The 141066-nt window shown below is 42.4% G+C and overlaps 2 protein-coding genes across 5 annotated transcripts; both read left to right on the plus strand.

Moving 5' to 3' along the window:
- The first annotated feature begins 8168 nt into the window (after window positions 1-8168).
- Window positions 8169-102041, plus strand: FGD3 (FYVE, RhoGEF and PH domain containing 3). 4 transcript variants are annotated; one of them, XM_084214390.1, is made up of 20 exons: window positions 54163-54208; window positions 55044-55145; window positions 56983-57153; window positions 61456-61624; window positions 62698-63295; window positions 69800-69889; window positions 71099-71235; window positions 72514-72670; window positions 76505-76643; window positions 77438-77496; window positions 79056-79202; window positions 79868-79960; window positions 81799-81878; window positions 82262-82292; window positions 82779-82880; window positions 86709-86771; window positions 90564-90686; window positions 92958-93110; window positions 94625-94765; window positions 100642-102041. In XM_084214390.1, the coding sequence occupies exons 3-20, from the start codon at window positions 57129-57131 to the stop codon at window positions 100864-100866; spliced, it is 2532 nt and encodes an 843-aa protein (XP_084070516.1). In that variant the 5' UTR covers window positions 54163-54208; window positions 55044-55145; window positions 56983-57128; the 3' UTR covers window positions 100867-102041. The 4 variants fall into 4 exon arrangements, with proteins under 4 accessions (XP_084070514.1, XP_084070515.1, XP_084070516.1 ...); XM_084214388.1 differs by lacking the exons at window positions 54163-54208; window positions 55044-55145 and adding an exon at window positions 8169-8329; XM_084214389.1 differs by lacking the exons at window positions 54163-54208; window positions 55044-55145 and adding an exon at window positions 8169-8329 and having other exon boundaries at window positions 100767-102041.
- Window positions 102042-111196: 9155 nt separating this feature from the next.
- SUSD3 (sushi domain containing 3) lies at window positions 111197-137772 on the plus strand. The gene is made up of 5 exons (XM_084214814.1): window positions 111197-111329; window positions 124536-124724; window positions 126989-127136; window positions 129940-130107; window positions 137182-137772. The coding sequence occupies exons 1-5, from the start codon at window positions 111245-111247 to the stop codon at window positions 137393-137395; spliced, it is 804 nt and encodes a 267-aa protein (XP_084070940.1). The 5' UTR covers window positions 111197-111244; the 3' UTR covers window positions 137396-137772.
- The last annotated feature ends 3294 nt before the right edge of the window (window positions 137773-141066 follow it).

Below are 141066 nucleotides of genomic sequence, written 5' to 3' on the forward strand. Positions count from 1 at the left end.
TTACAGAATTCCCAGCTACCAGCTCTCACCAGTACACATAATAACGCAGTTGCTGAATGTCCAGAGCAACTCCCTTTGGAAGTCAGCTTGGTGAAGTAACATTGACTGTGTTCTGCATGGAGGGAGGAGAATCCGTGGTGGGAGTTGAAAAATAGTAAGAAATGTAAAAGGGTTGTGGCCCTTGTGCCTGAACATGCAAAATATAATTATTGGCAGCTGTGTGGAATCAGGGAGCAGTTCTGGGAAAGAACATGAGATGGCAGTGTGATACAGGGCCAGACAGAGCCTGACAGGTCCAGAGAGAGCCAGGCAGGGCCAGGCACCCCCAGCCAGCAGGACTCATCAACTCACAGGACCCTCTGCTGCTTCAAGGAAAATGGGAGCTGAGAGCAGATCAAAGCTGGTCACACTTCTACACTAAGAGATTTGACTTTTGTCTCAAGAATTCTCCCCTTCACCCCTGTCCTTCTCCCTTTTGTTCAGGTTTGCCATGGTTACCCGTGGTTTTGTACAGCTCACCTTGGATGTATTGCTTGCTCTTTCAGTGAGTCACTGGCTTGGCAGCTCAGGGGTATGCAGCTTTATGGATGGATGGATACCAGTGCTGCAGGTGATTACCCTGTGTCACATGGCATACAATAAATGGAACCACAATTGTGAAGTTTTTATCTTTGGGGGGGGGGGGGGGGGTGTTTGTTTTGTTTTGTTTTTTGTTGTTTGTTTTTTTTTTATTGCTTTGGTAACCCACTTCACTTCCTGAGTGTTGTCCATGTCTCACATAAGTATTCTGGGCTTGTGCAGGATCTGTTGTGCATAGAACACTGAACAAATTAACTGCTTGTTAATTTCAGTGCCTAGCAGGAATGGGTTGGGGCAGCGAAAGCTGTCTTCAGCTCAGTGTTAGGTTTGACAGAGTGGTTGGCAACCACTGAGAGTTTGATCTGCACCTTCCCCTTTGTCCATCCATAACCCCAAGTCTGAGAGCCCTGCTTCAATCAGCATGGCCGAGGTTTGGTCCCAGTTGAGTCCAGCAGCCAGCAGCCAGGCTGAGAGATGTGGCTACCTAAAAGTGAGCACTTCCACATATTCTCAGTCACCACTTACTGGCATTGCCAGCTTGCAGGGAGGCTTTGTGAAAGGTAAGAAACCAGGCAGGCAATGCTGAGGGTCCTGCAGCAGACATCATCCTATTGTACAGAGAGGAACAAAGCTAAAATTACTGAAATCAATCAAAAATCTCATTATGTAATAGATAGTGTGGCCACATACATGCTGCATACATGCCTATTTCATTAGTTTAGGCAGTTTTGCTGCCAAGAGCTGATGTGGAAGCTACAGTAATAAGTAAGTCCCAGTGGCATAGCTGCAAAAATTGGTGTAATTCCTCACTAGCAGATCGACCTGCTTCATGAAAAGTAGTAAATAATTCTATTATTTAATCAACAATTAAAGGCTAATAGCACTCCTGAAAAGATTTGATTTTTCTCAGAGAGTTGAAGGAACTCCACCAGAAACTCCGCTCTTGGATCTTCAGTTCATTTCCAATTGTATTTTTTGACTTGTGAGTGAAGTCATATGGCAGAACAGTTGCTGCTGCTGGAAAGGTATTTAAGTCTCACAAATGGATTGCTAGTGAAGACCACACTACTTAAAGCCTGCCTTTGCTCATCATAGTGACAACTAAGAAAATATAGGTATTAAGACAAACAGCCTAACATCTCCTGTCTATTAAGTATATCCAAAATGTCTACACAAGGTAAAAACTAAATCTAGTGTATATTTTGGGAGACAAATATCTAGAAATAAAAATGCTTTGGCTAAAAATCCACAGATTGTAATTTTTCAAGGAAGTTCAGGCTTTATATAATTTATATCTCCCATGTGACAGAAAACAGGCATGTCATTGCAGGGCAGGAGCTGTATGTAGACCTTTTCCTCTGCCTCTGCTTTATGATTCTGCTAAGCCCAGCATAGGCTGGGCAGGACTGTGGTGATCACCCTGGGCTGCTTGAATAGCTCATGACACTATTGAAATCACCAAGATCTTGGTAACGCATAGACCAGCCAAGTCTGTGAGAGGAGCAATTGATGATGGCTGGTGTGAAACTTTATGAGAACCTTTGCATATTTTCATGAAGAGTCATAGAGAATCTGTTTTCAAAAAGCATACATCTGTATTCTGGATAGTTTAATAATAGATTACAGAAATATTGTACTAACCATTTTGCTTTGGGTTTTTTTCAGAGTTAAGTTTTACTAAATATTTTGGCTTCAGCTAATTTGCTGGGTCACCCTTCCGTAATGGAGTAATTCCATAATTGAAGAATTGTACATAGAGTAACAAAAAAAAAAAAAAAAAAAAGAGAACTCTTTTATCAGAATTCAAAATGAGTCAGTGTTTGTTTCTGAACCCAGATTAACAGTGACTAGGGTGACAAAAATCAAGTGCTGGAATTCCCTCTTTCTGTTTAAAAGCTATACCTTGCGTCTTCCAGACCATTGTGGCATGTATTAGAAATCAATATTTCTGGAGTAAATTTCTAATCTAGTGGTGCCGAGGAAAAAACATTATTTCCCTTTCCTGTTTGACAGAGATTCCAGTTTTAGTACCTTTCTAATCAAAGCAGCAATCTGACAGAATCTCAGTTTGGCTGATTTCAGGGCGCTGAAAATCTTGGGTAAAGTCTGCAATGCCCTTTAGATTATTTAATTTCTGAAAGGGCTTAAGTCTAATTCTGCTCATTGTTAAAAGCACTTAGATACCTCTGTGCTTTTTCCTTTTGCATAATGAGATTTGTGTACCTGAAAGTCATTGGCTGTGAAACACATCACCCTTGATGCATGATTCAATTCTTAAAGCACACCTTGTTTTTGAAGGTATGAAAAAGTTAGTGTTGTTTAAAAGTGTTTAATTGAATGGTGACAAGCTAAAGCTCCTCATTTACTTTATAATGTGATACAAGAATAAATTATGGACATGGACTTGAAAGGATCTTCTGGGTCACTGAGTTCACCCCCACTGCTGCAAATTTATGTGCACATCTGACAAGTCTACAGCTTTAAGTAACCCCAAATATAAATGCAAACCCACAGTAAACAGAACCTAATCTATACACAGAGGTGTCTATAACACTACTGTGCTCTGTAGTGAGCTCTGTCACGAGTTCAGCCCTGGTATTCTGGGAACAGCCAACAAACAGAGACACTGACTAAACAGGTGAGGATTCTGGTGTCTGTCACACATGTTGGCTGTTAGCTAGTGGTCAGCAACACCTCCTCATCCTCATCATCCTCTCCGGTGAGGACAGTCACACATCAAGTGTAGCCTTTCTGGTCAGCATGTTATGAGTCCCCTAATGTTCCACCCTCATTTTATACTCCAGAGACAGAAGTGAGTGAATCCACCACCCTTGTATTGTAGCTCATTGGGAGTTTTTTTGTCAAGCAATGGCAGCAGGATTACTGTTTTCCCCAGCCCAGCATTTAAAAGGTGAAGAATGGCTCTTGTGCCCTTCTTGGACATAGAGGACATTTTCAGTTGTGAAGATCAGGCTCCAAAAACAGGTGGTGCACGGATCATTCATTACCTGTTGTAAGAACCTAATTCTGCTTTCAGAGAGCCCAAATAGTAACTGAGGTGTATTACCTTACAAAGATCTGAATCAATTTAAATGAAAAAAAACCCCAAACTGTGAAGTCAGTGTATAAAGAATACTAGTGATATTACAAAGTCCAGGATTGGAAATACATCATTGCTAAAAAAAAATTGACATTCAAGCCCCAGTAAATATTTACGTTCACCTACTTCATGATGTGCAGCCAAAATACTATTCCACTCTGCTATGAAAATCTCATGCCAGAGTTTGAAGGCTGCCACAGGACCACAGCCCAAATGGAGGGCTGCTTTACTTTTATGTGCAGTTCCTTATTTCTGTATATTGTTCTGTGGGTTTTTTTCTTCTGGATTCTTGGCTGCTGTGGTAAGAGGGGTTGGTGAATAAGAAATAGACTTGCTTTTGCCTAATATATTATTAAAACAAAACCCAAACCCTACCACAGTAGAGTTTTGGCTTAAATAAATTTTCCCTTGAAAACTAGCTTTGATCAATCATTTCTTTCAGACTTTTTTTTTTTTTCAAATTTAAAAGCAACAGAATAAGTTTCAGTGCTCCCATAAAATGTATTTGTTTTTATTGCATTTTCTGGTTTAGTCTAGTAAATGAGAAATAAAGCAGTTCTGCTTTGCCTGCAAGTGCAAAGGCCCAGCCTCAAATTCATGAGAATGAGATTGCACAAATACTCAAAAGATGTCACAGTAATCTTCAAATCTTTATTTTCACATGAAAAATAGTCTTTTCAGAAAGAGAAGAAACTCCAATCAAAATTCCAAGATTTATAAATAAGGACTCTGTACACAAAGGACCTCTGTTTTTGCCATAGAGTGTCATGTGCAAAAAGCACATGAAGGTCATCCCAAGAATTATGTGATCCGGAACAAAACACAACATGCATTTCCTACAGGACAAGTGGGGCAGAAAAACCCCATGTATTTGCAAAGCCTTGACTTTTTGGTCTCCAATGTCTTATTAAATCTAGAAAAGGTTATTCTTTCCCTCAATAAATCTATCTTTCCTGGACATGCAGTGGTAATCCTCATTGAACTGCAAAGCCTACCATGAAGAAGATTTACTTTGTATTGGGACAGCTCATCTTGTAACAGAATTTTAATGCAATATGACAGGAAAGCTTTTTATTTTTGGAGAGAAAGAATATCTGTATGAACTTTGCTAACCACTCACTCTGCATTTATTGGCCCTTTACTCTTACACTTGCACACATGTGCATTAGATACCAAGGGACTGAAAACAATTAAAACTAGCCCAAGATAAGGACCATATTCAATGACTGCCCAGTGCTTCAAAGCTTAAAGAAGATTTAAGCCCATTGTACTGGGCCCAAAGTAGAATTCACAGCTAAAGTTTAGTAAAACAGAGGCTTTCAGGTCCTCAGCAAGGTCCAGTTCACTGCAGGAGGTTTCTAACCAGTTTCTAATCTATTTAAGAGAACCTTCAACTTCTTTGAGACTAACACTGTGAATGGCAGAAATGACAGAAATGTTGAGAAGGCAGACTTGTTTCTATTATGACTTCCTTCATAAGACATGAAGAGAAACAGCTCACAGGAAAGACGCTCAAACTCAGCGGTGGGAGGCAGATGTTGTCGAGGTGGAAGGATCACCTCAAGTGGCTGAGTTGGCCGCTGTCATCAGGGCCTTTAAGAAGTTTTCTTTAATGACCATTTAATTTGGTCACTGATTGGCATATGTTGCCGGTGTAGTATCCCAGGCTGAAAATGCAGTACTGCAGGAGGTTTCCAACATGCCTCTGTTTGAGCTGCTCTCAAAATTAGTAACGCTAGTCTCCCACCGAGAGCAACCCTTCTATGTGATGCGTGTCAGGTCGCACACAGACCTGCCGGGGTTCATCGCCAAGGGCACTCTCAGGGCTGATGCCCTTGCCGCCCCTGTTCAGGTGGCCCCACTTCACGACGTGTTCCAGCAGGCCAAGATCAGCCACCAGCTTTTCCATCAAAACACACCTGGCCTGGTTTGGCAATTCCATCTAACTCGCCAACAGGCCAAGGCAATTGTGGCCACTAACAACTTCTAACCTGACTGAGACAGCTTAGAAGAAAAGGGCTTTATAGAGCTGGATATATATCTACTGCCTGCAACTCAGTGAAATGTGGCATCCCATGCTTGTTACTCAAGAGTCACAGTTACAACTGTGCTGTAAATGATGCCAGGAACATTTTGCTCCTCACAGTTTTAAATGATTGCATGCCTCTCAATTCAGGTGGGAAGAAAGTTCTAGATTCAGGGGAGCTGTCCCAGGAATTTCTTTTGTCTTCCTAAATCTGCTCTGTTTTGCTCTTTTTCTGTCAGTGTCAGACCACCTTTTTCTTAGCTTTTATTCCTTCCAATCCATAGCAGAGCTGAAAAGCAGAGGCCTCATTTTCTTTGTTACTTATCTGCTGAAACTTCTCTCTGAGACCACACGACTTACCTTGGTTGGAGACATGGCTTATTTCCCAGATACAAAGAAACTGACACTGGCCCTCTGTTACAATTTTGCTGATCAAAAGCAATGGTAACAATTTGCTTAAATTGTTAAATCACTCCAGAATAACTCAACTGATTCTGGTCAGAGAAACAAATGCTGCAGATAACCCAGACTGTAGATACTGAGTGCCTAAAACGAAAAATGGTCCAATTCTCTAGAAAAAAACCAAAGCAAAATGCTGGCTAGGGTGGGGAAAGAATTGGACAGGATATAAGTAGGTAATTTTAAGGGATGCTGGTTATTTGGTGTTCTGGTGTTCTAAACTTGTTATATCTAACAAGTTTAAATGCTTAAAATAAAGCTCGTCTCTGCTTTACACTTTATAGCATGGACCTTGCTTCCATGAGAGCAAAGAACCTGGGAAATTTCCAACAATTTGTAAGTTTGTTTCTGCTGCTGTATCTCCATTATACCTGATAACCACGCAGCAATGGCTGGTCAGCTTGGCTCTGTTCTGGTGAAAATGCTCTAGAGAAGACCCACCTCATTGTCCTAAAGGACAGGACTAATCTAAGAGAGCCATATCCATTTTTACAGTAATATATTTCTGAAATAATTTGTTGTGTATTAAATTTGTGTATGTATATTAGTACTTTAAGGTAGGATTTGGGAAGTAACAGGTTGGATTTTCAAAGTGACAAAAAATCCAGATTGGTTCATCACTGATGAATCTGCTTCCTTACTCTGGTTTATCTAGATCCTATTCACAGAGTTGATCTAGAACAGCTACTTCTTTTGTTCTGGAATGATTAGTCCACGGAAATTATTTTTGGGAATGTCACTGCAAAATTGTGTTTCCATTCCACCACACTATTGAAGTGCTCGACAGTATATTAGTATATTTCCACACTAATGCCTGCATCAACATTGGCTATTTCAGGGGGAAGGTAAAGAGCAATGATGAACTGCTGGGTAATAAAAAATAGACTGAAGCCCAACACAGATAACTTTTTATTTTACTGTTTTGCTGTTTTTTTCCTGAAGGTAAATGCCTTTGTGAAGACCATTTTACATGTCTTTTGTTTTCAGAGATAGATTGCTTGATTGCTTTTATTTTTCTCTGTATTATCTATTCCTTGTGATGAGATGCTGGGAAATCTCAGAAAGCTCTCCTTTAATATGTGCTTCACCTGAAGAGGCAGAGTTTTACCTCTGTGGAAGGAGCACTTCACCAGGGCTACAAAAGAGAACATCATCCTCCAACTCTGCTGCAATCCCTCCTTCTTACAGCGTCCTACTCCCTGTCCAGGCACAGAGTAGCGAGTTGGGTGGGCCTTCAGGTCTGACGATTTAAGAAGCTGTTGTTTTTTAGAATGGTTCTGGGAGCTGGGAAGAGGCTGGCAGGGCTTGTTCCCCTCAGACAAAATTCGTATCTGAATTGCTCTCTGAATGCATACATGGAAGAACAGGTCAGCCAGAGAAGCCATGCACAGCCCGGGGTCTCTCCTGGCCTCGGCATGTGTCCTACAGCCGTCCCCAGCAGTTGCCCCGAGAAGCTTTTGGCTCCAAGGGCAACAGCCGGTGTAGAGCCTGTAGCCCTTAGGTTTCCCTTTCTAATCCTTGTGAAGTGATTTTGAGCTTCGCCCTGGGTTCGTCCACTTTTATACCTAAGGGGACCATAAACACCTTCCCTGCGGCATGCGAATGATGAGGAGCTTATGCGCCTCTTGCTCCCCGCAGCTGCATCCCGGCGCCCAGCGGTTCACTCGGGGAGCAGTGGGATGCCCCCGGTTAGCCCAGGACGGGTCTGGCTCAGCGGGAGCTCCTCGCAGAGCTGCCCAGGGGCCACGCAACCGTTGCTTCCCCGGGGTCGGGCGGGAAGGGGGCAGGAAAGGGTGTTTTCCCTCCTCCCCTTGGCCCCCGCTCCCGGCCTTAGGGAGGGGCCAGCCCCTGCGGGTGCGCCTTTTCCCCGCCGCTGCCCCCGGGCCGGGCGCAGCACCTGGTCCCCCGGCAGCCGGTGCGGCCCTTCCGGCGCGTCCCGTTGCCGCTTGGGCCAGGCTGGGGCGGGGGCGCATCCCGCCTCCGCCGCCTTCAGGGGCGCCGCGTCCCGCTGGCGGCGCCTCATGGCGCGATGCAGCTGCAGTGGGAGGGAAAGGAAACCCACCCCCCTCGCCCGGCGGCCGCCTTTGTAACCGCCCGGCCCAGCTCAGCGCGCAGCGGCTCGGGGAGCGCCGGAGCGCGGCGGCGGGAGCAGATGGAGCCGGAGGGTAAGGCTACGCCCAGCCCCCCGCGCCCCGGCCGCGATTCCGAGGGAGCCCCGCGCTGGCCCGCCGAGTTCTCGGTGGAGGCTGCGGCGGCCGCGGGGAGCCGGGCCGGGAGCGAGGCGGCGCCGTGGTCCCGGCGGGCCGCGGGGTCTCTGCGGCGCGGGCGGGGAGGCTGGTCCCGGGCTGATTCCCGGGCCGGCCCCGCTCCAGGTGTGCGGGCCCCCCGCCGCCGCCTCCCTCCCCTGCCCTCCCCTCGCCGGCTGGCGGGCGGGCGCGGTCCCGCCGGCTCTGCTGGCGCCAGGGCCCCGATCCGCCCGCGCCCTCGGCGGGGAGCCTGGGTTCGGGCCGCTCTGCCGCGGGGAGGCGGGGGCCCAGCGGAGCGGCTCGCATGGACTCGGGGGCTCGCTCAACTAACTTTCTTTCTTTAATTGATTTTTTCTTTTCGTTCCCGGCCCCCGCGAGCGACTGGCACGATTCTGATGCAAACCCATCGCCCGAGGGGCCGGCCCGCCCTCCCCAGGCTGGACCCGCAGCGGCGCTGGCTGCGCTACCCACGGCCTCCCAAGCGCCAGCTGCGGGCTCACCCCGAGCTGCCCCCGCACACACACCCTGGAGCCGGCGTCCCTGTGCGGCTCACAATGGCCAGGGAATCCATGTTTGAGTAAATGCAGCGCTGAATTGTGTAAATATATTTTTAGTTCTCCTAAAACCACACAAAATCAGTTAGTTAAACGTTCATTTCATTAAGACTGCTATTAACTGTAGAGACTAAATTTATTTCCTGCCAATCCATTTTTAGGCACTTATGAAATGCTGAGGTTTTTTTCCCTCTCTCCTTTTTAAATACCTTTTGGAACTGTTAGTACTCTAAACATAAACCATTTCCAGTTGCAAATTGGAAATCTCTGAACTATAATGATCTGTTATGTTTAGCTGGCTGTCTCTGTAAAACCAGCATTCTCATGGAAAAAAACCCCAAACAACCCCCAAAACCAGGAAGAAGCAAGGGGGGGGGGGGACGGATGGGGGTGGGGGGAAGCCCAAAAATCCCTTATGAGATTTATGTTTAGAAAACTGGCCAGATGCATCGTAGCTGTTTTTTAAACCTCAGTACCTATGTCACATTTTCCATTCCAAATATTAAGAGTGGTGTAACTATGTTAAAGGGATATACTCTACTTTCCATTGCAAGATTTAGGGAATTTTAACACAAAGGAAAACAGTTCTGCAACATAAAAGAATCTTGCAGCGCCTGATACACAACGGCACCAACGAATGGGAGAGACTATTGGCAATTGTTAATGACCAGAATTGGTTTTGTTGAGAAGCATGCAGAATGGAAAGGGGTTATGTATGGTGACCGATACGTTGATAAAAGGATTCTTGCATTCTTTAAAAGAAGTTTGTCTTTCATAGAAAGCTGTTTTTCACAATGCTAGGAGGATGTTTTAGCGTCCATACTCCATCTAGCAGAGCTGTGTTTATAATATCCCTTAGAATAATCAAGCTGGGTTGTTCCTGATTTAGCTCATTTGTGACCCAGTTTGCTATGTTGTAAGTGTTCTTACCTTAATAACACTAAAGAAAAATTATAAAAATGAAATTGAGTTTGAAGGAACTCCTTTTAAAGAAATAAATTCTTATTTTTAAAAAGTGGAAGTTTTCTGCCCTGTTTTTACCTACAAAAGCTGGATCAACCTAGGAAAGATTATGGCGAGTTGCAGAGCTGCTGAAGTTTCCCATCTGCCCTGGATCCAGAGATATTCAGACAATCCGACTTCTGGCACCTTCTGAAGTTTTGTGTACCAATCTTCAGTACATTAATTTTTAGAGGTTGGTCCTCCCACATGGGTTGGAGCCTGCAGTAGCTGAAATGCCCATGTTAGCAGCCTCCTGCTCTGTTAGTGAAAGAGTCAGGGCTCTCATGTCAATTGCTTGTAGATTGCAATACAAGCAGTACGTAATTGCTATGTCAGTTGCTTGTAGATTGGTGCAATATCTGTCCCTCTGTATGTATGTGTTTGTGATTTCCTTGAGTGTGGTGCATCTCACTAAAGAGCATCAACCAGTGAGATTTACTCCTGTTTTCAGAGTCAGGACACTCAGAGTGTGGTAATATAAGGGAAATATGTAGAGCTTGCTTGTTCTTCTGGCTCTGATCTGATGTGCCCTGCTTGCATAGTCCTGGCTGGAATCGTTCTTGAACGGAGCCGAAATTGCTGTTGTTCAGTCACATTTGGCACAGCTTCCTGCATTTAAATGTATATCTAAAACTCTTGCTGAAAGTGGAGTCAGGACTTTCCAGAGGACATTTGCCTCTTGCTGAGTGTGCCGATCTAAGGTCTGGCAGGTATCTTCTACAGAAGCAAGGAAGAAAGATGGAGTTGATCCTAGGTTGCCCTTTCCTTAAGGAAACCCAGTGTAGCATGCTAACACTACAGAAATACTGACCAACACAATTCTTGTGGGTGTCTGCCCAGCTCCCAACCGTGGCTGAGGTGATAATGTAGGACAAGGTCAGGACTGCAGAGTGTGTTTGATCTTGGAGTGCCTCAGAGGCGCAAGAGATAATATTACATTCAAAACAATAAAAGCAGTAGAATCATAATGATGATGGTCCCCATGGCTTTTTGTGTGGGGTGAGCTTCTGTAGTGTGATCCAGAATGAGGAAGACTGCCTTAGGTCTGTGGTAGTGGAAGTGGCATGTTAAAACCTTGTGGCACCAGGAGCAACAGACTTGAGAAGTCAAAATCGCAGGTGATGATTTTTCAGTTATGCATTGTTATTGTTTGCACTGCAGTGTTTTCAAGGCAGTTTTTGTTGCTTGGTTTTGCAAAGTATTCCAATGGTTTTATACTCTGAATTCCCTTACCAGGTTCAATGTGTTTGGTTTTGAGGAAGCTTTGTTCTCAAACAAGCTATGTGAGGTGCAGTGGTGTGGGCAGTGCTGCTCTCTGAAATATGACCTAAAGTTCAACTGTTTCCTACTGGTTTTCAATGAAAAATGTACAGCTAACTTCTGCAGGAAGTTTTGGGAACAGCTCTGTCTTCGCATGTGTCTGTAAGCTTAAGAAACAGTGAATGTTCCTCACTGAAGCATGTCTGTTCCTGTTGACCAAGCTTAATAATTATAGATGCATGGGGTTTTTTTCCAGATTGTCTGGTCTTTTTTTTTAGGGATCTTGATAAGATTATTGAAGATCAATAATGGTCCTTGCTTGGTCAGTGAGTGTGACCAAGGGGTCTGTGTGAGAATTGAAAGGGCAGGGAGTATACATGCGGCAATGATGTGGTTAATGCTTTAGTCAGTTCCTCTGACTGCGCACTGGTTTCTACCACATAGCACACAGAAGCTAAGGACTTCTGAAATGCTTTTGAGTAAGATTTTGAGTAAGATAAATTTTCTTCTTCAAGCTGTTTTGTTGAAACTTAGATTTTAATTTTCAAATTTAAATTTTTCATTTACCAAAAACTCAGTTTGAAACTAAAAGAGGTGACTGGTAAAACCTAAGTAATGAATATTTCTAGCTTCTTGGATACAGATATTGCGTTAGACATTTGAGCCATTGATTGCGTAGATGCTAACTTGTTTGAGTTGAGTGAACAGTGGCGGATAAAATCAGTAATAACTACTGTAGTATCCATCTGTATTGGCAGCATCAGATTTCAATGTGAAATTTGATGTTTCATTGGAGAGACAATGACTTGTGATTCTTCCACAGTGATGAATATTGATACTATTTTGGAAGTATGTCTCTTGTTCCAAATTCTCTAAACTAGCTGAAGGATTCTTTTAAGTAAAAAATAATGTGACTTCATATATTCCTCAGATGAGGGAACAGAGCATATGACATAACCTGAGCTAAGATGGATTTGGATATGAGTGAGAGAGAGGAGGAGAAAAGTAGGAGGGAGTATCGTTGAAGTCCTTTCCATGATGTGACAGCTCTTGAGCCATGCTGCATGCTCGTCACCAGCTCTCAGAGCTCTCTTTTTTTTTTGTTCTCTGCCAACCCCTTTGAACACTCTGCTGAGAACTGAGCCCAGACCTCCATGGTGAAAATCCATGTGAAATTGAAAATAGATGTCTGCAGCTCAGTGTTTTATTCTCTGGAGCATTTAGGAGGCAGTCAAGTCACAGCATGGAACTCTGGCTGGTTTGGAGGTTATGAGTGGTTAAATTTGAGATGCCTTTGTTGGTGGAACAGTAGTGAGGTATACTGGAAAGTGCTTCCAGGAGAACTTTTTTCCCCTCCCTCTACTTTCCCCCCTCCCATTCGCAGCCAGCTCCTAAAAGCAAGGGTTATTGTAACTTGATTTACATTTTACACTTTGAAGCATCTTAAAATTTTATGGGTTTTTGGGTTTTATTTCACAGTTTGTGGCTGTTCATTCTATCTCTGCTGCCTGCAGTTAGGAGGTCCTGATATTACAATACCAAGTGTTTGCTTTACCTGGGCACCCAGCAAGTGCTGTGCAGCCTGTGCAGAGCAGATGTGCTGGTACGGGGTGTCCCTGCTGGTGATGCTGATTGGAGCGACAGCCTCGTGCTCATCTCCACTCCCTTGGTGGTGCGGCTGTTACTTTTTCTGTCAGTGGCCACCATGTTCTTCTCTGAGAAATACCCAGGTCTGCAGTTGTGGTCTGGCTTCTCAGGGTTAACTTGTTGAGTTTAAGTGACAGTATTGAAAGCACATTGCCCCTGTGGCTCCTGATTGCTACCTCACAAAATGCTGTTCTCCCTGCCTTTTCTTCTGGTTTTACTGACTTCTGTTGCTTTTTTTGTTGTTCGGTGAAAGTTTACTGGTATTACCTGCTTCCTTGTTTTCTGGGTTGCACTTTTCTTGCTATTTGTCTGGGGTTAAGACCCTTGTGTGGGACAGAAATCCAATGATTCAGCTGCTGTGAGAGGGCTAGGTGAAGAATTGAGGTGGAAGGCTGAGAAGCGGAGGTTGTTGACATAGCATAATCTCAATCATGGCATAGAGGACTCCCTGCAGGATCCTTAAGGGGCTCAGCAAAGTGAGTTCATCAACTCCTCATCTGTAGTCCCTCCATTTAGAGAGGGATGAAATTCCTATTGTGAAGCCAGGCCGTTTGAATAACCTTTCAGATATGGGCACAATACTTTTTTCCCTCAGTATTTCTTTTCTCCCTCTTAGACCATTTTGTGGTCATGGACTCTAAAAATCAACAGCTCTTCCACAAATAACCATCAGCATAAAAAAGTTGCAGGAGTGCTAAAATGGGATTTTTCTCCTTTGTTGAGGAGCTTGGTAGTGCTTGAATGATGTAATGTATGTTAATGGTGGGCCTAGCAAATCTGACTCCACTGTCAAACGGCATTCCCAAGAGGCGTTGTTGGTCCCTCTCTGTGTTGGGCACCAATAGCCTGAGAAGGATGTTCTGTGTCTCAAAGAAATATGTCAAGTGTTATCAGCTTTGGTGTCTTAAATGCTGGTGATTTTCTAGAGAGCTCAGAGTTACTAGAGGCAAGAATAACTGTTTCTAAATTTTAAAATTTCATAGGCCTCTAGAGTACATTTAGATGTGCTGGAAGTATTTATAGCTGTTCAGAGGGCACTCCAGAAATTGGGTCAGAAGCAGTCAGTTGATTTTTTTTTTCCTAGTCATTGTAAAAATGCATCTTTTGGGATGACAGAACCTTCAAGGTACTAGCAGGGACAGAGCAGACCACTGGCCATTGCTATGAGAGGTGAGGAGCTTTGAAACTTTTTAGGTCCTCATGAATTAAAGCATGGCCATGAGCAATTACTTTACTCTAATTGCATTTTAAAATCCTGAAATGTCCCCTTTTCATCTAACTTGATGCTGCTTCACAGAACTTATTTTTTTTAATGAATATCAAGGAGAGAACATTTTTATGCTGGACTATTGAATTAATCAATTGCACATGCAATTTGCCATTTTTCTCTCTTGAAGCATTTTGAGTAATCCCCACTGAAGCATACAGAACTGTTGCTAAAAGTGTAGTACCTTTACAGGTAGGTTCTGGTACTCATTGAGCTGGTTAATGAATGTGAATGGCTAAAACACTGATACCCAGTCCAAAGCTGACATTGGTTAGATGTCAGCCCGTTATTGAAAGTCCAACCTCGATCCTTGGGATGGAGCATTTGGACACTGTGTATGCAAACAGCATACACATCTCTACATGGCATCATGGCAATCTAGGTGGAGATTTTTGGAGGATAGCAGTCTTCATAATAAAGAATTTATTTCCAAAAGTCCAAAGAACCCAGTAGTCCCAGTATTTTTTGAAAGACAGGGTGACATCTAAATATCACTTGGATGTCGGAGCTTTCTCCTCTTTATTTTATACTTCTGAAAAACAGGCAGGTGTCTGACTATAATGAAGGAATTTATCGCTGGCCTCTAGTTTTCTTAAACTCTTGGCCTCTTTTCATTCTTTCTTTTTGGGCTTGCAGGCTCTGAGCAGAAATTCTCTCTTGGTAATTTAACCCTGAGCAAATATTTACATTCATGAGATTCTTGCTACTTCAGTAATCATTTTGAACCTTGAGGCTGGGACAGAGTGAAAGTTAATGTACCAAACACTGGGGCAAGGAACTATGGAAAGAATACCAAAGAAGCCTCCAAACATGGGTTTACCATGTTTGATATGAATCACCTGCTAAGTGTAATTTGGTTGTAGAATGAGGTCTACAGAGATACTGTGTTTTCTGCCGCTGGCCCTATGTTTCTGATGGGGGTTTGTGATTTGAATTTCACCCACAGTTTTAAAAAGCTGAATAAAACTGTTTGTGTAAAAACTGAAGGGAATGAAGAAATAGAAGACTGAGATAGAAAAGAAGGAAAAAGCGAGTACAGTGCAAAAAACCCTCATAGGGTTGTAGGAAGAGATTTTGAAGAAAGAGGGTTTTAAAGTCAAAATTCATAAGTAATCTGAATTTTGTGGAAAAGGAAACCTGTATAAAACGCTCTGGGAGATTAACCTCTGGGCAGGTTAATTCCCTTAGTGCAGAAGTAAGGGAAAAGTTCTCCAGGGTAACACCAAGAGAGAGCTGAATAAATGCAGTAAAGGAAGGAGTGATATCTCTGCAGACCAGTGAATGAAAATACCACCAGATCTCAGCTTCCCATGGGTTTGGTTTTTTCTCTGGATCTTGCTGTTTCAATCCAGCATCATGCCCTGTGCCGGCTGCAGTGTTTCTGGGAAAGACAGGGGATGAGAGTGTACTCAGTTCTCACACCTTTTGGGGAAGAAATATGCAGCGTTTCTCATGGCGGTTCTTGGTAGAGCACGGAGCTTCCTCTTACAAGCCCACCTTGGTCACACCTTTTGAGATGTGTTTGTTTGGAGCCACAGGGATTTGGTAGTGGTGTGGCCCTTGGGTCAACCACTGCAGCTCCATGCTGCTGCTGGTGGGCTGCCAGGAGAGCAGGGTTGTGTGCACCTGCATGGGATAGCTGAACCCATAACCCAGTGCAAGCTGGGCATTGTATTCCCTCTTAAATTGGATGGAAAAGGGGATTGTGCCCCCATAGGTAAAACTGTGCTGTTGGTTGACATGGTTGTGCTGGAGCTGTGCTGAACCTACAAAAACTGGCAGTGGTTAAGGCTCAGCCCCCAGGCTGTAGTAGTGTACATCTTGGAACTCTTAGGGGTTTGTATTAAAGTAACATATATGGTTTTTCTATTTAATTTTTCCCCCATTTTTTTCTTGTTTGTTGAATATCTGCAAAGCCCTTCACTGGGGGTAGATGAATATTGCCTGGAGGAAACTTCAGCCATTCCAATTTCCTGTTGGAGCCAGGTGTGCCACCTCTGTGAATCGCTCTCACGGGCTGTGGGAGTCATCCATACAGAGGGAAGTTTCCCAGAAAGGAACAAAAGGTGCTGCCTGCTGAGCTCTCCAGGATCTGTTTTACTAATTGCTATTGAAATTCTTAGAGCCTGTTACTTGGCTGTAGAAATGTAGGGTGAAATATCAACACTAGGAGAAGTTCCCTTGTAATTGTTGCATGGTTTGAGAAATGCATTTCTTAAAATTTTTTCATCTTAAGCGAATACATGCCTTGCCATTTCTAATTTACTGTTGGAAGTGTGAGTGTTCCCAGCTAGGGGGGAGTAAGATTTCCTCAGAATAGTAAAATAAAAATAGTAATTTAAGAAAATCCTGTCTCATCCATGCTGTGTGGAGTTGTTGGAACTGGGTCTTTGATTGGAGTTATGGCTGCTTGATCTTGATGGCTGTGCAGTCAAAAAAGTTGCTTCACTTGGAATGCAGAACAGATGCTTTTCTTATTCACTTGAAAGGATAGTCTGGTGTTTTATTGGTATTTTCCAGACCATGCAAGTCCCAAAAGTTATTTTTAAATGTGCTAATCCTCTTAGGACAAAGAAACTGATGAAGCAAATGTTGAGGATAGGAGAGCGGCTGTGTTACTTGTCCATTTACTTTGGGGTTCTGGCCACAGACTGAAAACCTGTGTATCAAATGTTATGGAATAACTGGCAGCAAGAGGTGGTTTTATTATTTCTTTTCTTCCCCTTACTCTCAATTGTTTAAAAATTCCATTGTGTCTTAAAGCTGGAGGGTTCATTGACTCACAGAATTCATGGCCTCCATGGAAATTGACGTTTTCTTATGGCTGGTAACAGAACTTCTAGTCATTCAGAAACTGTATACAGAGTTGTGCCAAGTTGTTTTACTTGTATGTTTGAAGAGTTAAAATGTTGTATCATGAAAATATATTAGGAGGATGTGGCTGGATGTGGGTTGGATGTTCCAACCCACTCTTCTGTACAAAGTGTTGAGTTACGGGTTTGAGCTGATTCATTCAAAGCTGTAAGGAACCTGCAGGTGAGTTGCCTCCAACTGCACAGTGTGCACTGTTTTATTGCTCCCTTTTCTCTACTCCCTCTTTGTTGGATTTTCATGGAGAATTGAGCAGGACCTTGCTGAATGATTTTTGATGACAGCAGAGCCTCTATAGGGTGGTGGCTTCCTCTCTCTTCCATGGAGGGTCAGAAACCCAGGAGTCATAGGTGGTGCCTGTAACCTGGGAGAGGCTTGGGGAAATGCTCTTAAAAATCTTAAACTGTGAGAATACAGGTTTTGTATTTTGTATTTTGATTCCCCTACATCTGCTTTTGCACCTATATTGCTTGGGTCTCCCAACCACAAAGGTCTTGGCTGCTAAGACTATATTCCAAATTTGCCAAATGCATTAGATTTTCCTGTCTTTTGTTTCCTGATCTGTTCCATCAGCTTTATAGGATGAACATCAAACTCCTGTTGGGTCCTGGTCATCTGTTTGTGCCACTTCACACAGCCTGAGGAGTCCTCAAGTACTACTGATGTGGCTTAGCATCAACCTATCACTTTTTTTCCCCCTCATTTCCAACTGTTCTTGGTCTCTTCCCTCTGACATATTGAGTTCTGAGCGACGCAGTTCTGTGGGAGCTCCAGGATATTCCTGATGACATCTTTTCCCAAAGTGTTTCTGCTGTGACATCTGTTTGGCTGACTAATAAAAATTAATAAACCCTGAGTTACTGCAGTTTAAGCTGAATTTAGCCTCGATCTTCAGATCCTTCTGGAGACCAGATTGCAAAAATGCACGTTTTTGTGCATTACTTTCGTCCCTCTGAAACTTTTAGTTTTATATCCAAAAGTTATTGGGGTTTAGATAGATTGTGTTTGTGGAGTTAGGATAACTCTCTGCTGCTGTTTCCCTGAATTTTAACTTTATTTCATTTAATTCTCACCCCCCACTGAATTTATGTTCCTCTATCTTGTGATGGAAGAAGCAATTTTGCATATTAAATGAGACTTTTGAGCATGTAATCTCTTGGTGTAGCTTGAAGAATTCTGGGTGGGGTGATACGCATTGTCATTCCTTAGTACCATGCATCCCACAGGGAATCCCTTCAGGCACCTACTGAGGAGGGGCTTGGCACTAAAATCTGACTCTTTATTTCACCAGGTAGTTGGGAAAATAAGATGAGACTTAATCTAATATCCATTTGATGGGTAAATCAATATATCGATCTATCTTTTGAAATGCATTAAAGATATTTAACTGACATGTGCCTTAGTTTCTAAAAATACTGCAGAATCATCATTTGCAATAAAGGCCTTAAAATAGTTTTTATGAAATAAAATTGTTTTTTCTTTTTAAAATGTTAATAAGAATTTTCAAAGGGAGCACAGTTATAGAAGGGGGAGTAGTTAGAATGTGATTCTGTGACTTCGGTTTTGGTTTTGTTTGTTTTTTTAAGACTTGAAAATCAGAGGGTGGTTTACGGATTTTTTAAGTTGATGCTGGGGATTGCAGTGGTGTGCCCTTGCTGAGAAGGCTTGTGGCAGACCTTCAAATCCAAATCCTTATTTTTCAGTCTGGTGTAGTGAAGATTTCTGTCATTTATTTCACTTAGAAGCAGAGTAGGCTTTTCAGCAATTTTGGTGTTAAAAGACACGACCCAAAGAAATTTTACAGTTTTTCCCCTGATGATTCTGCTGCCAGATAGATTTATTGGAGGGTGGTCACACTTCCAGGGATTAACACAGGCTGGAGCAAGATAAAGCCTTGTCTGAACAGAGTAGGCAGAGCTTTGCCTGGGTATTGCTTCTTCGATGTCTTCTAATGTCAGTGAGTAACCAGTACAGGACTAGAGCTGATCAGCCAGATTACATGCCCAGATTGCATCTCCAGAGAAGGGGAAACTGTTGGAAAAATGCTTATCCGAAGGGAGCCTGAACTGGAAATATGGTGGTAATTACTGATGGATTTATAATCAGTGTTCTGCTTAAAATGATGTGTCTTAATTATATGTATTTTTAGGTTGTGTTACAGCTGGGTAATAGACTTGTGTAAATGTGTCTACTGAATGAATGTGTAATTAATGTCCAGAATAAAAGAAATGTAATTAATAAGTTTTTCTTCATAAGGACCACATTTATCAAATAGGTTTGTCTTTTCTATGTTAGCAACCTGGTCTAGTGGAAAGTGTCCCTGCCCATAGCCAGGGGATTGGAATGTGGTGGTTTTTAAGGTCCCTTCCAATGCAAACCATATGTGATTCTGTAATTCTATGAATATGCAGAAACTGGATGTAGATTGTTATACTTCCTTGTTTTGGCTCTGACTTGTAGTGGGTTTGGTTTTCAATGATGAAAATGTGTTGCTGCATCTTTAGCTGACTCTTCAGCTGACTCTGAATTTGTCCCCACGCCCTGCTTCCAGCTGGCCTATTCAAGATGTGGTGTAGAGTCTTCATTTCCACTTGCTGATATTGATAAAACTGTAGTGCCCAATTTTTTTTCCTCTTCCTTTTGGAATACATTAAATGCATTTAATGCATTTTTAAGAGCTGGATGTCACAGTTGCAGGATTTGAACTAGCTTGTTTAAACAAAAAAACCCTACAAAAACTGGAAGTCTGTACTTTTTCTACATTGTTGTTTTTAGGTTTATTTCACAACGGTCATGATAGAGGCTGATTTATGCAGGATTTGAAGTGTAGCTCAGCTGTGGATTTCTACAGCAGTTTATAGAAAGTGTAGAAACGTTTGTGGAGACTAGATAGTGACAGTATTTGGTTCTGTTGTTTGGTTGAAATATGTAGCATACTCGTTAAAGATATTGACATCTCTGGTGTCTTGGAGTTAACCTAGTCAGCATTGCTTCTCTCTGTCAATCCTACACATTATATCTGTTCTGATTTTCTGGTTTTGCTGATTACTGATATTAAATCTAATGTGTTTTTTGGCCTGGGTTTTGTCTTGTAGGGTTGGGATTTTTTTTTAACTAATTGCTTTTTGAGAGAAATCAGGAGTATGGCTTCCTTCTTTCTAGTTTTTTTTTCAATGCTGGCAATTGTCTCCTGAATGCTAGATCTGAGCTGACACATCCACACTTCATCATGCAGACCTGCTTCTGAATACATTGCCAGCACACTAATTATTCCAGAAAGTTAATGTAAACACCTCCAGTTTCTTCTTCCTTCAGCTTCTGTCATACTGACAATGTAGAAAAAGCTATTTGTGTCTAGATTTGATTAGTTTCCCTGTGCTAGCATCCAAATTTGGAGCACTCTTTAACCTCTCTTCTGCTAAATCAACTTACAGGTAGTCAGCTCCTTTCTTACTGGGGCTGTCCATGTAAACTCAGCAGGGGTCTAACCAGCCTGGCAAAGGGTCTTCTGCCTGGGAAGATAGAGAAATCTTTGTTACAAGTACTATTTTGGGGGTGTTTTTCTTGTTTTTGTTAGGGAATTTGTGTGGGGTTTTTTTTGTGGGAGGAGGATGTTGTGATTGGTTTTGTTTGATTTTTTGTTTTTTGAGTGTGTTTGGTGTTCTTCTTTGGTTTGGTTTGGTTATTTTGTTTGTTTGGGGTTTTTTGAGTGTGTTTGGTTTTTAAGAAGACCTTCAAGAATAACATTTTGTATTGTATACATGCTGGAATGGCTTCATCCCAGTGAAGGCAAACAGCAGATCCTTGGTAGTATGAGCTCAGCTTTAGTTTCCATTATATGTTATTTGATCCTTGGATGGAATTTCCACTAGAAAAGAAGCATTATCTTCTGAATTCAGGTAGGCTAGCCCACTATTAAAAGTTGGCTTGCAGTGTTTGTAAATGTGGGCACACCATAGTTTTATATCATGTAGCCAGGATTATTATAAACAATGACATGTTTTCTGCTCTTTGTCAACATGCTTGATTTCATGGTGCCATGGTTTGGGAATGGTACTTCCCAACTAAGTGTTCCCACCAAGACTCTCCAAGCCATGCTCCACTTGCTCTCTCTCCCTTGTGGCAGCTAGATAGGAGAATTGGAGGCACAGCAGATAAAGATCATGAGTTGAGAGAAGATCAATTTACTGAAAACAGCAATGAGGTTAGAAAATTAACAGTAAAGGCAACAACAGTAATACAAAATGAACAGGAAAGAGGCCAACAATTCATGTGCTCATCACCACGCAGGACCCTTGACAATACCTGACCACACCACGCTATGCCACTTGGAAGGGACTCCTTAACCTACCCTGGAAAATGATGTGAAGAAGTACAGCATAACCTCTGGTGTCTACAGTAAAAATTAACCCTGTCCTGGCTGGAACCCAGGACAAGTGTTCTTTTTAGGATGACACTTCAGAAACAAGCACTGACAATTGAGGTTTTAGTACTGTAGTCAGCCTACAATACTAAGCAGACCCAGTACAGCAGAGGAAAAATGTGTGTCTTGTTAGGGAAAAAAAACATTCTTCTGGGTTCATGGGTGTTCAGTATATTGCCTTGCAGATTCAGCTTTGTAAGAAAATGGATATTTATTTTCTCCAGATTTAGGTCCCAAGTATGCTCAGAGGTCTGAATTGAATGTAGAGTTCCCTACAAGTCATATTATGAGTGCTCTTCATATTCAAATGTTGGGTAATCTCCTTATATTATCTTTAAAAGTGTTTGAGGATACAGATTGTAAAGTACTCTTAGTTAAAGATCTGGGGTGCTTACCAATTGAGGATTGTCTTCAACATGTCAATATCATTGAGAAAAAGCCCAGGCTATTCTAAATAGTTCTTCTATTATCTTTTCCACTCTCTATTTACAGGCTTCATAGAAGTTTTATTGTTTATGTGGCAAGAAAAACTTTGGTCCATAAGAGCAGGAAATGACAGGGAAAAAAAATGTTTGCTACCTGTTACACCACTCTGTTCCAATGGGGAAATAAAAGTAGGAACAAAATTTTGCTTTCCCCCTGCTTCATTTTCCCCTTTGTCGCAGGGCGTGTGTTTGTTACAGTGGAAATTGATTGAAGAAGTTCCTTTTGTGCTTTGGCTTGTGAGGCACACAGGTCCTAGCACCTGGAAATGCTAGATGTCTTTCAGTTGGGGAGATTAGGAAAGAATCACAGAAGTCACAGAAAGGTATCTATCATTCTTGAGGTGAATATAAGATATTTAGTGATCTGTGGCTAAGGTTAGGGTTTGCAACCCCTAATTGGGCATGAGGATTTCTCACTGAAGTGGCTTTACTTGGCAATGTGGTAAGACATTCTGATGCCTTGAGCTGCAACACAGCTTAATTTTGACACCATTTCTGCCCTGCAGTTTGTGAACGAGGGCTCGTCTTATTATATATGTAGAGTTTTTTATTCTGCAAGGACTAATAGCATGATCATATTTACATTGGAGCAGCAGGAGTAAATGCATGGTATATTGCAGTAAACTGATTTAAAAATACAAAAAACAACTGTATTAACCTCTTTAGCTACCTAGAGTATTTTTAGATTTCACCAAAAACAACTGGGCATGGAACTAGGACATTACTGAGAGGTAAGGTGCTGCTTTGGTGTTCTAGCTTTCTCTGCAGTTAGGCAGACCATGTTTTGCACTTGGTTGCTTGAGGGTTTCTAATCAGGAGAATCAGAAGCTTGTCCTGTTTCAAGTACTGACTTACACTGTATAATTGAAAAACTGACTTTTAGGTGTTAGTATACAGTGCTTACGCTTTGACTGAATCAGCTTCTTCTGAATTGAGCTTTGAGGTAATGCTTTTTGGTCTTTGTGGGCTCAGTTGGACCTCTGACAGCAGTTGAGAAAGTCTAGAAGAGGATTGGCTTTGTTTCCTCTGACCTCCTGAAGCTTTTTATCTCTTCCATAATTCATCTTGGTCAGTTGAGGACTTTATTTGGAGTCTGTAAAAATCAGGGTTAGGTTATTTGAGCTGTCTGGAAAATCCTGTTGGACTTGGATGAGCTTTAAGGCTACCCAAAAGCTTGGGCTGGATATCTAGGCTAGTGTGTTGCTAGCAAGACACCTCTTGGCATGAAGAACTGGTGGTGTTTTGGATAACCTTTAAGGTGTCAGCTTGATCCAGAGTGCACAGATACACAGTCTCCCTTGCAACTTGATGGATTCTCTCCATCCATAGCACTGGCATTTATTAGTGGCAGCTGTGACTTGGCATGCAGAGACTAGCAGTCTCTCACAAACCTTTTCTTAGGGAATCCTGACTGTTAGAAATTCCTGATGAGAAGTCTGCTCTCACATGCTCCTGGATAGACTGGACTTGTTGGTTGCCTTCTCTCGTGTCAGTTTTGGGGGAAGACTGGATTTGGCTTGTAAGGGAGGAGTATAAACAATTCTTGGGAGTATTTCTGTTTCTGATTCAGCAGTGGGAAGCGGTTATAGGGGACATTGTTCCGTTTGGGATATATTCTTAGTTTTTTGTGTTTAGTAGTAGATTTTCCTTAGGTAAGATGTTTACTTTGAGGTTAAAAATATCAAAGGAAGGAAGAATAGCTTGTATTTTCTATGTCTACAAGAAGGAAGGTGGTGCTGAGGATCACCATCTGCTCTGGGTGTGAGTGTGAAGGGCTTTGAGATCCAAGACCATGTGCCTGTCAGCTGCTGTTGTGTTCTTGACAGCCTCACTGAATGCCTGTCCTCTTGAGAGAGAGCAGGTCATATGTTCCCAGGCTGTGCTTGGCTACAAACCAAAACACAGTAGTATGAAGTGAGATGGGAGATAGCTTCAAAGGATCCCTCTGGCCAGCACTAAAATGGGGATGGTGACGCATGCCTTGTCAGCCCCTGGAAAACCTGCACAGTGTGGTTTGACAGCCAGCTTGGTGGGGCCATGACTCAAGGCTCAAACTGAGCCTTAGCCACTCTTCTCTTTGATCCCACACGGGAAAGTGTCAAAGAAAAGATTAATTCTGTGTCTGTAAGGTGTTCTTTGCTCATCAAATTGACTTTGGATAATGAGGAAATTTATGAAGTCTGACTGCATGACACAAAACAACCCAGTCTAACACAGAACTCAGCCACTAGACCCAAAAACTAAAGTAGGAGAACCTCAATCCATTGCATTCCTTCTGGTTTGATGTCAGCGACAGTAAGAGATGCCCAGAGCCTGGAGATGGATCTCAGGTCAGCAGGAGAGCACTTGAAGGACAGTGCAAAGCAATTCCAACCACTCCAGCCAGTAGACTGGTTTCACTAGGACCCAGCTTAAATTCCCCTATGCGCATTAATACAGCATGGGAAATAAAAAAGAGAAATTAAAAGCATACAGTCTCATGATTGTACCAGCTAGGGGATGTTCAACCTGGACAAGAGAAGGCTCTTGGGAGACCTTAGAGCCCCATGCAGTGCCTAAAGAGTCTCTAAGAGATTTAGCGTGGGACTTTGGAAAAGGGCCTGGAGTGACAGTGACAGTAAATGGCTTCCCACTGCAGAGGGCAGGGGTTAGATTAGATTTTAGGAAGAAATTCTTGGCTGTGAGAGTGGTGAGGCCCTGGCACTGGTTGTCCAGAGCAGCTGTGGCTGCCCCTGGATCCCTGGAATTGTCCAAGGCCAGGTTGGACAGGGCTCGGAGCACTCTGGGGTAGTGGAAGGTGTCCCTGCCCATGGCAGGAACAACTTTTTGAAATGAAACAATCTTTAAAATGCCAATGAGCCCAAATCATTCTAGGACCTTGACAAATGAAGCCATGCTGTGGAGGCTGGGCTGCCTTCTCTGACAATTGGCTTTTGCTGTGATTTCAAACAATTAAAACTTGCTTTAGTGCCATCAGTAGCCATGACCATGACCTTCCACAATAAGCAATGAAATTGTTTGAAAGGTCAGGGAGATGTTGCTGGTTTTTCTGCTTCCTAAGTTGATCACACTTGTCTTCTTCCTATAAACTGGAGTGTTTCCTGGAGGTATGTGCCCCATTGTTTGCTTATCAAGATTGCTAAATATGTTTTAAAATCAATGTCTTTAAAGTAATATGTTCATTGGAGGGGGGATTACTTTTAAAACGGAAGCATTAAAACTGATAGAAAATAATTTTGTGGCGATCCTGGCAATGGCTCCTTTTTGTTTGTTTATCTGTTTTGAGGGTGTTTGTTTGTTTGTTTGTGTTTGCTTTAAAAAAAATGTATTATTATTTGTCTCCAGGAGCTTCATTAGTAGGAGTTTCTTGTAATCTGTCTTTTCTTGGCTCAGTCTCCTACTTCTTTTTAGTGATAAAAAAGGCGATATCTGCTTTTTAAAATCTTTATATCAGAGCCAATTAATGTTGGTTGAGAGAGAAGGATATGTGTTTCAAAGGCACAGAAAGAAATAGGAAGTTTGATTTCTAGTTAAATATTTGCTTTTTTATTTAAAGGTTTGCAGCATCCCTGTTTGCCTTGATTAAGGCATCTGGTTTTTGATTCCTTCTTTGATTTTTTTTTTTCTCGATGAGGGAAAACAGCTTGACATTTTACCCAAGGTGACAGATTTCCTTTACAGCTCCAGTTCAAGATTCTGGTAGTTACTTATAGATGTCATATTAGATTAAAAAACTAAATAAATATTTGACTGAGGTCTTTCAATGTCTTTGTTGGAGACATACAACTTTTTAGACAGTAAGCCATAAAAAATTTGGGGTTTCCAAATTTCAGAGAAGTAAGCCCACCAAATCCCTGCATGTGTTATAAGAATCTTATGGCTGATCTCCTAAATACCTGCACCTGGCAGAGGTTTGGACTTCTATGCTTTACATTTCTGCAGGCATAGGTAAATATTTTCTCTGTTTATTTCATTTACTTTTTCCTGCCTAGCAAAATTTTTTGTGCAAGGTTCTTTGGTGCAGTTCTGAGTCAATCCACCAGATGACACCTGATGCTTAAGGATGAAGACATGAGTGGTCCTGCATGAAAAATTCTGTATTCCTATGTTGATTTAGAAAAAAATTCAGAACATCTTATTTCCAAAATGTTTTTATTTGGTACTTGTAAAATTTGAGGGGTGCGTGCAGATGATGTTCCCCATCCCTGTGAGTGTTCAAGGCAAGCTGGACAGGGCATGGGCTAGTGGAAGGTGTCCCTGCCCATGGCAGGGTATGGATGAGATGAACTGTAAGGGCCCTTGCATCATTCTGTACTCTTGTTTAATGAGAGGTTACTCGTGGGAGTGCAGACCCTCAGAAGGCTGGTTTCTTACCCTGTTAAACTTAAAATCAGAATGTGAGTGCTTTTAAAATCCATTTGTATGGTGGAGCCCCGATGCCTTTGCAGGTTTTACCACAGTATTGACAGCAATTACAAATCCTCCAAGCTGGGATTTTACAGGCCATAGTTTACAGGCCATGGTCTGAGTTTTTTGTGTTCTTTCCTGCCCTCCCTCTTCCTTTACCATCTGTTCCCCAAATCTTGTTTTTTTCACTTTCACTCTTTTTTCACAACTTTTCTTATAATGTTCATGGTCAACTCTTTTGTTCCCTTTAGTTTTGTCTCAAAACCCCATAAAAGAATTAGACCAAAAGCATCAGGCAGTAACTGAGACAAACGGAGCTTTTAAACTGTGTTCAAGAGATTTGAGATTGAACAAGGGGAGGTTTATGCATCCCTAATTAGATGCAAAGCTAAGTGAGCATGACAGATTTATTGATGATAAACCTCAGTCCTGTTTAAACATCTGTTGAAGCCCAGCTTAACAAGTAGTAGCAGATTATTGCTGCCTCAGATGCAGTTCCTGGGTGTCTGTGGGACTCTGGAGGAGCTGTGCTGTGGTGTGTTTGCAGGACCAGTCCCAATAATCCTGGGGCTCTGTCTGCTGTGAAAGGTTTACCACAAGTGTCCAGAAAATTATAAAAAAATCCATAATATTCTCAAGGTGTATTACTGAAGGGGGCAAAAGATGCATAAAAATTATTTTCTTTTGGGTTAAAGAGGATCTGAACACCTCTTAAAGGCAAGCAGAAGACTCTAATGTTCCAAGGGCAACAAAATATTTACCTTAATATGAACATGAAATTACTTGTGTGGAAAATCATGTTTTACAGGTCGGGGAAGAGTGGAGTGGGACACCAGTCACAGGGTGGTTCAGCGCAGCTCTGTTTTAGTGCTGTTAGCATTAACTGAGGGCATGGGTGGTTTGTTTGACTCCATTTGCACACATTTTCCACTCACTGTGGAAAATTTGGAAATTTATTAGAAGTGGTGTTCTGCCTTTTCTATCTTCACTTGTGCCCTACTTTTTTTTCCTGTAGTCCAACAGGTCCAAATTTCATAACCAGTACAGTAGTTCACCTTTTTCATACATAGATCCTAATTTTTCATATTCATTTAACTGGGAAGGATGTTTCCTTGAGAAAATGTGGGGCTTTTTGAGCCAAGACTGCATTGCCAAATGTTTCTCTAAAGGCTGTCACTAGTATGGAGGGAACAAACGATAACCATCCCAAGTCCAAACCTCTTGGCAGCAAGCTACAACAAAGAGCTTTTTGGATGGTCTTGTGCCAAACATTTAAACCTGTGTGAGAGGCCGTGCTTAAAAGAACAACATTCAAACCAGAAGCCCTGGGTGCCATAAAATAGGCAACTTAGTGCAAGACAAATGCATTGTGACCTTGTTCCTCAAGCCAGGGTGCAGTTTCATGGCTATTTGAAAAATCAAAGGACGAAAGTAAATGCTCCCTCTGCAGGTACTGAGCTAGTTCTGGGTCCAGAGCATTGCTCTTCAGTGGTCACAGAGCAGTGCTCTCCAAATTGCCATGCTCAGTGCCCAAAACAGCAGCTGGCAAAATTCAGGACTGAGTCTTTTGATTTGTAGTTCTTTGTGTGGATCCCTTCACCAAAAGTTTGCAAAATCTCAGCTGGGAGGTGTTTGAATGTCTGTAATTGATATCTTGTTTCATGTGAATGGAAATGTTACTTCATTAAGTGCTTTGGGATTTTTGGGGGGTTTTGGAAAACACCTTTTGTATATTAAGATTATTATTAAGCCTGATTAATTATGATCAAACACATTCCAAAATCCAAGATGAGGGTCTAAAAACTACAGGCTTGAGTTGATTTGAATTTTGCAGATCTTTGTACAGGCACTGATTTTGGATCAATTCAATACTGAAACTAGTAGAATTTTTTCTTCTTTTTTTAATTTTTTTTTTTTAATTATATCTATAAAGCTTTAACTTTTCCTTTGGTATGGAGAGAGATGCCATGCCAAGCAAGTGTGCTGCTGATGGTTCCTGGCAAGGAAACAAGGGCATTTGTACCTCTTAGGCCTGGTAGAGAAATGACCAATTGAGTGAATTGTAACTGTTTTCTTTACAGCAAAGGATAAATCGAAAGGCAATATTAAACAAAAAGACTTTTGCTTTGTTTTTCATGAAAGCATGCATACGTACAACTAATTACAAAAGCTGCAGAATAAAACTTTGAGTGTTAAAGCTTTTTTCATAAACCAGAAGTAGAGCAATAGTTCATGTGAAAATTGCTGACATAATCACCGGCTCTTTGTTACTGTGCAAATTTCTGCAGAGTATTTTGTCTTAACACCATTTCTGGTGTTTCTTAATTAATTTGGAAACTAAATAAGAGAAAGAAGGACTGCTGGTGGTCATGCTGTACGTTTGAGTAGAAGAAAGCAGCGTAGCATTCTGCCTGCTCCAGCAGGAGATGATGCACTGAACCCAAAAGAAGCCCAGAGTGGAAGTCTGTTTTTACCCTGTGCTGAGCACCGATGAGGCTGTGCCTCAAATCCTGGGTTCAGTTTTGCGCCCCACCTTGAGAATCTGGAGTGTGTCCAGGAAGGAGAACAGAGCTGGGGAAGGGTCTGGAGTGGCTGAGGGAGCTGAGGGGAATAAAGGAGGGTCAGGGGAGACTGTCTCTCTCCACAACTCCCTGACAGGAAGGGGGCAGCCAGAGGTGGATCATGATCTGCTCTCAGGGAACAAGGGACTGGACAACAGGAAATGACCTCTTCCCCACCAGGAAAGATTAGATTGTCTATTAGGGAAAAGTTCCTTCACTGAAAGTGAAGCATTGGACAGGCTGGCCAGGGCAGTGGTGGAGTCCCTGGAAGTGTTAAAAAAAATGTTGCTGTGGCACTTGAGGACATGGTTTAATGGTGAACATGATGGTGCTGGGTTGGCAGTTGGACTTCATGATCTCCAGGTCTTTTCCAGCCTTAACGATTCCATGATTGCAGAGTTCTGTCACCCTTAGTCATGAAGAATAGATGTTAACTCAATGAATCCTCACACTTCTTTTTGTCTAAGGCTGCTGAATTATGGAATTTGGATGGCAATTGGCCCTTGTTTTGGACATTCCATGTTTACCTCATAGATTGTTATGGAAATATGGTTTCTGTTCTGGATGGTGTTACTTTGGTATAAATCCTTATATGAGCCCACCTGACTCTCCATGTGCTAACAAGTATCTTTAAAAACAATTTTTAATGGGCTTGTGAAAATCAATCCAAGGGTCTTCTTGTGGAAGGCAAAATCTTTGATCTATTAAACCTTGTATGGTGGCAGTGGGGTGACTCTGTTTCAGTGTGCCATGAAGAGGATTCACATTCTTCGAAAAACTTGAGGTTTTGCTTGGAAGAACTGATTTAAACCTGATTTCTTTCAAATACGCTTACTGCTCTGTGCAACTGAATCCATATGGGATACGACTCTCTTCTTTTTACTGCTTCTTGCATGAAATGATACTAACTTCTCTGCATGGTGTCAGTCCCTCTGTACTTCTTCCCTTTCTTTTTTTCCTGCAGAATTGCACATTCTGTTTGCATTGGGCTGTGACTAATGTACAGATTTGCTTTCTGTAGTGCCAATGATGTTCTGCCAGTGTTTTAGTAGGGGATTCCCACAAGAATTACCCTGCCTCTCCCATGTGAAGGAGTTGTGTGCACCAAGAATACATATACTTCAGTTATTTACTTTGTGGGGTGGAAGAACAAAGGCTCCTATTTACGTCTTTTTATTTGAAACAATACTACCAGCTCACTAAATGGTGCTGAAGGGAGTTAGCCCTGTCCCAGGAACTGGGTCGGACACTGGCCAGAAGTCCATGCTACACTTCTGTTCCTGCTGTGAAACCTTGGCAACACTTAACTTTTTTTTTTTTTTCTTTCATTTTCAAGCATTCTTTGTTTGAACTGTGAACAAAGCCTGTTTTTAGTAAGTATTTGTACAGTGCCTGTCTTGATGGGCTCTGCTTTCTTTTGGGATTGTTGGGCGCCTTTGTAGAAATAATAAAATTATAAAGAGCCAATGGTCCAACAAGCTGCTATCAAAGCGCTCTCACCAAGAGCAAGCCCTGGTGTTCCACATCCCTGAGCTTCCAAAAAACTGTGGAATCCCTGGAAATGCTGCGTACATTATACACATGCACGCATTCAGCTAATTGCAGAGATTCATTCTCCTCACTGATGACTTCAGAATGTCATGGACCTGAGCACAGCATGCTGCTCTTGTGCACTGTCTGCTATGGGAGCAGTGATAGGGATTTTGGGAAGAAAATTGTTCAGTGATGTTATTTGTGTATAGATTTATGTAAATATTTTTCTTAAAGAGATGATACATAAAATTAATCGTGAGCAATTACTGTAACATTAGCAAAATATGTCTCCTTAAGTTTGAAGTTATTAAAGGGAGTGGTTGTCAAGGTGTATATGTGTACATATATATATATGTATAGTGTATGGATGCATATATACATGTATTAAAAATTAAGAAATACATATAAAAATTAAGAATAATTGGCCTGGCTCATGCTCTTACTAAAGCTGTGTAGTGTTGTACACCATTCAGAGCACACAACTGTTGTTCCCCTTGCACAAAGACTACCTTTGTTTTTTGGGTGAAGTCATGGTCTATTTTAAACTTCTTGTTTTAATAATGAAGTTCACTGTAAACTGAAGGAAATGAGACCATGAGATTTTGTCCTGATAAAAACCAAACTGGAACTTGCAAAGTCAACTGTGAATAAATGTGCATGTCATAGTTTATGGTTTCTACTTTCGAGTCTGGTTCCTCTTTTCCAAATGTTTTGGAAGAAATATACAGCTCCCATCAGTGACCTCATACAAATAAGTTCTATTTACTTTCAAAGCATTTTCTGACTATGAAAGTGGAAAAAGGCACTTCACACCTTTCATACTTGTTTGACAGATTTCATTGAGTTAAACTTCCACCTCCCCCTGTTCCCCACTTCATGCTGGCTCGGTTCTGGGTTTTCTCCTGGTGTGATTCCAGAGCAAAACACTCTGGGGACACGCAGCTCGAGGATGAAACTCAGAAGTGTTTGTGCTTAAAGGAATGGTCAGCACTGCCTGACTGTTGTTGGTAATAGTAATTATAACCTTTTATTAATACAGTGGAATTTAATGCTCTTATTGAACATGTGGTATGAAATGGCTGGATCAAAGGTGTCTGAAGACCCATTTTCTAGCTTTATTGAGGAGTATTTGTTTTGGTTGTTCTAGTAGAAAAATTGCCCAGTTTAAGTAGTTGAAGTTATTTGGGTGTTTAACCATTTTTTGGCACCATTTCAACCATGTAAGCGATTTAAACCTCTCTTTATTTTTACTGCAGGTCTTAATGCAGGGAGTTTCTAAAATAAGTTTCAGAAATTTGTATGACCAAGGAAAAAACTTCTGTTTATTTTGTTTAAGACTTAAAGAGCAAAGATATTGAGTTCTTAAAGGAATATATTTTGGCAGCAGAAGTGATTGACAGCAGAACTACTTTCATTTTCTCAAAAGTTTTTGGCTTTCAAAAGCTTCTCTTGCAACAGAACAGTGATAAAATCCCCTTGCTGTCTTAATGCCTTTAAGGTAACTCCTAGAGGATTGGAATGATCAAACTTTAAAGTTGCAGTGCCCCTGTAGTGATTGCACATGCAGGGGGAAATAATAATTAACGAGCACTGTTTCATATAGCTTTTTAAAATTGATATTTATAACAGCCAGTGTCTGTAGGGTAGCGCCTATATGCCTTATTAGTGCATATGAGGAATTTTTCTTCTTCCAGATGAGAAGGGAATGCTGGGTGTTAGCAGTGATGGTGTTTAAAATAATGAAAACTGAAGGAGAATTGTGAAAAGTCATCTTTTAAAAACTCACTTCCGTTTCCTTTCAGATGACTTGGACTAGGTTGAAATATATGGCAAACCTGTATGACTCACAAAAGTACCTTGAGTGTTCTGCCTTCCTAACCAGTTAGCTCTGCACAAGAGAAAATTATAAAAATACATATTGCAAACCACAGCGTGTCCCTGGATGTAACTGGGACCTCTATAAATCTCCATTTCCATAGGCTAGTGTACCATTCCACCTTTAGTGGTGCTATTTGGGAACCAGATAACATGATGTACTTGTGCAGCTCTTAGACAGATTAGTAATTCTAGGTATTTTTGTTGGTTATTTAAAAGACGTTATTCCACTCAAAAAAAAAAGAGGCTCTTTTGCTTCATCCACTGTGGCTTGAGTGATTAATTGCATCTTCTTAGTTTGTTTTTTTGTTTAATTTTGGTGCATGCAACTAGTGAAAGTAGGAATATACAGCAATGCAAGTTGCATTGCTGCACCAGATGCTGCAGTTAGGCAAGTTGACTTTTCCTTTGTTTCATTGGCAGATGAATGTAGTTGTCAGAACACAAAAACAAATAATAGGTAAACAAATAATAGGTATCAATTTGCTCCCTGTTTTTCTGTTTTACATTATTTGAAATTATCGTTTATCCTTAACAATGTCTTCTTTTTGGTTTTGGGTTGTTTTTGGTAATTTTATGTCTGTTCTTCCAATAAGAGGTTATCAGTAACCTAAAAGCTACCACCACCATGAGATCAACTCTTCATTTCTTTGCACATGCAGTGTTCTTATAAAAACCTTCAATAAGATTACAGGAGGATCATGTAATAATGAATAGTCAGTCATTTGTCAGTTTATTCCATTGATGTTTTTGCAATAAAAGACTAAAGTCTGTTTTTCCCCTCTGCTTTGCGCATCTGATACCTTGCCTTGTTATTAGGAGATGAGGTAGGATTTTTATGATGTGTATGTTCCTCTCCTGGAGCACAATGGTTTTAGCCACATAATCACAGAAATGTTGGCTGGTCAGTCTGCTGCTATTTAGCTGTTAGAAAGTCTTAAACAGTGATGTTTTTTTGTTTGTTCAGGGTGGCTTCAAAGAAATCTCCTGTCTGCCCTTTCCAAGACATACCTGGGTGTGTACGATACGTATGGAAATCAATATATTCTTCACTTTTAATAATCAATATATGCTCTCCCTGCAATCCATGCCAGGTGAGCCCTGCAGAGCTGCTCTGTGGTTTTGGGTTGCTCTGTCTTCTGGCTGTTCGGATTTTTAAGCCCTTTCAGGCTTTCCCCATTGCTTGTGTATACCAGTTAGTGTTTTATGGCACTTTGCTGTGTTTGCATTGGCAGGTTTAATTCTGCTCTTCCTTGACTTTGCATATGAAGCGAGATTTTGCTGTGAGTGAAATTTTGCTGTTGGCAGTTATAAAGACACGGTGGCGAGGCCACCTGGAGGAACTTGGGAAAGGATGGAGAGTTGTACTGTGTGATCTGGGTCAGGGGTGATCAGCAAAGCTGATTTTTCTTGTGATATCGTAAAATCAGATTTGTGTTTTATTTGCATTAGGGTTTTTGATTTGTGGCCTTGTAAAGAAATGTTGAACTCGTATTTGGCTGAGGAGGAACACAGTGGAAATAATGGGTTGGACTGTTTGCTCTCGCCTTCCTCAGGTCCAGGAGGGGTTTCCCCACTCCAGGGCTGGCAGTATGTATTCTAGGGATTTTACATGTGTAAATATAATGTACTAATTCATCTTGCTGCTGTGACATGTTGCAAAAACCATGTTTTCATATTTTTTTATCTTTCTCTCAATTCAGATTGGGGCAGAAATTGCTGCAAGTGAGAGAGGAGTCAGAAAGGGACCTAGCCTAGGTTACTTCTCAAACCAGTTCTCCCCTGGTCCCACTTGGGTAGAAGATATCAGCCACTTCTCTTGGGGCCTCAGGGGTGTCTCCTTTTCTCTGACATGGGACTGGAGAGATGAGGGAGCTCCAGGGAGCAGGCAGCTGCGTGGGGGCTGGCTGGAGCAGCTGCGTAGCAGCCAGCACTGGGGTTTTCAGAAGAAACTCCAAAGCCTGACAGGTTTTTTCCAGCCTTGTGCCCAGCTGGCTTGTAATTGCTCTCACAGTGTCTCCACCCCAGCTTTACTCTGTCCTTTTATATGGCCCACAACTTACTTACCTCCTCTCTTTTTGGCTTAACTTTCTAAATGAGCCCATTGGAATTGATAAGTAAATATACGGTGGGTTTTGAAGTGGATTGCCTTTACCTGCTGTTCTTGCAAATCAAAGTAGGCTTTGTGTTGGTGCAGGCTTCTTGGTATCCTCTGCAGAGAGGCTGAGGAGGGAGGAGGTCTGGCTAGTGTGCCAAGGTGGAGCTCTTTATTAATTAACTACTGTTAAAAAAACCTTTCCTGTGTGTTCAGAGACAGTGCTTGAAGAATTTTTTGATGTGCAAAATTAAATTACATTGGTAATAATCAGTGGTAAACTGATGACTGTGGAAGTTGCTTTGTTTTGTGGCAAATATTGGAAAGTGAATATTGCACTTTGGTTGGCGCATTGTGTTAATGTCACTGTAGTGAGCAGAACCTCTTTCTGAGGGTGGAAAAGACCTCCAAGATCATGAAGTCCAACATTTGACTGAATCCTATGATGGCCACTAAACCATGTCACCAAATGTCATGTTTGCTCATTTTTTGAACACTTCCAGGGACAATGACTCTACCACTGCTCTGGTTTGCCTGTTCTAATGTTTAGCCATTCTGTTTCAATGAAAGAATTTTTCTTAATATCTAAAAAATACTAATAATAATATCCTAAAAATACTAATTAAATTTGTATAAAATATAATCAGTTTGATGAAATTGTATTGGCTGTTCTCACTGGGATTTTGATGCCAGGCTTCCACCTCCCATGGATTTTTTTGGTTGACTTTATGTGGGGACCCTGACAAGATGCAAGCAGGGGAAGGATGGGATGGTGTGAGTCAGGATCTCATGGAGGAGCACTGTGGAGCAGTGTGTCACAGTGTCCACCCTGCTTTTGTTGATGGATTTTTCTCAGTTTCACAAGGGACAAGATCCTTGAGGTGATCTGTTTCATACTATGTGCGAGAATTTTTTGTAAGAGAAAGGCGACCTTGTGTTTTAATGATAAGGTGATGCTTCTTATCAAGCCTTCATGAAACTAGTCCTCCTTGCTACATCCTCAGCTCTGCAACAGGTTCATCTTTGTCAATCAAGTTTTAATTGCGATTGAGCATTAACTCCTATCTGTGTAAATTCCGATATGTAAATAAAGTTTCTTCAGCTCCTCATTAGAGGGATCTTACACCACACTTGTTTCTACCAGCATCCCCTCAGCATCTCAGGAAAGTTTCATGCTTTTCAACTATGTGAAATTTGGTGCAAATGAAAGGAAGTGCAGATAAAATAATAGTAGTAACAGTAAAACGCATTTTCTTCTCCTGGATTGCACTCCCACGCAGTCTGGCTTTAGAACATCTCCACCGAGTAGCAGCAATTGCCATCAGCGAAGCCCCCTCCCCTTCCCACATTTATTTCCATGGTAACCCACAGAAGGCATTCTACAGCCTCAAAACTACTTTTGCTCTTTCATCATGCAAGCTGGCATTGTCAAGGGCTGAGTGTATTCCTACAGCTTTGAATGAATATAAAAAAAAGAAAAAGCCTGAATTTGGCTGGGCAATTTTTATTTGGGAGGCCCTGCAGCAGGAAGGAACGGGCAACCTTCAAGTGGCCTAGTGTCCGTACATTGCTTAGTAAGGAAAAAACAGTCTTGCTTCATTAATTAGCAGGGAGGGTGGGGGTCATTAGAATGGTCTGTCTGTGAAGCGAATGCAGTGATTTCCTGAATGCTGGGAGGTGGCAGGCAAGGGCAGATGGCTGGCCAGGCTGGGCTGGCGAGCTGCCGGTAAGTGTGCATGCTGTGATCTGTTCAAACAGCGCTTTCTTGTGGAGTCTGTAATGCTTTTTCAGGTATCATGTAGAAAATGGTGTCTTTCTAGATGCCTGCTTCTCGACTCTGTTATGCATTAGCCTTTTCCTGGTGTAAATGCAGCAGGGTTTGGCAGTGTTGGGCAGTGCTTGCTGAGTGTGAGCAATTTAGTGCTGGTAGTAAAACATTTGCTCTTTTTGTACAGCTCCATAATGAGCTGTATTGATTTTGTGCTTTTTTTAATCCATATTTATGCAGTATTTGCATGTAAATGTTGAGAGGATTTTATGCTTTTTGAGCCGGCTAAGACTGTTTGATTGCTCTGTATGATAACAGCAGCATGTGGAACACAGTACTTGGTAAAAGAAAACCAATTGATTGCAAACAGTGTCTGCAAATGGGGGATGAATGAAATGATGTTGTAAGTAATTATTTTTTTAATAATCTGAAAGCAGAAACCTGTCTGGTTCAAGTGTGTTCAGAGCCTTGTATGATAAAGGGATTGGATGGATTATTAATTAGAATTTTCTGCTGATGTTTGTTTCCATGTTGTTTGAGTATCTGATTCACAGTGCAGGAAAAGTATTGGTTAAAATATTTCAGGGGTGCTGCCTGATCAAAGGATTTGATTGCCATTTGGTTGGCTTGGGACACGCTAGCAGGGTTTTTTTCCCTTTCTTACATTATTTGGTGGGGAGGGGGGAAAATATAGCTTTTTTCTAAATGTGTCTGAAGTACAAAAACGACTGGGAAGTCACCATGACAACATGGGGACCTGGATCAGACTTCTCTCCATGTTTTTGCTGTTTTGTTGTTGTTTTTTTTTTTTAATATTTGTTATTTTGTTATAGGGTATTCCCTAAGGTGTTTGAGGGAGTATCTTAAAGCTCCTGTTGGTACAGGACTTTTAATGATATCCAGCACTTAAAGTAAATTATGTATGCCGGGCTTTTTTGGATTAAGCTCAGTCCAATGTATTCAGTTTGCAGTACAATTACGGTAGGATCTAAACAAGGACATGAGCACCTTCAGCAGGAGTTAAGGGCCTGCCTTTACTGCAGTTTTGGGGGTGCAGATCTGAAAACTTCTGCTGAGCTCTTCCATGGTCCTGAGGATTCCTGTGTGGTGTTCCCACATAGGACCCAGAGCCTGGAGATTCCTGAAAGTTATGTGCAAGCTAAGGTGTAAGAGAATCTTTGTAGAGGAGTGCCTGGAGTTAGGGGCAAGCTCGGGGACAACAAGAAAAAAGACTGATCATGGTCAAGAAACAAAGAGTTCTCCTACCCTTCTTTGCTAAGGGGTGCTGAGTGTACCTCTCAGGGAGGAAGAGGGTTTTGTGAGATATGTTGCTGTCTGTTCATCTGCACTTGTTGGGATGTAGTGAAGTTATGCTGCCCGAGGGGAGTAAGGTTTATGTTCAGTTCCTTTCTTCATCACCACTTACAGATTTTGGAGTGGTGAACACAGACTGTGAGAAGTTGGACCATACAGGGCATTCTGAGCTCTCCAGAAGCCCTGGCACTTTTCAGAAGGGAATGAAAGACTCCCCATGTTAGAGAGGGTGTGCAGGGAAGACAGTAGTTGCAGCAAAAGGCTTTGATGGGGAGTTGTGGAGTTTGATTTCTGTTCTCTGCTGCCACAGCTATGAGCTTGCGTGTGGAATTAGATGTGCCTATTTTGTGGTTAATATTTTATGGTGATCCAGCTTAGGAATCTTCTAGAAGAGTATTTACTTTGGGGAGGAGACATCTTACCTGTAGATATCTCCCTGGCCCTGTCTTCTGCTCCCTCCTGGCAAGGTTACTAAGGTTGGAGAGATTTGTTTCATACTTGTAGCAGAAATCTATGTAATTGATAGTGAATTTGGTGGAATAATGTACTAGATGTTCTGTGGAGGTGATGTTTCAGTGTCAGCAGAGGAGGGTAATTACATGCTTCTCAGTTATCATCATACTTCTTGATGGAAAAAAACCCACTGTAATTTGGGTAAATGAAAGTAAAAATTATTGCAGTTGTCACTTGTGCCTATCTACACTTGGAGGGAAAGTAGGGCTGTGACATTTTCTGTGAATGTATTGATGTATGAAACATAGATGGACTCATGTTTCAGTATTGAGGCAATTGAAAAGTAAGTACAACATGACAGTGACTTACACCTTGTATTATTACACTACATCTCAACATGAGAATGTGAAGAGCCATGCATTTTTCTCTTGACACCCATTAATCTAATGTTTTATTTGGTGCCAAATGAATAATAAAATGACTTTTTTAATTTGGAAAAATGTTGAGTTCTGTCTTATGCTGGAGCAAAATTTTCAAGTAATGCTTAAAAGAAATTTTCTACATCTGGGTAGGATTATCTCCTTTGAAGAGCTGTTTGTCTGTGTGATGTAGCCTATTTTCAATGTTTCTTGAAGTTACCTGATGTTATAATTTTGAATATAAAAAACGTGAGGAAAATTTATTCCTTCAGAAATTCATCTCATGTTTCTGAGAAAAGATTTCTTTTGAGCTGGAGGCTCAAATAACGAGATAAATCTGTTATGAGAAAAAACAAGTAAGAGCAAGAGACTGGTGAAGTTTGTTATGCAGACTTCTGTGGTTACATACCTTACTTTCAAGATTCTTACAGTCAGCATACATAATATTAGAGGCAAAAACTTGAAAGTCCTGAATTTAGGAGTAGCTAATAAACAAAACAAACATAAACCCACCCTTCCTTTCCCTGCTGAAAAGCCTCAGCGGCAAACAACAAAAGAAACCTCTTCTTACTTCTAGGGTTAGAGTCAAGCTTGATCCTGTAAGGAAATCAACACCAAAAGAAATCCCTCTAACATGAAAATCTTGAGGTCCCACAGTATAATTGAGAAATTAATATTTATCTGCTTGCAGAGATCGTATTCTTTTTTAAAGGAGCTGTACCTCCTTTAAGTTGCCCTTAATTCACTTCATTAGGGTTCGTGGATTTTCCTTGGAGAAGAATTAAGAGTGAACTTAGATTTGTTTCACAGACAACCAGCTATCCCCCAGCTCGACTGGCTTTTCACCTCTACCAACAAGTCATCCCACTCTTTTGCCACAGAGACGGGTTCCTTCAATAATAGCTGCTCGTAAGCAGCTCACTTGGGTGAGGATAGTGCAGAGTGACACTGGTGATGCCATTACAGCATTCTTGGTACTTTAGGATTCTGGTGATGAAAATTATGCTTTTTTACTCTGCCAGCTCTCAGCAGTAGTGCTCTAAGAGCTCAGTGACCGTCATCTGAAATCAAGGCATCTGTATTTTTTTTTTTCTTATTGATTTTTTTCATTTCTAAGTGGGGAAAGAAAAGACTTTGTTTCAGTCCTACAAAATAGGATGAAATTAATTTGCAGTATTTTATTAGGAACAACCTTGTTTTGCTGTGTGTCAGAGACTGGCACTAGCTTGCACTCTAATCCTGCTTCTTGTCCCTTCCTAGTAGATGGAGAGTATGGATGTATGGACCGCCATGAAGAACTATATCCAAAGTTTAAAAATTCTTTCCCACTTACTGGGTCCCGCTTACCACCCCTTCAAAAAAAGGGAAGACGACATCATAGTGGATAAATTCACAATTCAGTGTTAAAACTGAATCTTGTTTATTATAGGGCTATTGTTCTTTGCCTTGCTCCCCCACTCCCCCTCAAAAAAAGGAAGTTTCTGCATATGCAAGTTCCAACAGGAAACCAAAACTGAGCCTTTTCACTTAAGCATGGGATTGGTTGAAGTTTAATTTCCCCTATAAATGTGATATGGCAATGAAAAACTCTTGCCACAAAAATTGTAGATGTCTGGAAAACACGCTTCATGAAAAAGCTCAAGGTCTTGACCTCTTTGGTTATAAAAGGCAAGCTGTTTTAACTTGGGTTATATTTAGTGAAAGAGTGGTAAAAATGCCGTGGACTGAGGAGGTAGAAAGATCAAACTGGAGTTATTTTCCTTGTAAAGGTGAATTTGCTTTTAAGAAGAATAAATTGTATCAATTTTCGAATACTTCTTTCAATACTTCCAATTCCCAGTGAAAAAGTATTTTGTTGCAGAACAAGAGGTTTTGATATTTTTTTTCCATGCCATTAGGTAATAATAACTGAGATGAAGTGTTTCTGTTTGCTGGCCAATTGAGTTGCAGTAAATCATGTCTTTCCCAGGGTTCTGCGGAGTATAGCACCTGTTACCTGCTTGCAGTACCACTGTAGAAGATGCCTCCAAGCCCAATTCCTATTTCTGCTGCCTGTGGTCTTACTGGCTTCCATCCTGAGCACAGCTTTCACACCACTGCCCTATGCATGGGATCAGCTCAATCAGTTCTGAGTTGGGTCAAAACCTTCCAAGTAAGAATAATGTAATGCCTGTGGTTGAGGGAGCAGGGCAGGAAGACTCTTTCAGTATGAGGACACTAAGGGTAGTATTAAACCACCACATGTATCACACCTGTGTAAAATTCTGTCCTTTAGCCCAGGATTTACCATTTCTTCCTGCAATTGGGTGTTTGGTCTGGTTTGTTAAAATGGGAAATACTGCTATGACAGGCAGAATGACAATAGATACAAAACATGGAATGCTAGTGGTGCTAGTGTGCTGGTCTTACCAGGTGTTGAGTTTCCTTTCCAAAGGAACTGCCCAGTGGTCTTGTGTTTCTTCTGACCAGCCTGGATGGAAAAATATGAAGGGTTTCAGTACTGGGCCCTCAAAGAGTTAAATACACAGAAGTATTAATCAGTGAATATTTAGGTCATGGAGGACTGAGACTCCAGAAAGACAGAACATAACTGACAGCCAGGGGGTTTATGTTGGTAATGGACTGGGGAATATCTTCTGTCGAGTAGTAGCACCAGACTTTGACTTTGTAATTGTAGTTTCTGTTGTGTTTATGTTTTTTGTTGCATTGCTGCTGATTTGCAAGATGTGAGATGTTCAATAAGTCTCTAAATGGGTTTTCTAGAGCCATTACTTGTGTCTCTCAACCTGTCCTGCAGCCCTAGTTGGAGCTGACTTCCTAGTAATGGCAGACATTTTGAAGATTACCTTTCATCTTCAGATAATTGATTTGTAGTCTTTTCTGTGGAAATGGTTAGAAAATTCAATGTCTTACTGACTTTTTGGGCTCTGACCCATAAATCACTTCTCAGTGACATGGATAGTTCCAGTTTGAGAAGTGTGGTATACAGGCTTTGCCCTGTCCTCGAAGGCTTTGGTTCCTAAGGACAGGGCTTTTTAGTATTGTCTGTCTGTAAAATGTCATTGAACATCCATGGTGTGATCTACATAAGAATGGTAACGATGAGCTTACACTGTGTGTATGTCCCTGGGGAGAGAGGCAACTCCTGCCTGCTGTCCCTGATGCCCAGATGGTGGACTTTTAAAAGGCTTGTTTGCATCCTCTTTGAACACCAAAACTGTTTGAAGCCTTTGACACTTTCAGGTGATTAAACAATCAAATTAAACAATTTGTTTGTTTAAATTTTTTTTCAAATGTCAAAACCCAGTAGTTTTAATTTAACATTATCATGTATATTTCCAATAAATTGCTGAGTGGATTGGAATTTTAAGCTGTGAAATGTTATTACAATTTAGGTTCTTTAGTCAAAGAAGCCAATATATTGTTATGGCTTTTATATAGCTTTTATATTTTTAATTCTGAAAATGTTTTGAAATAAAGAATATCTTACTGTACAAGAGGAGGAACCCTAGTGTATAATATAGTTTAGAATGTGTGATAAATTGAATTTTACTTGATATGAAGAAATTTGTATAGTTTTCATAGCTAGAATGAATTCTTTCAGGGAACTGTAATATAGCTGTTGTAATTTCATCATCAGATGAGGTCACCAAACCAAAGTATTTGACAACATCCCTGGTTGGGTCATTTATTTTTTAAACTGCCTTTTAAACTGCTTTGTGTATGCTATGCACTCTGGGATTCAAATGTTATTTAATGTTTTTAAATGACAGGTACAGAATTGTAAGATTTCTACATCATGTATTGGGTAGCCACTTGTATTAAATGCAAAAAGAACTGGAGGTTGATCCACTTAATGTTTGTTATACTAAGCCAGTCACATGTTCCTATTATCAAATGTATCTCCTTGAGAAAATTAGTAGAAGATGAATGTAGTAGTCCTGTAGTAGAGTGCATCTTGTGCTCTATGCCTTTCTGAACATATATCTGTAGCACGGGATATTGCCTTTTTGTGCATCTGAGAATTCCAAACTGGCTGCTCTGAGGAGAGGAAGAGGGATCTGTTCGGTCCAAGAACGTTTTTTGTAGATATTGGGTTGGGAGTGCTGTAGGAGTTGCATTCAAGTATCTGGGCAAGAAGAGAAGGTGCACCATGGTGAGAAAGAAGAAACACTCTTGCATCTCTGACCAGAAAATTGGAGAGATTACCTGTGATTTTCAATTTGTTTCTAGTTTTATTCTGTTTGTTTTTTCACAAGGCCAGATTGGATGGGGCTCTGACCAACCTAGTCTAGTGGAAGATGTCCTTGCCCGTGGCAGATGTTGTAACAAGATATTGTTCAAGCTACCCTCCAACCTAAACCATTCTGTGATTCTGTAACTGTGGAGGGATCAAAATACTTGATTCTTCCTGACCATTAGTGCAAATGGGCTTTTGCGTTAAACCCCATCTTGAAGCAATTATTTTGCTTGACAGTCTGATTTTTCCTTTGCCACAGTACATCACAGAAACTGACCAAAGTGTTCCATTCTGAACCAGTGGACACTGGAGCTCAGGGCTGGTCCCTCTGAGTGTCTCTATAAGAGTGTGTCTTGGTTTCAAAAGACAGGTGCCTGCAAAGGAAGGCAGGAGCCTCCCCTCAAATGGAGAATGTAAACTCTCCCCACCCCTCCAAATTGCTATGAATTTTAAATAAGGGGCTCTCAGGCAAAAATATGGGAGCAGGAAATAACAGTTCTTTAATAGGGGAGGAAAAAAATAAAAGGATAAAATAAAACAATGCAGTAGAACAACACTAGAACAACACTGGCAGAGTCAGAACATGACCTGACACCCTGTGGGTCAGGGTGTTGGTAGCAGTCCGGTTGGAAAAGTGGCTGCAGTCCTCTTGAAGTGTCAGGCGTGGTTCTGTTGGAGCAGGGCAGTCCTGCAGAAAAGGGTATATTCTTCTTCCTCCACAGATCCAGTGGAAGAAGAGGCAGCTGCTGCTCCTCTGGGGAATCCAGTGGAGATGCCGTGCTGGTCTTTCAGAACCTCCAGATTATATCTGGGTAGGAATGCTTGGCTCCTCCCTCTGGGCAGAGCATCTCACAATGGGATGTCATACTTCTTGTCAGCCATGCAGTGACATTCAATAGCCTCTTATCAGCAGATGTCCCCTCCGAGGGAGGAGTGATTGTGATCATTCAGAGAGAGAGTCAAAAATTGCCCACTTGACAAAAGACAACTGCCATACAGATGGTAATAGAATACATCTTGCCTTGCAATCTGGAGCAGAGTGTTTGCAGGGAAGTGAGAGGTGAGGCAGGAACACAGGAGGCATGGCCCCACAGCACAGTGGTGTGGTATGGAGTGAGGGTAGGGGGAACAACAGGGCTGTGTGCTGGTCTGTGCATGACAGAATGGGCACTACAGGCTGTGCACTTGGCCTAACTTAGCAATTGCCAGAGCTGCAGCAATCCTGTTTGGCTGCTCTGGGGAGAGCTGTCCTTCCTGAGTAGTGCAGGTGGGGAGACACGGCTATTTCAGACTTTGCATATATTTATTAATGCCAGATTTGAATATGGAGGGATGACACCTGAGCTCTAAGCATCTCTGAATTAGCCTCAGTTTATTTGTCAGCTAGGATAACATGGCTTAAGGTGCCTTTTGAACAGTAACTTTGCGTGGTGACAATCATCACAGTGTTTTGAGGGGTCTGCCCATTATATGCAGAAGCTGACCCAACTGCCACAAGGGAGTGTGGCTAAGGACTGTGCCACACAGTGCCATGATCAATGACAGTCAATGACTTGGTGTGTGTCAATCATTCCCAGAGTGGAGAAGGGGGGCCAGGGCCTAATCAGACCTTACTGCAATTCGTATATGCATGTGTTTGGTAGTTTTGTTTTTCTTTTTTGGAAGGGCTGTGGAGGACTCAGTGGTGTTTGCTGCTGTTGTAAAAGGAAGCAGGAAGTGTCCTAGGCAATTAGGAGATGTATTAATGTTACTGTTCTGTACTTTATTGGTGGGTGCCCACTCAGATCCTCACTTTACATGGAAAGATATTGCTCTGAAAGGTGTCTTGCTCCTCTTCTTGTGAGTCAGCAGCAGTTAAAGCTCTCTGGGGCCAATATGCCGTAATAGATCTGAAAAAACTCCAACCAAACAAAAATTATTTATCCACAACCCATTCTAAGCAACTGATAGGATTATGAGGTTATTACTAAATTACACTTTCACTGTCAATTATTTTAAGAGCTCAAGATTGTAAAATCATTAGAAGAATCATTTATTATCTGAAATAATCTTGTAATGATCTTTTCTTTCACTGTTTTTCTTGTACAGTGAAAATTCATTGCATTTTCTTAATAGCATCTAAATTTCTGTAATGACTTTTATTTTTAAATCCCTCCAGTCATCCTTTCTTAATAATGCAGCTTTGCCAACAAACATACATTGTATGCATGGAGATTTCTCCAATAATGAAAGAATAATATGGAATAATGTTGCAGAAATTATATAGAAAGCAGTAATTATTGAAATTGTGACTGCCATGCAGTATGTGCTGTTTTATGCAATATAATTTTAAACACAAACATTCAGCTATCATGTGCAAGTGACATAGTTTATAACTATCCATGTTAGCTATACATACATATTGCAAAATGCTAGTTGCCTGTTATATTTTATGTAATGATAGACCACATTCTAAGTTAACTTCAGAATTGAAAGCTATCACCTTAGCAAGACAGAATGTGTACTATTTTCACGATAATAATTTGAATGCATGTTTTGGGTTAATGATCTGACTGAAACTGTTGCCTGTTCCTGTCCAGCTTGAGCTTCCAATTTCTTTTAAAAAAACTTTTAAAATAATTTCTGGCAGAGTTGTAATTCAATTTTGAGATGAAGTGTGTTGTTTTTTCTTTAGAATGAAAATTTATCAGTCATTCACTAGGATTTAATTTTTTGTGATTTGTAAGTGGTCTCCCAAATGGTAACTTGGGTTCTTGAAAAATGTCCTTGGTTTTCACGTTGCAGTGGCTATGGATTGGATGAAAGCACAAGAGACGGAATAGCTGCTATAGATACAATTAATTAACTGAAGTTTTGTTGGGAAAACTAATACTAATTCCCTTTACTCCAGTTTTTCTCTGTACTCTATATTACAGGCCTTTGATCTGGTGTTACTTCCTTTGGAGCTTGTCAGGCTGAAATAAAGGATACTTTATCCTATCCTGTGACTGGGATCCAAAATACTGGAGCTGGTCTCTTCCACTTTATTTATCTGTGTGTTGTTTCCATGGACACCTTTAACCTTTCCCAGGTTCTTTTTCTTGCTCTCACTTTGGATCTTAGAGACTGTAGATGACAGAGTGAGGAAGGACTGATCTAAGCTAAGGAAATGGTCATGCAAGTGAAAGAATGCTCTTCGCTCTCGGTTCCTCCATCTGCAATGTACAGAATATGATTGTGTGTCCCCTCAGACCTGGAAGAGATGTGGAGTTTGACCTCAGGAGTGGCTCTGGGATACCCTGGGTGTGTAGGTCTCTGGAGGAGCAGGGTGCAGAGCCCAAGGCTGCAGAGAAGGGTAAAGATGGTGTTCTCTAGTCAGCTGAGAAACCAGTGCAGTGTAGTGTGGACCTTTGGTCAACATCAGAGGCTGTTCCAAATCTCCAAAAAGTAGAGACTCACAGTGGCTGGATCCCTCCAAGGCTTCTCTCACACTGGATTTGCAGTCATTGTGTGGGATTGCTTTGTTTGGAAGTATAGATACGAGAAAGAGGCACGGGGCTAGGGATGCTTTTGCTGTTAGCCTCTCAGTGCTGTCCAGGCTCTTAAAGGCTCTTCCAAACTGTGACTGTGCTTTTGTGAGCCCACATGGCACTCAATCACCCAGTCCACAGCAGAGGCACCACAGTGACCTGTTTGCTTCTCATTGCTGCCCATGTTCAGATCATCAGTCAGAAGTGTTTTATTCTGTGTCCTTTTATCAATAAAGGACTTATTATTTGAGAACATTATTTATTGATAATTTACATTGCTATTTTGTTACATTTGTTTTAAAAGGGACAAAAATATTATTATACAGGTCATCTTGTAATATGTGTGATTGACCTAGTCAAACCAGGTCCTGAGCAGCCTACTCTGAGTGGCCCTGCTTTGAGCAGAGGGAATGGACTGGGTGGTCTCCACAAGTTCTTTCCAAACTCAAAGAATCTGTGTCTTGGCTGTTTTCTATTAAAGCTCTCAACTTCAAGTAGGGTGTTACTGAGCGACACTGAGAGCTGAAATATGTTTTGTTCTAGTGATTATTGTGAAATTGTACTGGATTTTGAAACATGCAGCTCTGCTGTCTAACTAGTGTAAAACTACTCCCTGTACGTTTCAATAATGAAGTTGTATTTTCTTAATTTCTGCAGTGTGGAGTGACAGCACTTTGTGATCACACAGAAAAGCTAGTCCTGCCCTGCAAAGCTCACTTCTGTAGCAAAGAACCTGAACTAGGTTTTGAGTTACTTTTTACTTACTGCTTTTATTTAGTACCTAAATAGACCTTTAAATCACCAAAGGCTAATTATTGGTTTACTAAAACTAATGAAACAATTCAGGATTATAAAGAGAAGGCACGTTGGTTGGGACACTGTTGGGGATTAATTATATTGTCATTAAATCTTAGAGTGGAGAGTAATTTTTACTTATCTTGCTGGTTAAATAAGATCTTACACATTGCAATGTGTAGCATTAAGAAGATGCACAGGCGCATCTACTGAGCAGAGAGAGACCCTTGCATGCTGCTTTTGTCATTAGGAATAAAAATTTAATAAGCTTTCAGTAAGAGAAGAAATGAAGAACATGAAGCATTTTTTGACATGGTTTTGAATGAAGGCTGGAATTTGCTCATAGGACTCAACTGGGCTGTTTCTCATAATTTTGTCTTTTAAATCACTGGAAGGTGGGCAGTGTAATGCTTTTCTCAGTTCGGAGAACAGAGAAACTCTTCCTGCAACTCACCAGTTCTGGGAATTGGAGTTCTGCCATCTTTTTCTTTGTTCTTGGGAGAGAATCCCAAAGACACTAAATCAAACAGCTGCAGGTAACCTGAAAGGAATAAATTGAGATGGCTTTGGCTGCAGTAATTTGTTTGTAGATGTTACAGATTGCAAGGCAAGATGTATTCTATTACCATCTGTATGGCAGTTGTCTTTTGTCAAGTGGGCAATTTTTGACTCTCTCTCTGAGTGATCACAATCACTCCTCCCTCGGAGGGGACATCTGCTGATAAGAGGCTATTGAATGTCACTGCATGGCTGATAAGAAGTATGACATCCCATTGTGAGATGCTCTGCCCAGAGGGAGGAGTCAAGCATTCCTACCCAGATATAATCTGGAGGTTCTGAAAGACCAGCACGGCTCTTCTCCACTGGACTCCCCAGAGGAACAGCAGCTGCCTCTTCTTCCACTGGATTTTCAGAGGAAGAAGAATATACCCTTTTCTGCCAGACCCCCCTGCTCCAACAGAACCACGCCTGACACTCCAGGAGGACTGCAGCCCCTTTTCCAACCGGACTGCTACCAACACCCTGACCAACAGGGTGTCAGGTTGAGTTCTGACTCTGTCAGTGCTGTTCTAGTGTATTGCATTGTTTTATCCTTTTATTTTTTTCCTTCCCTATTAAAGAACTGTTATTTCCTGCTCCCATATTTTTGCCTGAGAGCCCCTTATTTAAAATTCATAGCAATTTGGAGGGGTGGGGAGAGTTTACATTCTCCATTTGAGGGGAGGCTCCTGCCTTCCTTTGCAGGCACCTGCCTTTTGAAACCAAGACAGTGGAATAAATCTCTTTAGGTTTTCACAGTAATGGATCACTCTGGTGTTGCAATTCCTGTGTTAAACTAGTACAGATATGAAGTTGCAGGTACATTATTAGGCTGAAATAGTTCATTGATTTGCAAAATCATTGTAATTATTAATTGGGACTCTTTCATCATAATGAAAAACCTTTTACCTGTCAGGGGAAAAAGAAAAAAGCAAACTGCGCTCATCTAAGAGGAAAGCCTCAGGAATGCTGAATAAAGATTCTGCCTGCATCCCTTCATCAGGATCCGGTATGTGCATCTTAGAGGAGGGTCATCCAGTGTGGCATAGACATCTGACATCAGTGAGGGCTCTGAGTCTGTCAGGCAAAATGAATTCATAGCTTCATCTTTGAAAATCCATGGTGAAAATGCATTTATAGTTGCAGCTACACACTGCACCTCATGCTCAGCTGCCTCTGAGGACACTGTAGAAACATCAATTTGGTATAGGGTGTTCCCTTCTGGGAGGCCAGGAGTTGTCCATGGGTAAGCATCCCTGTGCCATGGAGGGTAGCAGCCAGACTAAATCTGGAAACTAGAGCTAAACCAAGTTAATTATCAGAAACATGAGAGGCAAAGAGAATTTGAATGGGGAAGAGGCAGGAGGAGGAAAAGATATGTTGAAATGCTGCTGCTGTGCTGAAAGACCCCACTGTGGTGGTGTGTGGGACTTGTCCTGTAAGTCAGAGAAATGCCCTTGCTTACGCTCACCTGGCTAGAATAAGAACAATGAGGGTAAAATTATGGTGAGAAATACTTCACTATAACTCAAACTTCCTTTGTGAGAGTTCTAGCCTGTTTCAAGTGCTTTATTTTTTACTCTGTGCATGTTATCTGCCCAATATTCAATCCTGAACTCAGGAAAAAATTAGAGGAAGGCCCATTATCTTCCATCTTCAATGAATCCTTTTGCAAAAGAGAAAATCATAGCAAAACACAGTCTTAGGAATTAATGAATTCTAGGTTTCATGTTAGTTATAATGAAATATATGAATGAAAACCAATTCCCCTTTCCCCTTCTAAATTAGGCACATGCTACAATTTAAGATGGACTTTGATATCTGGACCTTAGCATCTGCACCTTGGCCAATGCAGGAATTAAGTCTTGAAATCTACTGCTGAAGTTAAACAAGTTGCATTGTGTTTCATCACACAAAAGTAGGACAAGACTTGTATGCACCAAAGAAATGAGTCTGGCTGCTCATGCCTTCTTGCCTCCATTTCTCTAGTAGAGGAACAGTGTTTGACAGTCTCATGTGATGGCTGAATCTCCTGATGTGTGCAGCGTTCTGGCAGGGCTTTTGTCCCCTTCAATGTCAGGCTGGCTGACACCTACCCCAGGCTCCTTCTCCTTTTCTTTGTCACTCTTTATGCCTCAGTCTTTTTATGTCATCTAACCTGCTTTTCTTACTAGATGGAAGAGTCTCAGTCAGGGTTTATTCTCTTCTACCTTTGATCTTGTGTCACACAAAGTAACTGTGGTGATTATTTTAGCCTAATTAAACCATTTCTCCATTTGACGGGAAAAATCACCTAAATGCTTCCTCCAGAAGAATGAGATTTTCACAGCCTCTTGGTTAAACTTTGTTAGATGATAAAAGTTTGCCTTACATTTATGGGAATTTGATGTTCAGTATCCCCTAACACCTATTCTCTGTCAATATGAAGAGCAGGCGAAATGTAAATATTGAGAAGACTATGGCTAAATGCAGGAATTTACTTCCCAATGAATAGTCTCCAGCCCTAGACAGAGATATTAAACATGTTTTTCCAAACTGGAAACCTGTTTCGTGTGTGGGAATGTCACTGGAGGTTTGAAATCATAATGCCAAAGTTTCAGGGACCAGTTCTGTAAAGATTTGCCCAAATTCTGAGTTATGACAGAAATGCTAATGCAGAAGTTACTGATGGACATACGTGTCCAAGTCAGCTGAGAAACGAATCCTAAGGCCAAACTGATACTCTCCAAAGGGATACAAATATAAACAAAATATGAAAGAATAACTTTGGTACAAGTTTGTCACAGAATAGCATGGAAGAATTTGAGAATTGCCACTTAGGTGGGTGTCAGTCTCTTCTCCCAGGTAGCAAGTGACAGAACAAGATGAAACAGCCTCAAGTTGTGCCAGGGGAGGTTTAGGTTGGATATTAGGGGAAATTTCTTCACTGAAAAGGAGGTCAAGCCCAGCACAGACTTCTCAGGACAGTGGTGGAGTGCTGAAAAAGTGGAAGTCTTCAAAAATGTTCAAAAAAATGCGTAGGGGTGACACCATGGAGACATGGTTTAGTGGTGAACGCGCAGGTGATGGGGGGATTGATGGCTCAACCTGGTGCTCTTAGAAATCTTTTCCAGTCTTAAACCATTCTGTGATCCTGTGATACTGTGGAGAAGCACACACCGTTGATATTGGTTCAGGACATTTACTGTGTAGTTCATTATCACACTCAGCAGCACTGCAGACGCAGATCTACAAAATTCAATATTTGCATTAAACCACATGAACATATATGACTACTTTAAAAAATCTCCCAAGCCCCCACAAAACCCATCAGTCCTCATCTACTCTCCAGCAGAGTTTAGATTATAATCACTTAGAAGTATATTAGCAAGGAAATAATTACATGTGGAGTTTTCCATTCTTCGGACTTGCGTCCATCTAGTGCTTTGATAACAGCGATGCACAGGGAGGAGCTGCTTCCCCACAGTCCTTCCTTCTCTGCAGGCTGGACTTGTCCCTGGAGTGTCAGCTGGATGAGCCAGATGCCTTCTTGCAGAGATGTTTCAGTATAACCCTGTCATTTGGGGCTGACTCCTGTGACTGAAAGGAGGCTGGGGCTGAGCACCAGACTGCATGTCCTCAGTCTCTGTGGGTGTTAACAGAGGAGTCACTTAGAACACATTCAGTAAAAACACAAGACCTTTTTTTTTTTAACATTGTACCAATAACCCCAGGAGCTGAAGGTAAGTTCTTGCTAACTGCAGTACCACATCCTGTTTCATACCGGAAAGAAAAATATTTTTGTTTTGGGGCTTTATTGTGCCTGTTGTTAGTTCTGGAGGAGAATATATTCTGTGGTGCTTTTTCTTTCTCATTTTCCTTTTGAGTGAATTTAGTCTGTTCTTAGTATGGCTTTTCTGGTTGTTGCTTCCACTCCTCAGGCCCTCTTGGAATCCCTAGGGTTGGAAGCTGGCCCTTCTTCCCATTCAGCTGATGTGGTTTTCCCCTTTGCTCATTTCTTGGACAGAATTTGCTTGGCAGCCTGCTACAAAATAAAAATAAAATAAGAAATACCGCTTTCCTTCTTTACTAGGGAAAGATGACCTTCCATACAGTTAGTGATAGATTCTGGTTTTTTGTCCTGGAAAGGAGTTTAAATTTTCTCTGTGGCAACTTAGTGGCAAGCTGGGTTGATCCTGTATTACATCTCAAGAGATGGTATCATTGCCACTATGGTAGGAATGATGGGGCATATTTGACTGGACTTGGAAGGATCCTTGCTTTGTGCTGTCTGTGGGAGATGTAGTGGCCAGCTGCACTCAGAGCAACATAAAACACCTAAAAGTAGAGTGCCTGCTTGATTTTTTTGTCTGTTTTTTTTCCTTGCCCCAGTGTAAAATTGTATGTAATGACTTTATAGCAGCAGGATTTTGAGATGTGCTTGTATTTTTGCCTTTTCTTTACCTTGTCATTGGGAAAGTATGAAGATTTTATCAGGAATTTGGTTTACACATCTGTGTTAACTAGTGCTGCAATAAAGAATTAGGTGTGGAAGCGTCTCATTTTTGTCACTCAGACATCTTCTCCTGACCATTGTAATCATATAAATGTAAAGTAAACACTTAAGAATCACTTTTTTAGCCAGTTTTCAACAGCAGTTTGCCAGCCAACCCATGTATAGGGGAAAGGGCCCTAGTGCCCAAGCTGCCCCTGCAATGGTGGGTGGCCAGAGAGCCTGTACTGACACTGCATTCCTGCTTTGTGTAGAACTAACAGTGATTCTAGCTGGAGAAATGTGTGTCTGCAATGTGAAGTTCTTTAATTTACATGCAAGATAGAAAATGAGGACTGTGCTGTAGTACCCTGTCTAGGGAGCATTGAGTGGGACAAGGACTGTGCTTTATTGTTGTGAGGAAAGGGCTGGTGTAGGTCTGTTGAAAAGCTAATTCTTCCAATGAAAGTATTCTAGATTAAAGAGTAATGAAATTTCTATGATGGTTTCTTTAAAGCAGTTGTGGAGAAATCCCGTGCTGCAGGATCAAGTGTGAAATGTCCCAGAGGCAAAGGAGTGCTGGAAAAGCTTTGCACAAGTACCTGGGTTATGTGCTGTTCTGGATAGGGCAATAAAAACAAGATTGCAATGACAGATACAGAGACTGCACTGAAATGAGTGTGTAAAAGAGGTTTTTACTCTTTGTATGTAAAAACCTGTTAAAGAAGAACAGAAGTCAGAGCTGAAAACTCCTCAGGAATATGCCTGCTGTGGTTCAGATGATGAGAGATGTAATGTGTGTGCTAGTGCTGGTAAAGCACAGCCTTGTTTTGGATTAGCTTGCAGGAATGTACCATAGGAGAATCTAATGAGAAGAAAGGTGGGGTATTTTGATCCAGGTTTATGGACTATAAAATGACAATGATGTTTAGTAGTGACACTTGAGATGTTATGAAACATCTGTTAGCGAAAGCATCCTCACCTAAGGCAGTTAAAATTAGTCAGAACAGGATAAAGGTACACCAAATCCCAAATTCCCAAATACTAGTGTTATAGGTTTAGGGAAACTATTGGTCCTTCTTGTGCTTTACATGCACAAATTTGTTAATTTCACCAATGTGATTCTTTCACAAAAAACTTTTTTTGTGTCTGTATTTCTGCGGTGGTGTGAGATGAACTGAATAGACCAAATTTCTGGCAGCCCTGCTCACACTGAGCAATTTGTCAGGGTTTGTCAGGTTTGTGTTTTTTGTAAGAGCTCAAAGCAGGAGCCCCTCTGTGTCTTCTCAGAGATGGAGTCTTCCCTGCAATGCAGCATTCATTCAAATATTTTAGATTTTTCTTCATCCTTTATCATTTCCCATGGAGATTCTGATGGGAGAGCAGGATAGGGGAAGAAGAATCTTTGAACATTTTCAAGACATTTGACGTAAATCTTTTAGCAAGCTCCACCCCATGCTGATAGAATTGCATTTGTTGTCACTTTTGTGGTCCCTCATTATTGCCACTTTTTGTGGTCCTTCATTTCCCTTCTCAGACTGTGAAGCAGTCTGAGAGTTTACGTGCTGAGAACTGTGGTTTTGTTGGTTCCCAGTTACTGCTGTTACTGGCTGTTCTTGCATTAATATCAAACTATATTAAAGCACAAAACTATAAAAATATGAAGGAGGCCTACAAGAGAGCTGGAGAGGGACTCTTTACAAGGGTATGTAGTGATAGAACAAGGGTGAATGGCTTCAAACTAAAAGAGCTTAGGTTTAGGTTGGATGTTAGTAAGAAATTCTTCTCTGTGAGCCTGGTGAAGTCCTGGCGTGGGTTGCCAAGAGAAGGTCTGGCTGTTCTATCCCCAGATGTATCCAAGACCAGGATGGGATGGGACTCAGCAACCTGGTCTAGTGGAAAGGGAGTGGAACAAGATGGCTTTTGTTTAAGGTGCCTTCTGCTCCAAACCATTCTGAGAATCTATGATTCCATGATCTAGCTTTCTCTTTTCTATTTCAGAAGATTCAGGCTTCTAAACCATCCACATCCTTTGTACTGCCTTTCAGATGGTTTGAAACTCAAACTGAGCAGTAATCTCCTGTGACTTGTGCTTAGCCCAGCTCCTCCGTGGGCATTTGCCACGTTTATATGCTTTGACTCACCAACCGCAGTGGTGGTCGGAAGTGAGCTGGGGGAGGTTACTTCCTGTGAACATGGCATTTAACCCATGAAATGAAAGCTGCAGCAGGAGCTGTTCTTCCTTCTTTTTAGTTGTCTTACAGCTTAAGCAAGTAAGAAAAAATGTGTGAGTCTCTGCTCAAGCACAAGTAAGTGATCTCCCTCTCTTTTGGCGGGGAATTGCAGTCCATGCCAGGTTCTTGCTTGCTTTGGAACATAATATTTGTTTGATTGCATCTGTTTCTGAAAGCTTATGGTGGTAGCTTTGCTACCACTCTTTTTGCTGAGTTTGATGTTTTGGAATGCCTGGAAAATGTAAGCTAATTGTTGTCAGTGTCTCTGAGCTGGGTTCTATAGCAGGGCTGTACAGCCCCAGCACAAACGCTGCCTTACACCCCTGCCGAGGTCTCAGCTTGGCCGTGGACAGGAGGAAGAGATGAGCTTTAAGCAGGTTTGAGGAAAATGCTGGAGCTAATAAAGGAGCATAAGAGGAATAATTTATGTGTGAATTTATAAAATAAGGGTCAAAACACCCTATTTTGCAGTACTGTAAGTAGCTCATAAGAGCTTTTAGCCGAGACAAAAGGGGTGTCTGGTGGTGCCACACGTTTGAAAACAATGAAGGAACCACTAGCTTTTATTTACAGTATAAATGTAAGGTGGCTCACAGCAATGAATCCCAGGAGGAAAGAAATAGGAATTGGGGTTTAATTCCTTTTGAAATTTCACAAAATGATACCAACAGGATAGTCCATATTTTTTTTTGTGGCAGTGATTGAAAAAGAATGGGGAATGCTTAGGGTAACTGGTACTTTATCCCAAGTCAGCATGGGGTAGCTGGGCTCAGCTTAGGATGTCCAGCTGGGGATCTCCCTAGGGATGTGGTACCAGGAATTCAGTGCTTTGCCAGAGCTGAAACCGGTGCTGTGCTTGTGTCATCACACAACAGAGCACAGGTTAGAGGGGTCTTCTCATATTTTCTAGAGCTATGGTAGGTGCAGAGATTTGTCTACTGAGGAATTGGATCACTGAAGCAGTTTTTTAAGAACATACAACATTGCTAGATTGCATTCCAGTCACATGCTGGTGAGTACCTGCTGAAATAGTTGGCTCTGTTTTCTGCATGCTGCCCTTTTAATTTTCTCAAATTCAGGCTTTTCTCTTGTGCACTGTTATAATTTCTGGCTGTGTTGAGCTACTGTTCATAAGGAAGAAGTCCTAGTCCTTCCCCTTAAAATCTGGCCTGTGGCAACACTGCTACTGCCACAGGGAGTTTTTTTACTCGGAGCCAAGTCATCAGCATAAATTCTGTCAGTGATGATGTGTTTGCAGTAATCTATTAATCTGCTCTAATAATCTTCTCTGTTTTCAATGCATTTTTCTATTAAATAAAATTATATTTGAATAGAACTTAATATTCATAATTTCCTGGTTTTAGCTGGAAGGATGTTTTGATAGCTGGTCTCAGATCTGCTGAAAAGATATTTGTGGTAGAAATGCTAATGAAACTTCAACCAGCAGCAATTGGCAGCCATACATGGGGAATTCAGGGATTATATATTTGGGTGGCAGAGATCAGTAAGTAGATTTGTGCCATCTGAATCTATTTTTGACAACAAAATCTGCAGTGTGCATGGCTCAGACTCCAGGGGCTTTATTCAAAAGGTCACATCCTGATTTAATACCATTAATATAAATCCAGGAAAATTTAGTTGATGTGAATGGGAGTGCTTTTCATTTCAGGTTTTTGATCTTAATAAGAACCTGGGTGAAAGTAGGTTGCATTTTTGAAGCTAAAGACATGTTGTTGAAGACATCACAGAAAGGCAAAGACTGGTTTTTCACCTTTAGATGAATCCTTTCTATGTGATGTAGGCCACCCTCCATTCTGGTGAGATTCTGGTAAATTCAGCTAGTCCATTTCAAAACAGTAATAGGGAAAGAATGTTTGCCATGTTTTCTTTGCCATTTTTTAGTGCATTCGTGTCAAATTTCTAAATTTGATGTGTTTTTCATTTCTGAGTACTGTCAGAACCCCATATATTTATATGTTCAAAAGCAGCAACTTTAAACCACATTCCTTTTTGAATTCTTTTTTTAACCTTCTCAAGACACACTAGAAAAGCTGACATGAGGGTTTTATGTAGCCTTGCCACAAGCCCAGAAAATCTCCAAATCAAATACTGCAGGGTCCATGATGGTTTGTTTTCTGAGTCTTCACAGAATTGAATCAAGAATGTAAACGAAACACCAACAATCATATTAATCACTTCTTTCTCTGTTGCCACTGGATTGCATCTTAATGGCATCTTCTACACTGGAGCTTTTTCTGAATCATCCTAATACAGTCATATTTTATCAAGTAGCAGAACATTATATGCTGCAACACTCATATTTCTGTTTGGAGAAATCATTTTGAAATGGTTTTAGATTTGCTCTTTAATTTCGGATGTCTGTGGTAAAGAAGTAAATAATTCATTAAAGACAGGATTGCAGAAATTCTGCCTGTCTTATCAATCAGGCAGTTTAATAGGATTATAAACTCTGGTATATTGATTGTAATAGCTTGTGAGTGAATGGCTCACCCCTCTCCTTTCCCCCTTCCCTTCTTCAGGAACTTGAATAAGTGATACACTTCCAGAAGCAGCACAAATTTTCTTCAGGATCAATAGAACAAATACTAACTTCTTTCCTTTCTTCCTTTCTTTCTTCCTTTCTTTCTTCCTTTCTTTCTTCCTTTCTTTCTTCCTTTCTTTCTTCCTTTCTTTCTTCCTTTCTTTCTTCCTTTCTTTCTTCCTTTCTTCCTTTCTTTCTTCCTTTCTTTCCTTTCTTTCTTTCCTTTCTTTCCGTTCGTTCCCTTCCTTCCTTCCGTCCCTCCTTCCCTCCTTCCTTCCCTCCTTTCCCCCTTCCTTCCTTCCCTCAGGTTGCCCTTGTTCTCCTTTTCAAATCAAGTGTCACATTGACTCCAGTCCTGTGTTGGAAGCATGTGGGGAACTGCCGCACATCAGCTCAGCACAATGTCTCCATCAGGCTGGAAGGAAGCCCAAAACCAAAACTGCACTGGCCAAAATGCATCCTCTACAGAAACCCCAAGGTAAGTGGCTTTGTCCTTCTAGAAATTGTACAAGTTTTTATTGCACAGGAAGTATAATATTTTAAAATTATTGTTTCAATTTGAGTCACAGCAAAACAGTTACTTTTACATTTTAATGTATAGCTGGTATGGTTTTATTACCTTCATTTTCCAGTGTTAGATAACCACTTAGAGAAGTCTTCAAGAAGAAATTGATTCAGCAATAACCAGTTACTTAACTTGTCACTTTATATTTCTTGTCCTGTTGGTATACCTCATGCAGCTGTGAAGAGTAAGTTGAATTTAACAACATTGTTTATATTTCTGATAAATTTATTTAGAAGTATTTTAGGTAATTATATCTTATTGGTAAAACCTGATCTGTTTTCCATTTCTTTTAAGAACTACGTATGGCAACACGAAATGCCTGAATGGAACAAGTATATTTTGAATATATGAAGTAGAAGCTAAACCAATCACCCATGGGTTGTGGTTCTTCCACAGAATTGCCAGCTAATAGTCAAATAGGTGGCAAACCCAAAATATGATGGATGAGGAAGTAGTGTGTTCCAGCTGGTCTCCAGCTGTTCTTCTGGTCTCCCCAGGCTTCTGAATTCTACAAAAAAAGATTGCAGGAAATTTCTTGAAACAGTAGAAATTGCTTTCAAGTTTCTTCATCAGTGAAATGACATGTGGTCTGTCTTTGTAATGCCACCTTGCCAAGAGTCCTACCCTCACCACCGCATGCTTTGTAGAATTGAATACGCTTACGAATGTAATCGGCGCTTGCCTCAAGGGAATTGGGGATGCAAAAAGCATGGAGCTTGAGAGGTGTTTGGAACAAAGGAAGCTAAGCCTCAAGAAGATACTAAGTTCATAAACCAAAATGTTTAGAAGATATGGATCCATGTGATAGATGGTCATTGTCATCTGAAAAAGAAGGTAGTTTTGCGTTGTACACACTAAGCCATTGCACTACCACCCCATCCCAATTAAAATATCTATACAAAAGCAATTCAGCCTTAAACAACAACACAGAAAGCATTGTACTTTCTGCTTCTGGAAGTAAACCTTAAACATTAAATTAATATACTACTTCATGCTTGAAATATCTCACAAGGTCTGTGTCTTTATGGAGCTTTCACCTAGAGGTCTTGATAGTGCAAGTTTAATTAGTGATTGTTCCATGAATGTTGTTATTACTGGCAACAAAAAGGAAAAGTGAAAGTGTCTGTTTAGTGAGAACTGGAATGAATTCATCTGCTGCAAATACTTTGCTGTTGTATTCATGGGCACTGATTTCCAATCACTGAGGATGTAAACTGTTTTTTCTATGTGTGTATTTCAGAAAGTTGGAGGGGCCCTAGTTAGCTTGATTTGAAGCCATGAGCTGCTGTGTAAAGCCTTCAGAAGGAGGAATGAAGAGATATCTTTCCAGCAGGTGGCTTCAGCCTTCAAGGGGCACCTGAAAGTGCTTTGTAATGTTGGTATCTTCCATGTAGCAAACTTCTAGTTTTATTTAGAGCCAAAGAATTACAGATTGGGTGGAAAGGAAAACTTAGAGCTTATCTTGTTCCATCCCCTGCTATAGGCAGGAATCATTCCATTAGACCAGATTGTTCCAAGCCGTGTACAACCTGGCTTGGACACTACCAGGGACAGAGAAGCCACAGCTTCTCTGGGCAACCTGTTCCGGGGCCTCACAACCCTCATGGAGAAGAATTAATTCCGAATTAATTAGGAATTAGGAAGAATTAATTCCTAATATCACTTCTAACCTTGCTGTCAGTCAGGAAGCCATTCTGTCTTGTCCTGGTGCTCCAGGCCCTTGTTCAAAGTCCCTCTCTGCTTTTCTTGGAGCCCCTTTAGCAGAGAGGCTGCAGCCCTTGCAGCACTTCTGTGGCCTCCTCTGGACTGATTGCAACGGGTCAACATCATTCTTGTTTTGGGGGCCCCAGAGCTGCAGGTGGGGTCTCACCAGAATGCAGCAGAGGCAGAGAATCTGCATTACCTGCTGCTCATGCTATAGGTGGGGATTCAGTCCAGGACACGGCAAGGTTCTGGGCTGTCAGTGCATGTGCTCAGGTCATGTGAAACATCTTGACAACCACACCTCAAAGTGCTTCTCCCTGGGGCTAATCTTGATCCATTCTCTACCCAGTCTGCATCTGGGGTTGTCCTAACCCAGATGCATTTGGCCTTGAACCAAGTTGGCCTTGAACATCTGGTGTGGCTGAAAGTTTGCTTGCTAAGTAGTCCTTGGTAGGGTTAGTGGCTTTGCCTCCATGTTGAAGTCTTCATTTCTCAACATTACTTCAGAGGATAAAAATTCATAATTAACAAAAGTGTTTTCCTGCTTCCTTTTGGTCCAGTGCAGAATTTGTTTTTTGAGGTGATTCAGATGAATTCACTAACAGGAAAGACATCATATGTCTACATGGACAGCAGTGAGACCTAGTGTAAATGCTTTGATATTATTATAAAACCTTTGGGTGTATGGATCAGGGCCAGCTTTGAAGGCCTGATGGGGTATGTGGGGTAGGTTCTGACAGGTCTGCCTGCTGCACTATGCACCTTCTGTAAGGAGTGCAGAGCTTGTCTTTGGTAGATGGGCCAGATGGCTGTGTGGATACTTGTTTTTAGGTTGTTTTTTATTTTTCTATGGAGAAACATGGCCAGATGCTCACTGGTCACATGGTGTGCACTTGAAAACCCGGTGAACAAAACACATATCTTCACCATCCCATTTATATGCAAGAAGATTTTCTTTTCCTGTTTCCCTGTTACTCTAGTATAAGATAGGTCTTGTAGAGGTCTTTTCAGAACTGGACTTTAACATCTTTATTTTATGATAGGAATTTCAGATGGTTTTGGAGACTGGGCAAATCAGCCCTCTTATAGGAAGTGTCCTCTTAAAGCTCAAATCCTTAAAAAAATTTATTTTATTCTTTCATGCTGAAATAAACTCAGAAAAATAGGAAGTTTAAAATCTGACCTATACTCAGAACACCAAAACGCCTTAACACCTCTTCATCACCGACCTCAGACACTGTCTGGCTATGGACTGCTATGGCAGCTGTGCATGCGCTGGAGCAGGGCAGACATCTGGGCTGATGTGGATCTTAGAAGAGATGCAGAGCCTTCTGCAAGGAAGGGACAATTGGAATTGACTTCTTGGGTGCATTTGCCTCTGTTTATCCTCCTAAAGCGAGTTACCCTGGAATTGCATTCAGAACAGTTGTTAACTCAAGCCCCATTACAATGCTGATCACATGTTCCAACGGGATGATCAGAGTCAGAAATGGTTGAAAGAAACTGTTTTCAAAAATGTTTTTTAATAGAACATGTAGTTTGAATTTCCTCACTTGATGTGTCAACTCATTGGATAGTCTAGATTGGAGGGCACACTTAGCAGTCCTACTTCATGCAGTGTGTGCTTTGGGAACAATCCCACAGCCAGTTTTCCTGCCTTCCGATGTCAGTTCTTCCTATGGGAGTTGTTTTCCCTATATAAAACCATGACAGCATGGGAACCTGTTGCCATGAGTTACTGCCTGTGTATGCTAAATAATTTACTCTGCAACTAATGTAAGATCTGAATAATCTTTTTAGAATGACATTACATTTTAATGCCATTTTAAAAAATTACTGTATTAAACTTTGTACCTTGGCCTCCTTGTGAGTCCTGAAGCAAATGTGAGTGTTCTTACAATACTTGTTTTATTTATACCATATACAACGCAACATAGAGCCAAAAGAGGAAGGAAATTTGTGAAGACTAGTACACCACAGAAGAGAGGGGGGAGGGAGAATGAGAGGAAGAAAAGCCATTATGTTCAGCCTGTGGCATTTTGGACCAAGCAAACATGAGGCACATAAATCCATGCTGAGGTTGGGTTTTGAGGGTTTATTTTTGGATGTGGTTCATCCCTCTACCTTTTTTCCCCAATATAAGACATTCAGTGGGGTGCCAGAATTTTGAGAAGTCATGGAAGGGGAAGCTCTTTAGTGTGATTGAGATGGCAAGCAAACTTGCAAACTGAAGCATAAGCTGTGCATCCTGTTTGGTAATGAGGAAGCAGTGCAGTGCTGCAAGCTGCTCGGTTTGTTAGCACGGCTAAGCCAGCTGTAGAGACACCAAATAGAAGCCTGTCATTTTTCTTCAGCAGCTTGCTTTGGTGTAAGCAATACTTCAGGACTGCACCTGTGCCACTCATAAAAAATGAGAAAAGAATGCATACCTCTTGGTCTGGATTTTGTTCCCAGTTTAGGATAAAGAAGATGGAGATTTATCCTCCTGTTTTTTCCCTTCTCTTTCATTAGTACCTCCTAAGCCTGTCCATCTCAAACCTGGGCAGGAAAGAATTCCTCCTGCACCATCTCGGCCTTTGCCAGCTGATCCCAAGTCATCAAGGAGCTTAGCACCTGGAGAGGAAGAAATACCAATATCAGCAGGAGTCAACACGCTCATTGAGAAATTTGAAAGTATTAGGTAAATATGGTTTTGCCGGATCTGCTCTCCTCTCCTCTCCCTTTTCTGCATTTTTAACTTAGAATATAATAGTAGAAAACATTAGGTATAGTGATTCCCTGGAAAGTCCTCTTGGAATGTTTTCTACTGGAAGTGCAAAGTTTTATTGAGGACAAAGCATATTTTTAATAAAAGCTGCAAATTTTAGTTTGTAACATATAGTCATGCTTAAGGATCTTAAGACCTGCTGAATTTGGTAAGATTCTAAAAAGGCAAGTAGCCCACATTCTGCTTTCAGTAAGTTGGCTAGATGGGGGAATTGCATCATAGGAACTTGATTGTTATGATATGAACTAATCGAGTTTTCTGTCCAAGATACAATAAACATCAGATCTTGCTTCTTGGAGGCAGGGAAGGGTATAGGGAACTGTGAAACAATGTCATGTAGAACAGCAGCTGGTTTAAAACTTTGTAATGGAAGACACTAAATTGGATTAAATATATACATTTTGCTGTAAAACCAGCTCATTTTGCAAACACATGAGAACTTTTCCTGAAGAACAAATCTGCCTGATGGAGCTAAGTGATGTTTTTTTTTCCACAAAGAGGGAGATGGAGAGAGGCATCATACTGTGCCTTGGAGTGTTATCACCTGGGTGAACCTGATGTCTTTCAAAAAGGAAAAGTAGTGCTTTCTCATGATTCAGCACATCCTCTCTGGCAGAAAATACCTTGCCAAAAGGGCTTGGTTCTGTTGAAGAATAAGAGTTTCTGTTTAAATGAGCCCAGAACCAATTGCTTCTTTTTAGAGGCGATTTCTTCTTTTCCAAACCCTCAAACCAGACTGTTCTTCAAGGTGACATGGAAAGCACTAAAGGCCCAGGATTCTCGTGGTGCCATTTCAGTAGAATGTAGGGGTGATGTTTTTTTGTTGGGTGTTTTTGGGTGATCGTTATTATTGTAAATGTGCACACTCTTGTCTTCTGGGATTGTCAGTGGGGTGCAAGAAATGCAACTTGAATCAAATGGCAATCACACCCTCTCTTTCAGGGCACTTGTGAAACCTTAGCATTAATATGACTTTTCACTCACAGGCAACCTGTACATATTCTTCAAAGAAACCAGCTAAATTTAGCTCTTAAAATGGAACCTGGCCTGGACTCATCCAAGCAGACCAGCTTGTGTGACCGTGACATAGTGGCTTCCAGTGACTCTTCCACAAATGACAAAACTGAATTGGATGAAGCTGAGCCCAACACACCAGGCAGCACGGATCTAACTAACACAGACATAATGAAAATTAAAGAGCTGAGCACAGCTGATAACAAAAACCATGAAGACTGTACTGCTGTGACTGTGAGCAAAGAGTCCCAAGAAGAGCTTGGCAATAAATACTCAACTGCAGAACTGAATGGGAGTGGTAAAATTCCCAACAGAGACAGTGGCATTGACAGTCCTTCTTGTAGTGTGGCTGGGGAAACATTCCCCAGTGAAGAAGGGGCAGAGCAGAAGAAGCCCAGCATGGCTGGGAACCCAGGAGAGATAGAACATGACAGAAAGGGCACCAAGCCTTCCTCTGTGGAGCAGAAGAGAGACTCCACACAGGATGACGACAGTGACATTGATGAAGGAAGCAGTGAGGAGCAAGAGATAGCAGAAGTGCCAAAGTTAGAGTATTTGGACATAAACAAGGTAAGGGAGTTTGTTCGTTGCTATTGAGCACTCAGAAACCAGTTCTTGACACTTGCATTACTTTAATACATTGTTTGGATAATTTGTTTCATTGGTTTTTCATCAAAGGATCATGATAGTATTGTTTCCTGCTTTTTGCAGGTCCTAACTTTTTCCTGACTTAGATAATTTTTTAGAAAGGTTCCCAGCTTGCTTCAAAAGGTTAAATATAAGAGACTCCATCACAGCCAGAGATTAGCTGTTAAAATTCAAATACTTTTGTAGGTCAAGAATCCTACCTTGTGTTTGTTGCTTGGGTTTGTCTAGGTTCAGCTTGTTGGAGCATGTTCTTTTCCATGGAGCTCTGTGTTATTCAGAGAGTTAATTGGATAGTGCTTCTTTCAGGACCTTGCATCCGAGTAGAATGGGCAGGATCAGAATCTTGTCTCACACAAAATTTAGAGTGGTTTTTTACAGAAACCTGTGTTTTTGTTGGTGTGACCACTTCTTGAGTGCAAAGAAGTTGTTTTAATGGTAGTTATGTCAAATTACTCTTCAGGAAACTGTAGCTGGAAAAGAGATTTTTCTTTGATTTCAGACTAATGTAGTCTAGACTGTTGTGTGTTTGCAGCAGCTATGTAAGATTAATGACAGATTCCTTTGATTATCAGCTTATCAGGACAGTTATTTTTAGAAATAGTGCTGTTAAAAGGGATTAGATTTTTCTAGAAAAACAGAACAGAATATTGCAAAATATCTGCAAAATATTCCACTTTATGCACTTTTTGTTTGGTGGCTCTTTTTGTTGTATTTGCAGGTATTTAGGTTTTTTGGGTTTTCCCCCCCGCAAGCCATGATGACAGTAAAGTTAATATGTGGGATTTTTATGTTTTAAAGAATATGATGAGCAGCTGCAGCTAATGATCTGTAGCTAGTAAAGTGCAGTGTCCACACCTCAGTTTTTATAAATTGGGTGGTTCTGTTGAAATCACCAAATATATAATAATTTGTGTTGGTCAAGGGCTTGTCCCTTGGGAAATGTGGACATTAGAATGCATTTCTTAGTTTCTAGGTCAATCACTTGGTACAAATAAAAGAATGATGAAAATGGCATGCAAGTTCTGTACCTCAGGGCTTGGCAAGTGTGTTTATACCTACATACACACACTGTGACATACTTATATTGTTTTATATTCGTAATGTGCATATATGTGCATGCGTGCCACTGAAATATTATTTAAAAGATATGTTATTACTTGCAACAGGCCAGCAAGAAAGCCTAGAATTGTAGAATTTCCTGAGTGGATAGTAACCCATAATGATCATCAAAGACCAACTCCTGGAAAATAAAATATTACATTAAAAAATCTTTAATCTGGTAATTAAATTTACAGTTTGGACTAGGAATGCTGTATCAAACCAACTGTGACAACCCCAAGCTGAACATTTTAACATATGATTAAGAAGTGCTTTGTTGACAAATACCACTGTTTTGTACGACATCAATGACTTGATGGCTGTTTTTGAGTCTTGTTCCTTAGCTTATGTGTCCATATAGTAGGAAATAAGGATGACAAAACACAAAATTATGAGGCTGTAATTCTCTGGAGCTCACCTGGTGAATTTATGAGAGGTATCTCCAGAAGAAAACTAGTTTGTTTTGTTCTTTTTGTATTACCCTCCCTCCTTTATGTGATGCACGGCAGGTTTTCCTGTGTAGTCTATTTCCCCTTCCCAAAGGTAGTTTTGAGGCTCACCAAGCTACACTAAGTCACCTGGTTTTTGCAGTCACATAGAGGAGGAAGGCTGAGAGAAAAGCTGCCTCTTCTTCAGTGTAAAGATTGTGCCCTCTTCTGGGGACACATTGGGTGAAGCCAATTTCTGTGTCAAGTGTCCACAGAAAATCACAGAATCATTAAGGTTGGAAAAGACTTCCAAGATCATTGAGTCCAACCACTACTCTAACACTGACAGGTCCACCACTACACTGTGTCTCTAAGAACCACATTTACCTGTTTTTTGAACACTTACATGGGTGGTGACTCCACCACTTCCCTGGGCAGCTTCTTCCACTGCCTGACCCTTCAGTGAAGAAACTTTTTCCTAATATCCAATCTAAACCTCCCCTGGCATAACTTGAGGTCATTTCCTGCTCTCCCCTTTGATTCTGTTGCAGATTTGGGGCACTATGGATTCAGGGTTAGAGTGAAGGGCCATAGCATCCAGCAAGGAGAGCTAAGGTGATTCAAAGTTGACTTGTTCCATGGTTATTCTTAGGCTGGAATTTCACATCACCCTTGACAAAACTGATTATTTGCCTGCTTGAAAGAAGAGAGAATTCAGTTGGCATCAGCTGCTGGCTTGGGAGCTGGGGAGCTCTCATCTCCTTTGAAAAGCCTTAAGTTGGGAAAGCATTTTTCCTGCATTCCCCCTCCTACCCCTAGTACCAGGCTTTGCAGCTGCGCCATGAAGGTAACCAGTGGTATCATTAAATATGAAAGCTGTTGGAGGAGAAGCATAAGTACAGCTGCAGAGTGATTTAATGATGGCTCAGTAACTCCTAGGATATCAGTGTAAGTGAAGATCATGAATAACTATTCTTTTCTACTTCAGTTATCTCTCTGTCTTCCACCCAAGCCTGCACACAGCTCATGGCTGGGGAAGGTAACCTTGCCTGATATGTGAGTGGTATTGTTTTATTTAGTCTAGGCTTAGCTATACAATGATTCTTTAGGAGTCTGCAGCAGTTTAACAGGGCTCACTATTAGCGCAAATTATGTTTTAAAATCTCAGGACTGATTTACAGGGATTTTCAGTTATCTTTTATCAAAATAAAAATGAACTAAGGGGAGGTTATTAGTTTGGATAATGTCTCAGAAAATGTCAGGAGCTCCAGGGAGTGATGCACATTAACCTGGATGGTTACAAAGATGGTTGCAAAGGAAAGAAGTGACGTGAAAGTGAGACTGAGGGACTGTTGTGCTCCAAAGTCCCAAGACTTCTGCTGACTGCCTGAGAGCCTGAGTAATGCTTCTGGAAGGGGTATCAGTGCTTCAGAGGGGTATTTTTAGGCATTTTTTTCACTAAGAGTAATGTATGCTCATTTGTAATCACCAAAGAATGCTTTTCTCCTTCTGCCATGCTTCCTGCTGTGTAAATAGTAACAATGGAGCCCCACTTGGGTCTCATGCATTCATGGACACATGCTTCCATTCTGCCTGTACATGGCTGGAGTTTCACATCTGATTTCATTGTCCAGTATGTGTTGTAAAATTTGGCCTGCAGTCCTGCTACTATGACCTTTGGGTGAGATTATCTCCCATGTATATTCTGAAGAAAAGTCTGTATGTCAATGTTTTAGTCATAATGTTGGTTGAGAAAATTCAGATATGCCATCATCATGATTTAAGTATCTTAAGGAAAATGTGATTTCAGTGCAACAAAGACAACCAAGCATAGGATAACTTTTCCGTATTGTTTTCAGCATTGTTGAGTAGGAAGTGGCCTATAATCTTTCTGTGACTTTTTGTGGTCTTTGCAGGGCTGATTGGTAGAGTTTTGAAGCATAACCATGTATGATTTTAACCTAAGCTCTATCCCAACAGCTCTCTTGCAAGACTTGCTGAAAGATGTGCTGGGTCCTAAGTGAGACAGATGCTGACTGAATGTAGTTGTGCACACCCATTATATGAAAAATGGTTGCTGCAAGATTTGAGGTGCAAGTGCATTCCAAGTGTGAATCTGACCTTCATGAGAAACTGGTTCTGTTTGATTTCAGGCTGTTGTTTCTTTTGATTTAAAATGTTTTATGGACAGTTGCAGCTGAAAATGAATTTTTGAATCTTTCACAAAGAAGTGAAAGTGCATCATGCTGCTTCGAGCACTGGAGTGAACTTTCTGTGTTGTGAAGACAACACCTCCCTCTTCAGTTTTCTTGTCACCCCACCAGCCACACTGGTCTGTCCAACCTTTGCAGTAGGTGTGAGTTTCTAGGGAATGCACAGGAGATGCTGTGACCGTGGTGAGCAGTCACCCAGCAAGAGCTCTGCACAAAGCAGAGCATAATCTCAGTTTGCAGGTTTGTTTTACTTTTCCTTTAGAAATATGGACTGTGAAATATCTTGTTCTTAGTGAACTGAATGATGGCTCAGGCTTTGTTAAAACTATCCCACCATGGTACAAAATGAAGTTAGAAGAATGGGACTGCCCCACATTTAATTAATCTACAGTTTCATTTAAAATGTTATGCCCATTGAAAGGCAGATATGTCTCAAATTTGTCTGAAAAATGTGCCTGCCCCTCTGCCTAGCAGAGAGAGCAACTGAAGATAGAGTCACTCTGCAAAACTGAGCTCAAGCTGAGTCTATTCAGCCCTTGTTTGGTATTTAAGCAGATGTCAGCAAGTTTTCTTGAAATATAAACTGAATTGCAGATGGTGAAGGTCAGGAGGTTAAAAAGTGCCTGTGCTATATAAAGATTGACTTCTGAGTACAAATGTATTTGGTTGGAAACAAGTATTTTTCCAATTCTGAATTCAAACAACTCAAAGGATGCTCTTGGTGGCTGGCATTCCAGCTGGTTACATCAGCGCCTTTCATTTGAGCGCTCCTTTGTGCCCAGCCACACCAGCAGATAAATTCTTTCTCAGTGAGAGATCCTTGTAGTTAGTGGGTTTGACTGGGCCAGCAGTGCACCTCAGTGTAAACTGTAATGAGATGTATTTGCTTGGAATAATTTCAAGACTTATTGTGCTGTGGTTTGCTTTACTTTTTCACTTCCCCTAAATATTAATACATAGTGAACAGAGCACGATGTTGTGTAGCATGTTGAAAGAGTTTAAAAGAGTATTTGAATTGACTTGGAATAATTTGAGAGGCAGGGCAGAGAGAGTCCATGTCAAAGCTTCACTCATGGCATGTTTGCCTCTCTTCAGATTTGTGCCTGGAAATAGAGGGATTGCTTCAAAGGAAGTCTGATGTTGTTTCAAATAAAGGAAAGGTGTTCACTTTCCTTCAATAATACTTACATCATGGAGCTATGGGTACTTCATGCCAAGTGGCACCTGATTCCATGTAGGATAACTGTGGGTCTGATTTGTTGGAGTTCATGGCTTTCTTTGAAAAGCCTTTGAGGTTTTCAATTGTACTGCAGTTTGTCTGAATCTGTGTGGAGGGCAGGTGTTTAAATTTTTCTCATCAACTTTATTTGGAAACAAAACAATGTAATGTTGAAGAAGCTTAAGGAGAGCCTTTATTTGATATTTTCCAACAATCTGATGGTGGCTCACAGGGTTATATCTACAAGTCCTTGCCCCAAATGCGAGCACGAGAGGCAGGCATTTGGGATGGAGCACTGCTGCTGGTGACAGGCCCAGGTGCTTCCTGAACTGGAAATTGCCCCCTGTGTTTAATAGAATTCAGCTGAATTTTTCCTGCATGGATATTTCTGGTTCTTTTGCCAACCTGTGTGAAGGCTACTGCCGGCAATGTTGTGTTTCTTGAGGAAAAGAATCTCGGTGATTTTATTTGATGCCCTTCAGTTTTCCCATAGAAATAGTGATTAAGTGCACCCAGTCAATGTTCTCCATTCCAGGAACTGTTAATGCACCTCTTACCTTCATTGCATTTGTCTTATTTTCTGGATCCAGCCCAGGATAGTTTCCCTACATTTGATCATCCTTGCTGCCCATTTTCCATGCTTGTATTCCTGAACACAAGCCAGCCAACACTCTGTTCTGTGGACTGGTTTCATTATATGTAGGCATGGTGTTTAAAGTCTAACGCTTTAAAAGATTGTTGGAAAGCTCAAGCCTGTATTCCAGTAATTCAGGTATTTTAAAGCACTTAGTGAGGGAAGGGTCTATGTAGCTTTTGGCTGAACAGTGCCTAAAGTCAGTGCTTTAAAACTGTATTTAGAGTTTTTAAGTTGTCCTTTCTTTTTTTTTTTCTTTCTTTTTTTTTTTTTTTTTGATGAGCTTAATGAAAGTCTTCACTGAGTTATTTGGGTTACCTTGCTGAAAATTCTTTCCAGGAAACTGGCCTGTGTATAGAGCTGCACAAAAGTCTTAGAAATATGCCATAGAGAGTAATGCTGTGCTGGCAAGGGTAGAAATCTGGCCAAATAGGCTGGTTTCTAGTTTTCATTTTAGTTACAGGACCTGAGTCCAAAAAGGAGAACAGTTGATTTACAGTCTATTGTCTTATTTTTCAAATTAACTAGACTTATTTCCAGGTTTAGAGGATGTTTCTGGTTCTTTTTATAAAGCCATAATGAACTCAAGTGATGTCCTTACCAGCCACAGATTGCATTACTAATTGCTCTTTCAGAAAATAGCATTAAAATGTCTCTGGAGCAAAGTGATCTTTTGAGAGGCGTGGAGCAGATTCTGAAATGTGTTAACCTCTTTCACTCCAGGCTCCTCTGCTGGTAGGATTTTGGCGACTGACAAAATGAAAAACAGAACAGTTAGTGGAACTTAGATGTGGAGCTGCGGATGGATTGTGTAATTTGTAACTTTTTTTTCAGTGTACAGAGCCCCAAAAGCTATTCAACATCGCCAATGAGCTGCTCCACACAGAAGAAGCGTATGTTAAAAGACTCCATCTCTTGGACCAGGTAATTCCATTTTGAATTAACTCTCCTTTCTTTTCAGGGAGCAGCAGTGGTGTCTCCTGTCCGTTGTCTGAGCTGTAGCTCAATACAAACACTGTGTGTAGGTGGAAGATGGAGCTTGCTTGTCAGGCTGTGTGCTGTGGATCCCAGATGCGAGCTTTGAGCAAGAGAGTTCTCGAAAAGGAAACGGAGCCTTGGGATGGCTCAGAAAGGGAAATGGGAAAGCAGCAGTCCAAGACACAGACACTGCCAGCATTTGGTTCCTCCCTGGGTGCATGGGGAGAGGAAATCACAGGGATAATGAAGGCACTAAGAAATTATGAAATCTGTGATTGCTCTTTGATGTGCAAGAAGTTGAGGTTTTACTAAAATCAGGCCACATGTGTTAGCCCTGTGCCTACAACAAACTATTTTTTACCAGTCTGTTTTGTAATTGTTGCCCATCATGTTTACACATGGGGATGAAGTGAAACTGGTGTGACGAGTCTGAACTTTCTTCCCCATAGACTTTGAGTTGACCCTGCACAACTCAGGCATTTCTATAATTGCCTCAAAGAAAAAACCCATGAATGTGCAGGAAAGAAATAAAAATGAGGATGAGACACATTTCTAGCCAAGTACTTTTTAAAAATGAGGAGAAGAAAAAAAAATAGAAAACTGTCACCTGGCAAGAAATGCTGTTAGAAGCTGTAACTTGGAGAATGCTTCACCCTAAAACTCCCGAAGCTGTATGGAAGACTTACAGCCCATAGTATTAGATGAACAGAAACTGTTTCTGGAGCATAGAAATCTAGGGAATGTCTTTCCCTTTTGTTCAGTACAGTATAATTTTTCCCTATGGAGAAAAACCCAATTACATTATTTATTCTGCTTTGTGTAAATAGCAGTAAATGCTTTTCAGGGACTGGATGATCTTTGCAGCTTGCATTCAAATATGAGATGTCTGATCTTCTCAGTCATTTCAATCTTTTTTTGAATTACATCTCAGATTTTCCTAGTTTTTCAATAGCCCTATAGTGATATATCTAACCTGGGGTGACAGTGGGCTTAAATTTTGTGAACCTCCTTAAGACTCCAAGGACTGACTACCAGGGGTCAAAATCTGCAGCTCTGTTCTAAGCAGTCAGGTTTGCAAAATTGCAATCTAAAATCAGCATGTCTAGGACTGTTTTTCATTTTAAAATGTTGGTACTGTCTTGTTGCCTTCTGCAGGTTTTTTGCACTAAGTTGTCTGAAGCGGGGATCTCATCTGATGTAATAACAGGCATCTTCTCAAATATTTCTTCCATCTATTGTTTCCATGGACAATTTCTTCTTCCTGAGCTCAAAACAAGAATTACACAAGAATGGTAGGTAGCTGTCATTACAATTATTTAAAAAATACATTTTCAAGAAACTGTAGCAACCATAAGGCCTAGTCTAATTCAAATTTTTTTATTGTTTAATGCAGTAGTTACATTAGTTATTTACTAACTCTCAAACATTTCTGAAGTCTCTCAAACATTTCTGACTTAAGGAGTAGGCCTGAGCACTCAAAACTTCCAGGATATATTGTGACATTTTTTTAGCTGGTAGTATTACTAGAGCTGTTTTCCTTACTGCATTGCCACTCTCCTATTATTGCAGTACTACGAAATTGCAGTACTAGGAAGGAATGAAATTGCTCCTTTTGGCCCCATAGCTGAAATAAATATTTTCAAATACCATTTAAAATTTGGCTACTATAAGAAGTTGAAGGTAGAACTTGTTTGTTTTAGGGGTCCTTTCCAACCCTAATGATTCTGTAAACTGGAGATAAGGCAGAAACACAGTGACAGGTAAAAAGGTTAATTGTAAGTCAGATCTAGAAAACCCGATTTGAGGGGACACATTGGGTCCCTGGTGTCCTGCAGTGGCAGGTGCAGGTAGTGCTGACCTTTCCAGGTACCCTGATTGATCAAGACAAGACCAGGGCTTGCCTCTCTCGTGGCTGACTCCAGTCTTCACACGTTTGTCAGTGACCAGAAGGAGTAAATCAGTCTCAGCACCTCTGTGCCTGACTTGCACTTGCAGGGACAACTATAACAAAGGGGAAGAAAACTGCAGAGTCTGGGAGTCAGAAGGGGATAGAAGCTTGTCAGTTGGCTAAAGAGGGTCTTGCAGGCAGACTGGGGGAGAATGGCTGGCTCTCTGCCTGGCCATGACTTTGGCAGAGAGAGATTTGTGGCTACTGCTGCTCCAGCCTGGGGTTACTAGCCCCTAGGGATTGCCCTGCTGAACAGAACTTTGCATTAAAACCAATTCAGATGTTTGGCTGTGGTGAAAGAGATTATTTTTAATAAGCAAAAGTTTCCCACAAGATTTTGTGTTGGGCAGAAGTTCTTTTAATGATGAGTAATCAGTCTGCTTTTCACTTAAGGCAGCGAGGGGAGAAATGTCATCCCTTGTACAACAGGATTCATGTTTGACTTTTCATCCAGGATATTGCATATATTACCTTAAACTAAACTTAGCCTGTCTTGATTGCACATATGTGTAAGTGCTCATGCATGTGGGAGACAACTGTGGGAATCTTGCAGCCGTGCTTTCTCTCTGAAGATACCATTGATTTCCAGAGATTTCAGTACTTATCTGTCTCTTGACCATAGGAGTGTCAACCCACGGCTAGGAGACATCCTGCAGAAACTGGCTCCTTTTCTGAAAATGTATGGAGAATATGTGAAGAACTTTGACAGGGCAATGGACATAGTGAACACATGTATGCAGCGGTCCTCTCCCTTCAAAGATGTTGTTCAGAATATACAGGTATGTTTTTAATTGCCATAATAGGACTTGGAGATTATAATGGTTTAGGAATGGTACTCCCCAGTTTAGAGACTCCAAAACCACACTGCTACTCCTTTGCTTTCCCCCTCTGCCCTTTTCCCCTCCTCCTGGAGTGTCTGAAGAGGAGAGCTGGAGGCGCAAAACGCAAAAATCGTGGGTTGAGGTAAGAACAATTTACTGGAAACACCCATGAGATAAGAAAACAAACCGTAAGAGCAACAATATCAATAAGAAAAATAAAGGTGTACTAAAAAGAGAGTGCAGAGCTCAATCCAGCTGCAGATACATCACCGAAACCACTCCCTCCAGTCAGGCCCAGCATCACCCAAACTGCTCCACGTGCCACACTTGCTCCACCATAAGCAACCTTCTCTGAAATGAGACCCTCTCCTCCAGCCTGGCAATGACCTGAGGTGTTCTCCAATAACACTGGGGCCCTGGCCACACCCCTCCTGGCTACTGGAAAAAATTAACTCTCTGCTGGCTAGAACCAGGAGTGAGAGAGCCTCACTTAATTCAGTGTATTTATTTGTTTCCCAGTTCATGACACACGTTGTCAAGATAATAGGACATACTAAAATTACACAGTTTTAGTGGCATTCCTTTCTTCTCTTTTTTTTTTTTTTTTTTTTAAATATGACTTTAAACTTACAGATGCCAGGGTTAGATTGGACATTGGAAAGTAATTCTTCCTGTGAGGGCGGTGAGGCCCTGGCACAGGCTGCCCAGAGAAGCTGTGGCTGCCCCTGGATCCCTGGAAGAGTTCAAAACCGGGCTGGATGGGGCTTGGAACAACTTGGGACAGAGGATGGGGGTTGGGCTGGATGGTCTTCAAGGTCCCTTCCAACCCAAACCATTCCATGATTCTGTGGTTTAAGAGGAGTATCAGACCACAGAATGAAACTTCACCCTTGGCCCAGTAATTCTGACTCTTTTGGATTTGTCTTCCTCATTTCTAACTTCATTTATTTATTTTTAATAAATACAGTTTCATTCTGAGGTGGGTGTGCTTAAGTTTGGATATGTCACTGACAGCATCTGCTGTTTGCCAGGTTTTCCTGAGGCTTCCAAAGTGGCAAGCAGCTCTCAGGATCACAGCTCCACAGGAGGATGCTTAACACGGCTTTTCATTTTTTTTCTCATAATTGCACAAAAAGCTGCGCAGGGAGATGGGAAGAACTCCGGTTATGCTGATGTATCCATAAAACTGCTCTATTCTGCTTGTCCCCTGGGCCAGCTGAAGGGCTGCAGGCTCCAGGACGCTCATAAGCATCCCTGAGCCTGTCTTGGGAATGCAGATACCATCCTTTGGGAGGGGAGGGCTGGCAAGGAGTGGGTTAAGCTGAACAGGGAGCACAGCTGCCTGCCCTAAATGGAAGGACTGTGGCTGGGCCAGCTGTCGGGAGTCAAGTAATCCCCTAGCAAGCTGGGAGAGGAGAGGCCCTGCGTGGAGGTTTAGGGCTGTGCCAGAGACTCAGACAGAAGTTTGGAGAAGCAAGGACTGGGGGAGGTCCTTTCCTGCCACGCTGCTGCTCCACAGGACCTTTTCTTACCCCTTTTTTGCCTGTACCCATCCTGCACCCATGTCCTCAGCCTGTGACAAGCCATGACTTTCTGCAGAGTAATCCATTTGGGACTGTTTTCCCTACAGAACATGCAACTCCCTTTTCTAAAATTCACCTGTCTCGTCCCACCAGTGAGCTTCCAATATAAACAATGTATGTAATCTGTCAGTCTGCACCAGTTCCAGACCATGGGCAGCTCTGCAGTTGGTTGAGCAGAACTCCTGTCAGTGTGGGCACCGGTGATGCAGGCAGGAGATGCACCTTGGAAGCCTGCTGATGACAGAATTGCACTGTAGGTTATTTAGTCACACCTACACAGCACCTTTTGCTCTGTTGCTCAGTGATCACAGCTGCAGGAGGCAGAGATTGGACCCAGAATGCTTAGTCCATTTATTTGACATATCTCTGCACTATCAAAAGCCACTGATAGTTTTCAACATACCAGTTGAAGTGTGCTGTGATCCATCAGGGATGCACTGTCTACCTAAGCTGCTAATGGAGTAGTGTATATATAATATACAGCATTAGGCATTCACTGTTACTAATTATGTCAAATTAGGGAAAGCAGAAAACAAAAATCAAATGTTACTAATAAGTTGATGACTGTGATCAAATTTAGTCCTTTGAATTTCTGGAAGGATAGGTAATATTTTTCTCTCAGATATTCATCCCATTATTTCCAGTCTTGCTGTGAGAATGGAGCAAGTCAGCAGTGTGGTGTGGGCTGTAATATTTATGAGGAAATTGCACATCCTTGAAAAAGTTCCTTTCTCTGAGAAATGCACAGTGAAATTAACATGGTTGTAGAGAGGCTGTTTACACGAGAACAGACCACATTAGTGGGCTGATGTAAAAATAATGCTGTGTAGAAGAGCCTATGTGTGTCTGTGGTTAACATGCTCCTGTGGAGTCAGATTATGTCACTATCAGAAACTTCCTGTGTGCTTTAAAGCAAGTTACTGGTTCTTACTGAGATTCTCATCTCTCCTCTTTCAAATGGAAATATTCTTTTGCCTCACATGATCCTATGAAAACAAGTACACTGCAATACTCAGTGCCACTGTAAGCAGAGCACATTGGTGCCTTACTGGATGATGTTTTGTGTAACCAGACTCAAATCTGCTCCCCTTCTTGGCCAAGTGAAAAAGAAGCAGAATTTGAGAGAGCTCTGCCTTTTAAAGCTGACGTGTGAGCAGTGTGCCTACTGCTCATACAGTGAGCTCTGGCAAGCAATACATTCCTGGGGGCATTCTGATTTCATGAAGTTGGGAGAACAATGCTGCACAGGGCCATGGATGGGAAGAGCTTTTCTGAGCCTTCTAAAAGGAGATAGTTGCATATCAGTAGAACATGCCAGACATGGGATGAAGATCACATAAAACCTGCCAGCTCCGATATCTGCTGTCAGGCTCTCCAGTTCTAGAGAGGCTGGATCAAGACTGAGGTTGAACAAGGCCAAGTGCCAGGTCCTGTCCTTGGGTCACAACAGCCCCTGCAGCTCCAGGCTGAGCCAGAGGGGCTGGAAAAGGCTGTCAGGAAAGGCCCTGGGGCTGCTGGTGGCAGTGGCAGAACAGGAGCCCAGGTGGGTAAGGAGGACCAGGGCACCTTGGGCTGTTCAGCACTGGTGTGGCAGCAGGGCCAGGGCAGTGCCCATCCCCTGTGCTGGACATTGTGGGGTCAGTTTTGAGCCCCTCACAACAAGAAAGAGCTCGAGGGGCTGGAGTGTGTCCTGAGAAGGGAACGGAGCTGGGGAAGGGGCTCAGCCTGGAGAAAAGGAGGCTCAGGAGGGACCTTCTCACTCTGCACAACTCCCTGACAAGATGGGGCAGATGGAAGGTAGGTTGGGCTCTGCTTCCAGGAAACAAGAGACAGGACAAGAGGAAATGACCTCAAGCTGTGCCAGGGAAAGGTTTAGATTGGATATTTGGGAACATTTCTTGATGGAGAGGGTTGTCCAGCCTTGGCTCAGGCTGCCTAGGGCAGTGATGGAGTCACTGTCCCTGGAGGGATTCAAAAGACATGCAGATGTGGCACTTGGAGACTCAATTTAGTTGGCCTTGGCAGTGTGAGGTTTATGTTTGGACTCGATAATCTCAAAAGTCTTTTCCAACCTACTGAGTCTGTCAACGCATGATGGCTTGAGAAGCTCCTGTACACTCCTCTAGCTGTATGTCATTTTTCATTCTGTTATACACCAAAGGCAGAAAAAAAATCAAACCCTTCTGTTCTTGTTTTCTCTCCATTACAGAAACAGGAGGTGTGTGGAAACCTGACTTTGCAACATCATATGCTTGAACCAGTGCAAAGGATTCCTCGTTATGAGCTTCTCCTGAAGGACTATTTAAAGAAACTTCCAGAAGAATCTCCAGACAGGAAAGATGCTGAAAGTACATGTAAACGCCTCTCTGTCTAAAAGCGCAGTGAAATATTGGGCGGTTTTTCTTCGTGTGTTCAGACACTTACAGCCAGGACTATGGTAGAAATGGAGATTTGCATTAATCAAATTATTGCCAGACAAAGGGACTTTGAATGCTTTTGGGGTTGAGATGAAAAGGGTTGGAATGCCTGCTTTAGGAATGAATGCAGCTTTGGCAAACATACAGCGACAACATGTTGAAGTTTGCTGTAGTAGAACATCTGACTTTTCTATTTAATCCATTGTGTAGCTAAGGACAAAGACAGGAAGACATCCTTGCAGTAGCCAGAGGAAGAAAGGAAGAATGGTTTTATATTTGTATTGAATTTAAATGTATATTTCTTGCCAAGAAAGCCAGATAGACTCTGTCTATGTGGTGAAACAGGAGAAATGGACTTCTCTTGATTACAAGGAGTTTTTGCTCTCAACCAAAACAGCGTCCATATCACCATAAGCAGGCAAACCCTGTTTTAATAAAACAATCTTTAAAATGTGCTTGGGAAGACTTAAGTGAGACTTGACTTTTAATAGGTGATTCCTAGAAAGTGAGGGTTCTTTGTCACTGTATGCTTTGTCTCATCTAGATTTTTAGGAGAGAAAGATGAAACATAGATCAGTTCAACAGGCAGAACTGATTGTGTCTATAATTGCTTATGTATCATCAATTTTAAAGGAAAAACTACTCAGAGAGGTGAACCTATCCCCCAAGGTTCTATTAAAAGATATGATCTAGAGAATGCATAACTGTTGGTACCTCTGTTGCAGAGTCACTGGAGCTGATATCCACAGCAGCAAACCATTCCAATGCAGCCATCCGGAAGATGGTGAGTAGCAATTCCAGAACGGAATCGTGATCTGACTGAAACACTTGGCTAAACTGAGGGCCTCCCATTGCAACAGGCTCAGCACGGTAACTGGAGAGGAATATCTGCCTGTCGCTCAGGCTTTAAACCTGTGTTGGATGTCTGAGTGCTTTTTATCGTAAATGCAGTTTTCTGTGGCTTGTTTGGCTTAAATTCCACCTCCCTCATTCTTAAGGACCCAGTGAGTTGAAAAAGGAAGTCTTCATAAGACTCGTTATTTACTTTTCCTTGAAAAGTGTTGAAAGTATTCCAATTAGACCCATTCACAAGGTGCCCTTGCAGATTTTCACACTGTTTTTTTAGTCCTGCAGTTCTTCAACAGAATGAAGGTTGCTTTGATTTGATTTTGGCCCATCTTAAGTGCACAGAATGCACATTTTGCATGCATCAGTAGCTTCAGAAAGCTGTGCTTCAGAAGCTGGGCAGTCAGATGTGGAGATTTTGGACATTAGCACAGGTTTTGCATATAAAAGAGCTAGTGCATTACTGTTGAAGTAAATGGGCTTTACAGCTGCAGATGTTATCCCTTTGGTGCACCCAGGTATCTCAGGACATTTTGTATCAAACAGACCTGAAATGCTGTGTATCTGGCTTAGGTCCAAGGTCTATATTCACTTCCCTATCAGACCATTACTTCCTCCCCCAGCTGGTGGGGACACCATGAGACCACAATTCTTGTGGCTGCTATGGGGAAGTACCCAGCTGGCATCTGTGTATTGCCAGTATGTCTGAAAACATAGTTAGGAAACCATCTGCTTCTATTTGAGTCTGGCATGTTCTCTTGATAAGGATATATTTTGGTGGAAATTTTTCTGGTTTTGGGCCTCTTAACTCCTGGGGGCTTTGTACAGTATCTCTGCAGATATCAGGAATATGAAAAAACTCGTTGGCTCATTGGTTTCTGTGTTGGTTGCTTTTTCTGTTAGTACAAGAACCCATTGGAAAAGGATGCTATAATAATTTTTCTGCTTGAGGTTCAAGCCAGACTGAAAGGAAAGTGAATGCCCGTAGCAAAATCCCCTAAAGTTAGTGGAGGGTTGAATTAATTGTTGGCTGCTTACTCTTATTGTGGTGCAGTAAAATAAATAAATCATGCTTCTATTATTTGGTAGCGTACAGGTCTCCAGCATGGCCATTGATTTTATTGGACATTGCTTCTAAAGCTCCAAAGATTGATATTTGGACTTGATGATCTTAGAGATTTATTTCAGCCTTTATGATTCTATGATAACATATTTAGTGTTGAATAATAATAGACTAAAAGCATCAAATAAATTTATCTCAAAGTGTCATTAAATGGTACAATCCAAGTATAACTAATCCAGTATGACTAATCCAGAGTGGGTAATAGTACTGAAGAGTATGCAATGGGTTGTAATATAAATACAAAGCTATAGTGGAAGTGAAAGACTGTTTTCTTTCAACTTACATACATTTACCACAGAAATTAAAGAGTGGGAAATAGATGACATGGAATAATTTTTTTTTTTAATTTAATTTACTGGGTGTTTGTATGGCAGGAAAAGATGCACAAGCTTTTGGAAGTCTATGAGCGCCTGGGTGGTGAAGAGGATATTGTTAACCCAGCCAACGAGCTCATTAAAGAAGGACACATTCAGAAACTTTCAGCAAAGAATGGCACAGCACAGGATAGGTACTTATTCCTGGTGAGTGTTTCAGCTGCTCTTTTATTTTCAGGGCTGTGCTCAGGTTGGATGGGCCTTAGAGCATACTGGTCTACTGGAAGGAGTCCCTACTCATGGCAGGCAGTGGAACAAGATAGGCTTTAAGGCCCCTTCCAACCCAAACCATCCTTTGAATCTATGATTCTGTGGTACATTTCCATCTTCCTAAGCTTAAAGACAAAAAGCATTCACCGGCTGAGCCCAGCTACTCCTTCTGAGCAGCAGTTTTTTTGTACCTTTTTCCTGAAGGATTTCCCTCTTTCTTTCGTGCTGTGCCTTTACTGGCCCAAAGGGGTTTTTTCCATCTCCCTCCTCAGAGGCTGAGTTTTTGCAGAGTGCCGCAGGAGGTGATTTCCAGCCAAACCACCTTGCTGCAGGAGATAGCCAGCTCTCACTAGCATTGGGAGAAGAGCTCTCGTGCTTTCAAGGCAGTCCAATTCAGAGGGAGGGGCAGAAGGGAGAAGTGACTGGCTGAGGTGTTTCTGTCTGCCCACTTCATTCAGTAATGACCCACCAGTCTCACTTTCCCCTTAAATCTCCTCTTGAGAGCTATCTCTTAGAGTAAAACACACCAGAGCCCTAAACTTTCACAGTGCAGGCTGTGTCCAGCACGTAACTGCCTAAGTTAAACTCTTGCCTCATTGCAGTTTAACAGCATGGTGCTGTACTGTGTGCCAAAACTGAGGCTGATCGGCCAGAAGTTCAGTGTCCGAGAGAAGATGGACATTGCAGGACTGCAGGTTTGCATCTCTTCTTTTCCCTTTTTTTAATGTTCTTGATAGCTTTGGATCCCTGCTGAATCTAAATACATAACATTATTATATTAATGTAAAAATATAATAGAATTCTAAAACCCAGCTTTGGATCACTTTGGATCACTGCAGTTTTTCCACAACAAGAAAGACCTTGAGGTGCTGGAGTGTGTCTAGAGAAGAGCAACAGAGCTGGGGAAGGGTCTGGAGCACAAGTCTGATGAGGGAGGGGGGAGATTCTGTCTGGAGATAAGGAGCGAGACCTTCTCACTTTCTACAACTGCCTGAAACATGGGTGTAGACAGGTGGGGGTTGGCCTCTACTCATGGGTAACAGGATGAGAAGAAGCGGCCTCAAGTTACACCAGGGGAGGCTTAGGTTGGATATTAGGGAATATTTCTTCACTGAAATGGTTTTCCAGCCCTGGCACAGGTTGCCCAGGGAAGGGGTGAAGTCACCATCTCTGGAAGTGTTCAAAAAACCTGTGGATGTGGCACTTCAGAACATGGTTTTGTGGTGAATGTGATGGTGCTGTTTTAATGGTTGAACTTGAGGATCTTAAAGTTCTTTTCCAATGTTAGTGATTCTATAATTTTCTCTCTTTTTGGGTTTTTTTGGTTGTTTGGTGTTACGAACCAGTTTAACACAGAAGACAAAAAGAAACTAAGCCTCTGGGAATAAAACAGATCAAACCCAGAAAGGTTCAAAATATACCCCAAAACTTGATTAAAACCAAGCAAAGTTAGATTGTCGGTGCCAAAAAAAAATTATATATTTTATTTAATAGTAAAAGAGGCAAAGAGAAAGAAAGAGAAAATAAGGACAGAAGTAGAAAAAGAGGTGTGCATGGGTAGGGAGAAAGGGAGACCAGTTAGTTGACACCCTTCTCAGGGTCCCAACAACATCTCATTGCTCCCCTCCCTCTGTGGCTGGAAAGGATGGACTCCAGTGGATGGATAAAGTGGTTTGGGCCAGGTGGGAATGCCCACATGCCTCCCTGAGCAGGGCACGTTTGACACTGTCCTTTGCCACACTGTGGATCTGTTGCATCATCCCTGGGGCAGGGTCTGGGGACCCCTTTTTGGGGTTGTTTGGAGGGCCTTGACTCGGCTGTCCATCATGTGGATGTGGCTTTTGCCAGGGTGAAGGGGCCCACAGCTGAGCTCCTCTGCACAGCAGAGGGTGGGTGTTCACTGCTCAGATCAGAGGCTTTTTCATCACACACCCAAAACCTCTCCTCCCGCCACCCTTTGGTGTGAGGGTCGGTTCACAGCCCCGGGGCTGTGACTTCCACCCTGAAGGTGCTAAGTTTGATCCCTGTCTGAATGTATTCTTCTCCCCTGAGTCACTTTATCTTATCTTCATCAATGAGCAGTGTAGGGCTCCATTCAGGATTTTGGTGGTTTTCTCTGCAGCTTTTGTACAGTTTTGCTGTAACAAGCAAAAGTCCTTCATGAAGATGTTTAAGACATAAATGATAACATTTCAGTCTCTGACGGCTGGACTTTTAAAATTTTTATAAGAATCATTCAAAGGGGAGCATAATAATGGTGACTGTGTGACATGTTTGGATTGAGAGCCTTACCTTGTTCCCTGGCTGGCACACCTGCCCCTACTGCCACAGGAGTCTGATTGGTGATACAGACACACAAGTTTTGTAGCAAGACAGGTAACTATGGAAACAGTCCCTCATTGTTTCTACGTCTATGCTTTATTCCAAATGATCTTTTCGACTAAGCACTTCAAAGAATGACTGTATTTGTAAGTCATTTAAAATGTTAGAAAGACAAGTTCAATGAGTAAAAAAGCGGATGTGCTTTTTACAGGTCCAAGAAATTGCCAAGCAAAATGTGGCTCATACATTTTCCATAACAGGAAAAAAGAGATCGTTGGAACTACAAGCCAGGTATGATACTTGTTCTGTCTTTGAAGGTTTGTGAAATTGATCTACGGGCTGTGCTAGTGTGGCAGAGCTTTAAATCATGAGCAGCAGAGGTGGGTAACTTAGATATGTGAGAATGTTGGTCCCAAGTCAAAGTGTGTTGATTGCCTTTATTGAATGCTTACAGTGTTTGTAGTAGTGCTTGTAGGGTCCACTGTGTCAACAATTCAAGTATTTTTGCCATTTGGTAATAATTACTGTCAATAATTATCAATAATGTTTTTAAATAGTGGATAGCAAATCTAAAAATCTAACGGATATGAAGCTGTGAAGCTGTGAATTGAATTTACTGAAAATATTTTAAGTAGTACGATGATGTTTTCTTTATTTTTCTTTTGTTTTAACAGGACAGAAGAGGAGAAGAGGGAGTGGATTCATGTTAGTACAAAGCACGAATGATAAGGAGGGCAATCACCATGCAGGCAGCATTTGAAATCATCATTTTGGGTTTCTGAATTAATGTGGCTGTGCAGGGAAGATGGGTGGGCCAGTGTGGTGGAGTTGCTCATGGAGAAGTGTGGAGGTCAGTCAGGAGTCCTGGTGCTGACCAACTGGCCCCAGAAAGTATCTGGGGGCTCCAGCTGGGCTTCCCTTTCCTGCATTCCTCAAGCCCAGTGTGAGAAGAGACTGAGGCATCAGACCTTGATTATTCTTCCAGTCTGACTTGTAGAGATACTGTCTGTTGGCAGTCTTAGTTTTTAACTGAAACAATAATGGGTTTAACACCACCACTTAAGGTTTTTAAGTTTCCCTTTCATTTATACAAGTGCAAGGTTTTTCACCAAATGACAATCCTATCGATCTTCCTATGAAACAAATTTTTTTTTGTGATGCTTCTTATCTTTGCTGATGTCTTTGTCTCAGGTCATTCAAGCCACAATAGAAAAGCACAAACAGAACAGTGAGACCTTCAGAGCTTTCAACAGCTCTTTTTCACAAGAGGAGGAGCATCCTCCTGATTCCTCCGTAAGTATCAGTGCTTGTTCTCCTTTGCCAGAACAGTTTTACCAGCAGTTGAGACTTGCACAGCTAACTTTAAAATAGTGGAGTCATGTTCTGGATTTTTATATGACATTACAGGACAGTAATCTCCATTTCTCTGGCTCTCAAATGTGTATCAGTCACAGTTAGTCAGCCATGCAGATACAGAATAAATTACCCAGGACAATTCAACTGCCAGAGACCCATCAGACATGTTTTCCAGGCTGGTGGTTTTTTTTAGCAGAACAGGTATAATTCCTCAATGTTATAAGTGCTTAGTGGTCTGGAATGTTATTTGTGTCCCTGAGGGATTTTTTTCATTACTGTTCCCCATCTCATCAGAGATGCATTTTGAGATTATTTCTTTGATGTTAGTTTACTATTATTTAAAATTTTAAAGACTCAGAAAGAAAACTATGCATTTTAAAAGGATCTTAAAATACTGTCTTCTAGATAGTAAATGTATTTCAGAAAAATACTCTTCAACTAAATATGTAATGAAGTCTTGAAAGTTTATTGTTTCTCTAGAGCCATAAGGTATCACTCTGTGTTTGCTAGGAATTTTGTTTTAGATGTATTGACATCAGGACTGTATCTCTCCATTCAACTTGAAAATGCTAGTGATAACCTTAGCCACAGGCATTTGTTACAAACTAAAGAGGAATGGGGCCTGAAAGAGCAAAGTATTTAGGAATATCATATGGTGCTGCCTATGACTTTTATGGCTTCAGACATGGTAGATCTTGGAGCAGAGGGAGAGAAGATCCATCTGCAGAGATTGAACTTTAGGAGATTTTTATCTTCCCCATCCCCTGCCTCTTAAATTGTTTGTTTGGGGTTCTTTTGTTTTGGTACCTCACCATATTTGACATCTCTCCTTGGAGATTCAGGACTGATTTGGTGATTCAGATAAAAAATCTAGATTTTTTATCTGCCTGATTTCCCAGGGGCCTCAGGAGAGATATTGGATATGCCTTTCATCCCCACATAATCACATTGACAGTGAAGATCTTCTCAACACTCCAGAGTCTAGAATACTGCTACTGATAGCTGCCAGCAATGAGCCATTTTCAGAATCTGGCATAGTTTATTTATCCCGAACCATTCATCAGCTAAAAATACTTGGCGAAAAAAATAGAAGATAGTCAATTCATGCCTCTATTTTTCAGTTTACTTATGGCTGCATTCACAGCCAGGCTGCATTCAGAGCCCAAATAATAAGCAAACTAATAAGCACACTTCTTTCTATGTAATTAAAACACAGCATCTGGTCAAGTTCATTATTATTATCTTGTTTTGTAAATTCAATTCGATTTTGCTTCTGTGTTCATGGTGTAGCCTCATATTTATACTCTACTCTTCATAAAAGCCAAGCAGAGCAGGAGTGTGGTTTATCCTTGGCTGTGATATTAATGCAGTCTGTACTGTAATTTCTTTAAAACCAGAATATTAACCTGCATTTTTAGGAGATTATCTTCTCTAGAAAATCAGCTTTGAAACTGATGTCACAGCTAAATGTGACAGTAATTGCTGTCAGTTAAAACAGGCTTAAAGTATTTCTGTAAGGAAAACTGGACAAATACTGAGAACATTCTAGCTGCAATACACTGCACCAGTTAGCATCCACCAGGACATATCATCTATGGAATACTGGGCAGCAACTTAAGAGGGAAAAGTGACCCTTGCTTTCTCTCAAGAAATGGATGTGCACTCATGGATTCCTGTCTGGATCTTTAACAGCTACTAGAAATTAGCCTGTACAAAAAGAGTCAAATTGTTTTTTTCCCATCTTTGGCCATACATTTTCTCTGTTACAGTGCTTAGGACTGGTTGTGGTTCATGACCAGTGTGTGCAACTCTGACCATGCTTGTATAGTAGCAGTAGTAATTTAAGAAGGGTTTTTAGAAAGCTTTAGGGTTCCTTTGTGGTTTAGTTCCTCCCTTTTCACCTGCAGCATTTCCAGGCTATGTGAAAGGTGTTTTTAAAACCATCTAAAAATGTTCCCAAGGAAAAGGACCTCCGTCACCACTGCTTCATCTCAGAAGAGTTGAAGGCGCCTGGTGCGGTGATGGACCCAGTTTGTGCAGTCTTGGAAGGCTGGCAAGGAAAAGTGCTGCAGAGAGCTGAGCTCTGTGGAAGTAACATCTCTAGGATTTGAGATTGAGAATGCTTCTGTTAGTTAAATCATGAATGTTAGATGCCACTGTTTCTTTCCCCATAGATCTGAGTGGTTCTGACAAACATGTCAATAACTGTATTTTTACCAGCTCTGAGACACTGTGAGTGGTAATGGTATTGTAACAGGGGGAAGCCCTTTTGAAATATTTTCCAGGTAAGAGTAGAGGGTATTTGATTTTTAGCCCATTATTCCAAATAAACAAACAGACATGGGGATCTGAATAGGCAACTGGAGGAATTTACTCTTTCCCCTAAATTTGCTGGGGGTTTTCTCAAGCTTTTCTTCAAACCCTGTTTTTCCTCCACATTTTTCTTTTTCCAAGTCCCATCACAGCACGCAGATGTCCTTTTACTAGGCAGAGTAAAACCCTGGATTGATTAGGATTCCAGTGAAAAGAGCCCCCTTGCCCCCGTTGCAGAGGACTGAGGGATAGATGATGTGAACACCTCAGGGTTGCTGGGTTTTTGCAGAGGCAGAAGTAGCTGGTTAGAGCAGAGTAGTGATGCTCCCCTTAATTCAATTGTATTCCCTTAGGAAGTGCACTAGGGTGGCACAGCCCTGGTCCCAGGGGATGCATTTGCTCCTTTCCTTGTTCTAAAGATTTGATTGATTGTATTAGAATATAAATAGATCAAATGAGGCATCAGAATGAATAGCTCTTCAATTTGGCCACTCAAACAGAGATTAAACCTTCTTTCTTTAAAATGAAATGAAGCCAGAGTGCCAAAATGCACTGGCCATTTGGATAATCTTGAAATAAGAGATGTTGTCCGATTGGCAAAGGAAGAATAATCTATGGGAATAACGGGAGAATTTATCATAAAGAATCTAATAGTTTGAAAACCTTGTGTAAACTACCAAACTCCCTGTAAATTCATTTGCAGATAAAGTGATTTTTCATTCTTTTTGGTACTCAATGTACAAAGCTTATTTGCACTTTATATATGTTGAATACTATTGAATGTATATATAGCTATATATCTCTTTTTCTTTTCTCTTCCTCCCACCACCTCCACCTTGTTTTTCTTTTCCTTCCTTCCTTCCTTCCTTCCTTCCTTCCTTCCTTCCTTCCTTCCTTCCTTCCTTCCTTCCTTCCTTCCTTCCTTCCTTCCTTCCTTCCTTCCTTCCTTCCTTCCTTCCTTCCTTCCTTCCTTCCTTCCTTCCTTCCTTCCTTCCTTCCTTCCTTCCTTCCTTCCTTCCTTCCTTCCTTCCTTCCTTCCTTCCTTCCTTCCTTCCTTCCTTCCTTCCTTCCTTCCTTCCTTCCTTCCTTCCTTCCTTCCTTCCTTCCTTCCTTCCTTCCTTCCTTCCTTCCTTCCTTCCTTCCTTCCTTCCTTCCTTCCTTCCTTCCTTCCTTCCTTCCTTCCTTCCTTCCTTCCTTCCTTCCTTCCTTCCTTCCTTCCTTCCTTCCTTCCTTCCTTCCTTCCTTCCTTCCTTCCTTCCTTCCTTCCTTCCTTCCTTCCTTCCTTCCTTCCTTCCTTCCTTCCTTCCTTCCTTTTCCTTCCTTTTCCTTCCTTCCTTCCTTTTCCTTCCTTTTCCTTCCTTTTCCTTCCTTTTCCTTCCTTTTCAGTGTTTAATATATATGAGGAAGAATGTCCATGTTGAAACTGTTCTGTGTCATTCTCTTTCTCCTCAGATAGCCAGCACCAGCTCAGTTGAATCAATGCCAGGAGCAGATGGTGGTGGTGCATTAGGAGGGGTGAGTAATTTGAAGCTAATACTTTAGTCAGAGCAGTGTTGGGAGGTGGGTTATGTTTATAGCAGGAAAAAATAATCATACTTTAATATAGGTTTTATAGGGTTTATATCCTGCTGTCTGTGGCCTCAGCTGTGCTGTCATTAGGTTTCTGGCTAAGTTGTACCCACAGCTAGTTGCCATTTACAGCATCAGGGAATTTGAATCCTGCTCAACTGTGTCACAAAAACCAGGAAATAAACTCTTCAACCAATTTGCTGGGTTAGAAAGTCGACATTACTTTATTAACAGTGCTGGATGTGAGGGGGTTTCTCCTCAAAGCATGAATAGAGTTCTTAAAGCAATATAACTCCTTCGGTAGTAGGTACATGCTGCACGCACATCAGAGTTGGTTCCTTCAGTTTGTAGCACTGGGTTTGGAGAGGGGGAGATTTGTGTGGGCTTTTTTTGTTTGTTTGTTGTTTTGTGGGCGTTTTTGGTGTGCTTTTTTTTTTTTTTTTGGATTTGTGTACATGTATTTAAATTGTGATAGGGAACTACACTGATTGAAGGGAGAAGGGCAAAAAGATACCAGGAAATCTATCTGATTAATGCTGTTGCATTGTGTAACTCAGGAGTTCATCTCCAGAACCACATTTTGAGTAACACTTCTTTCACAGTATGCTTTCCATGTTTCTGCTAGTGCAGAGGAAGAGATGATAGTAATTTTGTATGTCTCTGGCCTGTAAAACATTGGCTGCCACGAAAGCAAAATATACTTTCAAAGGTGTTAATCATTTTGCTCAGTAAAATGGCTGTAACTGCTGCTGAATAAAACCGAGGGCTTGAGTCCTTAATATGGTCTATTTTTTATTGTTCTTATCTCTCTCTTCTGGATGAAAAGATTTTCAGGAAATGCCTAGGATTGGTTGAATTTACTCAAAATTAGCCTCAACAAGGACAACCAACCACCAAAAAGACCCTTACCTGTAGAGACGTGCTGTAGGATGTTATGTATTAGCATGATGATTTTAGGAACCAAGGAGCCATTTAGCAGCACCTCCAGACCTCTGGCCAAGCTTGGAACCTTCTGGTAGAGGGCACAGTGTCAATGCAAAGCTGTTAAACAAGCCGGCAACGTGACCTATAAAAAAACTAAGTTATAAGAGTTTGTGATTAGTGTGCCCCTTGCTGATAATTTTTTGTCTTCACTTAATATTTTCACTTAACAATTTTTACTTTATTTACAGTCAGTTTTGTGATTAGTGTTTTGTGCCTTGAGTTACAGATGCTGTATTTAGTGAACTACTTAAAAAAAAAAATGTTTTATAGCATTAAAAGAAACCCAAGCCTACATAAAAATTTTGGTTGGTCTTAAGTATATACATTTTATTTGTAATTAAATAAAAAACTTGTATCTTTTTAGTTGATTATAAATTGTTGTGTCAGTGATTTGCATATGATAGCATATCTTGATATGTTTAATAATTTTCCTTAAATCATGTATTTAAAGAGAAATTTAATTCCTTACATTAAAAAAAAAAAAAAATGGAGTTGATCAAAAAGACAAAAATACGCCAAATTGCGTAGTATTTATTCTGGGCTCTAATTTTGCTAAAAATGAATAATATCAAGAGAATAATGAATAAAAATGTTAGTTGCAGCTTCAGAAAATATGAATTTTTAGTGCTGACATCCCTTTAGTACAGCTCAGCGAGAGCACAAGCAATACATTGTGTGCCCAACAGCTTCACATGCAAACCACTTGGTGGTAGTGGTGGCCAGCACACTGGGAGCTCCTTCCCGTGCTTTCCCAGCCTGCCTGAGAGGCTTCTGGGATTTTCTTCAGCACTCACGTTCATGTTTGCATAAGCTGCCAATGAAGTCCTGCTGCAGGAAGGATCATCTGCTGTCTATTGCGTCATGGTGCCTCTTGGCTGAATTCTCTTGCTGCTCTGCACTGCTAGTGCAGGTTGTGCTCAGACTTCTGTATGCAGGAGGAAATGTGGAAAATGTCTTACTCATAGTATTGCCAATATAATGTTGGCACATAGAGAAACAAGCTAAAAGGTACAAAGTACAAAATCTGCTATATAATTTTAAATTATTTTTCACTTCTAGTAAGCACTTCCAGAAACACTTGCTGATTGCAACCCCATTGTGGGTTGCTCAAGGTAGTGGAAAACACACCTGTAAGAGCATAATGAGAAGGAAAAGTATTGAAACTGTCAAGATTTAAAGAGTTAAATGCAGCAGAGTAAAAGCAAATTAGTAGTCAAAACAGCCTAGAGTGAAAGAAGTAGATCCTGGCTCTAAACAGATTTTATGTGAGTGTTTTTTCCTGTCAGGTTCAGCAGCTTCAAAACAGGGTTGGGTATATTGAGAAAGGTGAGAAATATGGCAATTATTCAAGCTCATTATTGCCAAGAGGCTGAAGTGAGGGCAGCTCTGTGTTAGCACCTCTTTTAAAAGGCATCAGCAGTAAATAAAGTAGCTTGTGTAATAAAGGACACAGTTGCAAACTGACTGTTAAATTTATCTAGGATTAACAATGTGAGTTACAATGTGTATCCTTGTTTGCTACAAAAGCCTCTCTGTTCAGACAATGTGTTATGAGAGCGTGGTAAGGTCGCCTGGGATGAGGGCGCTGCCAGTGCAGGAAGGTCTCCTCTTTTTCACAGGAATGGTAAAGAATTTTTTAAAAATTCTTTTTCAGTGTCAGCAGTTAAATTACATTTTGTTGAAAAAGTCTTTCTTTTATAATAGCTCTCTGGGATTTGCCAAGTAATAAAGACTTTTTCATTTTTATTATTTTTTCTGCAGCTACAATAGCAATGTTTCAAACTCTTCTGTTCTCACTGTATTCTGACAATGTTGAGAAATACTGTGAAATATTGCTGGCATTCATCAAACACTTAAAGACATCTTTATACAACACATTGTATTTTTGTGATCTGCACATTGGCATGTTAATCATAGAATCATGGAATGGTTTGGGATTAAAGGGATCCTAAAGATCATCTCATTCCAACAGCCACCATGAGCAGGGACACTTTCCACTGGGCCAGGTCGCTTAGAGCTGAATCCAACCTGGCCTTAAACACCTCCAGGCATGGGAAGTCCAGTTTATGCTGGATCCAGGAATGCTATTCAATTGATCAGGAAATTGAGCAATACGATTTGCTGAGTGACTTTAAGTATTGGCTTGGATTTAGAGGCTAACCTTGCCTGGCCACCCAGACAGCAGGTCCCAGAGAGTGCAGGTCCCTGGCACAGGCGTCCCAGCCTTCCTGAGGAGCCTTATGCCTCATCTTGGGCTGGGAGGGAGACTAAGAAAACTCCTAAATTAAGCTTTTGAAGTTGGGTGGTGCCAAGTCCACTCCTAACACCGTTTACTTCTTCAGTCAAGCCATTTTCCCCCAGATCTTCACATCTCCTTCCCACCAAGGGAGGGAAGTTTACAGCAGGCTCACAAAGTCACCATGCACCTTGAAAAAGGAAGAGGTGAGTGCTGGAAGGGAAGTTTTCTTGAGATGCCCACCTTGGCTGTTCCTCCACCTCTGCGCTGACACACAGGGAGAGGAGATTGGTGGCAAGGAGATGAGTGGGCACAGAGGGGCTGAGACCACATTATGTCCTCCCAAGACCTCTGATGGTTGAGCCAGCCCTCCAGCCGAGGCAAGCAGCAAAGTCATGCAAATTCTTTCCTAAAATGGCATGAACCCTAAAGGGGATCTTTGTCAGTAGAACTCTATGAACAATGTTGCCATTATCTTTTATTATTTTTTAATTACATACTTGTACTTTTAATTTCAGAGTGATTCCTCTAGGAAATCTTCCAAATCCAAGCGAGACAAAGAGAAACAGTCTTGTAAGAGCTGCAGTGAGAACTTCAACTCCATCACAAAGAGGCGGCACCACTGTAAGCAGTGTGGGGCAGTAAGTATCCCAGCACACTCAGCTCTTGAGTTTCTTCTGCAGAGACCATAGGAGACAATTTTTTATTTTATCAGTGCAGGGACTAAAAGGCATTCTGGTTCATGGCAAGTCATTGACAGAGCAGGTTTTTCCACTTGCTTTGCTCTCTGGATATAGGGGGGAAAGCAGCAAAACTGGTGTGAGGGTCCTAGTTTGTGCTGGTTTAAAGGCAAATTCAGTGCCTCAGCGGATAGAAAGGTGGTGCTTTTCCTGGGGATGGGCATGTATCTGGGGAGGGGGTTGTAGTTTGTTTGTAGAAGCAATGGCCTTAAGACAGCCTCACTTCACCCAGACAGCAGCTCTTCTAAAATCAACAGCTGAAGATGCAATATTAAAGATGGTATTAAGCTATTAGAGAGCATCCAAAGGAGGGCAATGAAGATGGAGAAGTGGAGCCATGTGAGGAGCAGCTGAGGGCACTTCTCTTTAGCCTGGAAAAGAGGAGGCTGAGAGGAGACTCACTGGGCTCAACAACTTTCTCTGTGGGGAGGAGGAGTGGCAGACTCTGATGTCTTTCTGTGATCTCTTTCTAGAACCCAAGGGGAAGGCCTGAAGTTGTGTCAGGGGAGGTTTGGGGTGGATGTTAGAAAGAGGTTCTTCTCCCAGAGAGTGGTCAGGCACTAGAACAGGCTCTCCAGGGAAGCAGTCACAGCACCACATCTGCCAGAGCTCCAGGAGAGTTTGGACAACACTCTCAGGCACAGGGTGTGACGTTTGGGGATGCCCTCTGCAGGGCAAGGAGCTGCACTTGGTAATGCTTGTGGGTCCCATCCCACTCAGCATACTCTGTGATTCTGCGTTCCTTTCCCTAAAGAAATGTTGTGCAAAAGTGTTTTCCTCCTGCTTGGAAAACCAAAGACAATCCATCCCAGAGGCTGGGTTACTGAAGGCCCTTAGCCACCTCACCTAGAGCCATTTATCAATGGCTGCATTCCCTTGTTTTTCTGTAAATCACAACCATGGCCAAGATGAGATGGATTTCTCCAAAATTATTTGAAACCTCATTCAGTGTTCCTAATGTAACTAAGAGTAATGTTAGTTAAATAACGTTAGTCATTTGAAGTAGAGATAAATTTTCAGCTGCAGAGAGATCTAAATGTATAGTTAAGGTGTTTAAAGAAACCTCAGTCTCAGCAACTGAAATTAAATTGTGGAGGAGGCGTTTCTACCCTAGAGTTGGGATTTTCAATCTTCTGAGCTTTCTTCTATTAAATCATGAAATACATTTCTGCGGGTTTAAAATATCCCATTGCAAAATCAGTGCTACTAAAGAAATGAAATAATGGCTTTCCCCCAGGAACAAAGAGATAACAAGAATTACAAAATGAACAATTTATCATTAAACCATCATTTGTTGTGCAATGCCTTGTGGTGTGGCAATAGCATTCAAATTAAAGAAGTTAATTTGTCTGAAGGAAAGACTATCATGTTGCTAAAAATGATGTCTTGCTTTTGTTTGGGTAACACTTCCTGAATTAAGGCTCTCCTCTTCATATCGTAAATAGTCTTACAGTGAACCATGTAACAACATATGTGTATGCTGTGGGTTTTTGGTTATTATTGTACAGAAAGTCAGAATGGATGTCCATCAGGCTGACACCCTGGGGACAGTTTGTCTCCCTGGAGCAGGTGTATTAGAGACAAATTTTTATCATGAAAAGAGGTTTTGAAGCTGAAGATCCAGCATTGTTTCCAAGCACTCGTTCCTCGGGCCCAATGTGCCATTGCATGCTCTTGGCAGCTGAGGCAGACAAATAATTTTTGAAATGGATAATATATTGGACAATGTTCCTAAAATAGTTGGTACTTTCTGGATTACTCAGTTGTCCAGGATATCCTTGATTGGTGAGGAATGTCAGCCCCTTTCATTCTGAAAAACAGTCCTTCCTAGACCATTAAAAAGCACTAATTGCTTCATCAACTTGCGCTCTTTTTGACTTATAAAAGCTTGTAAGAAAAGGCAAGAAAAGCAAACTTGCATGATGTTAGTCATACAGTATTTCCCCAAAGTCATAAGTTTTCCTTAATTTGGTATTTTGGTGTATGGCATGGGATCACAAGCACATTAATTATTAATGGAGGTAGATATAGTGAATATTCTATTGGTCTATTTTACATTTACATTAGCTTTCATAGAATTTTGCTTTACTAACAACCATTCAATAAGTCAATTTCTTTGGTAAAGGGTTATGCTTTAAACATGACTAATTAAACACCATCTGTCTGTTACAGGTGATCTGTGCAAAATGCTCTGAATTTAAGCCACTTGCAGATAACAGCCGCCATAATCGAGTGTGTAAAGAGTGTTTCCTGCAGCTCCCAGCAAGCCCCTGCAGCCCTGGGGTGGAAGCAGTTGGGGAACAGAAGAAAAGACTAGCTGCAGAGGTATAGTCTTTGGCTAAGAAACTTTGTGAGACTCTTTTTGTAGTGTATTTAGTAAAAGCTAATCAAATTAGTTTACTTTTTTGGCCCACCGTGGTATTTAATCCTCTGACCTATGAATCTCCTTGAACACGCCTGCAGCCTGGATGCTGTTTGTAGGTGGTGAGCATTCATCATAGGCTGCTGTTCACACAGGGCTGCATGCAGGTTTGGCAGCTAAGCTTCAGCTTCCAAACTTACAAAAAAAAAAAGAAAAACCCTCTGACTTCTTTTTATTATGGTATATTTCCAATCTAGAGCTGTGCACAGTAACTTTTCAAAACATAAGATCTGTTTTTTCACTTTTAATTCCACATTGGGGGCTTTGACAGCTTTGTACCTAAACACATCCAAGATCTCAGCAATAGGGTGGGGTAAAGCCACAGGTCCTCCTTGGCCTGAGCTGCCAGCTCTGCAGAGCATAGGAAGAGTTCTGGATCTGGAAGGTGCCCCCATCAAAACCTTCAGATATGGTATCAGATATTGCCCTCTGAGGCAGGAGTTGAAATGAGAGGGTCTTTGCCCCAAACATTCTGTGATTCTGTGATATGTGCTCCAGCAGTGACTACAGATGCTGAGCTCTTTATGGGTGCCAGTGCAGTCTCATGACAAACTTTGCAGCACTGTTTCAGTAGGAAAAGTTGCAGGTGCAAACCTGCACCTACACAGGGAAGAGAGAGCCCTGTTGATCTGAAAAGCCGAGAGGCAAACCAGTGAAATGGGACCCAAGGCTTTACTTCAGGAAGCAGATTGCAACAAAAAGCTGTAAAAGCGCGAGGAAAAGTGTCATTTTCCCCTTCTCTATTCAGGGTACTAGTATTTTTGTTAAATCTTCAAAGGATGAGGTAAAATGCAAGAAAGCCAGTATATAGAAAGCAAAGATCAGTCAGGCTTTTTCTTTCCTTTCTATTTACATTAAACTTTCTTAACAAGCTTAGTAGAAACTGAAGGGATTGCCACTTAACTAATGTTATTAGCAGCTGCCAGAAATTTTCGGAAGGCTTCTGTTCAAATCCTAATGCAAGCAGGAAATTTTGATTTTCTTTGCTTTCTATGAGAGCACAACGATTTCTTCCACTTTTCTTTTGCACTCTGATTTGGCTCCACCATGCACAAGAGGTTCTGTTAATAAACCCTTTGGATGAATTTGAAGTCATCTCCCAGCCTACTTTGCTAAGCAAGAAATGAGGTGCATCATCTTGATTACCATTTTCAATTGACTGGGTGGAAGTTGAATTTAGCTTCATGTCTGCTGGGAATGGTGGTTTAGCCTCTGCCTCTGTTACATGGAATGATGCTATTTCTTAATTGTATATAATAATTATTAATTTCTTATTTGGTTATGGCCTACCCAACATTTGCCCTCAAGTGTTATTTGACTCTGCACCACTTGAGTATTTTAGATTTAATTCTAAGTACTTTGCACACTTAAACATAAATGGAAACAGCTCTGTTTTATTTTTTTCCCCATCATCCAGAAGCAAAGCATCCTTGTGGCTGAAAACAGCCTCTTCAGCAGCTACCTCCAGTTCCTTGAAAAAGGGAAGACTTGGTACAAAATGTGGGTGACCATCCCCAAGAGTGAACCTCTTGTTCTGTATCTGCAAGGAAGCAGCCAGGTAAGATGGCATTCATGAGGGCTAACACACAGAAAAAGAAAAGCATAAGTTTAAACATGTTGAGCTGAGAAATGGGTCAAAGGATTTGGCTTGGTTTCAACAACAGTACTGAATTTCCTTTTCTGTATAGGCACAAAGCCTCAGAGATTTTAGGTTACCTTATTACTATACTTACTGCTGATACCATTGTGAGCAAATGTTAGAACTCATTGATTTTCATTCAAATTTAAAAAAAAAAAGAGGGCAAAACAAGGATAATTAGGTTATGCTTTAGCTTTTTTAAGGTTTTAGACAGGTGTAGTCAAGGGTTTTATTAAGCTGTCGTTAGGGAAAACACTTTCCTGTTAAATATATGTAGCTACAAAGGAGGTTGGAAATTGCAATTGCTGGAGCTGCTGGTTCAGCTTTTTTTTTTAAACCTAGTTCTGGGTTGATAGGATAGAGGAATTTGTGAAAATGTAGATGTTCTTTGTCCTGAAAAATTATAAAGCTCCTTGTCATAGCATCATGGGGTTTTATCTTTAATTGAAATACTTACATTTATAAAAGTTTTTTGTCTCTAAATGTACAGTTGATGCTAACTAGCATTTGTGTTTGATGAAAATCAAGGGATAGAAACATCTATATCCAAACTAGAAATATCTGTCATGCTTCCTTAGCACTGAAGAACGACAATGCTGAAAGGAGATTCCCCCTATCCAGCTTTGCGTTTGGCATTTGACATATCTATACACAGCTTTGTTTTACCTCCTGGGTGGGATGGAAGCAGTAATGGACCTGAATTCAGCCAGCAATTTCCCTGCTGTAGTTGTAGTGATAAAAAGGTTTTCTTTTTATTAGCATCTGTTTGTGGCTAGGATCAGTCAAGGAAAGAAATTTTCCCTGTGATTTTATAAAACATTTCAGAGTAAAGTTCAGCTGGAATCTGATCGACAAATGCTACACCTTGTGGTTAGAGCTGTGCTCGTTTCACAGCCTGTCAGCAGGAGCACCTCTGGCTCTAAGTAAGTTGGTGTAATGTTTGAAACAGAGTGGTCAGAGAGGCTGAAAGCTTGAATTAGGAGCTTCAGCCCCCTTGGCTCCATCTGTGGTTCCAACCCCGCCGTGGGAAAGCCTCCAATTTGTCCTGCAGACAGTGAGCTGCCTGGTTTCCCTCCTAGTCAGTGGGACATGCGTGGCTGAAATTACACTTTGGAAAAGCAAACAGCCTCAGACAAGGCACTAAAACAAAGGCAACAAATCCAGTCTTTAGCTTTCTCTGGACCAGGGTCTGGAGAAAGGAACAGTGCTTTCAAAAGCCAAGCAGAGAGAACAGCATCGCCCGCAGAACTTTTCTACTGATGTGCAAGCTGTGCCTCAGCCAAGGCCCAGTCCAAGCCCTGCACCCACACAAGGCAAGCCAGATTGTCTCACACTTGGGCAAGGAGAGTGGGAATAGAAGGAGAGAAGTTAATAGAGGGAGAGAAGTTTAAATACTTTGGCCTTCCTCACACAGAAACAATGTGTATCATCTAAGAGGTGGTAGGGGGAGAAGTTGAGAGGAAGCAACACCCCTTACACAGTATGATTGAGAATTTCTGCTACTGCCCAAATGATTGTTGCAGTACAGCACAAATAATAATCCATGGACATAAATCACATGCATTCAGTGCAAACTCAGTGAGGCTTGATTCTGCAGGCCCCACCTGACAGTCATGCAAAACCACAGATGGAAGCCGGGGGAACTTCTCTCCTTCAGTTGCTGTGTACTTTGTCCATGTCCTGCCAAATTTGATCTTGAGCCTCTGCTGATATTATTAGTAAGATCCTGTTTTTTTAGGGGAAAAGGGTGCCTTTGGCACTGATTGTCAATTTTATGACCGTTAAATTTAAAGGTTAGCGTCCTCAACTATTTCAGGGGTGAGAGAATTCTCCCAATAAAGTATCAAGAAAGCAAAAGAACGAGGTTATTTTTCTTACATTCCAAAACCAGCATTTACGATCAGGAATGAGACTATAAACAACAAAAGTTACTCCTTTCTTCAAGGACCTGCCATTCCCATTTGTATACTTCACTTTGCATCCAACTGCAAGAAAAAATTAGGAAGTCCTATTTCTTGATATTAATCCAACATTCTTGTCGATTCTGGTTTACGTAGCATAAACTAAACTTCTGAGGAAAATCTCTTCCAGAGCTTCATTACTGGTGTCTGAATGTCTGGAATCAGTTGGGAGCCACTCATATGCTTAAATATTTTTTTCCCAGGCATAGTTCTGTTTTGCATAACCACCTCTGTGGATCTCACAGACCTCTTTAGACCTGCAAAGAAGCATTTCAGTGCCTGAGATGTGTCTTTTTGGGAATAATATTGCCAACAATAGTATTAAACTCTTGAAACATAGAGTAAAGCATGACTGTAGAAGTTTGAAAATTGGGGGTTTATTGTTAAGAAGAACAGAAAGAATAGCTGGCTCTTGGGAAGAAGGAGCAAACCAAGCTGAGTCTGGAGCTTTGATTACAGTGAAAGCTTCTTCCTCTGAACCCCTGGCCCTCATGCCAAAGAAGGGATACTAGTGCAGGTAGAAACATGACTCACAGATTTAAAATAGCAAGAAAATGGCTCTTTTTGCTCCTTTGTTCCCAGAGAATGAATTAATTCCCTGAGTGTTCACAGTTCAAGTCTTGCATAAGACTTTAAGCATGAGGTTTCCCAGCTTATTTAGGTTCGGGAATCATACCAATTTGATTTGCCCTCAAATGGAGTCACAATTTGTACAGCTGTTTGTTGTGCTTGTATCAGTGAAATTATAAGAGTTTACTTACAAGCAAAGACCACTTCAAGTGTAAGGAGCAGCAGTTTTAAGATAAATTAGTCTTTTCAAGGACTCCACCCGGACCTTCTGCCCCCGTTGGCCTTGTAAAATGCACAGCTACTTGCAGAGCTCTGATATGAACTTATCTGAGTGAGATGTGCAAAGGCTTCCAGGATAGCTGGAAAAGTAATGGATTTTGAAGAAATATGAAGGGTAAAACTAGGATAGCTAGAGCTATACTAGTACATTAGCTATATTTAAGTATATATCAGATATATAGCTATATTTATGTATATATCAGATCATGCTTGATCCAAGAGAAAATTTTGCTTTATACAGAAGAGAAATTTTCTGTTCATCATGTAAATGTGATTTACTTTTATTAAAAAAGGGAGTAGCTGAATTTGAAATTGAACTCAGGGTTTTTTGAGAAGTGCTTTTTTTTTTGCTTGCCTGTTGATCCTGTTCAGTAGAAACTTTACCAGGCCCTGCACTAAACTCTGCTTGCCCTTTTTTGATTCTGAAGATCACAGGAGTCTCTCAATGACTTGTGTAAGGTTGGGGTTAGATCATGAGTGGATAAAGAGTGGAGTTTGGGTAGAAAAAAGCATGGATTTTCTAAGCTCACTCGGAAGTAGGAGGGGGAAAATGCCCTTGGTGGGTCATCATTGTCCAAAAGGGCTTATACACTGCAAAGAACTGTGCAGTGCCAGAGGCATGTCTGTATGCAGGGGTGCCTGGAACAGAACTGCCTGTGTGGTGGCCCTGAGTAGTCTGTTCCCAAATCTTAAACCCTAGGTGTTGCAATGGCTGTGACAAAACAATAAATACCTGGTGCTCTGATGACCTAGATAAATAACCCATTTGTGTTGTGCTGCTGAGGGTCAGGACGAGTGCACAGCGCTTGTGATTGCTGACAGTACTACACATCCACTAAATTTTTATCTATCACTCACTCACTATCTGAGGAAAATTATTGGAATCAGCCCTAAAGTGAAGCTCTTTCAGCACTGGGTATTTTGGTTCGATGAAATACCGGTATCTTGCGGTCGTACTATGTTGCATGCAGAAATATTTTTTAAAATTTTAAAATACAGCCCAACCAGCCAAATCCTGTAGGCTCTTAAAAGGAAAACATGAATTTCATCTCTCTTATAAGGCCTGTAAATCCTACTTACATGCTCAGTATAAGGCTGGAATTCCTCATGGGTGCATAATAGCTGCAGGATTTGCTGGGCTTCAGGGAGGAGGGAAGGGCTCAGCAGCAAAGGACATCCACGGATGCTGCTGGTCCCAAAGAGAAGTCTGGATCGGGGGTGGGGTGTTCCTCAAGGCCAAGTGCTCTACCTTTACCTCTCAGTAGTACAGCTTTTCAGAGATAATGTAAATCCCTTCCTTTTGGATCAGGCAGGTACAGACAAAGGGTCAAGGGCAGCATATTAAGGGAGGATGCAAGACCAAAGGCAGACTGCTTAATTTGCCTGTGTCTGCACGTGTTGGGTAGGTGCAACACAAACAATTTAAACATCAATTTGCTCTTACAGTGCGCTTTGTGGCTACAAATAACATCATTTGTCATTGTCATGGGCAACCTACAATTTTCCATTTTACAAGTCTAAATGTCTACTCTTCCAAACCAAGACCAGTGAAACAGGCATGGTTGAGCATGCATGTGCTCTTGTGCATTTGTGTCCATCAGTCTCATGTTTGCTTGCTTGAGCAGTGCCACGTGTGCAGGAGCTGCTCTGTACATGCCAGTTCTTCTGCATGGGCAAGACCTTCCTGTTTTTAGGGGTGTGACTGTGCTTTCAGGGAATAGAAACTGTGCTGCATTTAGGACAACTAGTTACACTCAAATGGGAACTGAGTGTAACTTTAGTGTTTAGCCTAAAGCTGCCTTAAATCTCCTTGAACAGTGCTTGGTCTTCAAGCAGTTGGACTCTGGCATTTTTGCATGACAATAACAAGCAATAGACGAATCAATCAAGAAGCCTGTATTGATAAACTGGAGTAATAAACTGTGATACATTTTTGACTGTGTTTCTTGCCAATTTAGTTAATGTATATATCTGCATTAATGTGAGCAGTTTTGATACTTGAATTACTTTAGACAAAGTGTGAGAAAAGTAGGCATCTATTTTGGCCATTGTTCTCAGAGTTTTGGTCCTCTTCCAGATTTACCAAGTCATCTGCATTTGGTGTGGGCTGACAAAAGAATGACTTTGCCAGTTCTCTGTGGGATGCTTCGTTAGCTTTGGTATGGGGCTGCAACACAAGCAGCTGCTACAGAAGGTGACAGCTTTGTGCAGATGCTTGATGCCTGTGGGATTCAGACTTCAGTTTGGGAACTCATCTTTAGAAACACTTTGCTGGGAGCAGTTAAAGAGGTTGCTTGGCCATGGCACACCTTGCCTTGCTAAAATATGTCTTTCTTGAGAGCTTAGGAGAGGAGTTGGTTGATGCTCAAGATGTGACTGTTAGAGAGCTGTATTTTCCTTAGATCTGTGAGTCAATCTGGCTTTGAATGGATGATCAAGAATTTGAGCACTGGCTTTCTTGACATCTCTCAAAAGCATCATAAATTACTGAAAATCAAAAATTGTCTTTTCTTTCAAAGACTTTTTCCTTGCCCTTTAGTTGCCTTGGCATCACACAGGGTCCAGCTTTGCTTAATTGCTTCCTTTTAACCAATCCTACAAAATATCCCATGATGTTCGAAAGGGAAAACATCAAACTCTTCTAGGCTGGCTCCCATTGCCTGTACCTAACGCAGAGGAAGTTTTGTAAAAGACACGCGCATAAGTTACATGAAATGATATGAAAATCCCTGGCCATATTTACTGTGAAAGGAAATCAGTGAAGTAAGAATAAAGCACCACTAAGCCATTGCTTTTCGCTGGTTTAAGCTGAGCAGTCGGTACTGCCTTGTCCCCGCTTCCTTCGTTGCAGCGCTGAACGAGGAGCCTGGGACTGCGTCTGTGTGCTTCCTGCAGTGTGTGCCTGCTGGCTCCGTGCAGTTTACCCCCCTCCCACCTCAAACTGCATTTGCTCCTGAATCCTTACATTTGTTTTCTCTCCTTTAGGATGGACGAAGCCCACGTCCAATCCCTCTGCCTGGCTATGAAGTCAGTTTACCAGGGTCTGGTGAGAAGTTTGATCTGAAGCACGTTTTTAAGCTTTGCCAGTCCCATCAAACTCTCTATTTCAGTGCAGAAGATGAAGAGCTGCAGATGAAATGGATGGAAATTCTCACCAAAGCTGCCAAAGGAGAGACTGAGGATACAGCTGAAGGGCTCAGCAACCCATAGATCAAGTTTTATTTAGTTTCTTTCCTACATGCTATAAACCATCACTTGAATTTGGTATTCATGGCACTTTGGAATCTATATGGCTTTATATTTTCATGTGTCTGCATAGGAAGTTCAGTGGTTTCTCACCTTTTATTGTACATTTTTCAAGTACAGTAGTTACCTGCCATATATTATGTTAAAGAAAGAAGTAGTTATAGTTGTTGGTGGTGTCAATGCTGGTTTTAAAACAAAAGGCAAGGAGCAAAGCATTAATTTTAACAAAGGTAATGGAAAATCATCAGTCTTGTTTTCCTAAATGTATATTTTCCAGTCCTTTTGATTGCTGTTGAGTGCAGGATGTGTATATTCTGTGATTAGTTCTATAAATGCTGCCTTTTAAGTTAAATGTTGTAAAGGCTTGTGCTGGCCACTGACATTCCATTCTCTGCCTTGCCCTCCTGGTGATGCCCTCTTTGTGATGTGTGAGCAATGTACTGAGTATTTTCCTGTTGCTAAAATTATGTCTCTGCTGTTTTGAGATGAGCTGTTCAAATGACAAATAGTGTAGAAGGGACTTCTAAAAATGACTGCAAGTGCTGCAGAACAGAACATTAAGAAGTCTCATTGCTTTTAAGCATTTATTATATTGATTGCTTTCTTCTGGAAACAATACCTTCCTTCCTTCTATTGGAACCCATTTTGATGTAAGTGAACAAACATTTTATACTGCAAACTGGGTTATAATCAATAAACAAAAACATTTTTAGTACATACCATACAAAAAGGTGACTTTTTTGTTGTATTGGTTAATTTAAGTGGCCTAGATTTTATTTATATAATTTGTAAATAATGTTTCATAAGTATTTTAAGAATTTTTAAAAGACCTCACCTAATTAACAGGATTTAGTACATAGTATAAGAGATATTTGTATGAACCGAATTTGTAATTTAATTTTTCTGTTCACCTGTTTTTGTCTTATTTTCAAACATAAATGCTTATCTATTTAAATAAAAATTCCTGCAGTTAACTCCTGAGCCAAATTTCAAAGGCACAGCAAAGTTTAGGTCAACATTTAATATAGGTTAAAAAAATTTATAAAAGTCTAAAGCAAACAAACAACAACAAAAAAAAGGCATATCTGTTCCTAGTCCTAGTAAGCATGTAGTCTCCATCAAAATGAAATAAAATCTGTCACAGTACTGTATTTTTAAATGGTTTGGTTTAACTTTTGTTTCCTCTTCAGCCTTCTACATTTTCTGATATTGATAGAGAGGAAGAAATCCTCCATACTGACAGAGTTTTTTAGGATTGTTGAAAATTAGTGAGCTGCATGAGTGAGTATTTTTTGGACCTACAGAAAAGGACTTATCCTTGTGTGGGGTTTGGTATATTTTTTACATTGGTGAATAAACCATGTACCTGAAGTCCATGATGATAAAAAATTAGAGGCTATGTATTTGATTATCTACTGGAAAATTTTCTTGAGACTTGCATCTTTCTTCCCTATCCACCCACTCCCAACAGTCTACACAGAAAAGATTTCTTGAAGAGTAGCTTTTACCATGAAAAGGAATTCTTTCCAGTGTGTGTTATTTCTTCTCCCAAGCTTCCTTGAAAACGTAATGATGTAGAGTGCTTAAAAATTTACTCATTTAGTAACATTTCTGCTTTGGAGGTGGGGCGTTTGTTTGTTTGTTTGTTTACAATGTGCTAACGTTCTCTCATTCTATGATTTTAAGCAAATCAAGGGAAACGTGCTTGGTGAGCACATTAACAAACCAACATGCAGTAATGCAAGAGCAAAGCACCCTCAGAGAGCAGCCCCAGGCTACAGAATGCTGTTGTAGGAGAGTTTGTCTTGGTTGGCATTGACTGACCAGCACAGGGTCCCAGGGTACAGCGCTGCTGTGAAATCACAATCGAGCTCTGAGAAAGCATCACACAACTCTGAAGGCTTGTCCTAAATTTCCAGCAGGATCTAATCTCACCCAGACCAAAGGCTGGAGGGTTAGGACCTTTGTTTCATTCTCCTTCCTCATCTTCTCTCCTTTGGAAGGAACTAGGAACTCCCAAAGCTAAAGAAATAGGTGTTGCTGACAGTATTTGTCATAAAAGCTGTTCTGAGCTCAGCCTGCTTCTGTGCAGGGGGTTAGCACAGGGATCAAGCATCCCATAAATACTACATATGCCTTTGTATTAGTGCATAAATAAGATTTAAGCCACTAAGAGACCCTTTCTAGCTCTGCATAGAGCTGAATTATATATGCTGGCCATGATAAGACCAGAGGAAAAAAAATAAATATGGCAGCAGCAGTTAAGTTCAACCAGGGGACTGAATTTTGATTAAGTGGGGATTAAAAGTACAATACCCATAGCTGCAGTGTCCTGACATCAGCACATTTCATAAAAGATGTCAAAATCTCACAATAAGCCTTCTCAGTGCATGAGGGATGTGGCCTGTGGAGCTGCATCAACTTTGCTTCTTGCAACCATGAAGTAAAACCCACCAGGTCTTTTTGACTCTGCCTGTCAGGTCAAGGCACCAGACCCTACCTGCCTCATAGACAAAACATTCCTGCTCTGAGCATGGCTGGGGCAGAATTAAACCAAGCTGTGGTGCTCTGGGCTCTCAGGCGCTGCAGGATGCCAAAGTTCTGCTGTGCTTGGGAGCTAAACCTCACAACTCTTGAGAGAGCTTTCTTGGTCCTTCCTGTCAACAGCTGAATAAACCTTTCCTTTGCTTCTCCAGGAGCTGCTGTCTCTCTCCAAGGTGCCCATCATCTCTTACCTGACTTAAAGTGATGTCTCTCATTTTTTCCTGCATTTTTTGCTGTAAATTGACAATCACAGATTTAGGGTTTGAACAACCCTGGATTTCTTTCAGGAAGATTTCTTTAACAAATCAATTAGCTGTATTTAATCTCATTCCCACAAATTTTTCATTCTGAGTGTTTTATTTGATAATTTTCCTATTAAAATGTGGTGTTATGCCTTCAGAAAGAAGAGGTGGCAAAGGCAAAAATACAAAGAACTGGCAAGGGAAAAAGGCAGTGATAGAGCAGACAGATGGGGCCAGTCTCCAATTATTTGCTTCCTTCCTAGAGGTGGGATGCATGTTGGTGGGTGGCTTATTTTGCAGGTGGTGAGAAAGTTGGGTGATCGGGATGAGGAACAACATTGAACTACAACTCGGAGAGACACAGCATTCCAGAAATTATCTGGATCCAGTAGATTCACCTACATCATCTCCACCTACATATGAGCCTTTGGTACTGCACAAGCAATACCTGAGCTCCACTGCTGTCATCTTTGAGCTTGGACCAGCCTCACTGTCAACACCAAGACTACACAAAATCAAAACAGTCACTTAGGAGGTTTTATTTGAAATCAGTGTCTCCATTCAAAATGATGAAGAAGGAAGTTGTGGTTTTGCTAAATTATGTGTGACCTTTTAATACCTCTGGCCCCAAATTGTTCATGAGCATCTAAAGGATCAGGGGTGTTGTGTCCAGGGTCCATCAGGGCAAAGTTGGCATGGACAAATCTACTGAGAAACAGGAAAACTGGGCAATGGATGGTCTTTACCTGCTGCGTCTGTTACAGACCATCAGCACCAGGAATCTGGGCCAGGTTTTCACAGAGGCAAATGGGACTGATCCATTCAGATGGACTATTTATTATTCACCTTAATCTCTTATAAAAAGGCTGGATTTCAGTGTGCTCATTTGGTTTACTCATCTTCCAGCCTCTGTTGGCTGTGATGGGTTACACAGGGTTCATTGACTGAGGGTTTAGGAGAACCAGTGCCACCGTATCAACGCCTGGTTGTGATCAAATAAGGGTTTTTGCTAAATCACAGAATCACAGTATCATTTGGATTGGAAGGGACTTTAAGATCATCCAGTTCCACCTCCTACCATGGGCAGGGACATCTTCTACTATCCCAGGGTGCTCCAAGCCCTAATGTCCAACCTGGCCTTGGACTCTCCAGGGATGGGGCAGCCACAGCTGCTCTGGGCCTCACCTCCCTCACAAGTAAGAATTAATTTATCTCTTAAATCTGCACCCCATGAGTCCTCACGAGGTGAGCACAATCATATACATGTATGTAAAACTGCTTCTGAAGGTGATGCAAGGGAGGGAATGTGAATCCCAGGTCTTTTTTATGTTTTCGTGGAATTCCTTGTCAGTGACAGATGCTCACAGCTGCTTGAGAGAGAAAGATGACAAAGATGTGACTTTCTTGTTTGATGCTGAAGCTGCTTAGAGAGATAAAATACAACAGAGCAGTGAAAACGAGGGATATGTTTTTATGTCCATTATAAGCATCTTTAGAGATGGAACAAAGTAATCACTGTGCTGGAGCACACAAGGACTGTATGTATGTCCTTATCCAACAGTGATGTGGAGATGAGGCTTGTGGATTTGCGAGGTGAGCACATGTACCTGCTCAGAGCACACCTTTAGCCAGGTAAGGAACCCGTCTCCAAAGGAGATGTGAAGGAACATGTATGGATGTGTGACTGCCAGCTGCCCGATGCTCAGAGATAGCCCAAGCCAAAGATGGTACCTGACCTTTAATAACCCCTTAGAGGATTTTTGACCTAGAACTTAGCCATGATATTTTTCACTGTAAATTTTTTTTTTTTTTAATATCCACAGTATCTTGTGTCAAAGAATTCTGTACCTAAACCCCACCTTGGCTAGAAAATTTCTTCCCTTTTTTGAAGCTGTAGTGCTGGCATCTTCCAGGTCTGGCCTGGGAAGCAGCACTGAACATCTTCCCTGTAACCTTCCTCAGGACCATGAGGTTGCACAGAACTCCCCTGGGCCTTCCCAGGTGTCTCTTTCTGTAGCTAAAGAGTCTGTTTCTTTGTTCCTTGCTGGGTAGCTCTGATCACATTTGTTTCCCCTTCTTGAGTCTCCTTTCAGTGGCCACACAGGACATGAGGTGGGTCAAGGGGAGATGCTAGGGCAGGGAATATTTTTCTCACATTTCTGTCCCAGACTGTTTATATCTGCGGCAAAGAATACTTGAATATTTTCTCTTTTCAGCATCTTGTGCCATTTGGACTGTCTTGAACAACAGTGACGTGCCAGGGCTTTACTGGTGGGCAATACTTCCCTTGTTCATCCCCTAAGCCAGCTGGAAGAAGAAGTACTAACCAATATCAGTTCAGTCTGTTTTGAAGTTGATGCTGGACATGTACATGCATATCCTTCAATCACTGCCCTTTGCTAAATGAGCAAACTGACAATGTTGCAGAGCATCTGTGCAATTATATTTGAATGCACCGCTTAGAGACTGTGACAAATCCATTATGTGAATTGAAAAGTGCAAAAGGTTAAAATAAAAATTGCTTAATAGAATTGCAACAATATAGTATTTGCAGGGTTCCCTGTGGCAGGGAAGAATGATGAGGAGGACTCCATCATATCATATCATATCATATCATATCATATCATATCATATCATATCATATCATAATCACATCATATCATATCATATCATAATCACATGGCTAATTAATTACTTTACTATACTATATACTATACTATACTATTATACTATATTATTCTATATTATATTACACTATATTACATTACATCTAAACCAAATTGGCCAAGCACTCAACTGCACAGAATCTTGTGACTGTCAGCAAGCAGTCGCGACACACACACCTGGCCCTGACAGGCCAAGGAAACAAACACCATCACTGTGGGTAAACAATCTCCATATTGCATTCTGCTTTTACATAAACACAGGCACAGCAAATGAGATTAAAATTATTTTGCCTTTCTCTGAGGTTGAGAGAATGTGAAACCCAGAAGTATTCTTGGGAAGAATTGTTCCTTGCTTTTCTCTGTGAAGAGAAATGTGGCAACACAACAATCCATTTAATATTTCACAGAGGAAATGCAGGGCTGTGGAAAGCATCCACCATAAAATAAAATAAATCTTTATTTGCTAGAATGGACACTGGGCAGCTCCTTGGCTGGTATGAATGGATGGATTTCATTACAGCTCTCTGTTAAATTAGCTGAGGATCCGACCATATTGATCTTTAAGCATTTCTGCTTCTTGCCAAGACTGAGATAATTAGCGATTTACAGCACAGCTTTTGCTGCCCCTAGATGCACAGGAAACTTGAGCAGGATGTCAGCTCCACATTTGGAGACAAGACCCAGCAGGTTTTCATTAGTCTTGGCTTGCAAATAGTTAATGTTCTCCCTCTACGGTGAATTTCCTGCCATTTCTCCTAGCACAGAGAAAACCTGACACTACAGTATTATTCCAATAGCTGGTTTCCTTGGCTTTTTTTTTTTTTTTTTTGCCTGAGAGATCAATTTTGTGTCAAATTTGTGGCATGTTAGCAGTTCTTCCCTGATTTCTGAAGCATGCACTAGGTTTAGGATAATAATGCATTTCCGTAAGTCTGTAATGAAATTGTCGCTCAGGAACAGCACACTAACACTTTATTATGTCCTTAGAGATTGCTTCCTTTTGGCTGTTTTGGAGGGATAAAAGCAAATCTAATATACATCTCGTTCAAGGGTCTAAAGCACTTGCTGGGGTCACATGAGCTCAATCCTCTTGAGTTATACAGATCAGATCCCCAGAATTTGATCACGTGTGCCAACTTCGCCACACCAACCTTACAACCATGGTTCAGGACAGGTTCTGAGCCATTTCCCCCAAGTGAGTGGGGTTTCTCTGAAATGAGGGAAATTTACTTGAATTCACCAGGGCATAGAGCAATAGGACAACAGGAAGCAACTTTAAACTGAAGGAGGGCAGTGTTGGACTGGATATTAGGAATGGTGAGGCCCTGGCACAGGCTGCCCAGAGAGAATCTGTGGGAGCAGATTCCTGGGAGTGTCCAAGGCCAGGTTGGATGGGTCTTGGAGCAGCCTGTACTAGTGGAAGGTGTCCCTGGCCATTGCAGGGGGTGGAACTGGATGGACTTTAAGGTCCCCTAACCATTCTGTTTCTATGTCTACTTGAGGTTTATAAAATATAAAGCTCATCTCTGGTAGAGAATGACTAGGTATAGAATGAATATCCTGACATTTGTAAAAAGTAGACATTAGGAGAAGGAAATTAATAAATGAATTTGTAAGGCCACATCTGCTTAACTGGAATTGTGCTGATTAGCCCCAAACAATGCTGGAGGAGATAGCTTTTGTGAGTGTTCACAGCAACATTTTATCTTGGACTGAAGACACAAATGGTTGTTCTCAGAGTGTTTGTTTTTCCAAGCTACTGACTAACAGAATGTGTATTGATACCACTTGGCCTGTCACACTGTATTTATTCATTTCTATAAAAGAAGGAACAAAAATGTTCTCTCCTCAAATTAGTTTAGCATTTTCAGGCTCCAATGGGATATATGTACCCGTGTGCTGCTGTGTTTTTCTATGCTGTGGCACTAGACTGCACTTAATGGCAATACAGGAAAATAGCTCCTGAGTGGCAGCCCCAAGCTGAACCCAGCACCTCCCCAACACCGCCTAGAAACAAGGAGAACACACTGGAGTTTGCAGCATGCAAGCAGGTCACACTATCAGCCATGAGCCATCTCTACATGAGCAGGGCAGAGCTCTGTGCCACTGATAGCCCAGGGGAATCACTGGAAGAACCCAAATGGAGCTGGGCATACAGCGTGTCCTTGGCAGAAAGGACTCTCCAGGTCCCTGAATGCAGTATTCCCTGGTACAGGACCCCGTTGGTTTCTTCCACACTGGGGAGCATCACTCCTCCCTGCTGAGAGAAGCCGCACTTTATTCACACATCTGTCATAGAATCACAGAATAGTTTGGATGGGCAGTAACCTTAAAGCCCATCTCGTTCCACTCCCTGCCTTGAGTGCTGTGTCCCATTCTGGGCTCCCCAATTTAGGAAGGACACGGAGGGGCTGGAGCGTGTGCAGAGAAGGGCAACAAGGCTGGTGAGGGGTCTGGAACACAAGTCCTGTGAAGAGCTGGGCTGGGGTTGTTGATCCTGGAGAAGAGGAGGCTCATCAGTCCTCATCACTCTCTACAACTCTCCCTGACAGGAGGGTGCAGCCAGGTGAGGGCTGGGCTCTTCTCCCAGGCAATCAACATGAGGATAAGATGACACAGCCTTAAGCTGCACCAGGGGAAGTTTAGGCTTAACATAAGGAAAAGATTCTACACAGAAAGAGTGCTTTGGCGTTGGAAAGGGCTTCCCAGGAAGGTGGTGGAGTCACCACCCCTGGAGATGGTTAAGAAAAGACTGGATGTGCCATTCAGTGCCATGGTATGGTTGACAAGGTGGTGTTAGGTCATACGTTGGACTAGGTCATCCCAAAGGTATTTCCAACCTAGTTAATCCTGTGATACTGTGAGTGAAATCTATAGCTGGAAGAGGAGAAAGAGGAAAAGTCAGGGGGCAGAGTGAAGCCATCTCCCTGGGCCAGCAGCACACCACTGACCTAGTAACAGCAACGGAACTGACAACCCACCAGATCATCTCATATCACTTCCAAAGGTCACATTTTTCTTTCAGCAATCTAATTGCTGAGCTTTTAGCTATCACACCTGTGCATATGTGATCTGACTAAACAGAAGCTGAAGCTAAGAGCTACTATTCTCCTTTTCAAGAGTTACAGAACAAGCACCAGGGTCTGCCTAAGGCTCTGAGCAGTGTAGGCAAACCCAAGAGTCACTGCCTGGGTCTGAGGGGCTGATGCTCAGCTGAGCCAGCCTCAGCTCCCGAGGCTCAGGGAAGAAGGGGGTGGCAGCAGGCCAGGCAGGAGAGGAGAAAGGGGATGAGCTTGCTGCTGCTGGAGGGCTGGAAAGCTGCCGTCGCCGGGCTGGGATCTGGGAGCGTGTCCCTGTTTGGGCAGGCAGCGAGGGGCAGGCAGTCCCTGCGTGGCACCTGCAGCCGTCCCAGCAGCTTTGCTGGGCACTGTCACTTCAGTAGTCTTGTGCCCTTAGCATGCTTGGGGCCAACTCTAATAACTAGGATGAAAAGAAAGGCAATGTTTTAGGGCAGTTTAGTGAAATCCAACAGTTAAATAATCCCTGAGAAAAAGCAGGGATTTTGTCTGGCTGAGGCTGTATGGCTTCCCCTGATGCTGAAGGTGAAACCAGAGGCAGTAAAATTTATGAAAGCACTCACCTGCAGCTAGGGAGGTGAGTGATGTTCTGGGGTGTCACACCACAGGGCTGCCTGTGGTGTTCCAGGACATGTGGAGCAAAACCAGTGCTGTTGGGTTATACATTCCCTTATAAAGCAAATCTGAATGCTGCCATGAGGTGAGTGGAATTCAGGTGCTGCTGCTTAATCTTCTTCTGTGAGTGCCTGTAAGGAAAGATTTGACTTGCAACACACTTGTGTTCAACTTGAATTGTGTAATAACTGCAGCTGCAGGGATAGTGGCTTACAGAAAAAACTACTTCTCTGTCTTTGGTATTCCTCTGGTTTCACTGGACTTGACTGGAGGAGCTCCAGTTTCTTTTTGACTTAGATTGATTAATATTTGGCATTACTGGAAGTACAAATCTAATTCGAAAGCTGCAGCACTTTCAAAAATGCTGGGGTTTTGCTACAATGTGACCAAGCATTGCTTTTTGAATGTGATTTAGTAGTAGAGATGGAAATAGCAGTCCCTTGTATCTGCAATATTCCTGAGGCCTCCCTGACAGATAAGCTCATAGGAAAGAGTGCTATGGCCAGCAGCACACTGACCTGTCACCAATTCATGTGGGCATGATCCTGCTCTATTTGATGTTTCCAGAAGAGCCTGAAGAGGTTTTTTAGTCTATTTGGGTTTCGAGTACCTTGGAATTTATTCTCTCTAATCTGCTCCTTCATACTATTTTTTCCTTCTAATTCCAGGTGAAAAAAAATAATGAGAGGGTATAACAATTGGAGAGAGTGTTAATAGCTGCAGCTCTTGGTGTGGGCCCCAGGCTATAGGCTCAGCACCAACATACAGAGCTTCTTCAGCAGAGCCAATTGTTCCTCCTCTTGTTTTCTGTGGACACACTGCGGACCATTAAGGGCCTTTTTTTGGATCCACTGCCATTGTCAGCAAATCAAGGATCCCGGCAAACTCCGAGACCCAGACTCCCTGTGGCAATGCTGCAAGCCCAGCCCCGGGGCCGTCAGGGCACGGCGCTATCCCGGGCCCCGAGGCTCCGGCGGCGGCCCCTCCTTTCGCTCCGTGCCCTTCCTCCCCCGCCCCGCGGGTGTCGCGGGGAGGCGGCGGGGCGGGCGCCCGGCGGGGCTCTCCGCTATGGGCCGAGCCGCGCTGCGCCCCCCGGCCCGGCCCCGGAGGAGGGCGGGCGGCTGCGGCTGCGGGTGCGGGTGCGGTGCACCTGCCGGGCGCCTCGGCGCGGCGGGGCTCGGCGGCGCTCGGCGGAGCCATGCCGGCCGCCAGCACAGCCGGGCTGGACGCGCCGCGCACCTCCGCGCTAGGGCGGGACAGCGGCGGCCCCCGCGGATACTCAGGTACGAGCGCGGTCCCGCGTCCTTCCTGGCGCGAGTCCCCTCCTGCGTCGCAGCAGAGGGGAGGGAGGATGTCAGCGGGGGTAGCGCCAGAGCCCGGGCAGAGTGCAGGATCCCTCCCGCGTAGGGATGCGGGGTGGCCGGGGCAGGACGCGGATCTCCGGACAGAGGTGTTGTATGTCCCCGGGGAGCGGCGCGGGAGGCCCCGCGGGGATGCGTTACCTTCCCACTCAGCTCCGGGCAGGGGCTCCTCCCGTCCCACTCCGTGCCGCCTCCGGCCGGACCCTGCAGAGCGCCGAGGGGACAGTGATCCGCACCCTGAAGTTCTCGGGCACGCCTTGAGACGGGTGTCCTGGAGTCGTCCCGGAGCCACCCCGGTACGCGGATCCCGGCGGGCCTCGGCGACCCTCGGACAGCTCTCCCGGGGCTGCACTCGGGGCGCCGAGCGGGGCCAGGGCTGGACTGGGGCTCGGGCGGAGGGGCCGAGCACCGCCAGGGCTGCGCACAGCAGCCGCGCTCCAGAGCCGTCCGAGCGGCTCCCCCGGGGGCTGCCGGGGTCTCGGGAGGGGGTATGGGTGGTGATTGCTCCCAGAGAGGAGGCGCTGCGGTTCGAGGATAGAAGTTTGGGGTTCAGTCGCTGGGATGGCCACGGCACAGGGGACGAGTGCATGGGGACAGAGGAGAGCGCTCGTTCTCAGAGACATCGCTCCTGGGTGCGTATCACCGGGCTGGGAAGGAAATTAAGACATCAGTGTTTTAATGGAATATGGTAATACATTGAGGGGTGGAATGAGGAACCAAGCAAAGCTTTTTCCTTCTTATCTTTCTCTTCCCTGGAGTTTTGTTACTCAATTTGATTGCGCAACCATAACATCCTTTCAAAACCTCTTTGGCTTAAGTGGGTTCAATAATTTGGAGGTAATGCGAGGTGACAGAAGGTCTGAACTGGTGGGAGATGTCCACTGCATAGGGCTGTGGTGTTGGTGGGTGTCTGGGCCTGGAGGGAGTAGAACCATGGTCTGGACCTGCTGGCACAGGCAGCAGGAGATGCATACTCCCAGCCACAGCCACCTCTGGAGTCCAGAACTAAGGTGAGATGGAAGGATGCTGGAGCTTGGTGCAGCTGCGGTGACCTGCTGTTTGCTGGGGTTTCTTCCTTTTTTCTTCAGATCACAGGGTAAATGGGCTTTTCCCTGGATTCAATGCAAGCAGACATGAGCTCTGCTGAAATCCAGGGACTTCCTTCTCATGTGCAGCCTGTCCTTTCATATCCTTGTGATTTATTTGGCTCATGAAGTTCTAACAGACTTCATTAATGACCTGAATTTGTTGTGCCTATAGAAATTGATACATGTATTTTAGCTACTAGCTAAATGCTAGTAGCAATGCTTTAAATTGTATCCTCTGAATGTGCTTGACTGTTTAATTTGAATTTAATATAGCAGTTAATTTGAAAACGTGAAACAAGTTCTGGGAAATGGGCTTAGAGAATTAACTCAAACCCAAGTGTAGACCCTGTTGCTCTAATCTGATAGTGTTGCTAATTACTGACTTTTCTCTTTTTTAAATAATGTATGTTTGGCTGCTTTTATATGTTGTGTCAAAGTCTCATGGGGCTGCGTTTGCCCACACTAAAAGGAGTTTTGGAAGTGGCATGTCCTGTGTTACACTCAGACTTTCTGATTCTGTGTCAGTTAATCTTGCTTTGCATAGATCTGTGACAAAACAGCAAGGAATGCCAATCTGCCAAAAACTATTTGGTGTTCAAATTAGAAATCCACCCTCAATTAATCCCTTGGATATCTATAGACCTGGCACCTCTCAGCTGTGTCTCCAGCCAGAACAAAAAGACCATTTTTTCCAAGACAACTACACCAAAACTGTGGAGCAGGAGCTCTCAGTAAGGTGCTAAACTGAAATATGCTGGGTCAGGGCTTGGCTGTGCTGCCCTGGCTGTAGGACCAGCAGTGATGTTTGAGCACCTGGGGCTTTGCCAGACCTTAGCCAGGTGTTGGTTCTTCACCCTCTTCACCCTCTTCACCTTCTCTGCTGCTTCATGGAGCTTTTCCATGGTGCAATTCCACCTTTGCAAAAAAACCATTTGGAACTATTGAGTCAGGTGGATGTACTGCTGGCAACCCTAAGCAGTTTAGATAGCTAAAAAGATGGTTACTTGTGTAATTTTAAATTAAACTCTTGTTCACCTAAATGTGACCATGTTATTTATACATCAATGTTTGCTGCCAATTGTTGCACAGGATTTATAAAGTATCTTTCATTGCATCATGTCCTTATTGGTGATCCTTTTTGATGCTGAGTACCCCCTTACATTATTTCAGACCTTGAGCAATAAGGTGATAATAAAGATTTGCACAGATAAACTCCCTCACATGTTCCTTTTGAGAGGATGAAAAAAAATGTGGCAGGATTTCCATTTGAATTAACGTATGAATGAGAGAGAAATTAAAGGAAGTTCCTTAGTACAGCCCTGATGCCTGTAGTATTTAGAGGTCTTAGAGCTTCCTGAGACACAGCTGTGAGATTCAAACACCCTACACTTCTCCTGGTCTTGCCTTCTTTTGAGGGACTGACAGGAGCAGGGAGAACGATCCCACCCTCTGATTGGGGAGGGTCAGCAGTGTGCTTCCCTTAGGAGCTGTGGGAGCCTGGCTTACCTGGAGGGAAGGTCAGCAAATGTGTAGGGCAAGAGCATGGGGCAGGGGAAGAGCACAACAGATGTCTGGAGCTGAGAAGAAGCCTTCTGTACTGCAGCTGTTGTGCTGTCACAGCGGCATTTACAGCATCACTGCCGTACTGTGGTAGTGTTCTGTGGACACTCATCCACCAGTGCTTGCCAGGCTCAGTAAATTCTCTGGAAAAGCCTCTGAGATTCTGAAAGGCTTGTGTCAGGTGACCTTAGCACTCTCCTGCCCTGGGAATTGCCATGTGGCAGGGTGCTGTCATCAGCCTGCCCCGCTGAGGTGCTGGTGCCTCTGAAGCTGCCCAGATTATACTGGGGTCTTTTGAGTGAAACAGGAAGAAGAGAGAGGAGCACAAGGCATATCATTATTTTTAGTCCTTTTGTTCCTGAAGGGAGAGGCTCTGGCCCTCCAGTTATCCAGGGTGGTACCTTTTTTTTGCTGTGGTTCCTCTCATTCCTTAATACCCTTCTGTAGCTCTTTCAGACCAGGTAGCATATACGTCTGCCAACATAGAGATGCATTGACAAACACATCAGTGCAGCTATAGACAGAGGGACAATAAATGCAGATCTGGCAGAAACACTCATTATGACAGGTTTTAAATTAGTAGGTCTCACTGCTGGGTTGTTGCGTGTAGTTGTGGTTCTGCCTTGTTCCTCCACTTTCCAGGGAAAGGGAGAGGTTTCATGGGGTGGGAAATGCTGCAGGCTGCAGTGAATGCTCTATTCAGACCTCATTGTGGAGGGAATTATCTAGCAGACACCACTGAAAGAAAGGGATGAGTCTCTTGCTTAGAAAAGATAGAGGTTGCAGGTTGCTGAAGGATAGGGGCAGGACAGCAGGTATTGGCTCAGTTGTAGCCTGGATGTTGGTGGCCGTGGTGGGATGCAGGTACCAGGGTGGATGTACTTATGGTGCCACTTCAGCTGTCTGTTCTTTTGTTGTGAGCAACTTTTACTTTTTCTGAAGTGAGTTTCCTTGGCAATGCATAAACTGAATATTATGTTACTAAGAACTTACAAGTGCTCTTCCAGGACAGTAAAAAAAAAGTTGTTCTTGGAAGCCAGGAGTGCTGCTGCTCTGCAGTACAGATGCATAAAATTTTATCACCTTGTCCCTGTGATCCTAAATGTGGTTCCATTTTTAGGCTGCAGAAGAAAACATGGATCCCAAATTTCCATTTCCACAGGGCAGAGGGTGATACAACTTGGAATATATGGGCTTGTCATTTCCCCAGGGTTATTTCTCCTTTCTTGTATACCCATGAGCTCAAAGTCAAACCTTGTATTAAGTAATGTAAAAGAAGTGACAGTTGTAGAATGTCAGCTAATTGGCTTTATCTCCTGTACTGCAAGGAGTTAATCTGGATGTTTAGGCATTTGCACCAGGCATTGATACTGCTTTGAGGGAAGCATTTTTGTCATTAAAGCATTAGAACAGTACAAAATAGAGAAGGAAGAGAGCTTTGGGGTTTTCTGAGTCCTCCACAGTGCAAGATTGTTCCCTGTGGTATTCTCTAATGCTTTGTCCTAGCTACTCTGAAATTAACTGGGTTAGAGAGACAGACTATTAGTAGACTTCTGAATTTCAGCTAATGAATGAGGTGAGGTGAATGCTTTGGATCCAAAACACTGAAATTTCAAAAATCACAAGTCAGTCTTAAAACACAGAAGCACCCAATGACAGTGGATAACCCAGCATTTTCTGGGTGGTGCGGTCTATTTTAAAGGCCAGAACTGCTGCCAGTTTTGCTGTTCCCACTGTGTCAGAGCCGGGACATGCTTGGACCTTTCCCCTGGAAAAGCAGAGCATCCCCAAGCATCACTGCAACTCTGCAGCAAAGAGATTTATAACTATGATAGAATTGGCATGACTTTGCTTTTAATAAGCAAATAATAAGCTTTTAATAATAAATCATGATTGCCACTGACTTTTTATGCGCACTGTAGAGTCTTGCCTTCAATATTATGATGGAGACAAGCTAACAGGAGAATTGTTAGTTTTCATTTAGGCATTTTGAAATGCAGCTGCAGATGAGCAAGCATGTTATTCTGAAGAACAGTTTTAACTGGCCAAGTGGATCAGGATTGGCAGAGAGGTGATTTTGCAGTCTGCATGAATGTCTGCCTCTCATTTGGTTGTCAGATGACAGAGAGAAATGCAGAAGTTGCAGAATGAGCAACTGCTCCCCAAAATAAATCAATTCCTGTGTCTCCTGAGGGTCTCAGGGATGGGGGTTGAGCTGGTGCCTGGATTACAAATGAGCCTTTGCAGCAGGGCAGAGCCCCTGTGGCTCAGCAGCATCTTTGGGGGGTCAGTAGCTGCTTGGGGGTGCAGCAGTCACAGCTACCTCAGCCCAGATTGGAGTGGTGGTGGCTGTAGAAGCAGTGCTGGGGAAAGGGATGGGTTAACTGCTTGCCTTTCCTCCAACAGACCTGGGAGAGATGATTCCATTGTTATTTCTAGGATGAAATAAAGCCAGTCACAATGCCGCTCGTGTATTCCAGACTCCTAAGCAGAGTAGCTTTGATTGGGAATGAATTTGAAGAGAGGTCAAAATGGGGACAGAAGTTGAGTAGGGTGAAGGGATGGTGTACAAAGTGCGTGTGTGGGCTGGGAGCAGTGTGTAGGAGGATGATTTGGCCTGTGGGACCTCAGAGAGGTGCAAAAAGCGAGTTTTGGGGTTTGATTTTTCCTGTTCAGAAAAGCAGAAATCTGTGCCCTCATGTAAAGGCAGAATTACACCTAGGAAGGTTTCTGCTTACAGCCACAGTTATTTCCAAGATCTTTGCTAGTTGACTGGGTCAAAAGAGGCATCTGGACGGGACATAGGGTTTCTACTTTGCTCTAAGAAGTGATGCCCCACAAAACCAGGGGCAGTTTTGCACAGGCAAGTGAGCTCTGGTGCCCATTATTTTTAATACCTGCAGAAATTTAGATTAGGACTAAGGTTTTGATTCATTTTGTTTCAGCCCAGAAGCTGAATTCTTAGGTGTAGCCCTGAGTTCCCTAGCTATGTACAAAGGAAGGGCAGGACATGGGGCTGCCATCCTCTGCTCTGCTCTCTCAAGCTGCTTGTCATTCTGTGCATAACTCACCTGCAGTCCTTGACTTTTTAAATGGGAAAAAGCAAACACAATCCACTGGTCCCCTGTCCTTATTCGGGCATTCATTCTTGTCAGTCTTGGTGCCATCTTGCAGCAATTCCTGTGTGCAGGGAGGCTGAAAGCAGGTGTGTTTATTAACTTGTGCTGTTAATTGTTGCTCTGCCTGAGCAGTTCCTGGCAGGGTGCTGCATGGCTCTCACCCAGCAGTTTGCAGGTTGCTCTGGTAGCCGTGGCCAAGCTGCTGGCTGCATGTCCCTCTGCGTGAAGCCCAGAATAGGAAAGCCAAACTCTGTCAGCAAAAGAACCAACCAGGAGAGAGGAAAAATAAAAAATGATAAAACCACAGCCACAGGTTTTAAATCTGGCTGTTGGTTTCTCAGCCCATGAATGACTTCCATCACCATCAAAAGGCATGCTATTGCTGACTTGTTCAGACTGGTGTCTGAAAAATCAATTATTCACAGAAATTCTTGCTGACAGTTGTGGATGCTAGGTCACAGCTCTGTGGTGTGCATTTCACAGCTTAACAGAGCAAACCAAGGACAGGATTACCTTCAGATTATTCCTGGGAAAGACTTAGGGAAGCCAAAGTGGGCCAGCCAGGGGGAGGGAAGGTAAGGTCTGTTGTATCCAGGCTTATTTTGCCTAACAGTGTGGTTGGAAATTCCCCATGAAAAATACAAACCTGTATTCCATCATCTGTTTTAAAACAGGAAAGTGGTTTCAAAGATAAAAGGTTGAAAAGTTTCTATATTCTTTACAAATCAGTTCTTTGTGGAAATACAATTCCTATGTTTAAACTTTTTGGCAAAAAAATAATATATAACCATCAAGTTGCATGCAGATCTGGTCCACCTAAAATTTCATATTGGGGGTGGATTTTTAATGACTGAAATGTTTTTGCCCAGCTCTGGACCCTTCCTCCTTGAGAACTTTTTTGGTCAAGGTGGGTCGGTGCAATGCGGCCCCAGCCATCCACAGAGGTTGTGCCCAGTCTGGCAAGCATCGTGCAGAAGCAAGAGGCCACCAGCCACATCGTCCAGGCACATCTGCTCTTATCAGCCCTGTTCAGTGCCCCAGCATGTGCCTGTGGCTGTGCACAAGCCAGATCAAAGAGTTGTTTTCTACAAGGCAAACATGCAGCCAGGCTGAGCTCTGTGTCCTGCAGCACCCAGAGCAGTGGAGGAGAGTGGAGCGTGTTGAGGGTGGGCAGTGGACAGGTAGGGATGCTGCCCTTCCTGCAGGGATGCTGCAGGAGGCTTCCCATGGGGCAGCAAACAACCTCTGTCCGGTCCACTTTTCTGGTGGGGCATCCTTCATCCTTCCTCTGTCCATGGCTCCTAACAGAGATGTGCTTTCCCTGTGGAAATACATCTGGGGTTTCTTTTGGCTTCTTCAGTGGCTGGCTTTCCAAGTGGCGGAAAGCACCCTCTGCAGAAATGTTACAATTGTTTAATGAATGAGAGATTGTTCATTAGTAGTGGGAAAAAATAATGGTGAAAGTTGAAATTATAAAAATCCAGACTTCACTGGCCCAATGAAGGACACCAGCTGGGATGTGCCCACCAAAACCTGTCTGAGAACAGAGGGACCTGGTGGCAGAGGTGAAGTGCACACTTGCCCTGGGATTCACATGTTGCAGGTCCCATGGTGACCTGAGAGAACGGTGAGGCCCTGGCACAAGTTGCCCAGAGCAGCACACTTGCCCAGAGCAGCTGTGGTTGCCCCTTGGATCCCTGGATCCAAGGCCAGGCTGGACAGGGCTTGGAGCAACCTGGGATAGTGGAAGGTGTCCCTGCCCATGGCAGGGGATGGAATGGGATGGATTTAAGGGTCCTTCCAAGCCAAACCATTCTGTGATTCCAGAAAAGCAATGCTGCCCAAAATGTAATGGATGTGGGAGTCTCAGCACCTGAACCTTTGCATGTTGTAAATGACATGTGCTGAAAAATCAGTTTTACCTACGAAAGCAGACCACAGAATAAAATGAAGGAAGTGGGTAGGAGTGAGCCTGAGGTATCTGCTGTAACAGAGGTGGGAGCAGAGAGCTTATCTGAGCATGGATTTGTAAACACAGAAATAAACTCTCTTCAAATACCTTTTTGCTCTCCTTCTTAATTGCATGGAAATTGCATATTAATGGGTAAACAAGCTTTTCTGAAAAGGTGTTTTTACAACTGTTTAATGGTGGCCTGTAAGAATCATCAGATATTGAGTTCCCTCTATCACACTTTAAAAATAGTTTGATCAATAGAAACATGGAATGTTTTATGGGGAATATTTTCATTCAGAAATGCTAATATGAGGCAGGTGCCAGAACCACATATTAATAAGCTGCATTTCTTTTGTCAGGTAATGTGCTGTGACAGATGTGTTCCTTAGGTACCTGCTAGTTTTACCCTGTGCAGTTGTCCAGATGTTCCTCTATGCAAGTGACCCAGAGGAACAGTCCTGTGGCTGCTGTTCAGTTCTTGCAGGTGTCCATCAGAATTTGGGGTGTGAAGCTCCCGGGGCAGTGGTGGCCAAGCCTGACTCTGCCTCTGAGGTGTTCCTTGCAGGGACGGGTGTGCAGAGGGCTGTGCTTTGGTGCACGTGGTTTGTGCCACACCTGAACCTCCAAAGCTTCTCCCAGGGAATAATTTTATAGAGCTATACCTGTGTGTTAGAAGACAGACAGGTCTGTAAGAGCTTTCCCACATGTCCCCAGCAGCTGCCCAGGGACTGCAGGACAGCTGGGGACCTTGGTTAATCTCTGCAGCTTCTATAGCCCTGCTCTTTTACTGCAGGTCTGGTATCATGCTTACACTAACTTCTTTAAAAGCCATGCCAGCTTCTGGATTTTCTTGTGGGAGGATCAGATCCTGGTGGCCATTTGTTGGTTTAAAAGGCCAGCCCTGGCAGCACTCGAGGCCAGCTCTGCAAGGAAGCAAAGGCACAGTGGCCAGGAGACCAATGCCAGGGCCAGACAGTTTCACTCTATACAAGATGCTTTGCTACATCTGCTTTATTTCATATTTCACTTCTAGCTGCTTTTCTTCTGCTTTTTAACACAGTGAGCTCTTCCCAGAACTCTTCTGTGAGATGCTTAACATGCCTGTGATTTCAGGATGCTTAACATGCCTTTGCTTCTCTAGGAAAAGAGACTTTTAGCAATAATATTGGTGTGTTTATTTTCTACAGGGTTGATAGAGCCTAGTGTTCTCTTTCTTTCTGGCATCTAGTTATTCCAGCATATTTTAGTGCTATCAATTCCCAACAGTAAGCAATGCAAAGGGGTGACCTTTGTGTGTCTGGGAATAACGAGGCGAAGACAGGGATCGCTCTCTTTCTGCACAGACAGCAAGTGGCAGCCTTGCTAACATGCTCCCAGGTAATTACGTCTGTAGTTTAGATAATTTTGGTAGGTACTTATGCAATGTATTTGATTTTACTCACTGTTTTGCTGTGGAAGGAGCACAGGAAATGTTTACCAGACAGGCATGCGTAGGTTTCTCTCTCATTTCTTTTTTCTTATCAGCAAAACATAAACCCATGGCTTGCTGATAGTGAAACCATATGTTTCCTCTTTTTGACAAATCAATTTTGCAATACAGATAATCCTGGCTGTACATGAGAAGACATATTTTTAATTATTTTAATTTTTACATTACTCTCTATTTTTCACTGCCTGGAAATTATGTATGTGTTTATTTCTGAACTCATAGGTTGGGTGAATTAAGAGCTTATGGAGGACACAGCTTTAGTGTCTGTCTTTACTTTGAGGACAGTTATTTGTCCTATGTAATAACCTGTTTGTTGTAGCCAGTGCAATTCTGCACTGCCAGACAGCAGCATCAGATTCAGAGGATATCACTGGATATCCTCTCAGCATGGGGCCAAGCTGAGAATTGTGTTTGTATAAATCAGCTCCTGCTCTACAAAAAGCTGCAGAAATAGCTGCAGAAACTGGAATCATAGAACTGTGGAATCACAGGAGGTTTTGGGTTGGAAGGAACCTTAAAGCCCATCCAGTGCCAGCCCTGCCATGGCAGGAACACCTCCCACTGTCCCAGGCTGCTCCAGCCCCAGTGTCCAGCCTGGCCTTGGGCACTGCCAGGGATCCAGGGGCAGCCCCAGCTGCTCTGGGCACCCTGTGCCAGGCCCTGCCCACCCTGACAGCCAGGAATTTCTTTCCAATATCCCATCTAAATCTATCATGTTTCAGCCATTCCTCCTTGTCCTATCCCTGCAGGCCCTTTTCCAAAGTCCCTCTCCAGCTCTCTTGTTGGCTCTTTAGCCCCTGGAAGTGGGTCTAAGATCTCCCCTGAGCCTGCTCTTCTTCAGGCTGAACAATGCCAGTGCTTCCACCCTGTCTCCAGAGCAGAAGGCCTGCAGCTCTCTAATTAGGGGATTTATTCAATTTTACAGTCTTTCATTTTTACTCTTCTGGGTGCCAGTTATGCAAACCAAGACCTGAATGTGACATTTTCTAGATATTTATAAAAGAAATACAAATTTTAATGTAAATCTGGTCAGCACAAATGTTTGTGTTTTACCAGGTAGCAATGCAACCTCAGACACCAGTCTGAGTTGAAAACAAAAATAAAATTAATTCTAATAATAAAAACAATAATAAAATTCTTGATTGTAGTAGATTTAGTCTGATAAACATGCCTGAAGAGTATTCAAAAAAGAAGTCTATATGGAACATCTGCTTATGTAAGTATAAGGATGGAAGCTTGCTTAAACATGATTCTTTGGAGATGTAAGGGTAAAATCAACCCAGCAGAAAAGTGAATGCCATGGCTCACTATGGAAACACTACAGGTAGCTAATAGTGAAGGACACTAGAGCTTGCAGGGAAGTTTTCCAAAAGCATTTTTAGAAGATAATTGATTATTAAAATTCGGGCACATTTTATGCAGACAAGCTGAATCTCAGCTCAGTTGAAATTCCAAAAGGTCATTCTGGCAAAGCTCCATCTGGGCATTTCAATAAATGCATTTGTGAAACGCAAAAAGCAGGGACACATTTAAGTTTTTGGCTTTAGTGGAAAGAAAAGAAGAACAGCATTTCTCCTCTGGACAAGTGCAGGTACATGAAGTTGTTGATGAGCTTTAAGTCAGGTACAGAAGGTTTTGGATGTGTAGCTCCCATTGAGAGGCACCTCTGTGGTTCCAGCCCCAATACATTCATATGAGAATGATCATCTGGGCACGATCCATGTTGCTATTGCAGCCCAGGGCAAAGCATGGAAATACCCACATTTTCAGGGGATGCTGGCTACTAGACATTTCTGTAGAGCTCAAGTGGAGCAAAAATAATTTAAAGCCCCCAGCTGAGGAATGGTGCTGACAAGGTCACTGCCATTCAGAGGTTTGATGTCTTGGCAGACACCATCTTGGGCAAGGACGGGGTAGGGAAGGTTCCAAACACTCCAGCAGCTACAGCTGCACATATTACTCAGGATGGTCAGTGCTGGATTAAATTAAATAGGTCTTGAAAGAAAGGATCCAGTTCTGAATTATTTGTTCTTTGGAGAACAAAGAGTGAACAATGAGTCCAGGTAAACTGGCAGGTGTTCTGAATGCCTCCACTGAGGCTCCATGTGGTGGCTCAGCAGGTGTGCATCATGTCCAATTCAGCTCTTAATTACTTTTTGCATCTTGTGCAGCTACAAGAGTCACCAATGTGAACTCTAAGAATGTGGACTGATCTCTAAAAATAGCCTTGAAGTACTAAAATGAAAAAAAAACCCCAAAACTAATCAACTATGTGTAAAATCTTTATTTTACAGATCAGGACAATGTTTTCTCATAATAAACCACAGAGTGATTAAAATAAAAAGAAAAGCCCAAACTCCTAACACTCATTTGGAGTGAGAAGGAAAATTGTCCAACACATCCTATATGTTCCAGGAATGGGATGTGGGCGGCAAGAGGTGAAGAGAAATCAGTCCTATAGAAAATATTTGCTCTCATTGAGGCCAATTGCTGCTATAGTAAGTGGCTGAAAGAAGTGGCAAAACAGAAATAATCAGCATGGAATTAAAGAGCTATGGTTTTAAAAGCTAGTGTTTGGTGCATATTTACTCAGTAGATTAGCTTAGTAATTGTCACTATGACTTCTGTTTAGTCTTTTGCTGAGATTCCTTTGGGTTTGTTTTCCAGGGACAGGGAGTTTATGAGCATGAACTGGAGATAGATAGGTGGGACACCTGTCTTCTGTGGAATGATCTGGGGTCTTAACAACAATAATGACATGGGGGGTGTTCTAGCATTCAAAATAAAATAGATTTGCTAACAACATGTTGTTCTGTCAGGATGTTCTCATAGAGGCTGTAATTTCTTTTTGCCTGTAGATGTGGAGAATATCTCTTCCCTCTTTTAATACTTTTAGATGTGTCATCATTGCACTTGCAGCACTATGCCTCTGAGTTTTCCCAAGTCTTTGGAAAGCCAGTGAAAAATAGGGAACCTGGGCTCTGATGCAGAAGCAGTACTGCTATTCTGTAAATGTTAAAAATATCTGAGTTTCTAGACTCTGTCAAAGCACATGTACAGACCCAGAAAAAGTATTTGTTACCTTTGAAGTTATCTTGATGTTATATGTTGCTTTAAGCATCTCTCATTGAAAGTTTTGTTTAAGAGTACTGTGAACAAGGAATGTTGTGACAATAAAATTTAGTGTATGAAGTTAATAGGTAAGATAAGGTGGCCACGGGGAGAACTGCTCCACAGCTCAGAGAACAGCTGTATAAGCAACAAAGCAACAGAAAAGTGAAATGAACAAAAATCTATTAAAAATTAGTGATTTACTGTAAAGCAGAATTTGTCACTTGAAAAGTGAGATAAGTTATTTGTGTATGTCTTTCTGTGCTCTTCCCTGTGGTTTTGACCCTACTGATCCCTTTCAGCCAAGCCAAACAAATATGCAGTGCTTGTAAAGATTAGAAGTTTCAGTCAGATCATGCCAAGATGCTACCAAGTAAGCTGAACTGCATGATCAGTCCAGTAGATCTTGGAAACCTGTGTGGGGGAAGACACGTAATGAATACTCCAAGCCAGCCTGAGTACTAAATTAATCCGAATCCAACACCACAGGGATCCATAGGGGACCGTGCCACTCAGAAATGACTTTTTTTTAGTGTTTTTAGTGTTTTAGTGTTCAACAGGTACCAGTCTGAGCAGATCATGTCACAACACCAGTTGCTTTGCGCTGGGGATGAGGGCAGAGGAGCTGTTGAATGGCACTGTTGGCCGTGGGCTGATGCTTGGCAGAGCAGCCAGCATTGGCCACCCCGAGGTCTGGTATTTGTTTTGACCATGAACTGTGACCGATTTACAGCCTGGTGTCAACGAAACCTCGGTGGACGGCTCCGCTGCTGGCGGCGCTGCATTGTGTCTGTGTTTGCTCTGCAGGGCAGTGCAGCCGCCTCCTCTCGCCGCAGCTCGGCTCGCTGCAGGTCCTGCAGGGCAACGGCACCGAGCTGGGCACGGTGGTCACCTTCCAGTGCTCCGCCGAGCACCAGCTGGAGGGAGCGCCCGTCCTCACCTGCGTTTGGGAAGGGAGCGGCCCGCAGTGGACAGCCGGAGTGCCCTCCTGCAAGCGTAAGGTTCTTCCCAAAGCGTGCCCCTCCCTCTGGGATGCGCTGCATTCCTTTTGCCCTGCCTGTCCTGGATTCTTCCTAGATATCTGTGCAAAGAAAAAGACAAATTCAATTTTCTTCAAAGTTGCCCCACTGATGGTAATTCCACTCCATATATGTTCTGACGTGCCATTTTCATGACGCACAGAAAGGACTCTGTTGGATTCATCCCTGATCTCATGTCACTGGTAGCACCTGGAATAACTGTGGCTCCAGCTAAAAGCTGTATGCTTCTTTAGAGAAGGTATGGTGTCTCAGTTTAGAGACAAGTTTAGGAGAAAAACACTCTGGAATGAGGGTTTCATCTAAAAAAAAGGGTTCCAACAATCCCTTTCCACCAATAAGAAATTAATACTAGTGGATGAAAGTGAAAAACCCAGCCGGATATTCACAAACAGATTGCCCACACCGCACGGGAGAAAAAGTAAATAATGCTAGTTATTGAACTGTCAGACCTTAACACACACACCCACCTGCCCCAGAAAAAAAAAAAACCAGAACACCAGAGCAAGATAAAAACCCACAACGGCCAGCAGCAGGGTGGGTAGGAAGATGACACCAGCTCCTGTCTCAGGGAAAAAACCAAAAGGTTCACGCAGCAGCTGGTGTAAACCCGGTGAATCTCTGGTGTTGGTCCCCAGGTGAAGCAGGTGTGCTTTCCCTGCCCAGCTCAGGCTTTTTCCCGGGTCTGGGCCCAAAAAGGAGCAGCCTCTCCTTCCCTCCGGGCTTGGCCGATTCTTCTCCTGGCGCTTGTTCTCTCTGATCTTTGACCAAAACCAAACCATCTAATTCACCTCGAAAAGCAGCTGAAGGATTGCTGCTGTAGCCTCTCCAAGCCCAGGAAAAGGAGAGAAAAAAAAAAAACCAAACAAATTTCTGCCTGGACTAACAAAAAAATCCCAAACTAGCCAAGCAAAACCCAGACTACACCACACCCCCGGATGCCGACGCAGTGAGGCTTTGAAAAAGCCCAGCAAAGGGCCCCAAGGCTCCCCCTTCCCTGGACCCACGTTAAAGACACAGCAGTCATTTTGGGGCATAAAGCAGAGGATCAGGGACTGGACCATCATCATAAATCACCTAAACAGTATGGGAATGACCAACTGATGTGCAAGCACATTTGCGAACCCCTTATCTCCTAGCTTTTTGCTGTAAAAGAAGCACGGTGATTTTTTTTAACAATTCTTGGTTGTTGCAGCTGCATGGGAAATTTACCATATAGAGAACTAGTGTCTGAATGGCAGCAGCATCAACTACCTTTTAGCTGTGTTTCTGCTTGTTTATTATAAGGTTGCCAGTAGTTTGATCAGAAGTAGACCCAAGCAAAACTTGGTACCTCTGAGCTTTGAGGTGCCTCAGACCTCGTGTAATTTCAAATCCCAGTGGATACATTGCTCTTACAGACACTTAGTCCTCTCTCCCACGCTCAGCTATTCTTACCTCTTCTTTGGAGATCCCATAAAAGAAAAAGAAAAAATGAGAGAAATCCTTCCCCCCAAGGCTGCGGAAATATAATGCTTTGTGTGGAGCTCAGCTGAACCGTTTGTGATGTTGGTCATTGTGACATTGGGAGAACTAGCTGAGTTTTGAAGCAAGACATGCTTACTGCTCCAAGTGAGTTAGCAGAGATCTGTGTTAGCTGTGCCACATCACATTCCTACTCCTCCTTTTGTCTGGATGACTCGCTTCCAGCATCAGATCCCTGTGAAACTCAGCCCTGCACATCACTTCTTCCATCCCGCATCCTTCCCCAAACAGAGGAAGACCTGTTGTTTGCTGCCTGCCAAAGAGGATGTAATTACATGGAACTGTCCTTGCTCTAAATGGCTTCTTTGAGCCCATATACCCGTGTTAGTATTCTTTTCTGTAGCTTCAGTCCTTGTTAATAAAGAGTCTGCAGCTCATCTGCATTTGATCTGCCGACAGACTTGTGCTTTTAAGCTACTGCAGTGCTAAGGGCACTGTATTTAATTAATTGCAGTGGTGAAATGCTTGTGAACAATTCATTAGTAACTTATAAACAGGAGATTTTTACATAGTCCGGTTTGAGGCTTGCATAGGTCAAAGCTGAAGCCAAGAGTCTCTGGTATCTTGACACATAGTGATGTGAAAGTCCTCACTGAGCAGAAGTGTGAAGCAGGCAGGCTTCAGCATGGTTTAATGAAAATGTGAAAGATAAATTCATGGACTAATCTTAGAAATGTTTCTGTGTTTGCTTCGCTGCAGCCATATCAAAATACGAGACTTTTGGCTTTAAGGTCGCAGTGATTGCCTCCATTGTGAGCTGTGCTGTCATTCTGCTGATGTCCATCGCTTTCTTAACTTGCTGTCTGATCAAGTGTGCGAAGAAAAGTGAGAGGAGAAGAACTCAAAGGTAGGTCAAGAAGACAGTTTTAATAACAGTGTAAGAGTGTACATCATATGGACCCCATTGCTGTGATAACAAGTGCTTCAAAGGATTTCCTGCTTGCAGCACTGCAATATTGTTAATTACTTAAAATCCTTAATTTGTAGGTCAGGCTTTAGGCATAGAAGGACTTGGAATTCTATAGTATTTAAATACCTGATGCCTGTTAGTATCAGATAACCTCAACAGGCCTAGGCAGATCTGGTTTTACCCAGGATTATGCAGAAGCTGAACACACAAGTCTTATTTTCTGGCACAGCATTTCTGTCCTCAAGTTATTGAAGATTGGCAATATTTCTCCTTCTCTATTTCTTTCCTTTTTCCCTTTCTTTCTTTGAACACTGCTGGGAAATGGAATCTCCCTGTGTCAGAGCCGTCCAAGGCCTCACCATGTGCAGAGCATCCTCAAAGCTGTCCCAGCATGGGGCTGGAAGGATGGAGGATTTTGTCTTCTGGCTTGGATCACAAATTGGTGGATTATAAACAGGAACAGGAAAAAGTCAAATTTTCAGTCCAGTTCATTATAAAAACTCAGTGTGGATAGTGTCAGCAGGAGCGCATTTGCCTGTAGGCTGGAGCCAAGAGCCCAAGAGCACCCGCCTACAGTCACGGCTGCAGAAACTTTCCACAGGAACTTGGTTTCCCTCTCACTTTTCTTGCTGGTTACCCCCACCAGGCCCTCCAGTGGAGTGGAGGGAGACTGGGGAAGACAGTAGTGAAGGTTTCTGTGCTGAGCTGCGATTTCCCTGAAGCTGTGTGGGAACCAGCTGAAGGGGGAACTTCTGTCATTTGAAATCCAAGTGTAACCAAAGTAGAGATTTTCTGTTTCTCTTCAAAGATTTTGTTGTGTCAAAAAATGAAAGTCCTTATTGTCAGTCATAATATTCAGTTTTTTACTGGTAGCATGAAATAAATAGCTTTGAAATGAAAGGTTAATTGACAGTTTGTAATTGCCACTTTTCTTTTTGATAAGACTAGTCATATCACAGTCCTTGTTTTTCACTTATTTTACATGAAGTTTTGTAAAAACCAGACATTCTCATTATTGTGATGACTTGATATTTTTCCTCTTACAAAAGAAGCCCTTCACACTGGACATAATGACCTGATTCTGTCACCAGGCTGTAAAATTATTCCTTTTGCTGAGACCTTCTCAGTTCCCTGCTCCCCTGTGCTTCTTTCCCTGTCTCCTGAAGGAGCTGCTCCATCCCATTGGCAACATAGTCCAGCTCCAAGGGGAAGCCTGGGGGCACTGCAGGCATTGTGTATCTTATCCCTTCTGTCAGAAAAAATTGAAGTCATGTACAAACTGTCCATGTCATGGGAGAAAAAGTGACACAACCCTGTGCGAAACTTGTCAGGTGGAGTGGCAGCATCTCTGTTGGTAATGGAGGTGGAAAAGTGGATTGACTTTGGAATGCACAAATCATTAATCTGACAAAAAGCTGCAGGCTTGATAACTTATTACAAAATGAGAACTCTTGGGGAGGAAATAATGAAGTAAGTATCTCTTAGACCAGATCTGAAAGATGAGGTAATCTGTACCTATGGAGCAGAGAGGATCTCCTCACCTTGCCTGTAGCTCTGAGATCTGCATGTCTGCTTCTTTTGGCTCTCAGCTGGTCACCTGAGAGATCATCTCTGCCTGCAAACCTGCCTTGCCTGGTGTCTAATGATCTTTGAAGTGCCATCTTGTGTTTAATAGAATCATAGAATCAGTAGGATTGGAAAAGACCCTGAAGTTGAACTGTCAGCACAGCACTAACACCATGTTCACAGCTAAACTGCCACACCCACATGTGTTTTGACGGGAAAAGGGATGAAGGCTGCTAAAAGTCCTCCCACCATTCAGCCTCCTCATAGATCTTGTCCACTGAGGAAGTGTGGCTGCTGTTTTCTTTGGAAAGAGCAGGACTGCATCCCAAGAAAACAGAAATGGCGCCAAAATCAGCGTCGCCAGTTCTCACAATTTGATCTTGTCCCATCAGCCAGTGAGAGTGTCTATGATGCTGTGAGTCTTAAACTTCTTCTAAAAACAAGAAAAGAAATGGTGGATTTTTTTTCTCACCTCAGAGTTGCAGAGAGCAGCATGAAAACAGCTCTGAACATTTCCAAAAGAGAATTCTGACAGTGAGGGAATATGCTCTCATGAGGGAATATTTTTAAGTCAATATCTTTTCAACCTGCCTGGTGATTTTGGAAACACTAAGAATTGCAGTGATGCAAAAAGTCACAGAAAATAATTTTTTTTCCTGAAATAATTTATCCCATAAAATGGAGAGGATATGAAATCTTTTCACACACGACAGGTTGTGGCCTGATGTCACTGTTGAAGATCCATTAGGACACTGACACATCATCCCACCCTTATATGACTTTCCTTACTACATGCAGTCTGCAAAAACACTGAATCAAATGGACATAATTCTTGGAGGTTTATTTCTTTGAACTATCCATTGGTGCTCATACGAAAATCGTTCTTGTTTTCTTGTTTGTTTGCTTGTTTTTTGAGGAGTGCTGGACAGTACTTAAAATAACGCTATTTTTTACACAATAGTATTTATGCTATTGAAGAACTCCCTATCTTAGGGTGTTATTTAAATCTCTGCAAGTTTGGCTTACACATGAAGTTCAGCACGTGTTTAAGTGCTTTTTTCAGTAAACCTGGAATGAGATTTAAGCTCTGTAGACCCAGGTCTGTGGTCAGACCAAAAGCTCAGCTGTACAGTCATATATTACAATACTGTTTCTACTGCTTGTATATTCACAGAGAAATGCAGCTGTGGTACCAGCTGAGGACTGAAGAACTAGAGCACATGCAAGCTGCTTACTTTGGTTTTAAGGGAAGGAACAATAACAACAACAATAAGAAACTCAGGATTACATCTGTATCGGGTGACATGACTAACATGGCATATGATAACCAAGGCTTCTACAGGTAAGGTTGTTAAAATAAAGTAGGTTTGAATGAGCTGATGGGATCCTGGCTAAACACTAACCAGAGCCAAAACCAGCTATGAGAGCAGGTATATCAGTCTGTGCACCCTTAGCCAAAAGTCTGTCTGTTTTGGATACAGAGAGTGGGCACTGTTTCTAATCAGAGATGGAAGTGTCATTAACGGTGATTCTGAGTAAAACTGTCCTGGAATTGCTCTTGGAACAGATGTGACCCTTCCTTATTTACACCTTGTTCTCTTTTGCCACTCAAATAAGAGCTGTTTAATCAAGTAATTTCAAGTGATTTCTATTCTTTAATTCTGTAAAATGAATAGACATGCAAGGTGAGATGTGGGAATTCTACTAACAGATTTCATTAAGACAACAAATGGCCCGTCAGTTTTGTATTTCACTCGCAATTTTTTTTTTTTACTGCGTGTAACAAATTAGGCTAAATTTCCTCATCCTGTGTTCATCTGGCTTCCTGAGAACAGGAGAACAATGCAGGCACTGGGGAGGTGCAAACATGGAGCTGGGCCATGCTGGGACGGCCAGAATGAAAGGCCACATTACCTGTCTGGGTGGTTGCTGTGGCACCATTTCCCCTCCAGTGTGAGGTGGGAATGTTGGCAGCGTGTGCCTGGAGGAACTCTCTAAACCTGGGTGCATGTTGCTGGAGTGGTGAAGCTGTTACAGTGTTGATTGTCAAAAGAAATAAATACAGACACGTGGCATGGTTGAAAAACAGCAAAACTGAGGGCAGGCAGTCCCAAAGGAAAGATTCCATATATTTCTGCATATCCATGATCAAAAACCAAAAGAGAATTTAACCAAGACTCCTCAGGGAGGGTTCAGGCTTGACATGAGTAGGCATTTGTGTACCAAGAGGGTGGTCATACCCTGAAACAGGGTCCTGGAGTAGGGGTCAGTGTTGGTGGCCCAAACTGGCATTGCTCGAGGGGCATTTGGACAATGCCCTTAGCAATGAGGTTTAGTTTTTGGTCAGCCTTAAATGGGTCGGGCGGTTGGACCCAATGATCCTTGTGAATCCCTTCCGACTGAAATCTTTCAGACTAGTCTAGTCTAGTCTAGTCTACTGCAGTCTATCAGCACTATTCTGGCTTCCTGCTGGGCTGGTTTGTCCCCAGGCAGGCAGGCACAGGATGGATAGCTCAGTCCTTTGCAGACCAACTGTCTGAATGCCCAAGGCGCTCTCAGCCGCAGGCAACCTTAGCCAGCCCAAAGGATTTCAGCTCTTTAGTGATTTACCAGCTCTCTTATGGTTCCAGCTCTTTGCTTGCTCAGGAGCCTGGCAGGCTGGCCAGGAAGCAGATGGTGAGAGAGGAGAAGGCAGCCCTGGGGTTCCACAGCCATGGTTTTATTGGGGGGCTCTGTGAAGGGTTCCAGCGATGGCTTTTCTGGCCAGAATGGGCTAAAGCAGCCCCTTATATAGGGCTAGAGAGGAGCAGGAATTGTCCAATAGCAGGGGTTAAGGAGGAGTGACCTATGGGACACAGAGAGATAAGCTGGGGTCAGAAATGCAGAAGAGAGGGGCTTCTGCCTTTTCACCATGTCTTGGCATTTTCTCTCTCTAGGCCTCCATGGAGCTTTAGCTGGGCCTGGCCCTGCTACACAGCACCCTATCCCTGTTCTATCCTACCCTGTCCTCTTCTTGTGCCAAGGTCTCAGACATTTGGAGGAATTGCCCCATGCATCATGAGATCTCCGAGCACCCTGCTTGGTTTTCCTAGGCAGGAGCCGTCTGAAGAGGCACAGGGGATGAATCCTCTCCTCCCTGTCTTTTCCAGGGCTGGGGTACATGCTGCTTTCTGCAACCCAGCCATGAGAAGTGGCTTGGCAGCCCACTTAGAAGGGGAAGTTGGGATGAGTGCTGCCCATGTCTGACAAATTTCATTTTTACGATAGCTTTCTCTTTTTTCTTAAATAAACTGTTCTGCTGCTTCTGGTAGCATATGAAGTATCTGGAAGAGTAAGAACTCCTCCACCCTGGAAGAAGACTCTTGAGTATATATTTATTTTTGACTAGAAAAGCATGTAGGCTGTGCTATTTTTCAGACTTAATTGAATAGATTTTGAGATTAACATTTTGATTCAGTGCTTTACTGTACTCAAAATACTGTAAGAAGAGATAAAATAAAAAGCTAATTCTTTTAGGTAAGGCAATATAAAATAAAACATCAATTCTTTCAGGCAGGTAAGGTATTAACAAACACAGGTTTACAAAACAAATAAAGATTTACAGACAAATTTAGGAGTAAAACACTCTCATCAGTTAAAGAGGGGCCTTAGTAGGCTGACAAGATAATTTTGGCTGCAATGATGTGACACAATGCAGAGTGCTGATTGGGCAAAGGTTATAAATAACAGAGAAGCCCAACTGTGTGACTATAGGGGCTCCACTCTGCTGTTCTGGACCTGGCTGCCACAAAATGAGAACTTTCTCCCCTCATGTTTGAAGCATATCACCAACATCATGAATATGTAGTTTTGCAGGGAAACATTGAATTTTAGTGGTAACTGCATTAATTATAATGATCTTCATTCTGACTGCTTTTCTGGTTGAACAAATTGCTTTAAAATGATACAAAATATGCGTACAAATACCTGGGATCATTAACTACAGAGTGCTGTCACTCCAGATGCCACCTCTTTCATTTGGATATAAAGAATCATAATGAGGATGAACATATCAATTTTTAGCAGAAGGTCTTATATGCATGAGCTGCAAGTATTTACAGCCTATTTGCTCAATTATGTTATTGAAAACACTAAATAATGTTGAGCAGGGAAAAACAGGTTTCAGATCATGGTGCTGCTGGGAGGGAGGTGTTTCCCCAGCATTGCTTCTGAGAAGTTCAGAGCAGCAGAGATAGCAGTTTTCTCTGTGGTGCAGAGGTTTGAGCCAGATTAGCTGAAAACAAGGGTCTGTGTCTAGGGAAGGGAGATTAGCTGCAGCCCTGGGACACCTAGTTAGAGGAGAACAATGTCCGTGAGCCTCCAAAGCCGTCCCCAGGAGGACTGCCGGGCAGAGGGCTTGTCAGGATGATGGGAATGGCTCATGGGTCTCAGAGCCTGACTGCAGGATGTAGCAGGATGTGTTATTTTTGAATCAATTATTTTCAGATGAAGAATAATACCTGACCCTGCAGTAACTCTTCTCTGGAGCACTTGCTTGGGCACCCACCACCCGAGACAAACAGCCCTCTGCCATCCCAGCAAGCAGCAATCTGGGAGAGCGAGGATCAGACATCTGCCCAAGAAGGCAGGTTGTCCTCTGCCCTATGACAGGCACAGGGTAAAATATCAGTAAAGAGAAACTTAATGGCAGCTGTCCTTCCTCTGTGCCAGCTGCTAGTAGTGTTTGAGAGATGGAGTGAAGGTCACTGAGACATTCTGTTAAAGAAATGGGTGTCCAAAAGAAGAGTGGGGTCAGCTTAATGCTGGCAGGGCCCTACGCTCACCCACTGCTCACGGTCATCTGTAGCTGCTCCCCAGGTATTTCAGGCTTTGACAACCTTTTCTGTGAGGAATTTTTTCCCAATATCCAACCTAAACCTCCCCCAAAATGACAGAGCTTAAAAAAAAGTGCCTTCAGTTTTCAGCAAGGAGGCAAAGCTTCACAGCAAGCTGGTGCAACAGCCTCAGAAGAGCTGTTGCTCTAGGAATACAGGGTGAAGAAATGCAAATAAGCAATTGCTCTGATAAGCATCATTTCCAGTTGTTAAATTTGTAAAGAATTGTCCTGTCCTGTCCACTGCTGTAATGTACATCAATTAAATTGTAGGCATCCATTCAGGAAGAGGACTGTCCTGTGCTTGTTTAAGCAGTTTGTAGCATTTACACTTGTTCTGTAAGTGAAGCCATCACTTCCCTAAAAAACACAAGGAAATGCAAGTGTTCTGTGCCAGAAATGGGATCCTGAATCCAACTGGAACCACTTTTGGTCTGACAAAATATGCACAACTTAGTCAAACATTGTGAGAGCAAACAGCAAACCCTTCTGGCATGAAGAGACATTAAAGAACCAGGCACTCCTCTTTTGGAACCTATTTATATACCAGCATGTGTAGAAGACACTGTCCCCGGAGCAGCACGGATAGCAAGTGTAAAGAAATCACTGAGGGATCATTTCAGTTTGCATCATCTAGTGATGGTCAGAAATAGGCACACCTTGGCTCTGTTGCTCTGCTTTTCACTGTAAATGCCCTGTAACCTGTCCTGGAATAGATACTCCCTTGACTCAACAGATGTGCTGATTTTTTGTAAGGGACAATTGATGATCCAGCATTTCCCATACTCAGGAGAACTGAATGTAGCTGTACACTAACTCCTTTTCATTCTGTGTCAGCTAAGATGGCAACCAGAAAAAAAAAGTAGTCCAGCTCAAAAATGCAATCTAAAGAGAATCAAAGAAATTTGGTGTGTTTTTTTGTCTAGCGTGGAAACATTTGGAAGAAGTTGGGCATTTTAAATTTGGACTGCTTAGAGGTTAATTATTTTTCACAGCCCTAAGTCAAGTTACAAAACATCCTCTGTGAAGTAGTTGATCTGACTGCAGAAGCTAGTCAAATAGAAAAGCCCATGTCTCAGTAGGGTTAAAGTCCTCCTTTCAGCTATTCACACAGCTGGAGCATATTACCAAGAAGAAAAAATCCTTCTGCAGAGAAGCAGGCTGGTATATTCTCCCACAGAAGATATTTTTAGTCACTGAAATTTTTGTACCAGAGACCTTTCTGACTGCAAGATGCTTTACCATTCTACCTGGCAAAAAGGAAATAAGGGCAATCCGGCAATCAAAGAACAAAGAATTCCAACTGAAAAGGTTTTGTAAAAAATCATAAAGCCAGCATGCTATTAGGAGAGGCAGCTCAGCATTTTCAGCATCATTGTGGGGTTTAATGCTGCATCACATAGAGCATCCATTGATACAATTGTCTGGAATTGATACAGTTCCCTACACGAAATGTTTGATTGCATGGCACCGTGAAGGGAGGGCACCAGCATAGAAGAGGGGCAGATTTCCTTTCCCTGCTTTTCCCTGCTTTTCCCTGCTTTTCCCTGCTTTTCCCTGCTTTTCCCTGGTCCAGTCCTGAGCTTCTCTATTCATGGAGTTGTTCTTTTTTTACCTCTTGTTTTTCCTGATCTCTGTGTTCCCCACCACCATCTTTTGGAGGCTCAGATCTTCCCAGCACCTTTTGACATACAGGTTTCAAAGAAAGCTGAGACAGGGGAAGCGAGCTGTGGTTTCACCTTGGGGCCCTGTTAGAAGGGTAGGATAAACTGGCTTTTAAGTTACACCCATTTCTGAATTTCAGTCTTAATTGTCATTGCAAGAACTTGAAGGGGGCATGTACAGCAACATGTGCTTTTAATAGAGCTACTATTATTGTTTTCATAATGCTTTCCTGATTTCCCCATGGTCTTGTACAAAGCCACTAGGCATACAGCAAGAATAAAATCCCCTCCCATTCTCTAGTGTAAAAGCTGTTTTGAGAGGCAGTGCCAGCACCAGGTAGCTTTGTGGCTGCGTTCTCACATGTCTCAGATGTCCTGTTAATAGTGTTTTCCCTCCAGCAAGGACCATCTCTCAAGTCACACAGAAGAATATTCTTGTGAATCCTCTAAATCCCATTAACAAATGCTGTGATGGCTATTCTCCTCCCCTGATGGGAGTTCCAAATTTTATCTGTCAGATAAAGGCTGTCCTTGTCAAATGCATCATGCACTTGGCTGTGCAGTGCCTGGGGCAGGTTTATATAGCCAGGTAAGGGTGCAGAGTAGGGTTCTGATCCTCTTGCTGTGGTGTTTTAAAGTAGCCCAGTTGGGAACTGGAGTTAAGGAAAGTTGAAGTGCTTGGAAAACCAGTCACACTTATTCAGGACAAAGTACAGAGCTTCCAAGGATGAGAAGAAAGCAAACTGAAGACTGTGTCTGACTGAAGGTCATGTACACAGAGCAAAGGCCACTGCATGCACAGTTTTCCCTTGGTGACACTGCAACCCTTTTAACAGCTCTTCTCATCCTCTGCTGAGGTGAAACCCCACTGCCTTCACTGTCCCTCTGATGTCCTCAGGGTTTAATCTCTTGCAGGAAGACAGGTGCCTACTGTCTCACCCTACACTTATAGAATCACATAATGATGGAATGGTTTGGATGGAAAGGGGCCTTAAAGACTATCCCATTCCCCCCCTTGCCATGGGCAGGGACACGTTCCACTAGGCCAGGGTGCTCCAAGCCCCATCCAACCTGGCCCTGGACACTTCCAGGGATGGGGCAGCCATAGCTACTCTGGGCACCCTGTGCCAGCAGATGTCAATGAAAGCGTAATAGTTCCTCAAATGGGAGGAATGGGTTGCTAAGCTAGGACTACATTTCTCTGAGTACAGTTTTAGCCAGTGTGGGTTCCTGAGTGGTGGACTATTGGGGAATTGAAGTGTTTCACAACATAGAGCTTTATAAGGGAAAACATCAGAGTGGAATGACTTCTGCTCAGGTGGACTGTATTTGTTGCTCTACAACCAGCAGACCTGGACTTGAGCTATAATCCTGGCAGAACAATTTGCAAAGATTTTTTTTTTCAAAGGCTGTTTTGCTGCCCAGGCAAAACTTTATTCCAGTCCTTCTCTGTGTATGTGCTGCTTTGATCTGATTTTTATTTTGACCTTTGACAACCATCTCAAGAAGATGGAACCGAGTTCCTTATACTATAAAAAAAAAAATAAGCGCACAACAGCAAGTATCTCAGAAGATTTTCTTTTGGCAGCAAGCTGTGTAGCATTACCCCATGCAGCTTCTGTTCCCTGATGGCAGGTCACAGGGGTGCTCAGTGCTCGGTTGGTACCCACCAAAAGGTACTTGAGGTCTTGTTGAGGTTTTATAGAGACACAATTATTTTCCCCTCTGCTGCCAACTGGTTTTGATGCTGGGATAAGCAATTCTTCATGTTACAGCACAAGTCATTTGCGAAACACCTGATGTGCCAATAGAACGCACAAATTCTGTACCTTCACCAGGATTAATGAAACAGAAATAACTTTTCCCTTTGTGCTTACAGGTCCCAGGAAGAGTGGACTCGGGATGTTGTTGTTCCTGGGTGTTGCAAAGACAGCAGTCACCTGCTGAAGGTAGCCAAGAGCAGCGGTGCACCTGGGGCACACATGGTACCGAGACAAAACACTGCACTGCAGACGGTGAACTCCATACATGTTGTTGAAGTCTACAGTCATAAGGATAGTTACAACAAACCAACCTGCCAGATACCTGAATAGCTGGTGTCTGAAATGCAACTGCTTCTCCGGACCAAAATGAAATGGTGATAGAAATATGTGCCTTAAAGACAACACTGAAAGTTCATTATTCATATGAACTGTAAGTTTTCTATATTACAAGATGATTATTTAGGAGAAATGCTTCAAGGTCTGATACAAATAAAGATACGAATACTGGGGCTGTCAGTCCAGAGCTGTTCTCTGCAGTGTGCTGTGCAGTGTGACCATGGCAAAAGCATAATGCCCTTCTGCACAGCTAGAGAGGTGGTACCCAGTTTGCATATTTGCCTCATATGAAGTTGCTGATAATAACTACACACCCCTCAGATTCCAGTTTTCTCAGAATCAGTGGGTTTTGTAAGAATTTCAGAAAGAAAAGTCCCCCATATTTTTACAAAGTAGCATGATAGAACTGCAAAAAATTTGATTTTAATTAAATGCCCTTTTGTTTTGTATCAGAAAGGTCTTTAATTCATCTGCTCCATGTTTAGAGACCATGTGAGACTGGGTGCAGCAGAGGCCTATCTGCAGGTCTGCCAGCCGGTGGGAGGGGAGATGGCACATGGAGGGATGTGGTGTCGTGCTGTGGCACACCTTGGGGCCCCCACCAGCGACCTCCTGGAGCTTCTACTGGTGTCCCAGTGTGAGAGCAGTTGGTGTGCAGGTGGGGACAGCAGTGCAGCCTTCCTGGAGCAGCCAGCTCAGGATCACTGCAGCATCATCCCCACACGACCTCTCTAAATAAAGGGCTGAGGTGGCTTTTGAAAGCCTGCCTTCATTTCCTGTTTTTAATATGTTTATCATGTGAGGAAACGAGGTGGGTTTTTTATTGTTTTGTCCTTTTTGAACAGTAAAGTAACAGATACAGTGTTTTTTCTCCTGTTTATATGCAAATAGATATACTACTATATAAGTATATAAGTACTAGATAGTAGATATATAGTAGATATACTACTATATAAGTACTATAACTATATAAGTATATACTACTTATATTTTTGTTCCACTTGAAGACTTACTTAATACTGTCATCAGCTGTCTGTTTAAAGGGTATCATCACATCCCTCTCATGGGTAGAAACATGACCTTATAGCAGGCTGCAGTAATTGTTTTATGATATATTCCCTTGGTATGAATCAGGTATTGTCTCTCACAACCTGCAGTTCTGAAGCTTCAGTTTTGGAATTCAAATTACTGTAGCGTGCTGGCAAATGCCCTCTTCTATCCTAACCATACTCTGCAGAGATAAAAAACGTGAGCTTGAAATTCAATAAGGTAGAAGTTGCAGCAAAAGAGCTTTTTTCTTGTTTCTAATAAGCTCAGTTCTACTGTATGCTATACCAAGGTGCATCCTGCAACACACTTCTCACTATGCACTGCAAAAAGCAGAATGGATGTATTTCCCATCACTCCACCCAATTAAGTTCTCAATTCGTCCAATTAGTACTAGCTAGTGTTTATCACTATAGTTGTGCTGTGAGCTATTCTGCCTGCAGTTTTCAGTTGCCTGTCAGAGCCAGACAGCTTCTCTGTCCAGCAGTGGGGGCAGCAGGTCAAGGGAGATGGTTCTGCCCTTCTGCTCTGCTCTGGTAGGATCTTATCCAAAGCTCTGTGTCCAGCTCTGGGGTGCCAGCATAGGAAGGACATGGAGCTGTTGGAGAGAATCCAGAGAAGGCCCTGGAGCTGCTCCAAGGGCTGGAGCCCCTCTGCTCTGGAGCCAGGCTGGGAGAGCTGAGGGTGCTCACCTGGAGAGGAGCAGGCTCCAAGGACACCTCAGAGCCTCTTCCAGGGCCTAAAGGGGTTCCAGGAGAGCTAGAGAGGAACTGGGGACAAGGGGGAATGGTCCCCCACTGCCAGAAGGTTAGATGAGATAGTTAGATGAGATACAGGAAAGAAATTCTTGTCTGGGAGGGTGGTGAGGGCCTGGCCCTTAGAAAATGGAAAAGGGCAAATATAATAAGGAGAGAGAAGAAAACCTCAAAAGTACTGGAATGGAGGGGTTTCTCTGTTCCCCTGAAGTGTAGAACAAATGGTTAAACAAGTCCTTCACAAAGAAGATACATCTCAGCCTAGGATTTAAAAGTTACAGGCATGGGAGGGAGGTGTTCTGCCCTACTGGCAATATTATGCTTAAGGTACACAGATATCCTTGATCCTGCCTCTCTGTAGCTCTTTTGAATTTCCTTCCTCTTCCCATCTCTATGATTATGTTTGCAGAATTCCATTATTTAGTTCCCTGGTGTTTTCATTTTATTATGTGGCTTGAAAATACAATAATATGACTGCAAGTGAAATAAATTCCCTGTTGGGATGTTTGGGTCAACACTTTGTGTGAGCAGACAGCCTGGCTCCTGTTCTGCATGAGGAGAATCTGAGTAATGTTGGATGGGACAAAAAGTGCACCTTTGAGCTGCCAGGGATGGTGGCAGCCATGGGAAACACCCCAGAAGACAGGTAAATTCACTGTCCCTGTGCCAGAGCTAAATGACTATCATTATTTGGGCAGCTAACACAAGAGGCAGCAAAGTTACACCAAGATAAGGAAGCAACGCCCCAACTGTTTGTGAAAGATTTGTGGCTTGTCTCCCTCTGGGACTGTGCTTAGTTCTGATCGCTGCACCCCCTGGAGTTAGCTTTATTGCTCGTGCTAACATAATTTATTGTCAGAAGGGAAGTAAGTGCTGTGCAGGAAGGAGATGAAAACAGCTGAGACTCTAAAACAGACATTTAAAACCTTGTAACCCTTAAATGTTTGCTGGCCAGTGATTCCAGCTGGATTCAAGCTCCTATTTCTGCTACTGAACACTTGCATTTCCTTGTGCATTTTGTAAAACTGATGACTTGCACACTGCTCACAGAAGTCTTTCCCACAGGACTTAGCTGTATCTATGACCTGGAGTCTGCAGTGGCCTCTAACCTGCTGCAGCACAGGCAGATGGTTGGTTGCTGAAACCTTCCTGAAGCGTCCCCACGAGGAGAGCGCTCCATGGAGCACACAGCCAATACCACACTCACACGCAGCAGCTGCTTCTGTGAGGCAGCGGAGGCAGGAAGGCTTGGATAGGTTTCCAGTGATAGCTTATTTCACCTACACTCTGAAAGGGTCCAGGGACAAAGACAGGGAGAGGTAGAGGGTGGAGGACTATACACTGGTACAAAGGGGCAGAGCCAACAGCAACGACCTACCTGAAGGGGTGAGCAGGAAAAGGATTACGGTGGCCAAAAGGGAAACACAAGGGTAAACAGGCAGGGGTACAGACCAAGGAGGTACAAAGAAACTGCCAGAACCTTGGCCATGTATGGTGAACAGGCAGTTGAACAGCCAATGGGCCAACAGGGGCCGTGGCACTGGGGTTGACTGACAGCATGTCACGGGAGTCCATGGGAGAGGTTGAAGGCCAGTGGACATTCTTACAGGGCATAGCCCCCCGAAGCCCCCTAGCAGGCCCACAGGCCTCCACAACTCCTCTTTTGTTTTTTTTATTAAAAAAGGCCTCTCCTATGGATTTCTGTTAACATTTAACTAAGCAGGAAAACGTAAACAAGACTATGACTACAACAACTAAAATACCCAAAATCCCTTTTACAAAAGATAAAGCCATCTGCTTATCTGTCTCTTGTTAGTCCCCTTATCTCTTATCTCTGCTTATCAGTCCCCTGTGCAACAGGGG

Source organism: Fringilla coelebs, assembly GCF_963513975.1.
Source record: "Fringilla coelebs genome assembly, chromosome: 13".
Classification (NCBI taxonomy): domain Eukaryota; kingdom Metazoa; phylum Chordata; class Aves; order Passeriformes; family Fringillidae; genus Fringilla; species Fringilla coelebs.

What these genes read in the sequence shown, in the direction of transcription:
- FGD3 (XM_084214388.1), top strand. Translation starts at nt 8,194, where the DNA reads ATGCAGCTGCAGTGGGAGGGAAAGGAAACCCACCCCCCTCGCCCGGCG. An exon ending in GACTCCATCTCTTGGACCAG is followed by an intron (nt 69,890 to 71,098) that starts GTAATTCCATTT and finishes TGCCTTCTGCAG; the next exon opens with GTTTTTTGCACTAAGTTGTC. An exon ending in AGACAGGAAAGATGCTGAAA is followed by an intron (nt 76,644 to 77,437) that starts GTACATGTAAAC and finishes CCTCTGTTGCAG; the next exon opens with AGTCACTGGAGCTGATATCC.
- SUSD3 (XM_084214814.1), top strand. Translation starts at nt 111,245, where the DNA reads ATGCCGGCCGCCAGCACAGCCGGGCTGGACGCGCCGCGCACCTCCGCG. An exon ending in CGGAGTGCCCTCCTGCAAGC is followed by an intron (nt 124,725 to 126,988) that starts GTAAGGTTCTTC and finishes GCTTCGCTGCAG; the next exon opens with CCATATCAAAATACGAGACT. An exon ending in GAGAGGAGAAGAACTCAAAG is followed by an intron (nt 127,137 to 129,939) that starts GTAGGTCAAGAA and finishes GTATATTCACAG; the next exon opens with AGAAATGCAGCTGTGGTACC.